General features: G+C 50.8%; 5 protein-coding genes across 12 annotated transcripts; 2 read left to right on the top strand and 3 right to left on the bottom strand.

Annotated features, from left to right (window-relative positions):
• Nucleotides 1-28,072: 28,072 nt before the first annotated feature.
• On the top strand, nt 28,073-41,741 carry TULP1 (TUB like protein 1; the record flags this gene model as incomplete). The annotated part of the gene is made up of 14 exons (XM_079713637.1): nt 28,073-28,119; nt 28,238-28,289; nt 28,657-28,735; nt 29,048-29,206; nt 30,102-30,245; nt 30,962-31,063; nt 31,140-31,259; nt 32,040-32,149; nt 35,325-35,495; nt 35,671-35,783; nt 37,043-37,154; nt 37,234-37,332; nt 39,516-39,687; nt 41,608-41,741. 14 exons carry the CDS (start codon nt 28,073-28,075, stop codon nt 41,739-41,741), a joined length of 1,614 nt encoding a protein of 537 aa, XP_079569763.1.
• Nucleotides 41,742-45,016: 3,275 nt separating this feature from the next.
• On the top strand, nt 45,017-63,839 carry TEAD3 (TEA domain transcription factor 3; the record flags this gene model as incomplete). Its single annotated transcript, XM_079713013.1, is given in 14 exon segments — nt 45,017-45,047; nt 52,427-52,458; nt 52,460-52,685; nt 54,771-54,835; nt 58,788-58,850; nt 59,947-59,958; nt 60,858-60,995; nt 61,104-61,153; nt 61,740-61,801; nt 62,501-62,634; nt 62,797-62,970; nt 63,160-63,300; nt 63,375-63,527; nt 63,726-63,839. Coding segments are annotated over 14 exon segments (1,395 nt in total).
• Nucleotides 63,840-69,753: 5,914 nt separating this feature from the next.
• Nucleotides 69,754-72,425, bottom strand: RPL10A (ribosomal protein L10a). Of its 3 annotated transcripts, XM_079713762.1 has the most exons (6): nt 72,385-72,425; nt 71,963-72,037; nt 71,807-71,887; nt 71,303-71,451; nt 70,243-70,415; nt 69,754-69,957 (listed from the first exon to the last, which is right to left on the bottom strand). In XM_079713762.1, the coding sequence occupies exons 1-6, from the start codon at nt 72,387-72,389 to the stop codon at nt 69,787-69,789; spliced, it is 654 nt and encodes a 217-aa protein (XP_079569888.1). In that variant the 5' UTR covers nt 72,390-72,425; the 3' UTR covers nt 69,754-69,786. The 3 variants fall into 3 exon arrangements, with proteins under 3 accessions (XP_079569888.1, XP_079569889.1, XP_079569890.1); XM_079713763.1 differs by lacking the exon at nt 71,807-71,887 and having other exon boundaries at nt 72,385-72,405; XM_079713764.1 differs by lacking the exons at nt 71,807-71,887; nt 71,963-72,037; nt 72,385-72,425 and adding an exon at nt 71,543-71,703.
• A 1,839-nt stretch (nt 72,426-74,264) lies between these two features.
• Nucleotides 74,265-84,688, bottom strand: FANCE (FA complementation group E; the record flags this gene model as incomplete). The annotated part of the gene is made up of 10 exons (XM_079713057.1): nt 84,309-84,688; nt 81,016-81,637; nt 80,383-80,427; nt 79,989-80,057; nt 79,549-79,692; nt 79,009-79,132; nt 78,705-78,783; nt 77,277-77,343; nt 75,911-76,036; nt 74,265-74,366 (listed from the first exon to the last, which is right to left on the bottom strand). The coding sequence occupies exons 1-10, from the start codon at nt 84,554-84,556 to the stop codon at nt 74,265-74,267; spliced, it is 1,626 nt and encodes a 541-aa protein (XP_079569183.1). The 5' UTR covers nt 84,557-84,688.
• A 19,951-nt stretch (nt 84,689-104,639) lies between these two features.
• On the bottom strand, nt 104,640-117,603 carry PPARD (peroxisome proliferator activated receptor delta; the record flags this gene model as incomplete). Of its 6 annotated transcripts, none has more annotated exons than XM_079713936.1 (6): nt 104,640-104,887; nt 105,529-105,979; nt 106,159-106,361; nt 107,007-107,145; nt 107,950-108,104; nt 117,433-117,562. In XM_079713936.1, 6 exons carry the CDS (start codon nt 117,560-117,562, stop codon nt 104,640-104,642), a joined length of 1,326 nt encoding a protein of 441 aa, XP_079570062.1. The 6 variants fall into 6 exon arrangements, with proteins under 6 accessions (XP_079570062.1, XP_079570064.1, XP_079570063.1 ...); XM_079713938.1 differs by having other exon boundaries at nt 105,529-105,772; XM_079713939.1 differs by having other exon boundaries at nt 104,752-104,771.
• Nucleotides 117,604-141,879: the final 24,276 nt, after the last annotated feature.

Genomic DNA, 141,879 nt, shown 5'->3' with positions numbered 1-141,879 from the left:
GAAGCAATGGAGATGAAGAATCGGGGAGAGTGGGGAGATAAGTGGAGAGAGGATGCCTACAGCTCAGATCTCAGGCAGGGCCAGCAAAGAGCAGGCCCAAATGAGAGGCCTGTCACTGGTAACAGCAAACCCTCAGGTGTGACCATGGGGGAGAGTTCTGAGGCCAGGTGAAGGGCAAGGTCACAGGTAGAGAGAAGTCAGGGGACTGAGAGGCCAGGGATGGGAAGGACCATCTATGTGCACATTGAACATGTAAAGAATTATGACTGGAGAGGCTTCCCTGGTGGCACAGGGGTTAAGAATCTCCCTGCCAATGCAGGGGTCACGGGTTCGAGCCCTGGTCCAGGAATATCCCACATGCCACGGAGCAACTAAGCCCATGTGCCACAACTACTGAGCCTGCGCTCTAGAGCCCATGAGCCACAACTGAGCCCACGTGCCACAACTACTGAAGCCTGCGCGTCTAGAGCCCGTGCTCCACAAGAGAAGCCACTGCAATGAGAAGCTCGCAGACCACAAGGAAGAGTATCCCCCGCTCACCACAACTAGAGAAAGCCCGCATGCAGCAACAAAGACCCAATGCAGCCAAAAAAAAAAGGAGTGTAAAATGGTGCAGCCACTATGAAAAACAGTATAGAGGTTCCTCAAAAAATTAAAAATAGAACTACCACACAATCCAGCAATTCCACTTCTGGGTATTTTTCAAAAGAAAACAAAAGCACCTATTTGATAAGATACATGCACCCCTATGTTTGTTGCAGCATTATTTACAATTGCCAAGGTATGGAAGAAACTAAGTGCCCATCGATAGATGAATGGATAAAGAAGATGTTACATATATATATATATATATGTATATATATATATATATGAAGTGGAATATTACTCAGCCATTAAAAAAATAATGAAATCTTGCCATTTGCAACAACATGGATAGACCATGAGGGTATCGTGCTAAGTGAAATAAGTCAGACAGAGAAAGACAAATACTGTATGATTTTACTTATATGTGGAATCTAAAAAATAAAACAAATGAACAAACATAACAAAACAGAGGGACTAGCCCCATCCACCAGAGGGAAGACAGCAGAAGCAAGAAGAACAGAAGCAAGAAGAACTACAGAAGCAAAAAGACAGCAGAAGCAAGAAGAACTACAATCCTGCAGCCTGTGGAACAAAAACCACATTCACAGAAAGATAGACAAGATGAAAAGGCAGAGGGCTACATACCAGATGAAGGAACAAGATAAAACCCCAGAAAAACAACTAAATGAAGTGGAGATAGGCAACCTTCCAGAAAAAGAATTCAGAATAATGATAGTGAAAATGTTCCAGGACCTCGGAAAAAGAATGGAAGCAAAGATCGAGAAGATGCAAGAAGTGTTTAACAAAGACCTAGAAGAATTAAAGAACAAACAAACAGAGATGAACAATAAAATAACTGAAATGAAAAATACACTAGAAGGAATCAATAGCAGAATAACTGAGGCAGAAGAACGGATAAATGACCTGGAAGACAGAATGGTGGAATTCACTGCCATGGAACAGAATAAATAAAAAAGAATGAAAAGAAATGAAGACAGCCTAAGAGGCCTCTGGGACAACATTAAATGCATCAACATTCGCATTATAGGGGTCCCAGAAGGAGAAGAGAGAGAGAAAGGACCCAAGAAAATATTTGAAGAGATTATAGTCGAACACTTCCCTAACATGGGAAAGGAAATAGCCACCCAAGTCCAGCAAGCACAGAGAGTCCCAGGCAGGATAAACCCAAGGAGAAGCATGCTGAGACACATAGTAATCAAATTGGCAAAAATTAAAGACAAAGAAAAATTATTGAAAGCAGCAAGGGAAAAACGACAAATACCATACAAGGGAACTCCCATAAGGTTAACAGCTGATTTCTCAGCAGAAACTCTACAGGCCAGAAGGGAGTGGCATGATATACTTAAAGTGATGAAAGGGAAGAACCTACAACCAAGATTACTCTACCTGGCAAGGATCTCATTCAGATTCGATGGAGAAATCAAAAGCTTTACAGACAAGCAAAAGCTAAGAGAATTCAGCACCACCAAACCAGCTCTACAACAAATGCTAAAGGAACTTCTCTAAGTGGGAAACACAAGAGAAGAAAAGGACCTACAAAAACAAACCCAAAACAATTAAGAAAATGGTAATAGAAACATACATATCGATAATTACCTTAAACGTGAATGGATTAAATGCTCCAATCAAAACACACAGGCTTGCTGAATGGATACAAAAACAAGACCCATATATATGCTGTCTACAAGAGACCCACTTCAGACCTAGGGACACATACAGATTGAAAGTGAGGGGATGGAAAAAGATATTCCATGCAAATGGAAATCAAAAGAAAGCTGTAGTAGCAATACTCATATCAGATAAAATAGACTTTAAAATAAAGAATGTTACATGAGACAATGAAGGACACTACATAATGGTCACACTATATAATGATCAATCCAAGAAGAAGATATAGCGATTATAAATATATATGCACCCAACATAGGAGCACCTCAATACATAAGGCAACTGCTAACAGCTATAAAAGAGGAAATCGGGGCTTCCCTGGTGGCGCAGTGGTTGAGAGTCCGCCTGCCGATGCAGGGGACACGGGTTCGTGCCCCGTTTCGGGAGGATCCCACGTGCCGCGGAGCGGCTGGGCCCGTGAACCATGGCCGCTGGGCCTGCGCGTCCGGAGCCTGTGCTCCGCAACGGGAGAGGCCACAGCAGTGAGAGGCCCGCATACCACAAAAAAAAAAAAAAAAAAAAGAGGAAATCAACAGTAACACAATCATAGTAGAGGACTTTAGCACCCCACTTTCACCAATGGACAGATCATCCAAAATGAAAATTAATATGGAAACACAAGCTTTAAATGACACAATACACCAGATAAATTTAATTGATATTTATAGGACATTCCATCCAAAACAGCAGATTACACTTTCTTCTCAAGTGTGCATGGAACATTCTCCAGGACAGATCACATCTTGGGCCACATATCAAGCCTCAGTAAATTTAAGAAAATTGAAATCATATCAAGCATCTTTTCTGACCACAACGCTATGAGATTAGAAATGAATTACAGGGAAAAAACCGTAAAAAACACAAACACATGGAGGCTAAACAATACATTACTAAATAACCAAGAGATCACTGAAGAAATCAAAGAGGAAATCAAAAAATACCTAGAGACAAATGACAATGAAAACACGACGATCCAAAACCTATGGGATGCAGCAAAAGCAGTTCTAAGAGGGAAGTTTATATCAATACAAGCCTACCTCAAGAAACAAGAAAAATCTCAAATAAACAATTTAACCCTACACCTAAAGGAAGTAGAGAAAGAAGAACAAACAAAACCCAAAGTTAGCAGAAGGAAAGAAATCATAAAGATCAGAGCAGAAATAAATGAAATAGAAATAAAGAAAACAATAGCATAGATCAATAAAACTAAAAGCTGGTTCTTTGAGAAGATAAACAAAATTGATAAACCATTAGCCAGATTCATCAAGAAAAAGAGGGAGAGGACTCAAATCAATAAAATTAGAAATGAAAAACGAGAAGTTACAACAGACACTGCAGAAATACAAAGCATCCTAAGAGACTACTACAAGCAACCCTATGCCAATAAAATGGACAACCTGGAAGAAATGGACAAATTCTTAGAAAGATATAACCTTCCATGACTGAACCAGGAAGAAGTAGAAAATATGAACAGACCAATCATAAGTAATGAAATTAAAACTGTGATTAAAAATCTTCCAACAAACAAAAGTCCAGGACCAGATGGCTTCACAGGTGAATTCTATCAGACATTTAGAGAAGAGCTAACACCCATCCTTCTCACTCTTCCAAAAAATTGCAGAGGAAGGAACACTCCCAAACTCATTCTATGAGGCCACCATCACCCTGATACCAAAACCAGACGAAGATACTACAAAAAAAGAAAATTACAGACCAATATCACTCATGAATATACATGCAAAAATCCTCAACAAATACTAGCAAACAGACTCCAGGAACACATTAAAAGGATCATACACCATGATCAAGTGGGATTTATCCCAGGGATGCAAGGATTCTTCAATGTACACAAATCAATCAATGTGATACACCATATTAACAAACTGAAGAATAAAAACCATATGATCATCTCAATAGATGCAGAAAAAGCTTTTGACAAAATTCAACACCCATTTATGATAAAAACTCTCCAGAAAGTGGGCATAGAGGGAACCTACCTCAACATAATAAAGGCCATATGTGACAGACCCACAGCAAACATCATTCTCAATGGTGAAAAACTGAAAGCATTTCCTCTAAGATTAGGAGCAAGACAAGGATGTCCACTTTCACCACTATTATTCAACACAGTTTTGGAAGTCCTAGTCACGGCAATCAAAGAAGAAAAAGAAGTAAAAGGAATACAAACTGGAAAAGAAGAAGTACAACTGTCACTGTTTGCAGATGACATGATGCTATACACAGAGAATCCTAAAGATGCCACCAGAAAAGTACTAGAGCTAATCAATGAATTTGGTAAAGTTGCAGGATAAAAAATTAATGCACAGAAATCTCTTGCATTCCTATACACTAATGATGAAAAATCTGAAGGAGAAATTAAGGAAACTCTCCCATTTGCCATTGTAACAAAAAGAATAAAATACTTAGGAATAAACCTACCTAGGGAGACAGAAGACCTGTATGCAGAAAACTATAAGACACTGATGAAAGAAATTAAAGATGATACAAACAGATGGAGAGATATACCATGTTCTTGGATTGGAAGAATCAATATTGTGAAAATGACTATAATACCCAAAGCAATCTACAGATTCAATGCAATCCTTATCAAATTACCAATGACATTTTTTCCAGAATTAGAACAAAAAATCTTAAAATTTGTATGGAGACACAAAAGACCCCGAATAGCCAAAGCAGTCTTGAGGGGAAAAAACGGAGCTGGAGGAACCAGACTCTCTGACTTCAGACTATACTACAAACCTACAGTAATCAAGACAATATGGTACTGGCACAAAAACAGAAATATAGATCAGTGGAACAAGATAGAAAGCCCAGAGATAAACCCACGCACCTATGGTCAACTAATCTATGACAAAGAAGGCAAGGATATACAAGGAAGAAAAGACAGTCTCTTCAATAGTGGTGCTGGGGGCTTCCCTGGTGGCGCAGTGGTTGAGAATCTGCCTGCTGATGCAGGGGACACGGGTTCGTGCCCTGGTCTGGGAAGATTCCACGTGCCGCGGAGCGGCTGGGCCCATGAGCCATGGCCGCTGAGCCTGCGCGTCCAGAGCCTGTGCTCTGCAATGGGAGAGGCCACAACAGTGAGAGGCCCACGTACCGCCAAAAAAAAAAAAAAAAAAAAAAAATAGTGGTGCTGGGAAAACTGGACAGCTACATGTAAAAGAATGAAATTAGAACATTCCCTAAAACCATACACAAAAATAAACTCAAAATGGATTCGAGACCTAAATGTAAGACCGGACACTATAAAACTCTTAGAGGAAAACATAGGAAGAACACTCTGACATAAATCACAGCAAGATCTTTTTTGATCCACCTCCTAGAGTAATGGAAATAAAAACAAAAATAAACAAATGGGACCTAATGAAACTTAAAAGCTTTTGCACAGCAAAGGAAACCATAAACAAGACGAAAAGACAACACTCAGGATGGGAGAGAATATTTGCAAATGAATCAACAGACAAAGGATTAATGTCCAAAATATATAGACAGCTCATGCAGCTCAATATTAAAAAAACAAACAACCCAATCCAAAAACGGGCAGAAGACCTAAATAGACATTTCTCCAAAGAAGGCATACAGATGGCCAAGAAGCACATGAAAAGCTGCTCAACATCACTAATTATTAGAGAAATGAAAATCAAAACTACAATGAGGTATCACCTCACACTAGTTAGAATGGGCATCATCAGAAAATCTACAAACAACAAATGCTGGCAAGGGTGTGGAGAGAAGGGAACCCTCTTGCTCTGTTGGTGGGAATGTAAATTGATACAGCCACTATGGAGAACAGTATGGAGGGTCCTTAAAAAACTAAAAATAGAATTACCATATGACACAGCAATCCCACTACTGGGCATATACCCAGAGAAAACCATAATTCAAAAAGACACATGCACCCCAATGTTCATTGCAGCACTATTTACAATAGCCAGGTCATGGAAGCAACCGAAATGCCCATCGACAGATAAATGGATAAAGAAGATGTGGTACGTATATACAATGGAATATTACTCAGCCATAAAAAGGAATGAAACTGGGTCATTTGTAGAGATGTGGATAGATCTAGAGACTGTCATACAGAGTGAAGTAAGTCAGAAAGAGAAAAACAAATATCGTATATTAATGCATATATGTGGAACCTAGAAAAATGGTACAGATGAACCGGTTTGCAGGGCAGAAATTAGGACATAGATGTAGAGAACAAACATATGGACACCAAGGGGGGAAGCGGCAGGGGGTGGTGGTGGTGGTGTGATGAATTGGGAGATTGGGATTGACATATATACACTAATATGTATTAAATGGATGACTAATAAGAACCTGTTGTATAAAAAAATAAATAAAATTCAGAAAAAAAAAAAAACAGAGGGACTTCCCTGGTGGCACAGTGGATAAGACTCTGTGCTCCCACTGCAAGGGGCCTGGGTTCGATCCCTGGTCAGGGAACTAGATCCCACATGCATGCAGCAACTTAGAGTTCGCATGCCACAACTAAGGAGCCCGCCTGCAACAACTGAGACCAGGTACAACCAAATAAATAAATAAACAAATATTAAAAAAAAACAACAGAAACAGAGTCATAGACACAGAGAACAAATAGATGGTTGCCAAAGGGGTGGGGGGTGGAGGGAATGAGTGAAATAGGTAAAGGGAATTAAGAGGTACAAACTTCTGGTTTCAGAATAAATGAGTCCTGGGGATGAAATGTACAGTGTGGGGAATATAGTCAAAAATTATGTGATATCTTTGTATGGTGGCAGATGGTAACTTATTGTGGTGAGCACTTTGTAATGCATAGACATATTGAATCACCATGTTGTACACTAGGAACTAATATAGTGTTGTAGGTCAATTATACTTCAAAAAAATTATGACTGGAGTGGTATTAGCGAGAAGGGCAATGAATTAGGTACTAACTGTTTCAAGGAATCAGAAGGAGCAACCAAGGGTCAGTAGATGTCTGCAACAATAGTTCTGTTAAATAGCATGAGATTTAAAGCTGAGAGTTTGGGGGGGAAAGCGAAGGATCATTTCCTGGAAGCAAAGCAAGTAGGTCAATCTTGGCCCAGTGGCAGGAGGAGTGAAGGAGAAGACAGTCACCATTTGAGCTAGTGCTGGGGAAAGCAGTGTCACCAGGGAGATCCAGTTTTCCAGAAGATCTAGAAGATGAAGGAACTGTCCACAGAAGACAAATCCTAGGGCCCTTCTCATGCCTGAGTTTGGAGGGGCTTGGTGAAGGGTTTTAGTAGTTAGGGGGCAGGAGAGGGGATGAGAGAAGGGGAAGTAGGGCCAGATGGGGATTAGATGCAGGGAGGAGGCTGACCAGGGACCATAAACAGGGATTAAGGGTGTAATGAGATTAGTCCTGGCATCTGCAGCAGAGCAGTGGTGGGGCTGAGTGGCTGGTGAGGCTGTCAGGGAGAAAAGTAGTGCAGAGAAGTATGTATAAGTATACCACGCTGAAACAATCCGGTATATGCTGGGGAGGGGTTGCCTTGCCGGGTGTATGCAGTAATCTGGGCTGCCCACCCTTCAAGTCCAGCTAAGGACGTGGGAAAGATGGGCTTTTCCAGAACTCTGACACTTACCAACACTTTTCCAAGAATGGTCAAGAAATTGATGAAAAATTCAGTGAAAGAGAAGAGAGCACAAGACCAGATACCAACATAGGTTTGATTATAAATGTAATAATGGTGAAATTTCAATTTGGTGAGGAAAGAATGGTACTTTATTTAATAAGTGTTGCTGAGACTTCCCTGGTGGTCCAGTGGTTAAGACTCCTGTTCCCAATGCAGTGGGTCCAGGTCCTATCCCTGGTCAGGGAACTAGATCCCGCATGCCACAACTAAAAAAAAGAAAAGAAAGATCCCGCATGCTGCAACGAAGGTCCTGCACGTGGCAACGAAGATCCCACATGCCACAACTAAGACCCAGCACAGCCAAATAAATAAATATTAAAAAAAAAATAGGGGCTCCCCTGGTGGCGCAGTGGTTAAGAATCCACCTGCCAATGCAGGGGACACAGGTTCGAGCCCTGGTCCAGGAAGATCCCACATGCTGTGGAGCAACTAAGCCCGTGCGCCACAACTACTGAGCCTGCACTCTAGAGCCCGTGAGCCACAACTACTAAGCCCACGTGCCACAACTACTGAAGCCCACGTGCCTACAGCCCATGCTCTGCCACAAGAGAAGCCACAGCAATGAGAAGCCCGTGCACCAGAACGAAGAGTAGCCCCTGCTCGCCGCAACTAGAGAAAGCCCGTGCGCAGCAGCGAAGACCCGATGCAGCCAAAAATAAATAAATAAATAAAATAAATTTTTTAAAAAACTGATCAGCAAAAAAATAAATAAATAAGTGTTGCTAACTCAACTGGGATCCCACCAGGAAGAAAATGAGGTAGAACCCCTATCTCTCACCATAGTGAAACAAAAAACAAATTTCAGATGGTTTAAATGTGTATATATAAACAATATGCAGAATATATTAAAAATATATTACAGAAAGCCTTTTATTTTATTTTAGGCCATGCCTTGTGGCTTGCGGGATCTTGGTTCCCCAACCAGGGACTGAACCCAGGCCACGGCAGTGAAAGTGCTGAGCCCTAACCCCTGGACCACTGGGGAATTCCCTCCAAAAACCTTGTAAGCCAGACCAGAAAGACAGAAACTATAAGAGAAAAGGTCGACACATTTAATTACATTAAAATGGTAAATTGTTTATGGCTAAAGATACCTCAACCAAAGTCAAAGGGAATTAATAGAATAGGAAACAATTTGAAATCCATGTGAAAGACAAGTTAATATCTATATTATACAAAGAGCTCCTGGGAATTCCCTGGTGGTCCAGTGATTAGGACTTGGCACTTTCACTGCTGTGGCCCAGGTTCAATCCCTGGATGGGGAGCTAAGATCACGAAAGCCACGTAGTACGGCCAAAAAAAAAAAAAAGAGCTCTGATAAAGTGATAAGAAAAAGACAAATAATCCACTGGAAAAAAGGAAAAGGGTAGAAATAGCTCCCAGAAGAGCAATCCAAGTGTCTAACAAGAATATGAAAAGATATTTAGTCTTACTAGTTGTCAGGGAAATGTAAATTAAAGTAATAGCGTGTTATCACTTAATACCCACAGATCAGGACTTCCCTGGTGGTCCAGTGGTAAAGAATCCTCCCTATGATGCAGGGGATGCTGGTTTGATCCCTGGGCAGGGAACTAAGATCCCACATGCTGTGGGGCAACTAAGCCCATGTGCCACAACTACTGAGCTTGCACTCCTCAACTAGAGAGGCTACATGCCACAAACTACAGAGCCCACACACCCTGGAGCCCACATGCCACAACTAGAGAGAAGCCCGTGCACTGCAACTAAGACCTGATGCAGCCAAAAATAAATAAATTAATTAATTAAATACCCACAGATCAACAAAAAAGAAAAACACAAATGACACCTATTGTTTGTGGGAATATGGGTAAATGGCTCTACTCTCATTCATTTCTGGTGAAAAAGTGTTTCCTTACAGCCATTTTGTAAAACAATCTGGAAAGATCTATTAAAATTGAAATATACAATTTTAACCCAACAATTCATACCTGGGAATCAACCCACTTTAAACATAAATAAATAAATAAAAGCAAGAGCACATAAAGATGGATATGTCCAAGAATATTTATGGTAGCATTAGTCAAAGTGGTGAAAACAAAACAAGACAAAACTGAAAAACAAAAGGAATGCACCTTAATAAGGCAATGAGTGAATAAATGGTGGTGCATCCATGTTGCAGAATATTATACAGCCATTAAAAAGGAGGAATTTAGGGCTTCCCTGGTGGCGCAGTGGTTGAGAGTCTGCCTGCTGATGCAGGGGACACGGGTTTGTGCCCCGGTCCGGGAAGATCCTACGTGCCATGGAGTGGCTGGGCCCGTGAGCCATGGCCGCTGAGCCTGTGCGTCCAGAGCCTGTGCTCCGCGGCGGGAGAGGCCACAGCAGTGAGAGACCCACATACCGCAAAAAAAAAAAAAAAAAAAAGGAGGAATTTAGCACTATGCTAATTGATGTGAAGGGTTAAGTCAAATAAGCAAGAAGAAGAGATATGTATATAACATGGTCACACTTATAAAAATAGTGACAAAAATAATCCTATACATCAGGGGTCAGTGGTCTGTTAGGAACCGAACCGCACAGCAGGAGGTGAGTAGCAGGCAAGCGAGCAAAGCTTCATCTGCCGCTCCCCATTGCTCCCATTACCGCCTGAACCATCCACCCCACCACCACCACCCCGTCCATGGAAAAACTGTCTTCCATGAAACTGGTCCCTGGTGCCAAAAAGGTTGGGGACCGCTGTTATATATGTTCCAGGTTTTTTATGTGTGATTCTATCAACAGGTGGAAAGTCTAGAAGGACACATACCAGAGTGTTAACAGTGGTTTTCTGGGGAAGAAAAGTCAAAATGATAAATAAGTAAAAATTTTAAAAGAAAAAAGTCATCTATAATAATAACCATTTTTCCAACTTTTTGTAAACTAACACATTTGGTGTGTGTAAATGCACAGAGAGGCAAATGAAGGGACAAGCACCAATGTTATAATGGTGGATTTTCTCAGGGTTGGGGGATTTCAGGTGATTTTAATTTTCTTTCTTTTTCTTTTCAACATGCTTAAATTTTTACAATGATCGACATTACTTTTTTCTTCATTGAGGGAAAAAATGTTGTGTGTGTGGGTATGATCAACAAGTCTTGGTATGGGATTGGCATTATGGGATAGGAAGAGGATGGAGCCAAGGAAACTCAATTACCCTCCACTCCCTGGCACCCTCCATCCCCTTGTGCCCTCCATCCCCTGGTACCCTCCATCCCTTGGTACCCTCCATCCCATGGTACCTTCCATTGACTGGTACCCTCCATTCCCTGGTACGCTCCATCCCCTCTGCCTGCTTGTTCCCTTCAATCACTCATCACAGTCAGTAAGTAGCTTGTTAGAAGGGAGGAGGGGAGATCAGGAAAGTGTGATGTCATGGGCACCCAGGGAGAGAGCATGTAAAATGAAAGAGTGCCAAGAGCTTCAAATGCTGCAGAGAAGGCAGGTAAGACAAATACTGAAACTGTCCCTACAATTTAGTGACAGGGAAGTCTAAAGACCTTGACTAGAGCAGCTTTAGTGGCATGCAGGCACCAGAGGCCACGCTGCAGAGGGTGAGGGAGCATGAGGGGGCCAAGAGAAAAGCCCCCTTTGTAGACCAGAAGGACACAGGGGTGGGTAAGGATGATTTGAATTAGATGTCAATTTAAAAATGTGTGAGGGGCTACATGGTTTTTCAAATTTATTTAGGCATACACAAGCATAAAAAGTTGAAATCATAGGTGTAGACAACCCCTTCTGAAAGTGTGGCTGTGAGTGGGATAAAAATGTGATGGCAGGACCTTGAGGGGATTAGCAGGCTTACTCCAAGAGAGAGAGACTTGAGCATGTTCATCAGCTTATGGGATGGGGCCAGTTGGGAGGGGGAGGGGACTGAATACGTTTGAAAAGAGATCATGAGGGAAGCCCCAGAGAGGCCCATGTTCCCAGGCCTGGCTGCACATCAGAATCACTGGGCCCACCCAGAACTACTCATTCAGACTCTCCAGAGGCTGAGCCAAAAAATCTGGACTTTAAATAAGACACTTGAAGAGCACTAAAAAATATAGCAATCATCTAGGAATAAATTTAACAAAAGAGGGACTTCCCTGCTCGCGCAGTGGTTAGGAATCTGCCTGCCAATGCAGGGAACATGGGTTTGAGCCCTGGTCCGGGAAGATCCCACATGCCACAGTGCAACTAAGCCCATGTGCCACAACTACTGAGCCTGTGCTCTAGAGCCCATGAGCCACAACTACTCAGCCCACACACCACAACTACCAAAGCTCGCATACCATAGAGCCCATGGGCCGCAACTACTGAGCCCATGTGCTGCAACTACTGAAGCCCGTGCGTCTAGAGCCCATGCTCCGCAACAAGAGAAGCCACCGCAATAAGAAGCCCAAGCACCACAACGAAGAGTAGCCTCTGCTCACCACAACTGGAGAAAGCCCGTGCGCAGCAATGAAGACCCAATGCAGCCAAAAAAAAAAAAAAAATTTAACAAAAGATGTGCAAAACGCATTATAGAGAAAAAAAATTTTAATTAACTGAATAAATGTATGTGTGTGAGTATACACATGAGTGGACACACACACACACACTCACACACACACACACACCCCACGTTCGAAGACTGGAAGACAAACTTCCAGGATACAAACTTCTAGTCATAAGGTTAACAGGTTTTGGGGATGTAATGTACAGCATAGTGATTATAGCTAATAATACTCTATTATATACTTGAAATTGCTAAGAGAGTAGATCTTAAGTGTCCTCACCACACAAAAGAAATGGTAATTATGTGACTGGTTGGAGTGTTAGCTAATACTATGGTGGTAATCATTTTGCAATTTATAAATGTATTAAATCATCACATTGTATACCTTAAAAATACACAGTGTTATACATCAATTATATCTCAATAAAGCTGGAAAAAAACCAAATTTTGTTAGGTCTCCCCCATCTTATATCTTCTCTTCTTAATATGTGTACATTTGAAAAAAAAAAAGAATTAGAAGACTCAGTTTTGAACAATGTACTGATCTGTAGATTCAATGCAATCAAATCAAAATCCTCATGGTTTTTTTTTTTTTTTTGGTAGAATGTGACAGGTTGATTCTAAAATACATATGGAGGGGGCTTCCCTGGTGGCACAGTGGTTAAGAATCCACCTGCTAATGCAGGGGACACAGGTTTGAGCGCTGGTCCGGGAAGATCCCACATGCCATGGAGCAATTAAGCCCATGCATCACAACTACTGAGCCCACGCGCCTAGAGCCCATGCTCCACAACAAGAGAAGCCACCGCAATGAGAAGCCTGTGCACTGCAATGAAGAGTAGCTCCCACTCGCTGCAACCAGAGAAAAGCCCACGCGCAGCAACGAAGACCCAACACAACCAATATAAATAAATAAATAAATAAATTAAATTTATAAAATAAATAAAATACATATGGAAATGAAATGGCCAAGAATAGCTTCCTAAATATATATATATGGGAATATCGCTCTACTGAATATCAAACTTCATGAAAGTACAGTGATTAGGAGAGGGTGGTATTTGTGCAAGGACAGACAGACTGAAGAAAAGACCAGAAGCTGACATCGAGATGGACACAAGCTGTGATTTATGTAGCACTAAAGAGTGCAGGGAAAGATGAGCCTTTTCGATAAACAGATTGAGTGTTCATATGGGGAAAAAATGAAACTCGACCCTTACCTCACACCATAGTGGGATCATAAAGACAATAAAAGATTAGAATAAAGAACAATAAAGGTTATAAAAAGTGATAGAAGGTGAAAGAAAAGTTTGAGGATGAAAGCCTCAGGGTGGTGACAGATTACTTTTCCTGACACAAAAGCACCAACCTTAAATGAAAAGTCTGACAAATTTGGCTTCGTTAAGTCTAATAAATAATTCCATTTGTACAACATTCTAAAACAGGCAAAACTGGGACTTCCCTGGTGGTCCAATGGTAAAGAATCTGCCTTCGAATGCAGGGGACACAGGTTCGATCCCTGGTCAAGGACCTAAGATCCCACATGCTGCGGGGCAACTAAGCCTGTCCGCCACAACTACAGAGCTCACATGTCTCAACGAGAGAGCCTGCACGCCCCGAACTACAGAGCCCACATGCCCTGGAGCCCGCACACCACAACAAGAGAGGGAAAAACCCACACGCCACAACTAGAGAGAAGCCCACGCACCACAACGAAGAGCCCCCGTGACGCAATGAAAGATGCCACATGCCGCAACAAAGATCACGTGTGCTGCAACTAAGACCCAACGCAGCCAAAAAAATAAATAAAATAAATATTAGAAAATAACTGCAAATATTAAAGAAGAGAGGTGCTTCTTTAAAAAATAAATAAATAAAACAGGCAAAACTACCCCATAGTGTCTAGGAAAGCATACTCGGGCTGAAAATGATCAAGGGAAGCAAGAATGAGATTGCCCAGAAGTCAGGGTGGTGGTTCCGTGAAGGGCAGGAGGGGCTGAGGCTTTGAGTCTAACAACATTTATTTATTTATTTATTTTTTGGCCAAACCGTCTTAGTTCCCCAACCAGGGATTGAACCCACAACCGCCTGCATTGGAAGGGTGGAGTCTTAACCACTGGACCACTCCCCAGTGTTCTCTTTCTTGACCTTGATGAGGTTACATGGGAGTTGGCTTTGTAATAATACATTAACTTATACATTTATGTTTTATGCTTTTTTCTGTATCTATAAAGGTTTTAAGGGGAAAAAAATCTTCCCATGTGATTCTGATGAGCAACCACATCTAGGCACCCCTCATCTAGAGCCTCAATGGAGCAGCACTGTAATAGCCACATCTGTTTCAGGAGATAGAATCTAATCCTGACTCACAGATCTCAGACATCGACTCACAAATCTGAAAAACCCAGGGTAGCTTCAGGAATGGTTGGTTCCAGATACTCCAACGAGATTATTAGGAACCTCCCCTCTTTGCTCGGCTTTCCTCCTTATCCTGCAGGCTCTCGACCCCAGGACAGCCCTCACAAGTCCAGGCTAAGTCCTGCAAGGTGAGCCACATGAGCAGAAAGAAAACGTCCCTTTCTCTGGCGTCTCAGCAATAGTACTGGGTTGGCTCTCCCTGGACTGAGCAGGGTCACATGCCCACCCCTGACCAATTGATGTGGCCAAGAATCTGAAGTATGACTGCCCAGATGTGAGGGTAGAGTCAGCCTCACCTGAATCATATTATCCATATGGGAGAAAAAATGAAGTTTCCTCCAAGGAATAAGTGGGTGTCATTACCAACAGAAAAGGGAAAAGATGCTTGGGCAGGCAGAACAATAGGGATCAGTGGGCTAGAAGCCCCAGTGGGGTCAGAGGAGAGGTGTGGTAGAGGAAAGTGGGCAGGGGTTGGGGGAGGTGATTGTCACTAAAGAGTGGGACGTCTGAATTGTAATTTCAGAGGTGGAGCAGTTTCGGGTGATGACAGGGTCCAAGGTGTGGTCTTGGTGATGGGTGGCAGGGCTGTCAAGGAGCCAAGACCCCAGGGTGTTGGAGACTTGAGAGCTCATGCCCGAGTCTTCATTAGTAAGGGTGGAACCCTAATAAAATGTGGGCACATGTGACTCAGTCTCAGAATGGTATCTGACACAAGAAATACAACCCAATAGCCTAAAGTAATTAACAAGCAATTTCATTCTTTAGTCACACCTCTCAAGGGATTTAAAGGGAGTCAAATACATAGTTCAAAGCCACACTAATTAAAATCTCCTCATGCCCTGGAGCTACTCAATCTCTATCTCCCACCAAAAAAAAAATAAATCGATCAAAAATGCTCCTCGTCCATACCCAGCTCAACTCAGCCACTTTCCCACATGGAAGAATCAGTCTTCTTTAGGAAGGGAAGATGGAGGGAGGAGAAATTGGACCAATAATTACAGGATTCTTTTAACTGGGGCGGGGGTACATGTCTATGCCAGCCTCTCACTGACCATTTTTGCCCCATCACAAGGAGAGTGACCTAGAAGGTACGTAAAAACAGCCACTGAGGGGCTTCCCTGGTGGTGCAGTGGTTGAGAGTCCGCCTGCCGATGCAGGGGACGCAGGTTCGTGCCCCGGTCCGGGAAAATCCCACGTGCCGCGGATGGCCGCTGAGCCTGCGCATCCGGAGCCTGTGCTTCGCGACGGGAGAGGCCACGACAGTGAGAGGCCCACGTACCGCAAAAAAACCCCTAAAAAACAACAAAAAAAAACAGCCACTGGGGCCTCCCTGGTGGCGCAGTGGTTGAGAGTCCGCCTGCCGATGCAGGGGATACGGGTTCGTGCCCCGGTCTGGGAGGATCCCATATGCCGCAGAGCGGCTGGGCCCGTGAGCCATGGCCGCTGAGCCTGTGCGTCCGGAGCCTGTGCTCCGCAACGGGAGAGGCCACAACAGTGAGAGGCCCGCGTACCACAAAAAAAAAAAAAAAAAAAAAACAGCCACTGGGAGGGTCGCCATGAGGTGCCACAAAATGAACAGGAGTTTTTACACTTGTGGTCTCCAACCCCACCCCTCTCTTTGTGAGCCTCCATCTCAGAACCTGTGTTGAATAAGCAGGAACAATCATGGCAGAAGTTCAAGCAGGAGCCACTTTCTCCTCTCAATAACAGACCTAGTAGGTTTTTAAATTTACTTTAACAATAAACATGGACTTGTTTTATTCAGTATAATAAATCAAGAATTAACATTTTGTGTTTGTTTCTTTGTTCTGGCCGTGTGTGTGGCTTGTGGGGATCTTATTTCCCCGACCAGGGATCGAACCCAGGCACCCTACAGTGGAAGCACAGAGTCCTAACCACTGGACCGCCAGGGAATTCCCCAAGAATTAACATTTTGAGGAAAATCATTCTGAGGCTGTCAATGACACTGGTCAATTCTGGACCTTCGACTTTAAGTCTAACAAACGGTAATGCAAATTTAAATAATAATGAAGTACTATCTCTCACCCATTAAACAGGAAAAAAAGTAAAATAATAAAACCCAAAATTGGTGAAGTTATTGGGAAAAAAGTACATCCATACATTATTAGTACAATCCTTTTTGAGGAGAGAGGTGATCTGACAATACTCATCAAATTCCGTATAATATTTATTCATAAAATCATTCAAAAGATGAAGAAAATCACACACCTTCTCTTGCTTCACCACTATCAACCCTCCAGGGCCGGGCATAGATTGTCTTATCTTTTTTTTCCAATTTTTTTGTATTCTAGTAAAATACAATAACATAAAATTAACTGTCTTAACCATTTTTAAGTGTACAGTTCAATGTAAGTACATTCATATTATTGTGCAACCATCCACCTCCAGAACCATTTTCGTTTGGCAAAACTGAAACTCTGTAGCCATTAAACAATAATGCCCCATTGCCCACTCCCCTCAGGCCCTGGCAACCACCATTCTACTTTCTGCCTCTATGAACTTGACTATGTTAGGTACCTCTTATAAGTGGAATCATACAGTATTTGTCTTCTTGAAATGGGCTTATTTCATTTAGCATAACACCCTCAAAGTTTACCCATGTTGTAGCATGTCAAAATTCCCTTCCTTTTTAAGGCTGAATAATAATACATTATATGTATACACCACATTTGCTTATCCATTCATCTTTTGAAGGACACTTGGGTGGCATCCACCTTTTAGCTATTGTGAATAATGCTGCTATAAACATGGGTGCTCAAATATCTCTTCAAGGTCCTACTTTTAACTCTTTGGGGCATATACCCAGAAGTGGAATTGCTGGGTCATGTGCTATATTGTCTCATCTTTTGGGGGGTATAGCCTGGCTTCCGAATTAGAGGGTATTAAGAGGTTGGAGGGGATTGGCTGTGTGACCTTGGGCAGGTTACTTTCCCTCTCTGGGAGCAGATCCATGTTTCCAAACAGGGGCTTTTGTTAACCACACACATTCCCAAGACCATTTTCCTGGGAGATTCTAATTCAGTGCCTGTCCTGGGACCCAGGAATTCTGAAGTTTTTTAAAAGAGCCTCAGGTGATTTTTATCATCATACAGGTTTGGGAATCACAGGGCCCGAGGAATTCCAAAGGCCCCTGCAGCTGTGACTATGACTTCAGTGATTAAGAGAGTAATGTGGAGTCCTACTGACTGGGTTAAATTCCTGGTCACCAGTTACCAGCACCACCTCTATTTCATCCCCTAAAGGAGGGTAATGGCGCCTACCACAGGACTGTTGCATTAAGTAAATGGAAATGAAAGAAAATAAAGATTTAGCATTTACCTAGTACTCAAAAAATTCTCGAAAATCTTTGCGTTATTCCCAGTGGTCCTCTCCTTCAGCCTGGCTGATCCTCTCGCAGTGGGTAGGTTCCTGTCGCCACCTGGTGGTGAGACTAAGTCAGTGCATCCACACAGCCTTTCCCCCAGTCCCCCACCCAACTCTGCCCCAACTCCCACCCCGCCCATTCCATCCCAAGCTCACCCTACTCAGAAGCCTCAAGTCCCTCCGTGAGGGTGGAAGACCAAGGCGGGAGGGCCTGGGGTCTGAGGGTCCCAGCAGTTCCGAGAGTCCATTCCACAGCCTCAACCTAGTGATGGTGAGTCATTGGCACAGCTCTGCCTCCCTGGATGGTGCTGCACAGGCTGGTCTGTCCTGCCCCCTCCTTAATAGTAAGGATGGAGCTGAGCGCCAGCTCTGTGCTGGGGGCCTTACAGACATTGTCTCATTCAGCCCTCACATAAAGTAGAGGGACTTATACCGTTTCCACAGATAAGGAAATTGAGTGACTGGCACACAGTCTCACAGCTTGCAATGGCGGAGCCAAGTCTCAAACCCAGGTGGATCTTAAGCCACGGCTATTTCTACTAAGCTACAAGGCCTCTAAACTAGTGATTCCCCACCTTGGCCGGACATTTAATTCACCTGGGGAACCTTAAAGACTACTAATGCCTGGGCTCCACCCCAGAGATTCTGGTTAATTGGTCTGGGATATGGCTTGAGCACTGGGGTTTTGTGAAGCTCCCCTAAGTATTCTTGTGGGCAGCCAGTGAGAACCACTGCTCTAAATTCACCCATCCTGTTTTCTGTTTCTTGGGGCTCTGGGGGTAATGGCAAACTTCCCATAAGCGATCTGAACCGAGGTGTTCCACTTCCGCCAGCCTCACAGATGCACTGGAGGGCGAGAGTGTCACGTGACAGTCCAAGCCTGGAGCAGAAGTCCAGGTTCTACCGCAGGGAGGATAGTGGAGGGTGTGCTCCCAGGCGCGCCAACACCCACTCTGGAGCGAGGCCTGAGGATGTGGGGCCCCGCGTTCTGCTGCGTACTGGCTGTGTGTCCTTGGGCAAGTGACTGCACCTCTCTGTGAAGTTGCAGGTATGGAAAACATGTATGAAAGTAGCATCAACCGCATAAAATGGCTGAGTATTAAATGAGCTAATTAAGAGAAAACCCACTTAGAACAATGCCCGGAACCCAGCAAGCTCTCAATAAATGTTACAACTACTGCTGCTGCTATTATTATTATTATTCCTGATTCTGAAAATAGCTCCCCGTGTGGACTACTCACCAGTTGATCAGGAGTAGCAAAAACCCTCTCCCGTTTTACAACTACTGTTCTCTCAAATCGAAAACAGAGAGCCCTGCCCAGAGGAGGGCACATGACTCGAGCTGGCCAGTCAGAGTACCTCCATCCTCAGATTTAAACCGACAGATCCAGGGGTAAGCAAGTGACCAAGTAGAGCCAGTTAGGCCCCCACCTGGGGGAACTGATGTGGTCAGGGAGCCGTCAGAGGTCACCTTTCCCGCTAACGTAGAGGAAAGCAGAGTGAGAGAGAGACTTGGGGACTCCTTTTGAGCCCCTGGGTACAGCCATGCCTGAGGTGAGACTGCATCTAGCTGACCCAGTTGAGGGGCCAATCATTTCCCTTTTGAGCTTATGCTAGTTTGCATTGTACTTCTGTCACCTGCCATCAGCAGAGTCCTACCTGGCTTTAGGTTGGGTTCATAGTCCCTGATCACCCCCCAAGGATTCAGCTGAAATGATGTCCAGGAAGTGGCTTCTTACGTGGAGGTTGCGTCCTGAAGGCAACTCTCAAATTACTTTAATTGCCCATAAGTGAAAATCGCACATAGCAGAATTGCCCTTGACAATCTCTCATAGATTGACGAGGACGAGAATGCAAAGTGTTTTCCTGGACTTATAACAGCCATCATTGGGACAATAAGAAAAACTTATTGGTCTTTGGCCAAGAGTATGCCAGAGTTCATTATACTATTCTTTCAAATTTACTATGTGTAAATTTGAAATTGTTTCAAAAATAAAGAAAAAAATGAACATTGGAGGAAAAACTAAAGAAAAAAAGTTTGAAGAAAAATATCTCGTAAGTTGCCTGTCAGATACTGTACCTGCCACACGTGAGCACCACACTGGAGACACAAATGGACTCTGAACAACTGCCAGGGGCCGTGCTCCACCAGGGGTGCAAGGAGTCCACATCTCTTCCCCTGAGCACCGGGTGGAGAGACAGGTGTTTAAGGACTCATTTGTGCCAGGAATCTGTATCTTTAAACACTAGAAACACTAGATTCGCATGTCGTGGGACCAAGACAGGAAAAGAGACAGGCAGGGTCTCCCTCTCATCCCAGTTCACAGCACCTGAGATAGTTCTCGGTCTCTGTCTCTGTCTCTCTCACCTCATTCAGTTATTCATCACATGCTGTGGACCCTGGAGAGATAGCTGTGAATGGGATAGACAAAGTCCCTGGCCTCATGGAGCTTGTCCTCACAGTTCATGTGACATTATTCAGAGAAGTGTGGGGAACTACCCAACAGTGAAATAGCATCTGCCTTTCTTGAGGGCTTCCTGGAGATGGTGCTATATTGAGTGGTTCTCAAACATGAGTGGGTATCTGAATCCCCAGAGGATGTGCTAAAATGCTGATCGCTGGACCCTACCCCAGAGCTGCTGATGGTCAGAGGTGAAATCTGAGAATCTGTGCTTCTAACATGTTCCGGAGTGACGCTGATGCTGCTGGTCTGGGGAACCCACTTTGAGAACCACTGCTTTACTGAGAGGAGTAATTTCACGAGTGAGAGTTTCAGGCCCCACAGGAGGCTCTGATCACTCAAGGAACTTTTAAAACTCCTACTGCCCAAGACTCACTCCATACCAATTAACTCGGAATTTCTGAGAGGTAAGACCAAGCATCAGCACTTTTTAAAGCCTCCTGAGCTGAGTAATTCTAACACACAGCTATGGTTAGGCATCATGACCCCCAAACTAACCCAAACCCAGACTGAACTTCAGTTTTACCCAGATTTGCCTTCAGCTTGGTCCAGACATCTCCCAGTTGCAGGTCCTTGGGCCAGCCCTGTGCTGGGCCGTCTGCAAACTTATTACCAATCTCACAGTCCTGCAAGGCCTCTATCATCATCCCATTTTATAGATGGGAAAACTGAGGGCTATGTCCACCTGGGGAAGAAAGCAGCAAAGCAGGATTCTAACCCAATAGTGCTCAGCTTTTCTCTTCTTCCTGACGCCACTTTGCATCAGTGTTTCCCAGGAATGCATGGCATTTAGGGCTGGACCACCGTGCCTGTTTCCCACATTACAGGACATCTAGAACCTCAAGCTCCTGCCTCTAAACACCATGAGCAAACCACACACACACACACACACTCCGCTGTCATTGTGACAATTCAAAACACCCCACACGACTTCTCTGGTGGCGCAGTGGTTAAGAATCTGCCTGCCACTGCAGGGGACATGGGTTTGAGCCCTAGTCCGGGAAGATCCCACATGCCACAGAGCAACTAAGCCCATGCACCACAACTACTGAGCCTGTGCTCTGGAGCCCACAAGCCAAAACTACCGAGCCCACGTGCCACAACTACTGAAGCCCGCACGCCTAGAGCCCGTGCTCTGCAACAAGAGAAGCCACCGCAATGAGAAGCCCGCGCACTGCAACAAAGAGTAGCCCCCACTCATCGCAACTAGAGAAAGCCCACACGCAGCAACGAAGACCCAACACAGCCAAAAATAAATAAATAAACAAAACACTCCATACATTTCCAAATGCCTCACCTGAGTACCACTGCTTCAGACACTAAGCCCCAGGCATATCCCAGAACACTTAAATGTCCCTTCCTAAGTCTGCCCGACACCTCCAGTGACACCTAGCCCTGCTATTAGATTCTTCCAATTTCTGACTTAAAATCCAACCCTGGTATAAACTTCAGCTCAAAACCTCACCCCAACCTGACTCTAGCCATAATCAAGCTCCTGAATTGCTTGTTAAACCTAACACCAACCTCACAACCTTCCTAAAACCTGACTTCCAGACCCAGTCCTTCAGATGCCATCATTGATCTGAGTCTTCAGAATATCTAAATGTCCCCCTTAACTACATATCCTCACCTCAGCTCTCTCCACCTTATTTTTTATTTATTCTCCACAGCCTTTCTGAATGTACAGTTCTCGTCAGCTCACCTTCTGTTCAACAACTTTCCAAGGCTTCTTAGCACCCACTCATGCCCACTAGCATTAAATGTCATCTTCAGTAGGACCCAAACATAACTTTCTAGTTGCAGCCATTCGTATTGGGTTCAATTACAAGTTTAAAAAATCCCCATGTCACAGTGACTTCAGCAAGATGGGTTTGTTTGTTTGTTTTCTTCTCTCTCTCTCTCTCTCTCAAATCAAGGCTCCTAGCTGGTTGCTCCACAGTGGCAGCTCACATTCCCAAGGTTACCTCATGGTCCAAGATGGTTGTTAGAGCTCCAGCCATTAGGTCCTCTTGACAGTCAGTGAGAAGGAAAAAGTAACGAAGGGTGCACCTCTTCTGTAAAAGACCCTGCCCAATAGCTGGAATTTAGCTACATGGATGCAAGGAAAGCTGGGACATGTCTTTTTCTGCGTGTCTATATGCTCAGCTGAAATCAGGGACTTCCTTATTAAGGAAGAAGAAGACATACTGGAGGACAAGTAGATGCTTCCAGGCCATTACACCTCCCTGCCTACCCCTAGGAAGGACCTTAGTTTTGAATCTTATATCATCAGACTATATTATTCTTCAAGGATTTTGGCTCCTGGCTCATGATTCTCTGGCATGCTCCTGTCCTAATTCTTGGTGATTTCCTTATCCAAACTCTTCCAATGCCCAGCCTCTCTGTTTGTTGCCATGCACTCCTCTGCCCTGTGGTCTTGTCCTCTACTTTCCCTGTGCCACTAGATTCCATCATCATCCTGTCATAACTGACACACACACACACACACACACACACACGCCCCAGAATTTCCATCACATCTCTACCACTCTCTAACCCAGCTCACTCCCTTTCAAAGTTTCCGCAGGGACTAGAGATAACACAATACTGCACAGCTAGTAGGTCCTTGTCAGTGGGATGGCTCCACCAAGCACCAGCTGTGTGACCTTAGACAAGTTACTTAACTTCTCTGAGCCACAGACATGCAAGTGTGCTGTGAGAATAAATTGAAAGCACTGGGCACAGTGCCTGGCACATGGTAGGAGTCATTATTGATCAGCATCATAGTCACTGGTGGTAGCAAATCTTCATCTTCTGAAAGTAGATTTAATTTTAGAAAACAGCTAAAATTCAGGTGGAATTGAGTCTGGTGACTATTGCCAGTGATCAAGCTGAGAAATGTCATTTTTAGACCAAAACAAAGTGTAATTATAAAGCCACAAGCTTGTTTTTCTTTGTGGAGAGGCTTGGTGTTCTGGTGTCAGATCAGAAGGTATCAGAAGTTATGTGTGTTCCTGATCTGAATCTTATCCCTAAACTCACCCTCATTTTCACCAAAATCTTGACAGCCAATCCTAAACCTACCCACCCCTGACCCAAATCTAAACATTGACACAGCCTCTAATTTTCCCACACATGCTCACCACTTTGGCCCCTACCAAAACTCTGAAGTTCCTTTTTATTCTTTTCTGAGTTCCACTTTGCTACTTTCTGTTCCTATCATGATCTGGACCCAGACTAACTGTCAAAGGACTCAAAAAACATGTCATTGCATCCAAAGTGTACAAAATTTGAATACATTCTCCTCAAAAGTAACTAAGTAGGGACTTCCTTGGTGGCCAGTGGTAAAGAATCCACCTTGCAATGCAGGGGGCGAGGGTTAGATCCCTGGTCAGGGAACTAAGATCTCACATGCTGCGAGGCAACTAAGCCCGCGTGCCACAGCTACTGAGCTCACCCACCTCAACTAGAGCCTGCCTGCTGCAAACTACAGAGTCCATGCACACTGGAGCCTGTGTACCACAACTAGATTAGAGAAAACCTGCCGCCCAACTAAGAGCCCGTGTGCTGCAACGGAAGATGCCCACATGCCGCAACTAAGACCTGATGCAGCCAAAAAAATAATAAAAATTAAAAAAAAAAAGTAACTAAGTAAATGTGAAACTTTTTAACTAAAATTATTTTTCATGTATGTTTTGAGAAGTGACTTTTCTTCTTATATATTCAAAATTATGTATTAAAATTTAAAGGGATGGGGCTTCCCTGGTGGCGCAGTGGTTGAGAGTCCGCCTGCCGATGCAGGGGACACAGGTTCGTGCCCCGGTCCGGGAAGATCCCACATGCCGCGGAGCGGCTGGGCCCGTGAGCCATGGCCGCTGAGCCTGCGCGTCCGGAGCCTGTGCTCCGCAACGGGAGAGGCCACAACAGTGAGAGGCCCGTGTACAGCAAAAAAAAAAAAAATTTAAAGGGAAATATAGTTTACACTTAATAGACATCCAAAATTAATCAAATTTAAATGGTTTTTAGAAATTTTAATTCCATCTTATTAAACACTTTTAGAAAAACTGAACTGTTCTCAAAATAGCATCCAACTAGTTGCCAACATGAAGAATTGCTACCATGCTTCACACGTCATGTCCAGACCTACATATGCACAAGTTTAAGTCATGTGAATTGTTCAATACTGTACAGTGTTCCTCAGCTGCCATGTGCAACTGTTATGAAGACAGTGCTGATTCATGAGACCCTTCAGAACATGAAAAGAAACAAGTAAATGGACACTTTGTTATGCAATTATCTGTCATATCCATGCAACCTGAGAGGAGAGATATGAGAACTGCATGTACCTTTTCTTTCACTTAAAAGCTTCTGCTGCTCAAATCTTCCCTGCAGCTCCAAAGCAGGGTCCATCTCTGTCATTGGCCGAAGCTCAGCTGACACGCCTCCCACAGGCCGGTGCAGGAATCTTTGTTCTGAGAACAGTGGGCAAGAGATGTCGAGCAGTGTTCCCTGGGGCCTGAGCAGTGTTAGAACGGGGATGTTTACGTTTACAGCCTGCTGAGTGCCAGGCACCCTGTGTTTCTTGGCATGGATTTGTTTGGGGGTGGACATTCTCCAGAACCCTCTGAAGGGCGGTTCTTAGGCAGGGTCGCTCTTGTCCTGGTCGAGGGGACCCCACTGCTCCATGGTGCCGAATTCTTTGCTGCTTGGAAACATTTGGCATAAGCTTTGCCTTTTACCTGGAACATTCTCTTTCCTAATCTTTGAAATCCTTCAGGTCTCAGTTTAATAATTCACTTCTCAGACAGCCTCATCTGTTCTCTATATCCAGACTGCCCCCACACCGTGCTATTCTCATGGAACCCAGTTCTTTCCCTCTTAGAATTTATTACAATTAATAATAATGAGAGCATTATAACTACTTTGTTTATTTATGGCTTTACCATCTGTCTTTCTCACAAGAATGGAAGCTCCATGAGGGCAGGGACCACATCTTTTTGTCCATCACTGTATAACCAGTACTGTTTGGCACAGAGTCAGTGCCCAGGAAATACCTGTTGACTGACTCTCAGCTGTGAGTTTCCTTACCTTTCATATCAGGGTTTTAGTGTCTGCCTTAAAAATATCATCATGAGGGTGGAGAGAGAATGGAAACAAGGGCCTCACACATGGTAGGTGGTCAATAAATGCTATTATGATTATTACACATTCAGAGTCAGATGAGGACCAAAGAATCTTGGAGGTTGGGACTTGAGGGCTATTTAGGGTTGGATGGGTTTCATGGAATAGGGATTCCAGGAGGGAACAGCTTGAACAAAGGCATGAAGGAGAGAAAGTATAAAGGAAATAAGTAAACCTATGGGGCTGGATGGAGAGTAGGGTATGAGACAGCCCTGTAGTTAGAAAGGCAGATTGGGGCCAGATCAGGGAGAGCCTTGAATGCCAACTCAGCACACTTAAACTTGATCGTAGGGACCCAATGACGATTTTTGAGCAAAGGTGTCAACAGAAGAAGTGGTATTTTAGTAAGATTAATTACGGCACATCTGAATCAGGTGGACCAAGGAAGTGGCGAAAGGCAAAAAGACTGTTTCATTCAAATTCCATCTCTAATCGTTTCGACTGTATAAAATATAAAAGGGTTAAGAACAAAAGCTCTGACAGGAGACAGAGCTGGTTACCATCTGGCTGATACTGAGCAGGTCACTTCACCTCCCTGGGCCTCAGTTTCTCCACCTATAAAATGGAGATAATAATCTCTACCTCGCCTATCTCACTGGACTCTTGTCCAGTGAAAATCACATGAAATAAGGAATTCCCTGGTAGTCCAGTGGTTAGGACTCAGCGCTTTCACTGCTGAGGCCCAGGTTCAATCCCTGCTCCGGGAACTAAGATCCCACAAGCCGCTCAGCCAAAAAAAAGAAAAACTGTGCTCATTAATTCACTCATGAAAAAAACGAACCCCAATCATGTGTCAAGTTGTGCTGTAAATGCTGAGGAGACAGAGATGAAGCTGAAGTGCTCCAAAAAGGAGCACATAATTACCAATTTTTGAGCGCTCACTGTATGCAGCTTTCCATCTGTCATCTCACTTAATCTGCACAACATCCCTACTAGGTCAGTGCTTTATCAAACCCACTTTATAAATGAGGAAATGGAGGCCCAGAGAGGTTAAATCTGTCACCCAAGGACATTCACCTCTTAAGCGGCAGAGCTTAGAGCCTGGGCTCAGGACTGACCCATGCCTGACACAGCTGCCTCCCTCCTAGTTCTAGACCCTTGAATACATCTGCCTGTTTCCAACCTCTAGGTCTCTATCTTGCTATTCCCTTTCCAGGTATAGCCCATCCCACTTTATTTTTTTTCCTTTTCTTCTTTTTTCTTTTCTTTTCTTTTTTTTTTTGGCTGCAGAACTCCCCTCACCTTTTTTTTTTTTTTTTGCGGTACGTGGGCCTCTCACTGTTGTGGCCTCTCCCGTTGCGGAGCACAGGCTCCAGACGCGCAGGCTCAGCGGCCATGGCTCACGGGCCCAGCCGCTCCGCGGCATGTGGGATCCTCCCAGACCGGGGCACGAACCCGTGTCCCCTGCATCGGCAGGCGGACTCTCAACCACTGCGCCACCAGGGAAGCCCTCCCCTCACCTTTTTGAGTTTCAAGTTTTAGATCAGGTTTCAGAAAGCCTCTAGGACCCCCAATAGGGCTCCTCTTCTGGGCTTCCTCTGCACTTAGCCAAACCTCTCCCATGATATTAATCACATCAACACTACATCCCTTGTCTCTAAACTCTTAAAAAAGCATGTTCCTGGGAATTCCCTGGTGGTCCAGTGGTTAAGCCTCCACGCTCTCACTGCTGAGGGCCCGGGCTTGATCCCTGGTTGGGGAACTGAGATCCCACGAGCTGCAAGGTGAGCCAGGAAAAAAAAAAAAAAGTTCCTTATCAGTAAAAAGATATTTAGGTGGACACCCAGAATATAGGCATGTTTCTTTATAAAGTATATACACATGCATCTATCAATCCATATACATTAAATATTAGTAAATCCTAGTTTTTATTTTTTTAATGAAAAAGAAAGATAAGTACAGGATCTGATGTCATATTTTCTTCCCATACCCCATTTACCACCAACTAATTATCAATACAAATCAGCATCTCTAAGCCAAAGCTCAGGGCGCGGGAGGACCTGGTACAGTGATGCCATCCTTCAGGCCGCTGAGGATCTGAGTTTTCAGCCTCTTCCCTCAGTGGGCCAGGCAGGGGGGTGGGTTCGGGGCACGAGCACCTCCCACGGTGCTGCCACCCTCTTGAGCCAGCAGGAGGTGGGGGTGAAGCTGAGCCCGGATTAGCTGGGGCCAGCGGGGAAGCTTCTAGGGCTGCAGGGTGGCCAGAGCAGGGACTGTGGATAGGCGCAGGCACCATGCCACTGCAGGACGACACCCTCCGAGAGGTGTGGACCTCAGACAGGTCTGGAAAGCCCTCACCTCATCCTACCTGATCCTACCTGGTGGGGGGGCCAGATGGAGGGTTTGGGGAGGGGCAGGAAAAGGGGAGGGAGACAGACCGATTCCTTCGCTACCCTCAGCGGACATGAGGAGGAAGGCCAGAGCCCGGAGGTCCAGCAGCGCACCAAGCAGGTATGTCACCCCTGCTTGGAGAAGAGACAGAAAGAGCCCCACACACAGCGTAGGGGGTCTGAGAGTGGGGAGGGTCCCCCTCAGCAGCCTCTGGGGCTTGTTGCTTCCCTGGAAGTTTTTGTTTTGTTTTTGCACGAAGGGGCTGTTTGGGAGTATGGGGTGTCCAAGGGAGGAACTTGGGCTTTGGGGCATTGGAGGTGGCTGTGGTACACGGGAGGGGGTCATCCTTCCTCACCCCAGGAAGGGGCGCAGTTCCCCTCCCGATAATCTGCGGTTATTTCTGGCGGCTCAAGGGATTAGAGAGTGATAGACAGCCCTCAGAGCCCCCCTTTCCTTCCCCTCCCTCCTCTTGACCCCCACTCTGCAGCGACAGAAGTTGAGGAAGAAGAAGACAGAAGCCCCAGAGTCCCCCTGCCCCACGGGATCCAAGCCCCGGAGACCTGGAGGCGTGCGGAAGGCTGGGCCCCGGGGCGCCCCCCAGGGTGAGGGTCACGGGAGGGAAGGACCGCAGGCGAGGGTGTCCTTGAGTCTGGGAACCCTCCCTGGGAGCAGGGGCGTGGGAGGGGGGGTAACTGGACGGGGAAGCGGCGGAGCGGGCTTGGGGTTGAGCTGGGGGGTAGGAGGAGTGTAGGGATGATGAAAGCTGGGAGAGGGGTGTCCAAGGTGGAAACAGAGCCCAAGGGAGGCCCCAGGGTGAGGAGCCTGAGGGGGAGTGGGCGCCGTTGGAGGTCCCGCCTGACCCGCGCATCTCGGCTCAGCGGGACGGAGGAGGAGCCCGCGGGAGGAGCCCTCGCGGGAGCCCGCCGAGGCCCGGGAGCTGCAGACTGTCTACGCCAAGTTCCTCAGGGACCCCGAGGCCAAGAAGCGCGACCCCCGGGAGACCTTCCTGGTAGCCCGCGCCCCAGACGCGGAGGACGGTGAGAGAGCGCCAGAAGGAAGGGGGCGTCTGGAGAGGAGGAGGGAAGGGGCTGGACAGGAACAGCAGATGGAGAGAGGCAGACAACTCGGAAAAACCGCGTCCACGTCCCTGGCTTCGTCTTTGAGCCAGGAAACCTTTATTCTCGTGTCCTTGTCCCATCGTCGGGAGGGGGAAACCGAGGCACATTGAGGTTAAGAGTTTTGCCTTAAACTGCAGCTTCCCTGGTGGTCCGGTGGGTAAGACTCCACCCTCCCAATGCAGGGGGCCCAGGTTCCATCCCTGGTCGAGGAAATAGATCCCACATGCATGCCGCAACTAAAGACCCCCGCATGCCACAAGGAAGATCCTGCGTGCTGCAACTAAGACCCGGCACAGCCCAAAAAAATTTTTAATAAATAAATATTTAAAAAAATTAAAAAACAAAAAAACCCTGCAGCTAGGGGCCGGAGGTAGCTCAGACAGGTCTGGCTAGAAGTCTGAAACAGCAACAGACCAGGACAGGGAGAAGCAGAGTGGGAGAAGCAGTGCAGGTGTCTTTTAGAAGGGGCAGAGAAGGGAAAACTGAAAGACCCCAGGAGAGTGTGTGAAGAGCTGAGGGTCCCAGAGAGAGAGAGGAAGGACCTGCAGAGAAGGGCGTTTTCCCAGAACAGGATTGCCAAGCCCCCAGCATCCCCCCAACTCCAGCTCTCTCCCTGACTTGTAGACCTTGGAAGACCCTGGGGTCACCCCCTTTGAGGAAGGTGCCGAAACTCCTTTCTTCCTCCTGTTTCTGTTCCAGAAGGGGAGCCTCCTACCCCCAGCTCCTTCACCACCTCCCAGCAATCTGGAAGGACTGGGCTCCCCACATAATGGGGCCCACCCCAGCCCCCGTTATGAGCAGTTTTTACCTGCAGGGGAGGAGGAGGAGGAGGAGGAGGAAGAGGACAAGGAGGAGAAGGAAAAGAAAGAGAAAATCCGTCTGCCTCCCAAGAAGCCCCCCAAAGAGAAGGCTTCTGCAGACATCAAGGAGAGGAAGGCCAAGGCTCAGGGTCCGAAGGGTGGGTGTTGAGGGTCCAGAGGGGGCAAAGACACACAAAACTAGCCCTACCCCTGAGGGGCCTGGTGTCTCATGGATACGCAGGAGTTGAGACATCAAAAAGCTCCCGGGTGCCTGGACCCAAGTTTTTCCCTTTGGTGGCTTCTTCCCTCCAATGGTCCTTAAATCAATATGTGCTCCCTCCACCATCCCCACAGCCCCCCGCCCAGGGTGCTGTGTAAGCCAGGGAGGGCAGAGGATTTTAGTTTTCTTTGTGATTTTTTTTAACTCCAGATGTATTATTTTTATGATTTTTACAAAAGTATCAAAGCAATTATAGTAAAAAATCAATCAGTGAATAAATGCTGTGATAGCTCCCTGGCTGGGGCACCTTGCCCCATGGGTACTGGGGTCTGGTCTACATGTGGACATGTAGCTAAGACCTTGGGCCTCTCGGAGGGGCGGGGAGGACTGTCTGTAGCACTGACCACAGGAGGTTTACTGGAGGAGATGGGGTGGGAGCTGGGATTCAGAGGCTCAGCTAGGAGGCCTGGCATTCATCCATTCATTCATTCATTAACTCCTTATTAAACTCCTGGTGTTCATCCAGTCCTTTTTGGACTCAGGGTTAAAAACAAGACAAGCAGAAGGTGCTGTGGGCCTCCCTGGGGACTGAAGGAACAATGAGTGGGTTGGAAGGTGGCTCTTCTTTGTCTAACCCCCACCCTCCATTTCCAGAGGACCTTGGAAGCCCTGTCCCCCCACTGAAACCTCTGCGGATTAAGAAGAAGGAGGCATCAGCAGGGGAAGGGACCAAGATAAGAAAGATGAAGAAGAAAGGTGAGCCTGGTCTGCGGAGGAACAAGGGACTCTGGGTGAGGCGGGGGGTGTGACCTCTTCACATCCACACACACAGGGTCCGGGGAGGCCGACAAGGACAGCTCAGTGAGCCCGACCAGAGTGAGGAAGAAGACACCGGCAGCCATGTTTCTGGTTGGGGGCGATGACCCTGGGGAAAAAGCTCTGAAGAAGAAAGGTGGGTGGCAGTGGCCTCTGGTGTCAGGACATCCAGAGGCAGTCGTGGGTGTGGAAGGAGGGATGCAGCATAAGGTGAGGAGTAGAGGTTCTAAAGTCAAAGACTTGGTATATGTATGGATTATTCGCTTTGCTGTATAGCAGAAACTGACACAGCAGTGTAAAGCAACTATACTCCAATAAAAAAAAATAATAAAGTCAGAAGACTGGGGGCATCTTGACCCCCACTTTAATAGCTGTGTGGCCTCAGGCAGTGTCTTAGCTTTTTTGAGGCTATTACTTTCTTTTCTTTTCTTTTTTTAATTTAGTTATTTTATTTATTTATTATTTTTGGCTGCATTGGGTCTTCGTTGCTGCGCACAGGCTTTCTCTAATTGCGGCGAGCGGGGGCTGTTCTTCGTTGCGGTGCGCAGGCTTCTCATTGCTGTGGCTTCTCTTGTTGCGGAGCACGGGCTCTAGGCGCGCAGGCTTCAGTAGTTGTGGCTCGCGGGCTCTAGAGCGCAGGCTCAGTAGTTGTGGTGCACGGGCTTGGCTGTTCTGCGGCATGTGGGATCTTCCCGGACCAGGGCTCGAACCCGTGTCCCCTACATTGGCAGGCGGATTCTTAACCACTGCGCCACCAGGGAAGCCCTATTACTTTCTGATAATAGTGAAAGGAGGTTGGTCTCTTGTGGTTGTGGGAGGGGTCCAAGTGAGGCGTGGGTGTTGGACGTACCTTGCAAAACAGGATGGGTTCTGCCAGGGTAAGGGGTTAACAGACTTGCTCCCCTACAATGCTCAGGCACTCCCAAAGGCTCAGAAGAGGAGAAGGAGGAGGAGGAGGAAGAGGTGGCAGCTGTGGTGACCAAGAACAGCAATCAGAAGGGCAAAGCAAAAGGAAAAGGCAAAAAGGTTTGAGCCCAGAAGGGAGAGGGTGAGGTCCCTCCAGGGAGCAGTGGCAGGGGTGTGGGCTTGGGGGACCTGAGTGTGGGACCTCGTGGGCTGGGAGCATGGAGTCACTTGGGGTTAGAATCTTAGCTGCCTCTCTGGTGACAGGATATGAGGACAAAGGGAACCAGGTTTGTGAGAAGAGAAGAGGCAGTTGTGGGGTCACCAGGCTGGGACTGGCCACCCGGGGGCCTTATGTCACCCGCTCTGAGCCCTCCCCCCTGCAGCCTAACTATCAGACACAGCTGGAGATGCTCTCATGGCCCCCACATGAGAGTCACACATTTTCTGTACCAGGGAGGTGGAGCACAGGCAGACAGACACATGCATGCACATCCCTGGGCACACTGACTGACTGACAGCCAGCTGTAGTTGAGCTATTACTTTTTATTATTATTATTATTTTTTTTTTTTGCGGTATGCGGGCCTCTCACTGTTGTGGTCTCTCCCGTTGCGGAGCACAGGCTCCAGACACGCAGGCTCAGCAGCCATGGCTCACAGGCCTAGCCGCTCTGCGGCATGTGGGATCTTCCTGGACCGGGGCACAAACCCGTGTCCCCTGCATCGGCAGGCGGACTCTCAACCACTGAGCCACCAGGGAAGCCCTATTACTTTTTTAAATTGGGGTATAGTTGCTTTACAATGTTGTGTTAGTTTCTGCTATATAGCAAAGTGAATCAGCTATATGCATAATATATCCCTTCTTTTTTGGATTTCCTTCCCATTTAGGTCACCACAGAGCATTATGTAGAGTTCCCTGTGCTATACAGCAGGTTTTCATTAGTTATCTATTTTATACATATTAGTGTATATATGTCAATCCCAATCTCCCAATTTTTCCCACCTCCCCACCCATCCACCCCGTACTTGAGTTATTAAAATAGTTCCACTCTGCTGCTCTGAGATACTGCTCAGAGTGCTTTGTGCTCTCCCACCCAGGCCCTCCCAACCTTCCAGCATCCAAACTATCCAGCAACCAAAGGGTTAACACTGGCCATCAGAGGCCTCCAGGACCTCTTCCAGTCCTACCAGTGTCCACTTTGACGGTGCAGTCTCCATGGGCAGAACACGTTGTTAAATATTTCCAATACAGCCCCCACTCACAAACAGGACTCAGGTACCAACATGCACAGGCAGGAGTAAGCGGGAGAGAGAGGTCGAACTGGAGAGAGAAGTGATGAAAGTCTTCGAGAAACAGGTTTCCATGAGTGGAGAGATCATCCTGAGGGCAGGGCCTGGGGGTATCTTAGTTTGTGGGTTTATTCCTTTGTACAGGAGTGGTCAGGTCTTGGGGGACTGATTCACATTAGCCAAGATCACCAGAAACTGATATATAACTGAAAGGCCAGTTTATTGTCTTCCAGAAAGAATATAACTGCAGTACAGCCTTTAATATAGTAGGCCCTTGAAATTCACCTCTGTAAAAATGTTTGAATGAGTCTGGCTTTCCCCACACCACATTCCAAACATAGTCTTGGATTTCCCAAGTTTCTTTTAGAGCAGCCTAGAGCAGAGAAGAGATGCCACTTACCTTGAGGCTAAGGGCCCGCTCCCTAACACCAGCCTCACTTCACACACAGTGCAAACCTGCCCTCAGCAAAAATGGGCAACCTCAGCACATCAGGCCTTCTTAGTGGCTCCCAGACAGCATTTACACCTGAAATGCACACACACAGGTGGCAGTCCCTTGTCTCCCCAGCTGGGAAACTTGGGGTTAGAGTCTTGGTTCCCCCTCTTGTGAGGGACAGAACATGACAGCAAAGGGCACTAGGTTTGTAAGAACAGAAGGGGCAATGGTAGGGTGGTCACTAGGCCACCCTAGGGCCTAATGCAACCACATAGTTATTAAAAGTTTTTCAAAGAGCAAAATGAGCTTATTTATTTATTCATTGTATTGACTATGTATTGCTATATAACAACCACCCCAAAACTTAAAACGACAATTTATTTTCTTAATTTCTGTGAGTCAGAAATCTAGGAGTGGCTTAGCAGGGGTAGTTTTGACTCAGGGTCTCCTGTGAGGTTGCAGTCGAGATGTCAACTGGGGCTGTGGTCATTCTGAAAGCTTGACTGGAAATGGAGGATCCACTTCTAAAATGGTTCACTGTCATGATTGTTGGCTGGAGGTCTCTCCAGAGGCTGCTTGACTGTCCTTAAGACATGGCAGCCAACTTGCCCCAGAGCCCAAGAGTGGCCCAAGAGATACAGCAAGGCAGAAGCTGTAATATCTTTTATGACCTAGCCTTAGAAGTGACCGCCCATCACTTCTGCCATATCCTACTGGTCACAAAGACCAATGCTGACACAGTGTGGGAAGGGTCTACACATGGGCGTAAATACTAGGAGGCAGGGAGCATCGGGGGCCATGTTGGAGGTTGGCTGCTACATTCATTGAGTATTTACCGCCTGCTATAATTATAGTGGTAGCTGACACTTCTATAACACCATGTGCTTAGAACACAGCAATCCACACCTTCAGCCTCACCTCAGTTCACCCCCTGAGAGCATCCATATGATGGAAGGTCTTTCTAAAGGCTCTGGGTTTAACAGCATTCAAAGCCCAGCTTCACCTCTTACTATGTGAACTTGGACCAGTTATTTAAGCTCTCTGAGCCTCAGCTTCTTCACCTGTATAATGGAACAACTACCTCAGTAGCTACTGATAAGAGGAATGAGTTAATATTTGGAAAGTGCTTAGAATAATTCCTGGCACATTGGTAGACTTTCTATGAGTGTCTGTTAAATATATAAACTAAGGTCTGTCCCAGGTATCCACCCCAACGCTACATACTTCTCCGATGAAAAAACTGAGTCACAGTGTGGTTAAAACTTAACAACCATGACAGACAGTTAGTGGTGGAACCAGGATTTGAACCCAGGCTGTCTGGCTCCAGAGCCTGGGCTCTTAACCACAAGCTAAACAAAATAGTAATAAAGTACAAAGCTCCCCAGAGCCTCCTAACACGGCCTGGTGAGCTGCTGGGGAAGGGGCCGGCTGCACTCTAACAGCCTCTGTTCTCTCCCCAAACAGAAAACGGTGAGTTGTCCTGCCTGCCCTGCCTGCATCCCGGCACTGGGGACCTGCTGAGGGCCGGGAAGCTAGTGCTCTGGGGCTGATGCACCTTCTGCCCCCACCCAGAAGGAGGAGAGGGCCCCATCCCCACCCGTGGAAGTGGACGAACCCCAGGAGTTCGTGCTTCGGCCTGCCCCCCAGGGCCAGACGGTCCGCTGCCGGCTGACCCGGGACAAGAAGGGCATGGACCGGGGCCTGTATCCCTCCTACTTCCTGCACCTGGACACAGAGAAGAAGGTGGGTCGGAGAGAGGTGGCTGCCAGTGGGACGGAGAGTGGAGGGGCCAGGACCCAGACTGAAGGAGAGTCTAGAGCCAAAGTGCGGTGGGGGGAGGGCTGCGGGGCAAATGGGCCTTCTCTTTCCCCGGGTGCACCTCCTTCCTCCAGCGCATCTCTATGACCCCTCTCCCCAGGTGTTCCTCCTGGCTGGCAGGAAACGGAAACGGAGCAAGACAGCCAATTACCTCATCTCCAGTGACCCCACCAATCTGTCCCGAGGAGGGGAGAATTTCATCGGGAAGCTGAGGTGGGGCTGGGAATCTCAGTGGCCAGTCACCTCTGTGCCTGGCAGAGTGCCCACCACATCGGACACTCTGGAATTGTCCCCTGGCCCGCGGCTTCTCACACTTTGACAGGCATAGATCACTTGGGGGTCTTGTTAAAATGATTCAGTGGGGGGAGTTCCCTGGTGGCTTAGTAGTTAGGATTCTGGGCTTTCACTGCCGTGGCCCAGGTTCAATCCTTGGTCTGTGGACCTGAGATCCTGCAAGCTGCAGGGTGAGCCCCCTGCGCCTCCCCCCCAACCCAAAAAAAAAAAAAAAGGTTCAGTGGGTCTGGGCAAGGAGTGAGGTTCTGCATTTCTAAGAAGCACCCAGGTGATGCCCACACTGCTGGTCCAGAGACCTCACTTGGAGTAGGACATAAGGTCCATGGGACAGGGATTATGCCTGTCTTGTTCACGGTTGAATTCCTAGCACGTGGCACATAGTAACTATTCAATAAATATTTACCAACTGAACGAACGAATAAATATTCAGCACCTACGCTGTGCTATGTCTCTCCATATAGCTCATGTAATCCTCACCACAAATCTTGAGAGGTGAAGGGAAAGTGAACCCCCGAGTCAGGCCTTATTTCTTTAATTTCTTTATTTAACAAACACTTATGTAAGGCCTACCTATGTGTTAGGTGTATTTCTAAGTAGCTTCCAAATATTAATCCATTCAATCCTCTTATCAACCAAATGGGGTAAATACTGTTATCATGCCCATTTTACAGATGGGGAAGTTGAGACTAAGAGTTTAAGTAACTTGCCTGGGGTCATACAGCTAGTAAGAGATGGAGCTGAGATTTGAAAACTGCCCAGTCTCCTTCTAGATCCAGCTTTTAATAAGACTTCATGGTAGGGCTTACCTGGTGGCGCAGTGGTTGAGAGTCCGCCTGCCGATGCAGGGGATACGGGTTCGTGCCCCGGTCCGGGAAGATCCCACATGCCGCGGAGCGGCTGGGCCCGTGAGCCATGGCCGCTGAGCCTGCGTGTCCGGAGCCTGTGCTCCGCAACGGGAGAGACCACAACAGTGAGAGGCCCGCGTACCGCAAAAAAAAAAAAAGAGAGAGAGAGAGACTTCATGGCGGAAGCCAGGGGCAGGGGACCTGAATTACTCCGGTCCTAATACACACCCGTGCTTGAGGTAGGAAGCTCTCAAAGCTTGGCTGTGAGGAAGGGTCTGGGAGGAGGGGTGTGGACCCTCCTCAGCCCCGCCCCCAGCTCCACCCTGCTTGCAGGTCCAACCTCCTGGGGAACCGCTTTACCGTCTTTGACAATGGGCAGAACCCGCACCGCGGAGGCAGCACGGATGTGGGGAGCCTTCGGCAGGAGCTGGCGGCTGTGATCTATGTGAGAGTCCCACCTGTTCCCCGCGGCAGGCAGGCCCCTCCTCTTGCCGGGGCCGGCCTAACGCGCATCTCCCTCCCAGGAAACCAACGTGCTGGGCTTCCGAGGTCCCCGGCGCATGACGGTCATCATTCCCGGCATGAATTCGGACAAGGAGAGGGTCCCCATTCGGCCCCGCAATGTGAGCCCCGCACCTCCCTGAAGCCCTTCCCAGAGGGTCCTGCTCTGTACTGACCTGCTTGTAACCCACTCTTAGGAAGCTGGGGGGCGGGGGCGGGGGCTCGGCCTGCCCAGTACCCAAACCCCTGAGCACACCCATCACCCTGTCACAAATCACCCTGTCACCCCATCACCCTGTCACAAATTCATTCTGGCAACTTGTGGAATGAATTCAATTCGGGGGTTTTTCACTGAATTCACCGAAACAAGCACAATAGGGATTGTTTTGTTTTGCTTTGTTTTTTTTCAGTTTACATCAAATCACTCATTCATATATTCATTCAACACACATACATTGAGTGCCAAGTATTAGTCTAGGCAACTGGAGACATCAGTGGACAAAACAAAGATCTGCACTCATGAAGCGGGCATTCTAGTGGAGGGAGGCAGACAGTAGACAATAATTGTGATAAATAAGTAAATTGTGTAGTATGTTAGAAGGTGATAAGTACTGTGGGGAAAAAAGAAAAAGTCGAACAAGGGAAAGGAGATGAGGGGTGTGTGTGTGTGTGTGTGTGTGTGTGTAGGTTTCAATTTAAATACAGTGGTCAGAGTGAGCCTCACTGAGAAGATGAAATTTGAAGGAGGTGAGGAGCAAGCCTGCAAATAGCTGGGGAAAGACCATTCAGGCAGGGGGAAGAGACAGTGCAAAGGCCCTGAGGCAGGAGTGCCTGGTGGGTTGGAGGAGCAGGTCAGAGAGGTGACAGTGAGGGGCAGATGAGTCTGTATAACTGGTTTTTTACTCAGAGAAACAGGAAGCTATAGCAGGGTTTTGAGGAAAGGAGTGATATGATTGACATATTTTAAAAAGCAAGGGTTGTTTGTTTTGTGTGTGTGTGTGTGAAGGGTAGGGTAAGATGGAGAAATGGCTTGGAGAGAGGTGGCCTCCTTCAGTGTGTCAGTCCCACGCTCTGCTCCTTAGCACTGCAAGTTGGGTGAGCCCAGGATTTCAGAGACCGATGACTGGCATGGACACTCACAGTGATGTCACTTTACTCATTTGCAATGAAAAAGAATACTCCCATCAGCTGATCACACATCCCTCCCTGCTGGAAAGACACTGTAATCAGAGGCCTGGCCAACCCATGGGGCACGAGCCCTGGGAGGCTCCGGTCTTTAAGAGCTTGTGGGTTCCACAGTTGCTCCTTCCGTCCTGGAATAAACACATAAATCCTCCAGAGGCAGTGCCTCCCATGTGTGTTTGGGCTTGGTAAGAACTACCCAGTGCTGCTTTGTGTATCTCTTCATCATCTTACAGTTCATTCATTCCACAATCATTTATTAAAGCCAGGCACTGAAGATCCAAAATCAACACAAGAGTTACCATCAAAACAATATCTGATATTTATTGAGCATTTACTCTGTGCCAGGAACTGATCTAAATAACACTTCATGCACTATTAATCATTTAATCTTCACAAAACCCTGTTGTGAGGGAAACTGAGACACAGAGCCATTAGTCAAATACTGTGCATGCTGTTAGGGTATCTAATTCTGTCCATAACAGTGCAGTGGGAGAAATGGTAAGAGCAAGGTGTTATGGAAGCTCAGAGCTGACATCTAAATCAGACATGGGGTCAGGAAGGCTTCTTGGAGGACACGATCTTGAGTGGACTCATTCTAAGTCATCAACATGAACAGGTGACAAAGAAACTAAGGAAAGAAATATCTCAAAAGCACCATCATACAGACACTGCTCCTTCCAGAAACTCTTCCAGCACATTTTATTTTAACTACTCTTTACCTATACATCTCTCCAAGCTCAACTGTGAGCTCCTTGTAAGTCCTAGAATAGCTGGTTCATCCTTGTAATAGGTGCCAGTATATATGGCCGTTCCTAAGACCCTCTTGGGCACCAATGGCATCGAGCACCTCCTGTGTGCCAGATGCTACTTTCCACTTTCCAACCCTCCACTTTGGCATCCCACAGCAAAGCCCATTCTCACAGATACACAACCTGCCCGTAAGGACGCCACAGAGACTGCGCATGCGCTCAAGCATACCCTGCATGGACGTTGACACCCAGGCTGCACACAGACAAGGGCATGCACACGTCCCCAGCCACCCCTTCATCACCAGTCCTGAGATATCTCAGCCACCCCTAACTGTCCTCTCCCTAATACTGCCCCACCCGTGGCACCCCAGGCCAGCGACGGGCTGCTGGTGCGCTGGCAGAACAAGACACTGGAGAGCCTCATCGAGCTACACAACAAGCCCCCCGTCTGGAATGATGACAGTGGCTCCTACACCCTCAACTTCCAAGGCCGAGTCACCCAGGCCTCGGTCAAGAACTTCCAGATTGTCCACGCCGATGACCGTGAGTATCTGAGGACCCAAGCCAGGCTGTTCCCCACCACCTCCATGACCTCAACCCTTACTCAAGTCTTTCCCCCACCCTCCCATCTCTCTCTCTCCCTTTCCCTCTCTCTCTATATAACACACACACACACACACACACGCGCACACACACACATATACTGGAGTGGAGCTGTCCTTTATCTCTGGAGCCAGAACATTCAGGAAGGTCACTCTCTCCTGCGGGGGCATTGACATTGTGCTCCCAGGAGCCTTATATATTCCAAGCAGTTGTCCTGGGGCTCACTGTTCCAGGCCGTCTTTCTAGCACTGACTAGAGCCTGGGGTAGATATTGGGGTATTCTGGGTAAGACTGTGTTGAAGGGACAGTTACGCTGCTGGAGCTTAAAAAACACTGATAGGGAGTTCCCTGGCAGTCCAGTGGTTGGGACTCAGCACTTCCACTGCCGTGGCCCTGAGTTCAATCCCTGGTCAGGGAATTAAGACCCCGCAAGCTGATACTGCAAGCCACGTGACGCGTCCAAATAATAATAATAATAAATAAAAATTTTAAAATAAAAAAGACTGATAGACCAACCCCCATGTGGCCAAGAAGGATGCTGAGGCTCAGAGAGGGCAGCGCATTATCCAAAGTCTCTCAGCAACTCCAGGCGGTTACCCTGGCCCTCAAAATTTATTTCATAAACACTTACACAGTGCTTTCTATGGACCAGGCACTGTTCTCAGGACTTCACAGATACTGAATCATTAAATCTTTTCAGGAATTCCCTGGCGGTCCAGCGGTTAGGATTCTGTGCTTTCACTGCCAAGGGCACGGGTTCAATCCCTGGTCGGGGAACTAAGATCTCTGCAAGCTGCGCCGCCGAAAAAAAAATTAAATCTTTTCAACAGCCGTGTGAGGAAGGTATTATTATTGTCCCTGTTTGGCAGAGGAGAAAACCGAGGCACAGAGAAGTTAAGTAACTTATACATATAGCTTGTGAGAGGCAGAGGTGGGATTAGAACCCAGGTAGTCTGGCTCCAGTGCCCAACCCCATGAGGATGGTTGCCTTTTAGGAGTAGGAAATATAAATCAAGCATTTCTATCGTTCTCTCTCCAGTGAGGTCAAAGGCCTGCCCTCGAAGAGTTAGGGAAACAAAATGTACCTTGAACACAATTAAGTAAAAATGTCCCCTGTTACAAGCCTTGGGGAGAGGTCCCCACTAGGGTGAAGGGGTTTGGATATGGAAAGTTATCTCCCAGGGACTTTCCAGGTTCCCAGGATTGGTTAACATTGAGTGAGTTCCCTACCCCCACTCCATCCTAGGGATGTGCCCCCTGTGTCACCTGTCCTGAGGCCTTGAAAAACCGCTCTCCAGATCACATTTCTGGTGGAGCCTGGTCGGCCGAGGTTGGGGGTATTTTTAGCAACATCCTGTCCCTATGGATGCTGGGGGAGGTGTTGGGATTGAGGCTGGAAACCTGGGCCAGATATGGGATGGGGGCTGAGGGGGCCACTGGATAAGGAAGGGAACCATGAGGCTGGCGGTCTAAGACAGGACATGGGGTCTGGGGGTGGGAAGAAGAAGGAATGGGGCAAAGACCACAGAGGCGTTGGAAAGGAAGGATTCTAGGCTTAAGGAAGTTTGACCGGTTTCTCTAAGTGCGGGCTGGTCATATGCATAGCCCTGGGCAGCAGAAGGTAAGGCAGGGTCGCCGCCCTCAGGGGCTTACAGTGGCTGGTAAAGCTGCAGGCAAGTGGGGCTTGCTGGGCGAGTTAAGAGGGTGGATGGACGGTGGGGTGGATAACTGAGACGTGGCTAAGGACTGGGGCCCCAATACAAGAGTGGGGGACTTCCCTCAATGTTGAGGGCACTGTCTGCCAGGAGGGAGAACCCAAGAGGTCTCGGGCCGGCCCCCCCACCCCGTCTGTGTCCATAGCCGACTACATCGTGCTGCAGTTCGGCCGCGTGGCCGAGGACGCCTTCACCCTAGACTACCGGTACCCGCTGTGCGCCCTGCAGGCCTTCGCCATTGCCCTCTCCAGTTTCGACGGGAAGCTGGCCTGCGAGTGACCCTAGTAGTCCTCAGCGCCCCCCAGGGTTGGGGAAAGGATTCACTTTGGAGGCTTGAACGGTCCCTTCACCAGAGTCCCCACTGAAGACTCCTCCCTTGTCGGGGGCTGACCCCGCTGTCTCCGGGTGATCTCCATCCACTGCCCAGCCTGGCACAGGCCGAGGCAGGGGAGGAGCTCACACGGCGGGTCGGACGGAGATGAAGAACATCTGGAGTTGGAGCGGCACATCTGGTCGCGGAGCTAGCCTGCGCCGCTTCACCACCACCCCCGCCCGGCGCCCCAGTCACTTCCTGTCCAGGAGCAGTAGTCAGTGTTGTTTTAACCCCCTCTGGGACCGTACTAGGGCTCCAAGGAGGGGGTAGGTGATGGGGAACGAAAACCGGGTACCCACATCCCCAATAAAGCTGCGTCCTAGGCCAAGAGGAGCAGTGGTTCTTCAGCGCGTGCGGAGAAAGAGGCGGCGGGAGGGGTCCGGAGCGCGGGAGAGGTCCGGAGGGCGGGCTGGAGGCCTCCCTTCCCCACCCCCCACCCCTCTCAGGCCCCGGGCGCTACCGCGTCCCCTCCCACGCGCCCATCGTGGGTCCTACCGAAACTCGGCTGGCTCGCGATGTCGAGACGCCCCCCGCGGGGGCCCCGGGGAGCCGGGCCGAGAGGGAGGGCCCCGGAGGTCCGGGAAGAGGGGGAAAGGGAGAAATTCGAGAAACAAGCCTCTCGGGGAGAACCAGACAAACCGGGTTCGGGCAGGGCGGGCGCAGCCTCCAGGGCGGGGCCGGGTCTGGGGCCCGAGGAGTAAGGGGGCGGGCCCTCGGTCGGGAGAAGGCGCTCCGCCTCGGCCGCTCGGGACTCGGGTAGGGGGTAGGGAGACCCGAAGACCGTGCGACCCGGCTCCGCCGGGCTCCTAGTGACGCGGCACCCGGGCCCCTGCACCGACGGGAGTCCAGCCCCCGAGGTGGGAGCTCCGCCCTCGGCCCCGCCCAGGCCGGAGCCCCAAATTCCGGCGGGGGACTGGGGAGGTAGAGTAGGGCAAAGGGAGGTTGAGACTCAGCGCCGCTCCGGCGGGCGAGGAACGGGGCGCCCGGGCGCGGAGAGGCCGGGGGCCGCCTGGGGTCCCGAAGCGTCAGGGTGGGCAGCCCAAGAGCGGTCGGGGGCGGCCCCGCGCGGCCCCGCCCCTCCAGGCCGGTGCCCGCCCCCGTGCGCGCCCCGCCCCCTCCTTCCCCGCAGCCCCCACCCCCAGTCCCGGCTCCTCAACACAAACTTTCCGTCCCGCTCGCTCCCTCCTCCGCGCCCGGCGCCTCCCGCTCCAGCCCGGCTCATTCCGCACATTCCGGTCAGCCCCCTCCCCACGACCCCCCTTCCCCGGCCCCCCTCTTCGCTCCCTCGGGCCCGGCGGAGCCGCCCGGCCGGAGCGCCCCCGCGAGATCGGACCAGGTAAGCCGGGCGGACGCCGGGAGGAGGCCCTGCTGGGAGAGGTGGTTTGGTTGGTTGGTTCTGGGTTAGGGGGGCACTCGAGGGGGGCTGGTTCCCAGAGCTATTGTCCAGCCTGAGCCGGAGCCCCGGATCTGGGTGCCGGGAAGTTTAGAGGAAAGGGGGAGAAGCCCTCCGGGAAGCCCCGCCCACCCCTCCCACCCCACCCCCATCCCACCCCCCCGCGACCCGGACGAGTTGTTCGGGGGGAGATCGGGGAGCCGGGAGCTTGGCCCCGGTGCCATCGCCTGGCCCAACGTACGCCTTTGGGGTGTCGAGGTCGCGGTCTGGGGGCCCGCACGGTCTGGGGGGCCTGCCACCGGGGAGCTCCCAGTCCCGGGCCCCGCCGCCCTTTGGACTCCCAGCTGGCGCTCTCTCGGAGCCCGCTGGGCCCCAGCTCCACGCAGGCCTCGGGCCCGGCCTCCCGGCGCCCAGGCCGGCTCCTGCGCGCGGTGCCCGCAGCCGCGCCGGATCGTGGAGGGTGTCCGGCAGCAAAGCTGCGCGCCCCGGGCGTGTGCCCCCTGAGGGGCAGGGGCTTAAGTTCCCTCCAGTATGCCGCCTGCGTCGGGGTGGAGTTTTCGGAGTTCCAGCCCTGAGCTCTGTGAGCCTGGCTCTAAAGGGGGCTGGATTTGGGGCCTTCTCTTGGCCACGCTTCCTCAGAGCCCTTGTTTAGACTTTAGAGGGTTTGAAGGCCGCTTGTCTCCTCTAACCCTAACCCCCCAACACCACCCCCACCATTGTCTGTCGTGCCCTTTACTCCTGCCTGGGGAAGGAAGGCCGGGAGTGCCTGTCTGCGTCTGGTTTCCAGCTTAGCCAGGCCGCACGGCAGTGTCATGGAGACCCCACTGTGTCACCTTTCCAGGAGAGGGGCCCTGATCCAGGGCTGAGAGGTTCTTTCTGAACAAGGGGGAATGAGGCGCTGGGGTAGGGCTTCTCAGGGGGCACCTCCTTCTGTGTCTTTACTCGCTCCAGGTAGAGGCAGAACCAGGTCAGGCCTGGACTTGTAGCCCAGGAGAGCAGGGGGTGGGGATGGGGGCTGGACACAGCTCAGAGGGGCTGGTGCGAGCCCACGGCGCCTCTGTGTATCCGGCCTCCTGCAGCTGATTCTGTGTCCACATGTTCCACCCCAGCGCAGGGGGTCAGGGTGCCTCCTTGGCCAGAATGCTGGGGGCAGCCTGGGGCAAGGAGGGAAATCTAAAGTTGCCAAAAGTTAGAGATTTGGGGGAATTAAGTATTCCTCCCTTCCAGATTCTTGTAGCTCCTTTTCCAAGACCTCCCCCCAGCGGTGCCACCACAGGACGTGGTGGTTCTCTGGTCTTTCTGGATCCCTAGGAGATAAACAGATGTATTTTCTAGGACTAAGCTATATGGTGACAGTGACTTCAGGGGCCCTGGATGCCCCCTCCTCAGAGAGAGGCTGGGATCCAGTGGGAGTCTCAACCTTGTGGGCCTTCCCACACCACCATTCCCCCAGGGAGGGAACAATAATTAATGCTAATTAGTGCATTTGGGCAAGGGAATGGCTGAGTAGGATGGTCAGTGATTGGCAGGACAGAACTCTGTGTGTGTGTGTGTGTGTGTGTGTGTGTGTGTGTCCTGAGCCCTGCTCCCACCCTCACCCTCAGGTTTGCAGACCTTGGTACATTCTGACAGTTGGGTACATATTAAAACAAGAAGGAGACCTCTCAAACAGAGGAGGTCAAGAAATTAAGAGATCTGGCCCCAGCTGGGCCTTTAACCAGTTGTGTCATCCTGGTGGGCCTCAGTTTCCCTGTTTGGAATCCATGACTTCTCCCCTCTCTTCCCATCATGGAACCTGAACCTGGTGGGGCCTGGAGAGGTGAGTGGGTGACCCAGTGTTCTAAGAAGAAGGCGAGGGCTAACGAGGGGGTGACTGAGGGCAGCTAAGCCAGGTGAGAGTGGCTGAAAAGGTTACAGGCAGCAGGTGTCAGGGGACAGGAAGGCTGGTGGAGTCCGGGGAGCTGCCCTGGGAGGTGGCAGTGGGGTCTGGCAAGGCTGGGCAGGGTAAATGGTGTTCAGAGGCTGCCTGGATGGCCGACCCCTCTCCCGGACGCCTCTAGGGGCTCAGGGTGGAAGTTGGAAGGGAGTGAAAGCTCCCAGCCCTGTCCACCTCCTCGCTCAGGAAGGGAGAGGTGCCTAGGGGCCGGCTGACAGGGAGGACAGTGGGGGAGGGAGCTGGTGGTGCCAGGCTCCAGGGAGCCAAGAGGGCTCCCAGTGCTGCAGCTTTCTGTGGAGGTGGCCAGGAGGTCGCAGTTTCTGCTTCCCACGTGGGCGCTGCAGGAGCTGTGGGGTCTGAGGGGTGGCCTTGAGGGTCCAGGTCTCCATGGCCCTCCGGGGCCGCCCTGGGGCGATGGCAGGAGCTTCTCTGCTCAGAGCTGGGGTGGAGGCCAGCAGGTCACACTCGGCCCTGTCCCCCGTGGCCTCGCCCTGCCCTCCCCTCCCCCCTGGTGTGCCAGCCTAGGGTGGTCTGCAGGAGAGGCCCTGCCCCTCCAGGGAGGACTCTGGAGGGGAGAGGGCTCTGCCTGTCCGCTCAGGGTCCCACAGGGGACTGGGGGCAGGAGCCAGAGAATTCTGTCGCTCTACGAATCCCCAAAGCCTCGGCCCCTGAGGTTTCCTAGAGTGCTGATTGCTTCCTGTACTCCCTGCCAGGCCCGACAGGACAGGAAGTGATAGAGGGAAACGAGAGTGCCACTGTGTGTGCCGCTGGATGTGTGTGAGAGAGAAGCCCAGTGGAACACTCTGTGTGGGTGACGCTGGGGGGGTGGATGCAGGTGGGGGGAACTGGGTAAAACCAGCATGTGTGTGTGACTGCATGTGAGAGCAACTGTATGCAACATTGTGACTTTGTAACATTCACGTGTGAGAGAAGCTATGATATTCTCAGTGTGTGACTGACACTGCAGGTACATGAGGGAAACTGTGAATGACGTTCTTAGTGTGTGACTGATGCTGCATGTGTGTGTGTTTGTGTGTGTTTGTGAGGCTGTATGGGGGACCTGTGTGTGTGAGGGGCCATCACAAGGGGTACGTTTATGAAAGACACTGTCTGCTTGACCAGCGGTGTGAGCTCACACTCGTGTCTGGATGGGATTCCGATGCTCCAGGTGTGTGAGGGACACTGCGATTGTGTGATGCTGTGTGTGTCAGAAGCAGAATGAGTGACACTCTGCAAATGAGATGACCTTGGGTTTGTAGAAACTCTGATGGTCTGTGTGTGACTATATATGACACCACGTATGAGAAAAGTTGTCACAACATGGTGTACGTGTGTGTGTAAGGGGGAAACCGTTGTGACGCGGCGGACTATACCCAGTGCAGCAGGCATGTGCTGAGAAGCTGTGGCAACAGCTGAGTGTGAAATCAGGCGTGTGGGTGAGACTGAGCACGAGAAAGAAACTCCACACATGGAGGGACGGTGCTGTTTGTGGGGTGTGACTGAGACCGACTCTGTGGGTGGTCACATCTGAGATGGTTTGCGACTGTGGGGCAGTGGGGGTGACATCCTTCAGGACTGTGGCATATATGGCGTGGGATGCCATGTATGATGAATTTGGGTGACTGTGACCCCAATGCATGTGGTGTCTACGTGGAGGACCACAGAAAGAAAACTGTTGAAAACAAAGAAAGAATGGGACTTCCTTGGTGGTCCAGCAGTTAAGATTCCACACTTCCAGTGCAGGGGGCACGGGTTCGATCCCTGGTCGGGGAACTAAGATCCCACGCGCCGTCAGCATGGCCAAAAAAAATACAAGAAAAAAAAAAAACAAAGAAAGAATGTACTTAATGCTGCTGAAGTGTGCACTTAAAAACGATTAAAATGGTACATTTTTTATTACGTATATTTTATCACAATAAAAGAAGTTAAGAAAAAGAAATAAGGGAGATGCAGGTAACAGTGAATGTGCAGGAGAGTGGCTGTGAAGAGGAGTGTGTGCGTTTGATAGAGAGGAGACGCCCAGGGAAAGCCTGTGTGTTTATAGACGACATTGACATTGTGACCTTCCTGAGGGGGCAACTGACTGAGGGACCAGTGGCAGCTCAGCGGGTGATCCAGAGTCCAAGGGGCCCTCTGACATGTTCACTGAGTTTCACCCCTTGGCTGCATCCCCGCCTCCTCCAGCTTGGATCCCTGGCCTTCCTGGAGTGGGATGAGATGAGGAGACAGGACAGTCTCAGAGTGGGGGCGAAGGGAGGTGTGGGAAGTGGGCCCCTTCTTCCTGCAGGAGGTTTGAGGGCTCTGAGTCTCTTCCCTCCCTCCCTCCCTCCTACACTGCTGGAAGCAGGGGTGACAGTGAGGATGAGCCTTGGAGAGGGAAGCCTGGGGGGCTACCCTGCCCCATCTGCTCCCCGAGGAGCCCGCGCCCTAGGAGAGGGGGTGGGTGGGTGCAGAGACTGGATTCCCAAATTGGAAGCACATTAGTAAGCTGGGGAGGGGTGGGGAGCCCCCCTTCACCTCCCTCCTAGTGGGCTCTGCAAATTGCTTCCTCCTGTAAAAACCTCGACCCTGCTCCAGGGAGGAGGGTACTCCATCTCCAGCCTGGCAGGGTGTGGTCACTTGGCAGGGTCCCTCAGGGGTCCTTGGCCTGCAGGTGGGGGAGGCAGACACCATCCCCATCCCGCCTGCCCTGCTCTCCCATCCCAACCAGAGCACGGCCAGTTCTAGGGTGGGAGCCTCTGGCAGCTGGAGAACAGCTGGCCCGCTCTGGGGGTGGGTGGGAAGGAAGGAGGGAAAAGCAGAGGAGGCGGGGAGGCTCCCTTAGCCCTCATCTACCGCCTGCCGCATCCTCGCCACCACCCCCCCACCCCGGCTGGTCAGCCCAGCCCAGGTTTGGGGGCAGGGCATTCAGGATGAAACTGCTGATTTCACTAATCTTCCCACACTTGGAGTGATGTTTTCACTCAAAGTGAGAGCACTTTGAGGGCTGAAGTCCTGCAGGAGTGGACAGCTGCTGCCCGCTAGACCCAGCACAGTCACCAGGCTCGGTCCGACCTCTCCGCGGGGCTGGTGCCGGGGGAGGGGTGCGGGGTCCAGACACCTGCCTGGACTTGCCTTTTCTGCATCCCCCACCAGGCAGAAGCTCTGGGGGAGCCCAGGTTTCAAGCCCATCCCTCCCCCTACTTGAAAGGCGGTAGAGGGCTGGGTGGTCTGGAGGCTGCGGGGGTGGGGGGGCCTTGGGGGGTGAGGGCCTAGGGCCTCTGCAGCAGCCCCTGCGCTGGCCTCCACCCCTGGAGCTGTCCAGCCAGTTATTCCAGCAGGTCTGGCCCCAGGGTGGGGAGTGGGCAGCAAGGTGCCCCTTATCTCCCTCAGGGCCCTGAGGCCTGCTCACCCAGCCTCCTATCTCCTACCCGGCCACCACCCAGAGGCACCTTCTGACCTCAGAAGGCCCTGGGAGAGGGGAAGCGGGTGTGTGCTGGTCAGATTGAGGATAAAGTTAGAGCAAGAACACAGGAGGTCCTCGGGCTGTGCAGTACCAGGGAGACGGGAGGTCGTCGAGAGGAGGGCTGGGGAGCAGACGGGCCAGGAGTGGGGATGTCCTGGATGTGGCCCTGTTGTGGCTGACCCCAGCCCCCAGCCCCCAGCAGTGGCTCCCCTGGTCACTCCTTCCCCCTAGGTCTGCCCCAGCCTCTGAGTCTTTCCGTCCTTGGCTCTCGCTCGCGCACTCTCTCTCTCTCTCTCCTTTTTCTCTCTCACCACCATCTGGTTTTCCCCTCCCTCACTGCCTGACTGTATCTGAGTTTAGTGATTTACCCCCTTCATTTGTGTGTCTCCATCTCCTCCATCTTGGTCTCTGTCTTTCTGTCTCTGTTGGTCATAGTCACTCTCTCCCTCACTCTCTCCCCACTGCCCGCAGTGTCTGTGGATCTCACTCTCCAGCACGCTACCTGTTCCGTATGTCTGTCTCTCTCTGGATCTCTGTCTCTGTCTCTCCCTCTGGGTCTCACTCCGAGATCCCCTCTCTAGGTCTCTTTCTTTTGCCTCTCACTCTGTGACTGTCCCGTCTCTTTTGTCTGTTTTCTTGTCTGTCTGTCTCCTGCTCTCTTCACCCACCCCCAGACTTGCCCACACCGTGTCCCCCTTCCCCTCCTGTCTATCCCAAGCTCCACCCTCTTTGCCCCTCACTTGGGTCTTTCTACCCCTTCTCCCACCCCACCTGGTGGTGCAGCCCAGCAACGCAGAGGTTCTAGACACCTGGGACAGTGTCAACGAGCAGCTGGGGGGCTGCCACCCCTGTCAACCCCACTCTATAAAGGGCAGATAAGACCCGACGCTGGGCTGGGGCTGCCTTCCCCTGGGGCCTGCCCTCTGACCCCAGGCAGCCCCCTCCACCACGCCTGAGTCCCGCATTGGCCTCAGTCCAGCCCTGCAGCTGGCTGAGGAACCCACAGCCTCCTCCCTGCCCCCAGCCTGAGTCCCAGTGGTTTGGGGTCTAAGGAGAGGAGGGTGGCCCACTCTCACCTCTGTCCTCATCCCACAGCAGTAACTCTGGGAAGGCCAGAGCACCCAGTGCAGACTCCTTGCACTGACCTGCTCCTGAGTGATGCGGTAGGACAGAGACCCCAGTTCAGCCCCCAGCGGGGCTCAGCTGCCCGCCTGCCATTGCCCACGGGTGTGCCTCGGTCTGGGGGGTACAAATATTCTTATTGGGGTGTCCACTCGCGCACCCACGCAGCGTACTGCACACACGTGCTCCAGTGCATGGCTGTGTGGGGTGGGGGTCACCTGCCGGCCCCTGTGTGGGTGCCTCTCCCCGCAGGGGTGTTCCTGGAAAGTGAGTCTAGCATGTGCCTGTGAGCCAGCGGAAGGGACGGTGGTCCTGCTTCTCTCCTTGACTTGTCCTTGTGGCCGCCCCCTGGGCTCCCCTCCCCCTCACCAGCTGCCAGCAGTCCCAGCCAGGGGCCGCCGCCCCGCCCCCCCAGTCTGTCCCAGCTCCCAAGCACTGCTGTGTTCGCCATATTTGGCCACAGTGCTCCTGCGGGGGGCGGGGCGGGGCTGACATCACCCCGAGAAGGGGGGGCCACTCCCTGGATGAGGGGAGGCGGGCACAGACTTGGGGGAGGCAAGAAAGTTGCTTTGAAAAGTCTGGGGCTGCCAGGGCCCCCCATGCGCCGGGCCCCTGCTGCTCTGAGGGAGGCCTCAGGAAAAGATTTGGGGGGAAATGGGTTGAGGACTCTGTTGGGAGGGGTCTTAGCTCATTGTAGTCCCTCTTCTGCCTCCCCTCTAACGTCCGCCTGTGGCACTGTCAGACTTGGGGCACGGGCGTGGGGCGGTGGCTTGCCTCCCAGCTAGCTCAGTATAGGCGCCGCTGTGTCCCCCGGCATCCCACCCCTCCCCCCTACTCTTATTACAGAACTTGCCCTCAAGGGGTTGAGGAGGGGATGGGGATGAGAACACAGCTTGCCGGGGTGAGCAGAGGGGTGTGGCCCCTCTGACCCATCAGGAGCATGGCTTCCTCTCTCCCTGGCTGCCCTCTGGTGTGGTGGTCTTGGAGGCCTCACAGGAAGGGTTACAGCGGTCTGGGGGTCCTTGAAGTTGCTCCAGCCACCTGTGCTGGGGGGGGACCCTGTGGTCTGGACCCCACTGGGCATTCTCAGGTGGTTGCCATGACAACCCATGCTGGGCCTCCTTTCCCTCTGCAGGTGGTGGGGCTTCTTACCTTGGTTAAGAGACTGAAGCTAGATTGCCTGTGTTCAGAACCCAGCTCTAGCACTTACTAGCTGTGTGTCCTTGGGCAAATTGCTTAACCCCTCTGTTCTTTGGTTTCCTCATCTGTAAAGTAGAAGTAATAATAGTATCTACCGCATAGGTGATTGTGAGGATTAAATGAGTCAATGTGTGTAAACTCCCAGACTAGTGCCTGCCATATGCAGGTGCTGTCATTCGTAGTAAAGTTAAATGTAAACTCTATATCCATCTGACATTCAGGTCCCCAGGCCCTCCCCATCCCATGCCACTAGCAACTACCTTCAAGCCTTCCAAAGCAAAGGGGTGGCCCCCCCAGGGAAAATCCCCACCCATTTGGCAAGACCTGGAATTCTTGTTTGAGGGGAAAGAAGTCTCTTCCCCAGCTTCTGATGGGGTCTCCCCCTCTCCACCCTGCTCCCCCCTTTCCCTACAGCCCAGAGCAAAGTCCTGAGGTCTAGCCGTCTGGGGCTCTGGGGCTCCCAGGACCCTGATACACATTGGACATGTGGTTCTGAGGCTGAAGGGGGCCGGGGGGTGAGCCTTAGGGCTGTGTGTGTTGGGGGACTGTCTGGGTGTGATCTGCTTTAATAACCCAGCCTGGCGTGTGCAGGGAACTCAGAATTTACAGAGCCCTGGCCCATCCACGATGTGGGCCAGGGCAGGGGCCAGCCTGTGGGTGGTTTATGGGCTGCTGCGGGGCCGGGAGGTGCAGGAACAGGAAGTGGGATGGAGGAGTGGGTGGGGTTGAGCGAGGCTGTCGGCCAGGCACCTTCTCCGCTGCTCCCTTACCAACCAGTGTCGCTCCCTTCTCATGATTCCTGAGGCAGTTCCTGCCCTGAGTTTAGGTTCCTTGGCAGGGTTCTCATGAGTTATCTTTTGGGGAAGGCAAAACTGTACCCTTCCTGGATCTGGGACCCTCCTCAGGCCACAGCGGGTCCTTGGCAGGATTGCACTGATGCTGTGGGGAGAATGAGGGGTGGGGGTCCCTGGTTGGGGATCCTGATGACAAGGAGGAGGAGCTGGCACAGCGAGAGCCAAGGAGCCTCTCTGAGAGCCACAGAAGCACTGGGCCCTGCCCCTCGTGGTCCTCCTCTCTGCCCATCATGGTGCCTTTGGCAGCTGCATGGCCTTGTGAGCCTGTTTGCCTCATCTGAATAATGGGCATCACTCCTTGCCCTCCCCGCCTTAGTTTTGAGGATTGAATAAATATGAAAGTACTTTTTCCCCACAAAAGTACTGTGTAGGTATAAGGCATTGTTATTGTTGCTGTTGATCACCACCAGGCATCATGGTTGGCACTTTGTCTGATCTCATTTCATTTTAACCCTCACAACCTCAAAGGAGACCCTTCCTTCGTTTTACAGGACTGAGGCTCAGAGAGGTGAAGGTCACACAGCACTGACTAAACATAACCTCTGGTTGCCTCCACCCAACCCTGGAGCACCTGCCCCGGGGGTGGAGATTGCTGTGGTCTGGGAGGACCCTGCCCTAACCCCTCTGCGTCTGCCCCCCAGGCTCAGGCTGCCCAGTGGGCTCAGGCCCAGAGCCCAGAGCCCAGAGCAACCAGCACAATAGCGTCCAACAGCTGGAATGCCAGCAGCAGCCCCGGGGAGGCCCGGGAGGATGGGCCCGAGGGCCTGGACAAGGGGCTGGACAACGATGCGGAGGGTGTGTGGAGCCCGGACATCGAGCAGAGCTTCCAGGAGGCCCTGGCCATCTACCCACCCTGCGGCCGTCGCAAGATCATCCTGTCGGACGAGGGCAAGATGTACGGTGCGTGTGGGGAGGCACAGGGACCCTGGACTGCACTTGGGGAGGCGGTCCAGCCCTCCTCACCCCTCCCTCTGCTCTCTGCCCCCTCACCCAACCGGTTTGGCGAAGTCCCGGAGGCCGCCAGCCCTCTGAGGGCGGGCGGGTCTGGGCGTGCAAGCCTGTGTGTCTGGATCCTCCTCATAAACAGGCCAAGTTTGCCCCCTCCACCAGAGCGCAGCCCACACGTGACACCACCCCCGCCCCCGACCCCACCCCCGACCGCCCCTCCTCTCCTCGCTCCGGCCAGCCTGGAAGTTTCGGGGTGACTCAGTGGGCCCGGGAAACTGGGTCAATCCGGTGTGTTCCAGGCTGGGCCCAGAAGAGGGTCCCTCTCCTGGGAGGACGTGGGGGAGCCCGAGGGGTGAGACCTGGGGTGAGATCCCAGCAGAGAGCAGTGTTTCCCACTGGCGAGTTCCCTCCAGAGAACAGGGGGCGTGGAGAGGGGGCTGCAGAGTGGTGGGAGGCGCACAGTGTGACAGGGCTTGCGTGGGGAAGGGCGCTGGAGAGACAAGGGGACTCCCTCACTCCTCACACCCCCTCCCAAGTCTGCTGCTCCCCTAGCCCCTCTCTTTTCCACCTTGCCCACCTCCTGCCTCCAGAAGGGAGCATCCACCCTGGTCCAGCCCTGAGAGGGCTCTCCCAGGGCTGCATTTTTGGGATAACTCAACACTTTGGGGCCTGACTCCTTGCCAGCTCCCTCCAACCCGCCCCGACAGCCTATGGCTGGGTGAGGCAGGCCCTCAGCCTGTCCCCTCCCAGTGTCCAGCACTGGCTGGGCTGCCCCGTGTCCCCTGCCCCACCACCGTGCCACGCCCACCCCCAGCCCCAGAGCCCCACTCACGGGGCAGGCAGATGTTCCAGGGCGCCTTCCATAGGGCGGGGGCCGCCTGCCCCCACTGCTCCCTCCCAGATGGCTGGGGCAGCCCCACAGGGTATTTTTAGACAGGGCGGAGGGAGTGGGGTGGAGAGGGGCAGGCAGGAAGGGAGGAGCCGTGGGGCCAGTTCCGTCATGGAAGAGGAATCTGGAGAATGCGGTCCTTCTGGGGAGGCTATGGGGTTGGGGGGCAGGGGGCCTGAATTTGGGGGTAAGAAGCCTACCCGCTGAGGATGCTGACACATGCTTCACCGTGCGTCCCAAGCACCCCCTTTACAGGGCCAAGCGCCCTGGATGCCGGCCAGCCTCTGGGCCCCCAGAGGGTCCCTGGTGCTGAGCAGAGCCCCCACCCCAAGTCTGACAGGCTGCACTCTCTCACAGGGAGGGACAGACACTGGTAACCAGTGACATGGGGGTGACAGGTTCAAGGACACAGTGACATGCTCAATTACACATCTTGACCCAGGCTGTCAGTGTAGGAGACGTGTTGGAGACCATCTGGTCCTTCCTGCCTGTTTCACCAGAGAAGGGCAGGGACTTGTCCAGGGTCTCCCGGTGGCAAGGACAGCTAGGACAGGAACCCAGGCCAGAGTTCTTACAGACACACACAGGTATGCGTGCCCAGTCATCTCTCTCTCCCTCCCTCCCTCCCTCTCTCCCTCCCTCTCTCTCTCTCTCTCTCTCTCTCTCTCTCTCTCACACACACACACACACACACACACACACACACACACACACACACGAGCCCTTACCCTCGGAGGTTTGGAGCTGGTGACAGCACGGAGACAGCACGGAGAGGAAGGAAGCACTGCGGGGGACTGGGAGTGAGGGGCCCAGCTGTCCTGCAGCCCTTCGGCCACACCTGCCCCTGTCTGTCTCGCAGGGAAACCTGTCAAGCTGCCTGACATTGTTCCACCTCCTGCTCTGCTGCCCCTCCCCCAACAGCAGCCCCCCAGGTCCTGGAGGCGGTGGGGGGAGCTCTGGGACTTCCCCACCATCCTTCACCCACCCCGCTTGTGCCCCTGAGGTGGGGTGGAGCGAAGAGAGTGGGGAGAGAAAACAAGAGCAGCGTGTGTGGGAGGGACCTGGTGTATTTCCAGCTGGTGGGGGGTCAACAGCCACCAGGGGTCCCCTTTGACCAATCCCTATTTTTTCCTCTCACCCCAATCTAGGCCGAAATGAGTTGATCGCACGGTATATTAAATTGAGGACGGGAAAGACTCGGACAAGAAAACAGGTAAAAGATAATTTACGCTGCAGCCCCTCTGCCCTCACACACTCTCTCCCCTGCCTCTGTCAGCCCCTCCCAGGCCGAGCTATCCCATTGCCCTGCCCGCCTCCTCAGAGCTGACCCCTTGCCCAGCCCACTCCCCTAGCTCCCTGACCGGGGCTCGAACCCATGCCAACTGCATTGGGAGCGAGGAGTCTTCACCACTGCACCACCAGGGAAGTCCCCACTGTCCTTTCTGACCCCCCTCCCAGACCTGTGATCCAGCGACCACAGATACGCCGCAGTGGGCAACTGTGGCAGCTGCATGTCACTGCCCTGAGTGGCTCGCTGACCAGTCAGGGAGACAGACAGTTGGACAGGTGAGGGCAGAGCAGGGCAGCATGGCTGAGATCGGAGCATGTACTGTCAGACAAGCATTGAGCCTGGACCAGGGAGGGGAAGGGAGGAGGGAGGGCTAGGAAGGCTTCCTGGAGGAGATGACACTCAAGATGTATTTTTAAGAAGGAAGAGGATTTAGCCAGGCAGGAAAAAGGGAGAGGATTCTTCCAGGCTGAGGAAGTTGGCTATACAAATAGTAATTGTAAGCCCATTCAGAGCTGACTTTGTATTAATTTATTTAGTCCTCATAGCAACCTTATGCAGTAGGTACAGTAACTATCTCCATTTTACAGGTGAGGAAACCGAGGCACAGGGAAGTTAAGTAACTTCCTAAGGTCACTCCACGGGTAGGTGGTGGATCCAGGATTCAACCCACTGGGCAGGAAAGAGCCTTCCATTAGCAGTGTGGTGTGTGGAGGGAGGGGTGGGAAAAGCCGAGGGCTGTGAGAGATTGAGCTGGAGGCCAGAGGGACAGGTTTCCCTGGGGGCAACTGGGGGCCATGGAAGGGAATAGATCAGGGAGTGGCTTGTGGCAGCTGTCGAGGCATCTTGTCTCCGGAACACCCGAGGCAGTGGATAGAGAAGACCAGGCCAAGGCAGGGACCTAGGTCAGCAGCGGTGGCCTGGGCAGCGGCAATGGTGAGAGTAGTGGTGGTAGGGACGGAAGAAACTGGTGATTTGGGAGATGATTGGGTGGCGGGAGAGAGGCAGGCTCTAGGCAGGGACCTGGAGAACCGAGGCCAGCTCTGGCCCTCAGCCCCCCCAAACCTCCCTCTCTGGATGGGGTTTGGGCCTTGCACCCACCCCCGAGATCCTTACTGTCTCACAGGAAGGTTCTGGGTCCACCCACCCAGTGCGGGAGTAGAAATGCTCCCTCATTGTTCAGGCCTTTATTAACCACTCTCCCTGGGCCAGCTCATGTTGTACAGCATTTATTCACTTCGTAAATCATTGAGCTACTACTATATTCTCGGCACTAGGGACCCGGTGAGGAACTGGACAGACAAGGGCCCAGTTCCCTGGAGCCTGGGGCCACAGGAGGAATACTGGCTGATCAGCCCCCGGGTTCAAATACCTTGCTCCTATACCTGCGGGGAGGGGGTGCCTCATCTCCAGCCTCTGTTCCTCAACCATTCAATAGCTGATATGTAGAACAGAGTGTATTTGTATAAGAATGTGCCACTGCTGTTGCTATTATTATTACTGTAGTTATAAACAGACATCCCAGGCACAGGAGGAGGGCACTGTCCCAGCGTGTCCTGCTTCACCCAAAAGACATGTTCATAGGAACCTGTTTGTCAGAGTTGGAAGGGGCCCAGGGATCTTTAAGCGAGGCCCAAGGAGGGTAGCAGAGCCTCTTACTTCTGGGTCCAGCATCATACCTGCTCCTGGCCAGGTATCCCGAGAAGGCTGGCTGTACGTTAACATTTTACAAATGAGCTGTCGGCAAGCTCAGGATTTTAAAAACCTCTGGCCTTTGTCATTTTGCAAGGGTGGCACTCCTCTAACTTTATTCTGTATTAGAACTCTGATGTCTAATATCTCCTTAAAGGGGGTTCCTTCCTATGGCTGTGAGAACAAGGCATGTCTTTGTGTGTCGCAAAGAGCAACCCGCTGACATGCAAGGTTTTTTGGTTGTTTTCATTTTACTCTGTTGAAAAAAAATGCCATTTTCTTTTTTTTTTTACAGCTACGTACAGCAATTAATAGCAAGTACAGTGCCTCCCTATTGAAAACACAGCTAAATATTACATTAGGATTAAGTCCCATGTGACTTTCAGCTGTCACAGAGCTGACCATTTGGAGATAGTCCTCTGGTCTAAGGGTATATTGGTGGTGGCCAAGTGGGCTGTGGAGTCAGGCCACCTGGGTTCATCTGTGTGACCTTGGATAAGTTGCTTAACCTCTCTGTGCTTTGGTTTCATCATCTGTAAACTGGGAATAATATTAGTACCGACTTCTTAGCATTGCTGTAAAGGTCAGAGGAGTTGGTACATGTGAAGTGCTGGGAACAACAGTAGCTGTGCTCGGTAAACGGCAGTTACTGTCATGACGTGAAGTGATCGGGAATCTTGCCAGACATAGGCCTGAATCCTAGGCACCATGAGATGGCATGAGAAGCACCCGCCTAGGTTCTAACTAAGTAGCAGGGGCCTGCCTAGCATCGCATACATAGTAACTTTTAGTCCACGATTAAAAAGAAAAGAAACTGTTTCTTTATGGAGATAAAAACAACTTACAAAGAAAGCCAACAGCAATTGCTGATAATGAAAGTGTGAAGCAGCTTAGAGGATCCACCTGTTCCCTCGTGCTTGTTTCATGGGGAAAACAGTGACAGTTAGGTTCTCTGAGGCTGAGGGCCAGATCCTTGACAATGCCAAGGTCTGTTGTGCAAGCCCAGGGCGCACGCATCCAGACCGTGACTAGCTCAGGTCTGCCAGGAGAGGGAGGCTTCAGGGAGGAGGGGCTGGAGAAGAAATGCAGTTAAAAGCACATACTGTGTACATAGAGATAGTGTACACTGCCATGTATTAGTCCGAGGAGAAGGAATGTGTACTGGGGGAGGAAGCTGCATGAACAAAGCACGAGTCAGACCAGGCCAGGTTTCATAGGCCAGCAAGCTGGTGGGGTTCTCGGAAGGACTTAGGCAGTGGTACAGGGGAGACCTTTTGTAAAGGATTTTGGGCTTGATGTATAATCTGGTGGCCAGCAGGAGCATTATGGCCATGGCTAGCCTCTGTGATGCCAATTAGAAAAAACAGTGTCTCCTCTGAGGATACCAGTGAGAAAAAGTCACCTCTTTTTGGAAGAATACAAAGATGCTCTTCCTCTGTTTTTTACCAGTCATCTTTTATTGGGTGTTAATTCTCAGTTAGGATATGAAAGGATTCAGGGCAGCTGGGTAAAGGTCAGGAATGAGGAGTGTGCCCTTCACACCGGGCCCTCTTCAGTGATACTTGCGTGGCTGCTCGTGTTCGAACTCCTTGTAAGAACAGCAGTAGGTGAAAAGCATGTAAGCTGCCAGCACCATAGAAAGCCCAGCGAAGCTCCCTTTCTTCACACTGACATATTATTGTAATACTGGTAGTAACCTCTTTGAAATGCTCCAGCAATGCCTTTAGGGGTAAAATCCTGCATCAGTATCCAGCTTGGCAACTCCCCTATTTTGACATCCAGGAGCTTCTCTTCCTTCAGTGGTATGACTGATGCCATTTTGGATTCCTGGGTCTCTCTTCCTCCACTTTAGATGCAGTTGTGCACCAGGGCACACAGCTTGGCCAGCAGAGCTTGGGCTGGATTTTAGCCCTCACTGGGCCAGGTGCGCTTATGCAGTGAACAACCTGTACAACTGTACATGTTGCTCCTGAAAGCCACGGTAGGCCCTTGATCAAGACAGGGCCAAAAGAGGGCAGAATTGGCAGGGCCAAGGTGTGTCTGCCCACAGGGGCCCCACGGTTGCCCCTCTTACATTTGGTCCCAGAGATGAGGGCTGGGATGCTCCTTGCCCGTGGCTACCCTGTGCTATGCCTCCCTCACTGTCTGTGTTTTCCTCTCTGGCTGGGCGCGGGGCGGCCCCTAGGTGTCCAGCCACATACAGGTTCTAGCTCGGAAGAAGGTGCGGGAGTACCAGGTTGGCATCAAGGTACGTTGGGCGCCTGACTGGGGCCTCCAGCCCTTCCTCGGCCTCTCACTCATGGCGCCTCTACCACTTTCTCTGCACGGCTCAGGCCTCTGCCTTGGCTGGCTCTCTGGCCCCACTGTGCCTCTTTTCTGGCTGAAACTCTGTTCTTGCCTCTCCTGTTCTTTCTGTTCTTTTTCTCTTTCTCTCTCTCTCTCTCTCTCTCTACAGGTCTCTAGCCACTTGCAGGTTCTAGCCAGGCGGAAATCTCGGGAGATTCAGTCCAAGTTGAAGGTATGGGGTCCCCTGCCACTTGGCCTGGCCCTGCCCAGGCCTGATGCTGCTCTCTGACCCCAGCCCGGGACAGGGAAGGGGCTGAGGAGCTATGGGGGGCAGCAGGGGGGTCTCAGAAAGACAAGCGGCAGAAGAAGCCCATTTGCCACTTCAGGCTACACAGGGCCAGAGCCCCTGGAGAGTAAGCAGGAACCCAAGGGGACAGCCAGCCCTACAGCGAGGGAGAGGAAGACCACCTGGGGGCCACTAAGGCCCACCTCTCTTCTTCTCCATTTTCCTTTTCTCCTTCCTCCTAACTGCTGCTTGCTAATTGCATGGGGACTCCAGGTGGGCAGGGAGGAGACACTGGTGGGGACTGGCGGGCATGGCCATTCCTTGTCTTGGACGCTCAATCCTGACTGCTCTGTGGCTGAGGATCTCAGAGCCTTGGGTTCATGGCCCTGACCCAGGTCAAGGCCCCTGTAGGCTGCATCTTCTTCTCCCTGCCCACAAAAGCCCAGCAGACTGGGCCTCCCACCCCAGTCCCCACGCCTATAGCACAGTACACGTGGACAGACCCAAGGGGCCCCAGCTTGGTCCACCATCTAGATCTCCAGCCCCTCTGCCCTCATCCTAACCTTTCCAGGGCACCCCCAGCTGGCACGCACTCCCTCTAGGTGGCAGTGGGGCTGGGGGAGGGTCCACAGCTACCTCTGAGCTTCCCTGCACTCCTCAGGAACTGAGAGCCAGGTGGGCATTGAGAGGAGGAGGATGAAATGACATGTCCCTCCACCCCATCTGGCCCTCCTCTGTGTCTCTTCTAATCCATTCTCTTTCTCTTCCACAGGCCATGAACCTGGTGAGTAGCACTGCCCCTCCCCGGGGGGTGGGGGGCAATGGAGGGGAGAGCACCGAATATAGGATTTTCAAATTATGGATTGTGAAATCAACGTAATAGGCTTGCAAACAGGATTTTTTAAAAAATGCATTATAGGGACTTCCCTGGTGGTCCAGTGGTAAAGAATCTGCCTTACAATGCAGGGGACGTGGGTTCCATCCATGGTCAGGGAACTAAGATCCCACGTGCCGCGGGGCAACTAAGCCCACGCGCCACAACTACTGAGCTCGCACGCCTCAACTAGAGAGCCCGTGTGCCGCAAATCACAGAGCCCACACGCTCTGGAGCCCGCACATCACAACTACAGAGCACACACACTCTGGAGCCCATGCACCACAACTAAAGAAGAGAAAACCCGCGCACCACAACTAGAGAGAAGCCTGTGCACCGCAACTAAAGACCTGACACGGCCAAAAATAAATAAATAATAAATCTTTTTAAAAATGGATTATAGTTGTTCTCAAACTTTCGCATGCATCAGAATCACCTGGAGGACTTATGAAGTCAGATTTCTCGGCCTCACCCTCAGAGTTTCAGATTCAGTAGGTCTGGGCTAGGGCCTGAGAATTTGATTTCTAACAAGCTTCCATGTGATGCTGGTGCTGCTGGTCCGTGGACCATACTTTGAGAACCACTGATGAAATAGAAAATATGAGAGTGCGTGACACACAAAATAAGCAAAATAAGGAGAACTGTTTTGGCTTATACTGGGTTATGGAGTAAAATAATTTCTTATTGTGGATTGTGATCAGAGGGGTGATGTACACTTAGGAGACAGGGCTTCGGGGGAGGCCCCTGAGGCAAGCCCCTGTCTTGTCTCTGGCCTGGCCTGGGCCTCACAAGGCTCCTCCCGTCCTCAGGACCAAGTCTCCAAGGACAAAGCCCTCCAGAGCATGGCGTCCATGTCCTCTGCCCAGATTGTCTCAGCCAGCGTCCTACAGAACAAGTTCAGCCCACCCTCCCCTCTGCCCCAGGCCGTCTTCTCCACTTCCTCTCGGGTACAGGGGTCCTGGGAAGTGGGACTGGGGTGGGGGAGTGCCTTTAGGGTGGGCCGGGGTGGGGGTCCTGGATACTGAGGGACCCTGGGCTTCTTCCCATCTCTGCAGTTCTGGAGCAGCCCCCCTCTCCTGGGACAGCAGCCTGGACCCTCTCAGGAGTGAGTATGGTGGCATTTCCTTCCCACACCCTCTTCTTTCCCCTGGCAGCCATGCTGGACTTGCCCTCCCATCTGCGTTCCAGTAGCAGCTGAGCAAAGTCTTCGTTCAAAAATAGAGGGTTGGAGAGCGCCAGTTAAGAGAGCTAATGCATCTGTCTGTTCATTCATGTGTCTGTTCATTCATCAACCAGTTGTCATCCACCTTACAATTATTTTTCACTCAGTTAATCTCTGAGTCAGTCTTTCATTCAACAAGTCAGGTAGTCAAGTATTCTCAGCTCCTTCAACTCTAAGATGACTTTCTTCCTAAGACACGCCCTCAGTTTAATGAACAGCTCTGCAGGGTGGGTTTGAAATGCTGCATTAAATGTGCACATCAGTTGCGAGATGCAGCCAGACTTCATAAAGTTAAAACGCGAAGAAAACAAAAAGCTTGCAAGTTAGCTGGTCAGCATGTATTTCTGGGCCTCCACAGGAAGGCCTGGTGGCTTCCTATGTGGGGTCCCAGATGAGACCCATGTGACTGGGCCAGGCGGAAGGTGGGGAAGGGGGTGACCCTCTAACCAGCCCATGCTCCTGTCTGCAGCATCAAGCCCTTTGCACAGCCAGCCTACCCCGTCCAGCCACCCCTGCCGCCAACGCTCAGCAGTAAGTTCCCTGCACAAGGCAGCCACCACCTCTCCCTCCCTCAGCAGCTGCACCTCTGCTCAGAAGAGCTGGGGCCAGACTTGTATGTGTGTGTGTGTGTGTGTGCGCGCACGTGCGCGTATGTGTGTGCGCGTGCGCACGCATGCGTGTGTGTGTGTGCACGCACGTGTGTACGCGCACAGGCTGGGAGGGAGGAGTGGCTGGCATCTGTAGGGGAATGGGACAGGCCAGGAATAGCCCCCTTACCTTTTACAATGTTGCTTCCACAACTCTGCTACAAGTACACACCACCAAAGGTGTCACATTGATATGTGTATGTATATATAATTCCTTCAAGGGAAATACACTGAAATCTTCAGAGTTTTACTTTCGCTAGGAGTTAGGATCCTGGGTAATTTTTTTTTTCTGGGTAATTTTTATTTTTACGTTTTTCACGTCTATATTTTCTGTTTGGACACACATTAATGGTGACATGAGGGAAAATCCACTGATGTACACTACTAGGGCCACCACACACGGTGCTGCAGTCTGTGTACTGCACAAGGACACCTGGCAGGGGAGTCAAAATCCAGCCCGTGTTCCCGTCCAAAAGGGGCACCATTCTCCAGCTCACACACAGGCTCTGTGCGGGGTGGGGGGCGGCTCTGTGTGTAGCCGCACACCCCCCCATGCAGACGAGGGTCCGTCTTGTCCTCCCAGGTTATGAGCCCCTGGCCCCGCTCCCCTCAGCTGCTGCCTCTGTACCTGTGTGGCAGGACCGCACCATCGCCTCCTCCCGGCTGCGGCTCCTCGAATATTCCGCCTTCATGGAGGTGCAGCGCGACCCTGACACGGTAATGTAGCGGGTGGGGCAGGGTCTGTGCGGTCCAGGGCCACAGCTCAGGGTCACGGGGTTGGGACGCCATAGGGCAGGTCTGTTCCCTTGCAGCCCCCCGCTCCCCCTGGGCCTGCACACTCTCGAGCTCTCCTGACCCTGTACTGGGCCCTCCCCACAGTACAGCAAACACCTGTTTGTGCACATCGGCCAGACGAACCCCGCCTTCTCAGACCCGCCCCTGGAGGCAGTGGATGTGCGTCAGATCTACGACAAGTTTCCCGAGAAGAAGGGTGGCCTGAAGGAGCTCTATGAGAAGGGGCCCCCTAACGCCTTCTTCCTCGTCAAGTTCTGGGTGAGCTGCCCTGGTCCCTCTGCTCCCAAGGGTCCCCGCAGATGTGTGCAATGCACCCAGGCCTACCCTACCGAGCCCCTCTCCCCGGGCCTGTGGGCACTGTGCGGGCTATGTATGCCCCCAGCCCCAGGGCGGGACGCCTCCCTGGGCCTCGGACAGCAACTTAGGCCGCCCCGCCCCCTCCCCCAGGCCGACCTCAACAGCACCATCCAGGAGGGCCCGGGCGCCTTCTATGGGGTCAGCTCCCAGTACAGCTCGGCCGACAGCATGACCATCAGCGTCTCCACCAAGGTGTGCTCCTTTGGCAAGCAGGTGGTGGAGAAGGTGGAGGTGAGTGGGGGCCCGGGGGGTGGGGGGGGCTGGGGGCGGGCCAGCCGAGCGACGCCTGACCCCGGCTCCCGCAGACCGAGTACGCCAGGCTGGAGAATGGGCGCTTTGTGTACCGCATCCACCGCTCGCCCATGTGCGAGTACATGATCAACTTCATCCACAAGCTCAAGCACCTGCCCGAAAAGTATATGATGAACAGCGTCCTGGAGAACTTCACCATCCTGCAGGTGTGGAGGCGGCGGGGGGAGAGGGCGGCGGGGGGTGTCATGGGAGCACCCCAGGCACAGGGGCCTCGAAGCAGGGGTGGCCAGACCCATTCCTCAGAGGAGGAGACCGAGCCCCAGAAAGGAGAAGGCTCTGCTCAGCCCGCACGCCCCATGGCCCTGTGCCGCCTGACCTCCCGCATCTTCCTACCCGGCCCCCAGGTGGTCACGAGCCGGGACTCCCAGGAGACCTTGCTCGTCATTGCTTTCGTCTTTGAAGTCTCCACCAGCGAGCACGGGGCCCAGCACCACGTCTACAAACTCGTCAAAGACTAGGGTGCCCTCCGCCCCCACCACCACAATCCAGGACGAGCATCTTCTCCACACACCTGCCTGGCACCCCCAGGGGTCCAGGATTGAGGACTCATCCACCTGCCAGGCCTCAGGCCCAGGACCCAGGAGGCCTCCCCATCTACCCTGCACACACACTCCCTGCCACTGTTCTGCGCTTTAACTGAGGGAGAAGAGAGGAGGGCTCAGCGGTGGGGCAGCCTGGCAGTGACGCTGACCACCGTACCCAGCTCTGCCCAGCCTCGAAAGACTGGGAGGACACCTTCGAGCCCAGGCACACGTGGCCGCTGGCCCCTCACGGGACTGTGACGGGCAGGTGAGGGAAGAATGGAGACTAAGGGAACCGGAGTACAGAGGCCCCAGAAGGGGAGTGTCGAGTTGGGGTCAAGTTGAGAAGAAGAGAGAGGAGCCCACACTTTCTGTGCGCCTGCTGTGTGCCAGGCCTCGTGCAGGCCCCCAAGTGCCTTGTGCCATCCTCAGACCCTGCAGGGCAAGCGTGGGGCTCGCTATCTCAGTGGAGGGACCCGTGGGAGGGGTGGGCGGAGTTGGAGCCCTCCCCCGGCACTGCCTGTCCCTAGAGCCCAGGTTTATGCTACCTCCCTGGAGTGGGGGCTGGCCACGGGGGCAGGCTGGAGGGTCTGCACTGAGGGGCCAGCCGGCTGGATTGGGGGCCTGAACAGACCACCTCCTTCCAGAGCACGGGGGGCTCCTGTGCGGCCCTCAGAGCTGCCTGACCCAGGTCCGGTCCCGAGCCACCCAGCAGCCTCCCGATGGGCGAAGGCTTCCAGGGGCAGGCCCAGGCCCAGGCCTGAAGCAGGCTGGAGGGTCAGGTGGGAGGATGGAGCCCCAGCCCCTGGGCAGTCCACTGGCCCAGGGACAAGGGGTGGCGGAAAAGTTTGGCATTTTTCTCTTGCCTAAGACTTGCGTCTGGTGGTGAACCCTCGGGGGGCACCTGTCCCTTCTGTTTTCCCCACCTCAGTCTCTCTGGCCTGGAGCAGCAGCTCCCCACACCCTGTTCTGGGATTGAAGGTTAACCCTTCCCCGGCAGCCCCTTCTCAACACCCGGGCTCCTTGGCCCCCAGCCCTGTCCTCCCGCTGCCCATGGGTATTTATGAGTTTCGTATGAAGTACTGTGCCCCTTCTTCCCCCCGCCCGGCCGCCCCTGAGCTTCCTGAAGGTCCTCACAGTTTGCATATCGCTCAGGCCACCTCCAAACCCAACCTAGGTTTTATAATGTATATTATATATTTGTTGTGTATTTTTTAAATCCAGCTGTGATGGGTTATATCATAAATGTGGCGCAAGGCTGGCGCAGGGGCCCTCAAGGCCCAGCTCCTGCTTAAAAAAAAAAAATTAAAGTTATTTGTTTGTGGGTTAGTCGTGTGACCAGTTGTGTGCCATACCTCTGGGTTTGGACAGCTTCGGGTGGGCACTCTTCGTGGGTCAGGTCCTGGTGTGTCACCCCACTCCACCCCGTCTCTGCTGGAGGGCCCCAAGCACTACCCACACTCAAAATAGATAGGATTTGGAAATTCCCTGGTGGTCCAGTGGTTAGGATTCCACGCTTTCACTGCCAAGGGCCCGGGTTGGATGGCTGGTCGGGGAATTAAGATCCCGTAAGCCGAGAAGCACAGCCAAAAAAAAAGAAAAAGAAAATAGGATTCAGGGGTCTTGTGAAAGTTTTGCCAACTCCAACCTTTCTCCCACCCCTCCTGCCGTGAGTTGAGCACTGAAGTGTGGCCAGCACTGGCCTGAGCCTTATGTTGCCTTGTCTCTTTAAATGAAGTGACTTGCCCCAGGTGACTTCAATACTGAGATGGGCCCACTGTTAAATTCCCACAGTCCACAGTGGCTACTACTGGTTCTCACCGCCCCATCCTCACTCCACACATGAGGAAAGAGCCTCAAGGAGGTGAGTGCTCCCGAAATGGATGGCTGCTAGCGGGGGCGGGGGAAGCTGGACTCCAACCTGCCCCTGTCTGCCTGGGAAAACCTTAGTGTCCTCAGTGGACATGGGTTGTTTATCAGAAATTCAAATTTAACTGGGCATCCTGTATTTTCATTTGCTGAATCTGGCAGCCCTACTCTAGAATCTCATCTTCTAGATCATTCTGGTCCAACCTCCAATTTTGCAGATGAGGAAACAGAAGAGGTTAAATGCTCTTCTCACTCAGCTGTCAGTGGTAACACCAGGATTTGAACCTGGTCTTCTGACTTTAAGCCCAGGCACTTGGTAAACTATTAAAATAATCAGGCGGCCTTTTGTCTTGGTCCACTGCACTGGAGGGACCCAAGACTGTTGCTTGCAGGATGGGGAGCGTGCCTGGAGCCCCAACCAGGTGGGAGGGTTTCCTGGAGATAGAAATGGTTTATGAAAGACCCACCATGTGCTATGCCTAGGGCTGGATGCAAAATCCAGTCTCTACTAATAGGTGATTGTATGTGTTGGGTGCTTGAATCATCATCACGTGGGTTGCCCTCATGCTCCTGGAGTAAACAGCCTGCAGGTGATTTCTATTAGAATACTGTAGGTCTCAGGCAGAAATATCAAGAGGTGAAATATGGCTGGCCTCCTCACTGGCCACCCCCCACCCCCATATACGAATGTAACAGATACAGGGGCACAGGGGCGGGTGATAACTACATAGTTTTGAGGTCTCAAAATAGGAAAGGAACCAGGATAAGAAGGTGGGTCTTGTGAGCCCAACGCCCAGGGCTCTCTCCTGGAAGTGGCTCTCCCTGGCCAGGGTTCTGTGGAAAGCTGTAAGAAAAGGCCAAGAAAGCAGGGGCCCAAAGAAGAGGCCGGTAGTTCTCTTTCCTGCCCCTCGTTTCTGATGTCCCTAGGGAAGATGGAGGTGGGCCATCATTTTGCCAATTCCACGGTCAAAGCCTGAGCAGTCCTGGGGTTTCAAGGGGGCTCTTTATTTCCTTCTAGTACAAATGCTGGAGAACTGGGGCTCCCCAGATATCTGAACCCTGAATTCTAACTCAGATGCACACTAAGCTTTAGTCTAAAGCCTAAAGTCATCCTAGAGGCTGGGGTTTAAGATAGCTCAACCCTCATTTAGAATCGAATCAGTCTGCCGCCACACGTGTTCTCCGTTCGCTTTGCTTTCCCATTCTGCCTCCTCCTTTTTCCTTTCATCCCTATCATGGTGCCACGGGCCTCTGGAGCGCAGGCACCACGGCTCTAACCAGCTTCTGGGCAGGCCAGCAGAAGGTGGTGAGTCATATTGGTTTAATACAGAGTTAGTTTTTAAGTACTCCTACCCCAATACATAAGGCGTAGATTTATAAAGTGGAGTGGGTTTAATTTTTAAATTCAGGTGATGCGAATCAATAATCCAGTAAGACTCAAGTTCCCAAGTATTTCTAAAACATTCCCATAGTTTCCAAAACTATTTTTAAGGATTTCAATCCTTGGCTCTTTTCAAACAGGAGGGTGTGACTGATTCTGAAGGCACCTTGTTCTCCCCACTCATCACCATTAATGAGATAGATGTCCTTGGGATGGCCTCCATTCAGTCTGTCCTAAACCCAACCAAGGCAGACAAGCAGGGACTTGTGTGCCCGCTCTGGTACACATGTGTATGCAACTATACCTAACTGCCATTTTACAACTGCTGTTTAACCGAGTACCAAGTGCCTGGCACTGTGCAAAGCACGTCATGCTTTTAGCAGGTACCATCATCAGCTGCACTTTCAGATGAGTTTTCTGGAAGTTAAGAGGCTGGCTCAGCAGCCTCCCATGGCTCCTGAGTGGCAGAGCTGGGATTCACTCGGGCACCGGGGGGGGCCTCAGCCCACAGCCACCTGGCTGGTCTTCTTCCACCCAAGAAATTGTATGCACTGTGTCATGGGAACCTCCTCTGTGAAACCCTTGCTCCACCGTGACGCTGCTCATTGATAGCACAGCTGCTGGTGCAAACAACTGTCTTCCTGGCTTCTAGAAGTGGTTTGCTTTTATCTCACAGGCCCTGTGATCATTATGGCTCTCAGGGTTGGCCACCAAAGGTGCACTGGGGCCCACCTTAGCAAGCACATGAGACCTGCTTGTTTGCCTTCACCTAATGGTTCTCACGTCTTTTATTTTCTCTTGCTGTACTCAGCTTTGTAAAAGACAGGGTATAAAATGTACTCATACTTGTCAATTACTTTTTATATTCCTCTAGTCATCAAATCACAAGTTTCCTGCCTTATTTGAGCTGTGGCCTTTCCCTGATTACAAAAATCACAGAACTTCAGAAAATCCCCTCAATCACATAACTCCTAGCTTTGAATGTGGTCAACATTATATGTAAGCTTCCAATCACTTTAACTAGGCATAAAGTTTTTTCCTTTCAGTAAAATTGGATCCTAACTAGTTTCACAGCCAGCTTTTCCCCCTCCTTACCTACTGGGAACATTGTTCAACAAGCCTAGGTATTTCATCACTCCTGTGGTTGTATTACCAGAGGAGCAAGTTAGGCCTATCACCTTGAGAACCAAAATTCTCTGCTCACCACAAGATTAGCTATTTTACCTGCAGTTATAACTTGAAAGCTAAAATGACAAATCTTTTGGTGCATACCTTGTGCTCTTCACTGTTCAAGTACAGATAAAGCTTGTTTTGAGAAGGTACGGCATTTTTATTTATGCTTTGATTAGCCTTTCAGCTCTAGTTCCTTTACTGACCAAAGTTAAATGAGGCAGATTAAAGTCAAAGGTTAGGGACTTCCCTGGTGGTCCAGTGGCTAAGACTCTGCACTCCCAATGCAGGGGGCCCGGCTTGGATCCCTGGTCAGGCAACTAGATCCCTCATACCACAACTGAGTTCACGCCACAACTAAAGATCTACCGTACAGCAACTAAGACCCGGCGCAGCCAAATAAAATATTTTAAGAAATAAAGTCAAAGGTTAAATCACAGGTATTTCCCACACCAGAGCCACCTTTCCAGTGCTGGGTGCTGGAGGCAAGAACGGCAACAGGAAGTTCCTCAGGCCAGGGAGGGGGCCTAGAAGTTTCCACAGGCAGATACCACCCATTTGCCAAACTCCCCTAGACAACAGGGTCCCTAAATCAGAGTATTATCAGGTCTTGTAATTTTTCTTCCTAAATATCTTACCTAGTAAATCACTACCCCCAAACATAAGGGTACTCAATTTGTGGGTCAAGAAAGCAAATACCAGACCAGTTTCTCAGGGTATGTGGACCACTCTAATCAGAAGCATCTAGGAAGCCAATCCCAGGCTCACCAAACTCCAATCTCCATTTGTAACTACTTGGGGATTCCTGCAGACCAAGACCCCAAATGATTTCAAGGGATCAAAAAGCCCTCCAGGGCTTCCCTGGTGGTGCAGTGGTTGCAAGTCCGCCTGCCGATGCAGGGGACACGGGTTCGTGCCCTGGTCCAGGAAGATCCCACATGCCGCGGAGAGCTAGGCCCGTGAGCCATGGCCACTGAGCCTGCACATCCGGAGCCTGTGCTCCGCAACAGTGAGAAGCCCATGTACCGCGGAAAAAAAAAAAAAAGCCCTCCAAACAAAAAGCCCATGTTAAGAACTGCTGGCATACAGGCCATAGGTTAAGCATGCTGCCAAGGAAAGGCCAAGTCAGTATCCTCAATGTGAAGGTTCTAACCCCCCCTTTCTACTAGTGACAGGCAGCAGCAGTACAGGCTGGGTTAATGGCCCCAATCTGCTCTTCTCAGGGTTATTTGAAAAACTTCAGCCCTGATTAGCAGCCCTATTAGTATCCAGGAGATCTTAATAAGACTCCGTTTCTGAGGGCAGAAAGAATGCCCTGCCTTATTTGCAGTAAATGACTACCCATCAAGGGCTCATCAGTGCAGTGCTGTGGCATGCAAGGTCAGCTCACAAAGCACCGCCCCCCCTTCCCAAAGCCACAGGAGACGGTGGTAATGGTGGGAGCATGGTTTATTAAGCTGTGCCTTAGTACAGGCGCTGGGGCTTGCCCATGGTGCTCTTAATGTACAAAGCCCGAACGTTCTGCCAATTTTTCTTGAGCAACGACACCAGGAAGTTGACAGCTAAGTGGATGTTGTACACAAGCTCATCATCTGTCATTTTCACGTGGCCAACAGCCACTGCCAGACACAGCACCTGTGGGGAAAGGAAGGTCAAATCAGGTTGGTGGCTAGATTCAAGAGAATGGAGAGTGGGCCAATCTACAAGCCAGGTGGCCCATCCCTATGACCTCCAGTGACCTAATGAGCCGTGCTCTGGCCCCAGACCAAGACCAGAGTTATTTGAAAAGCTTCAATCCTGTTAGGTGACTGTCACAAGTCCTAATAAGTATCCACAGAAATGCAAACCAGAGCTCCCACTTGGAGAACGTGGGTCAACTTCACCACTGTTCAACCTATGCAACCGGCTAGACCTCCTCACCTTCTTCATCTGGAACTTGATTGTGGACTTCACTTCATCAACTTTGGCCACCATGTTCTCATTGTGGGTCAGCAAGGAAGGGAACTTGCCAGCCTTATTCAGGCCTGGGCCCAGGATTCGTGGGATCTGCTTGATCAGAGACTCTGAAGCCAAAAAGGCATCATACTTCTTGGCTGGTAAAGAGGGGAAGCCGTTAGGACCTGGCCCCTGAAGACACCTCTAAACAGGGCTATGAGACAACTGCAGAAGTGGCCTCTAACCAGCACTCTACCCCTTGCCCAGCTACCGACTTTTTTTTGTGGTACGCGGGCCTCTCACTGTTGTGGCCTATCCCGTTGCGGAGCACAGGCTCCGGGCCCACAGGCTCAGTGGCCACGGCTCACGGGCCTAGCTGCTCCACGGCATGTGGGATCTTCCCGGACCGGGGCATGAACCTGCATCGGCAGGCGGACTCTCAACCACTGCGCCACCAGGGAAGCCCAGCTACCGAGTCTTTTTAATCCAGTATTATCTCCATCCTCTGGACTTTTACTGGCCTAACATTCACATGAAACCCGGTAGCAGAAGTCCAGGCTGACCCACAACCCATCCTGCAATGGAAAATGCTCACGCTAGTTAAGACCGCCTGGTTTCAAATCCTGCCTTTTTAGCTGTACAACTGGGGAACCTGTTTATCTGTAAAATGCTCAAATTACATAGCCTAAAGGTTAAAATGAAATATGGGAGCTTTAAGTAGAAATTTCAATTCATAATGTACCAACACCTGACCTGTCAATGTGACAGTTCTCACTTGCATAGAAAAGAACCACTGCCTGGCCTTCTTAAACCCAATCCTCAAAGCAAAATAGAATTTTCACGTGGCTAGAAAATACCAATCAAGTTAACCAACCACAGCAGATCCTTTCTGTCCTGACTCTACACCATCATCACTTTAAAATCCAAGTGGCAGAAATACTCCTGTTCTACCACTCCAGTGAGAACTGCCTCCACCCTAACCCACATACTAAACCACACCATGGTGGGTGCGTGGGCGGGGAAGAACCACACCAGGCACACTCACCCAGCTTCTTGACCAGTTTCTTATTCTTGTTGAGTTTCTTCAGGGCCTCGATGTCCATGTGGGGGATGTCCACAGCCTTGGCCTCATCACAATGCTGCTGGTCCCCCAGAACACACACGGAAAACTTGGGGCGGGGAGTGGACTTAAGCCTGCATTTTGGGGGACAGTATAGGTCACAGCCAGCCCTGGGTCCCAAGGGCAGGTGAAGGGGTCTGGGACCGCTGCAGCACTGAGCCTTACCCAGAGCGTCCGCATTCACCAACAGCTAGTCTGGCTTCTCAAACTAGCCGGCGGGCTCAGCCAAGGCCTCCCCACGCCTCCCCTCTTGTTTTAAGACCCAGGGTGGGGGTCCGTCCAGCCACGCCTGCCCGGAGCAGGGGGTCTGCACTACCCGAGCACTTCAGTGCCGCACGTGCCTGGCCGCCTCGGGCTCAACAGGAGCCTGAAGGGAGGAGACAGGCATGGGGGACACTGAGGGCTGGGTGGGATTAGAACGGTGCCAACCTGACGGTGCCCGAGAAGCGTTTGTCCTTCTGAGGGTCATAGTTCTTCAGGCTTATCTGAAGCTCCACCGTCTCCAAAAACCTTTAAAAAGCGTAACAAAGTTAACGGACCGCCCGCGGCTTCCCAAAGCAGCCCTCCGCGGAAGTCCGCGCTTACTTCCGGCGCTTGCGCTGGTTCCCGTGCAGGACTTCCCGCACCGCCTCGTAGAGGGTGTCTCGGGAGACTTTGCTGCTGCAAGAAGGAAGCAAGACGAGCGCTCAGGACAAGCGAGCAGTGGACCAATCCGTTGGGGTGTCAGAAGGCTCAGGCTCGGGGATGGTCCACGGAATACTCCCCGGGAATTCCGGACGCCAAGTGGGGCAATCTGGACCAGATGCAAAACCCGGGGAAGAGGGGCCCTACTGGCGGCCGGCCTTGACACGCGAACTCCAACGCCAGGCCCGTAGGCCGAAGCCTGGCAAAAATGCCCCACGGCAAAGCATAGGCAAGGACCCCCGATTCCGCCCGTAGTGTCTCCCTCCCCACGGGGGAGCCCGGAGGCGCGGATGACTGCGGATAGCACTCTAAGCGCCACTAACCTCATAGTCCCTGGCGCCGCGATAACCGGAAAAGAGACAACCTCAGTTCGCGCATGCGCTCAAATAGGACCTGGTTATCGCGAGAGATGCCTTGTTCCCGCGGCTTCCTTCTTGAGAGCAGTCGGGTCGCTCAGTGCCGGGGGTGGGGCACCGCGGCAGCTGGGTGTTGCACCGCTAGACCTGCGCGACCACCTGAGCTGCGGTCGTCCCGGGCGCCCGTTGGCACCAGCAGCTGCCCTAGGCCCTTAGGGAAGAGGCTGGGCCCAGGACAGTGAGCTGCAGTAGTCACACTCCTGAGCGCCGCCCGTTGCCGGCCGCTGAGAGCGTGCAATTCCGACATGTTTGTCCCTTAAGCCTCCATGCTGCCTCCTGACCTTAGCACCTGCTTCACTTCTCAAAAGCAGGCTTTGCTCCTGACCTGTCTCCCTCATCATCTTGTTCTAACGGGAGCTCACGGCTTCTGAGGAAGTTGTGGGAAGGGAAATGTCGAGTTCCCTTCCCGGCGCCTCAGAGCCTGCGGTGGGGAGGAGCGGGTAAGGTTCTGTGATGAACTTTCACCTGATAGTTGACTCAGTAACATCTACAGGTTGTGTCTTCTTGTTTGTTTGTTTGTTTTTTAAATATTTACTTTGGCTGCGCTGGATCTTTGTTGTGGTATGTTTAGTTGCAGCATGTGTGATCTTATTTGCGGCATGTGAACTCTTATTTGCAGCATGCATGTGGGATCTAGTTCCCTGCCCAGGGATCGAACCCGGGCCCTCTGCATTCGGAGCGCTGAGTCTTTCCCACTGGACCACCAAGGAAGTCCCCAGGTTAAGTGTTTACTATGAACAAGGCGCCTAGCTAAGTGCTGTGGGACTATAGTTGTAGAACACACAAGCCCACAGTATTGCACACCCTTTCTGCCTTTCCTGTCCAATAGGCCTCATCCTGTTCTCTGCTCACAGTAATCCCAGGAGCCCTTCAGCTCCCTCCTCAAAAGTCATCATCTGCCCAAAAGTCTTCCCCAACTCCAGGCTGAGTCACTCTCACCCTCAAGCCCCCTTCCCCAGTGCAGGATGCACAGCCCACGTACTCAACAGACAGCTCTGATAGGGCTGGGGTGGGTGGTATCATACATGATCTGGCCCACAGAACTCTACCACCTTCCCCACACCGAACGTTTCCCTTGGAAAAAGATGCCCCTGTCACTGAGCAGGGTGGGGGTGGCGTGGTATGTGTTAGTTTTCAGCAAACACCCAGAGTTAGTAGGAAGGCAGGCACTGCTTCTAATAAGACATTACTGAGCTTTCTGCTTTTTATGAAATACCACTGATAAATTATTATTCAAGTCAGAAACAACACAGAGGATCATAACATACACTTGAGCACAAGAGATTTGTGCTAAGCATACAGGTCTCCCGGGGCTCCTGGAGCATCACTGTCGTCCACTCTGGGTCAGCTTTGACCCTACTGAGGCCTATCTTAATTCCTATTTTATTTATTATTATTATATTTTGGCCACATCTCACGGCATGCGGAACTCCCCAAACCAGGGATCCAACCCTCGTCCCCTGCAATGGAAGTGTGGAGTCTTAACCACTGGACCTGTCTTAAAGTGTCTGTCCCCACAGCCTGAGGTAGAAATGACAAGGAGGCAGCCCAGGCTCAGCAGCTCTTGGTAGTACAACTCACCCAGCCCCCTTAGCCCCAGACCCTTCCTGCTGGCTGGGTGGCCCAGATGGCCTCTCTGCAGCCTGGAGCAGGGAGACAGTTGACTCCTGGGATGGCCAGGCTCAGCCCTGACCCCCAGGCAAGGGGCAGGGTGAGGTGCTCAGGGCAGAAGTGTCCTTTGGGAATCTGATGAGGGAGGTCCGGGAGGGTGGTCCCTTGGTGGATGGTCAGGGGGCCAGATGTCTCAGGGCAGCCTGCAGGGACTTCCTCAGGAAAGTGGTATTGAGCTCCAGAACTGCAGCCAGGCCCAGCCTCTGGGGCTCACTGATCTGGAGAGAAGGAAGAATCATGTCTGGACTCCAGCAGCTGATCCCTCCCCTCTCCCCTCTGCCCCTGGGCTCTGTTTAGTTAGAAGAGAGAAATCCAGGACACAAGGACAATAGGAGGAGATGACTCCCTGAGCAATCTATCCTCATTATCTCACCATGGTTAAGCAAGGTGTTTGGATTCAGGTAGACCTGGGGTCAAACACTAACTGCACAACGTACTATGTCAGCCATATTAAGAATAGTTGACAATTATTAGGTGCTTACTATGTGGCAGCACTTTATATGCATGACTTCATTTAATCCTCACAATCCTCCCATTTTACAGATGAGGAAACTGAGGTTCAGAGACACTCCACTGTGGCTGCCACATTCCTTCTGGGCCATTCTTTCTTCCCTGACCTGTTGCTGCAACCTCTGACCCATCTCTGCCCCGTACCTTCACTCTCCAATCCCCACTCCTTGCCAAGGCCAGAGGTTTCTTTATAGAATACAAATCTAATCAGGTCACTCCAGCTGAAGGCCCTGAGATAACCTCTGATGCCTCATATTGCAGGTCCTTCCAGGATCTACAGAGGGTCTTCAGAGGATCCAGGAGCTCCCTGAAATTGTGCATAAGATGTGTATTCATATTTCCATTTTTCTGGGAGGATGTATGCCTTTCACCAAATCATCAAATAGGCCTGTGATCCCAAGAAAAGTGTTAAGAGCCAAGAGAAGACCTGGTCTTCAAGATAAAGTCCAAGCTCCTCACCATAACCTACAGGGCCCTCCATTAGATGCTACCATGACTTGGCAATGTGACCTTGGGCAAATTACTTTAACCTGCGTCTCAACTGCCTCACCTATAAAATGGAGCTAATAATAGTATCTTCTCATAGGACTAACATCTGGAATAAACTAGTGAGTTAACATATGCAAAGGGCTTAGAACGATGCCTGGAACATCTCAGGGGCTACAAGTATCAGCTCTCAGTATTTTAGCTCTCTAACTTCATGCCCTACAGCCATCTACTCTTGGGATTTTAGGCCTCAGCTACAATGATGTACCTGCAGATCCCCTGGGATATTGAGTGCTTACACTGTTTCTTTTGCCTGGAATGCCCTTTCCTTCATCTCCGCCCTTGACTACCACTCACCCTTTAAGAGTCAGGAAGCCTGTCCCAACTCCCAACCACAAACAAGGTTTAGTTGCCCCCTTTTCCTCTGTCATCAAATGCCCTGTGCATACCTTTCACCTGGCTCCTACCAGATATTACAATGAGCCATTTATCATCTCTCTCCCCTCTCACTAACTGGGGGAGAGGTTCAAGTCCAGGACAGAAACTGTGATATGGTCACTGTTGATTCCCTAATGCCCCAGATAGCATCTGGCCCACAGCAGTGCTGGCTGGATGAATGAACTCCTAAGCAGTCTCCCTCCCCTGTCTTGGGCTTGAACTTGTGGTTTCCCAGGCTAACACTCAGGGTTTTCTCCCTGGCAAACATATACCCTCGTGGCAGGCTCAGAGCAGCAGGAGCAGCCCTCATGGCCCTACCAATACTCACAGTGGCCTGATACTTGGTTATCACTGTCAGCATGAGCTTGGCATAGGCCATGGACGTGGTGGCTGCTGGCCCCTCTTTACAGAGTTTCTCCATCAACACACTGAACTTCTCAGAGGGCATCTCCACCTGCACACGTTAGGAGATCAGACAGTAGCACAAGAAAGGGCCCTGGATTCAACTCCCAACTCCATCACTTCCTAACCAGGTGACCCTGTGCAGGTCACTTAACTGAGACTCAGTTTCCACATCTATAAAATGGGGCTCATGATGTCAAACTCTGAAGACTGTGAAAAGGATTAAATGAGATTATGCACATAAAGCCTAGCACACAGGTCTCAGAAAATGGTGGCCACTGTTGCACAGGCTCAGACTAGGAGATGGGGGACAAGGATCCCTCGCCTGGCTTAGTGGTTGAAGATATAAAGGAGTGAGGTCCCAAGGGGGCACTGGCAGTATAATAACAATAGATCTTCATAGTCACAATTTAATAAATACTTATTATGCATTAGGTATCATTCTGAGCATGTTACACCAATTATCCCATTTAAACCTCACCCCAGTTTTATGTGGTAGGTGCTATCATCACTCCCCTTTTGCAGATGAGGAAACTGAGGCATAAAGAGGTTAAGTCAACTACCTACGTTATAAACAAATGAGGCAGAATTTTAGGTACTGATATATGGAAAAACTGCTTAAACGTACTGTTAGATGAAAAAAGCAAAGTGCAGAGCCTGAGCGTGGTGTGTTACCATCTATGTAGAAGGCAGGGGAAAAGTACATTTCACCATGTGTCCTTGTATATAGACAGCATCTCTGGGAGGGTTCCCCTGCCACTAGTAACACTGATTAGCCCTGCAGAGGGGAATCTGGGTGGCTGGGGGAAATTTTTTCACTATATCCTTTTAAGCTTTCAAAATTATGAACATATGAATCTATTACCTATTCAAAAATAAATTAGGCACTGTCCCTTGGCAGTCCAGTGGTTAGGACTCTGCGCTTCCACTTCAGGGGGCACAGGTTCAATCCCTGGTCGGGGAACTAGGATCCCGCATGCCACGCAGTGCGGCCAAAAAATAAATTAATTAAATTAAAAAATAAATTAAATTTACACACACACACATCAAAAAGTCCCTCCCCAAGGCCACACAGCTACTAAGAGGCAGAGCTGGGATTCACCGTGCAGTCAGCTCTCTGCTACCGGCCTTTCAAGCCCCTGGACCCTCCCACTGTCACGGGCACCCTGCCAGAGGGCAGTCATCCTGCTTGCCCCTCCATCACTGAAGGGGTCAGACACCCAGGAGCTGCACACCCAGCCACGGCACTGCAGCGCTTCTTTGTCCACTCTTCCCCAAGGCAGCCTGCTCACCTGCCGCTCCAGGAGTGACTGCAACACCAAGAAAGTCTCTTCCTTCCAGGGCAGCTCCAAGATCTGTCTGCAAGGCACAGGCCCCAGTGAGGAAAGCTCAGCCTCCCACCTGAGCCTGAGTATCTACTGCTCCTACCCCAAGGCAGGGCAAGGCCCTGGGGACAGCCAAGATCTCCAGCCAACAGAGGAAGCAGTCAGAGCCCCCCGATGCTGGCGGCCATCTAGCAGCCACTGCTGCAGAGCCCATACTCAGTGCTGGGAAGGCCACAGCCCAAGACCCCCGGGACCTGACATGAAGGATTTGGCAGTGAGAGGTACAAAGGTCCCCTGGAAAATAACCAGAAGTCGATAGTGCCTCTTGAGTTCGAAAGCAGAGGACGACCCAGGGAAGAGGAGGATGATGATGGGTGAGATGACACACAGGAGGCTTCCTAGAGAAGGCGAGACCTCCCTGCGGAGCCCAGCCCACGGTGAGGTCCACTCCAGCTGCACCTACTGTCCTCAGCTTGTTTGGAAAAGCAGGATGTCACATGGAAACGGTGCGGCTTCTTGGATGCACAGACTTGGGTTTGATCCCAGGCTTTCGCACTTGCTGGCTGTGTGACCTTTGGCCACCTCCCACAACCTCTCTGAGCTTCAGTTTTTCCATCTCTAAGGCGGCCGCAGCACTTACCTCACAGGATTGCATGAAAGACTAACGAAGTAATAAATCTAAAGCACAGAGAAAGTGCTCAATAACTGCTGGCTGGTAGTATTTTTGCGACTGTCCCCTTCTCATATTATAGTTAGCATTTCATATTTCACGTTAGTGTCTAATGAGATCTCACCTACTCATTATTTCTACATGTCTGTATCTTGACTCCCCAATTTTGATACCCAAATTTAACACCAAATTAATAACAATATTTGAGCACTCACTAGGTACCAAATACTGTGCTGAGGCCATTATATGCATTATCACATTTACTATCTAGAAAAGCTCTACAGAGTTCATACGTGGAAACAGAGGCTCAGAGAGATGGAATAACCTGTATTAAACTCACACATTTAAAGAAAAGGCAAGGTTGAGACCTGCAACCATGTCTGTCTGACTCCAGAGCCAGTGCTCTGAACCACTACGCCATGTTCCAACTATGCCAAGGACTCAAGAGCAGGAGCATCAGCCTCTTCGCATTCCCGGGGGCACCTGGCACAGAAGACTGAAACCCTGGGCTTGGGAAGGTGCATGGGATGGCAGCTTACAGGGGCCCACAGGTGGGAAGGCACAAGCCAGGCTCAGGACAGCGAGAGGGGGCATCGGCTGTGCCACTGCCTGTATTTCAGGCACAGGGCCTGGTACCCAGCCGGCTCCAAGTCCAGAATGCCAAGAACAGGTTTGGCCAGAGGGAGGAGGTGCGGGTGGGGCCAGCGTGGAGCTTGTACACTCACCCCAGCATTAGAGCCTGCATGTCCGGCTCCAGGGCCTCGTCCTTTGTAAGGCAACACAGTAACTCTGTTTGAGCTGGACCTGGGTGGGCGACAGCAGAGGGGAAAAGTCTGGGAGAAGCTGGCAGGAGAGAATAGGGCTAGCAGGGAACAAAATGCCTGGCCCTTTACAGGTGGCATTGTCTGGGAAGCAACAGGTATCTTCATTTATTGAAAACTCAGCTCCTGCCAGCGCCACCCAGGGGGTGAAGGGTGCTGGGAACAGACAGGGCAGAGCTACCAGGCCTGGGGCCCATTCCAGAATTACCTGTTCCTGGGGCTTGGAGCACAGGGCCAAGGAGGGCTCTGCAGACGGCATAGGTGTACTTAGTACAGAAGGAGGTCAGGGCAGTTGTGAGCAAGCGGGAGGCTGAGGAAGTCAGGGAGAGAATCTACAGCCAACGGGGAGGAAAATATTCATTTCTTTCTTCTTCCTTCCTATCAGTGTTTATTGAACACGTATTTCAGAGGCTCACACATTACAGTACAGAGAAAAAAGAAGTTCTTTTATCTAGGACTCACATGGATCCACTCATTGGAAAGGACACATAGCTCCCTTCCCCAGCTCCCAAATCCCTGATCCCAAACCCCAAATCCCTTCCGCTTCTGTGAGGATCTGGGGCCCAAGAAGGAGGAGTTAGATGCCAGGTGGGTAGATGGCCTAGGGGGCTATGCTCTTCCCTTGCCCCAGGCTCCCCAGACAAGGAGATGCATGCAAGGCTGGGAACCGCCCCCTCCCACCCTGCTGAGGGTTCAGACTCTCTCCCTCACTGTCCCTGGCGCTCCATGTGTGTCCCAGCGCACCTACCCGTCCAAGGAAGAGGCTCCTGGTCAGCACAGTAGCATTGCTGAGGCTGAGGTCTGGTGAAAGGGCCAGCAGCCAGGTGCAGAGCTGCAGGAGACCTGTGTCCGAGAGCTGCGGGAGCTGCAGCTGGGCACACACCAGGTCCACCTGCCAAGGAGGAGGGAGGACACCGGGACACTCAGCCTGTCTCTGCTGGGCTGTCTCAATCCAACCGGGCAGCAGAAGGGGCGAGGCCAGGACACTCCAGGGTAAGGTAAGGTGGGGAGAGCTGCCCTACGGGGAGGAACCAAGGGCTAAAAGAAACCTCTGAGGGTCACCCCTGCCCCGAGACCAAAAAACCCAACAAAATCCCCTCCCCAAATTCCTGCATGAGGCAGGGAAACACGAACTTAAATGGAGAGAGGGACCGTGTCCTCAGGGCCAGGCAGTTTTTCTGGACTCACCTGACCAGGACTGCATTCGTGGAGAAGCTGCAGCTCAACTGGTGGGGTGCCCTCCAGCCCTTCCACCCCCTGGGAAGGCAAATCCCATGTTAGGACCTGCAGAGCCCTCAGTGACAAGTCACTGAGGCCACCCCTTCAATTGGCAGAGTGGATGGCTAAGGACCCCAGAAGGTGCTACTAGAGGAGAGGAACTTGCCTGGAGTTAGAACCTGTCTCAGGTTAGACAACATACTTGGACCAAGAAAAGCCTTTGCAGGGACTGTGCTCAGACCTTCATTCCAACCCCGTCACCCAAACGGCCTGTTCCTCACTGCACTGGGGCTTCCCTGGGCACAGCTGGGGTCCAGGCAGGGGGCGGAAGAAGGGTTATGGGTAGCAGAGTAGGGCCAGTCACCTTCCCGAGGGTCTTGAGCAACTGCTGCAGCCTGGGAACTTGTTCCTGCAGAGGAGAGCCCAGTCACTGCCATGTCCCCACCCACGCAGCATGGCCCCCAACCCAGACCCAGCCCTCTCTCTGAGAAGGCCCCAGATCAGTGGGCGTTAGCGGGCAAAGGTGATTCAAGAGAGCCAGAACATGAAGCGTAAACCTTGCAAAGTGCTTAAAGAACTCAAACTAGACAAGACCTATGTAAACCCAGCTGAACAGACTTGTCTTCTCTGCATCCATCCTAATGGGGGCAGACCCAGGCCTTGGGCTGGGAGGACAGGCTGGACATGCTGGTATGATTCCCCCATTCCCATAAGATGGGTGGCAGGGGTAGCTCCAGAGCCTTTCCTCTTCCGTGGTACCCTTAACCTCACACTATTGATCATTAGGTCGAGGGCTCCCACCTCCAGTAACTCCCGTCCCCACCCCCTCCTCAGAATCTGTGGAGCAGAAACTACATTCCCTCAACCCCACCTCCTTCCCCTTGCTCCACGGACTACAGTCATCCCAAGTGGGACACAGTATCCCAACCGGCTTTTGCCCTGTGTAAACCCCCCATTCCTAAAGAATCACTCGAAAGCAGCCTCCTCACCCTAGTACCTGGATAGCTCTGGGCAACTCCAAACTCTCAGGTAGGCCCTTAGCATCCTCTAGACTCTGACCAGCCTCACTGGGCTTAGCCCCCAAAACAGGCTGGTTCTTAATGGATGATGCACCTCCTCCATTGGCCAGGGATTCCAAAGATTCACGTTCAGGTCTGTTTTCCTCATGACTTTCTTCTTCTTCCTTTTCCAAACACCGGAGCCTTTTGGGGGCCCTGTCCCCCTCAGGACTGGCAGGCTCTTCCTCCGGTTCCTTTCTGCGCTTCCCAGGCCGCTGGGAGTCCTTGTCCTCCTCCTGTTCTTTCCCTTCAGGATCTGGAGCCTGGGGCAACTTCAACTTCCTGCCTCCTTGGCCCAGCTGCCTACACAGGCCTCGGAGCTGTCTCTGGCACCTTTTAGACAGTGGGGACACTCCCTCAATGGAGACCCCAACACCTAGATCCCTTCGCAGAAATTCCCCAAGGGTCCGGAGCCAGGGATCAGGGTCGGGGCTTGGATCCTGCTGCACAATCTGCAGCACAGGGTGGAGACTGCTTTCAGGCAGCGACGGCCAAACAGCCATCAGTAGGGACATCAGGTTCCTCTGGCATAACGGGGGCAATCGCAGCAGCAGTGGTTTCCTGGGTAGCAGAGGGAGAACAAGCAGTTAAGAGTGTCTTGCTGAAAGGAACATATAGGGCAGACTGGGTAGAGCTAGAGGCTAGATGGCACCGGACAGATGGGGGCGCTGGTGGGCAGTACCTGCGAGTCAGTATGGATGGAGGAGGGGACAGCATGGAAGTCATTCAACAAGTGAGCATCTATTCTACACTACACTAGGCCCTGCTCTTCGACATCTCCTATTTCAGCTCAAAAATTCACGTTGAAACCTACCCTATAATAGATCCATGCTTGTTTTATGTAAAAAAGAAAAAGAAGCCCTTTCCCAAACTTTACGTAAAAGTAATACTCCAGAATACTGAGCAATGCTTAGCCTGCAGCCCTGTGCTCCCCTTGGCAGTCCCCTGGAACTCACAGGGTCACATCTGTCCAGCTCTGATGTTCCTTTCACTGAACTGGGTTCCTGAGAGGCAGAAGCAGTGTCTCTTTCCTCTGTGTCCCAGTACCCAGCACAACACCAGCCTAAAGCAGGCACTTGGTGCACATTTATTGACTGAATTAAATCTCTGAGAATAAGTGTTCACAGATCAGCAAGACTGCTGTGGACAGAGCAAAGCAGCCATCTGTAACGTGACAAAGGCACGAATGCAGATGCTATGTGACCTGAGGCTTGCTGGAGTGGCAAGCAGGTCATGAATGCATCTAGCCCACCACCCATCATGCCTCTGCACCTCTGTATACATGACTTTGCGGGGCTGTTTGTCATCACACACAGAGGCACTTGGGATATATGAGAGAGGAACGAAACCCTTCATTTTTTTGTGGAGAAAAAACACTAAATGAGAGAGAAAACTAGAGTAAAAGTTAAAAAGATTGTCAATTTGTGGTGGAGGATACTGGGAGTAGAGAAGTGGGGAAGAGCCTACTCCAAGGACTTTTACCTTTTTTGTGCATGGACTCCCTTATCAGAATAAGAGGGTTAAATGCATAAAATACATAGGATTACAAAAGAAAACAATTATACTGCAGTTCAGTTCTATCCAGGGACCGCAGGTTAAGTTCCATTCCCCTTACTCTGTCCAGAAAGAGCCAGACCATTGGGTAAACATTTCTAGAGCGTCCAATTTGCGGATTCAGAAAATTCTCTTGACCATTCTCTTGAAAGAAATTCAAGATGGAGTGTGGGAAGAAGATAATAGAACTTCTATTTCTATTTATCTAAAACATAAAAAATTAAGTATTACAAATATTTAAAATATGGATTGGCCCTCCATATTCCAGTGTCCAGCCCAATTCTTAGGGAGGGAATTCAAGGAGAGTGGGAGGCCTGCTCTTCAGCCCCCTAGAGGCTGAAGGTGGCACCTCACTCCGTTACTTTCTGTATTTTACTTAACTAGATGGTTAAGTGCATCTATGGACGCTGTATTATCTTTCTTAACAAAACGAACCCTCACAAAATGGACACATGGCTTACAAGGATGTCAGAAAAGAAACTGACTACCAGTAAGGGAAGCACAACCTAATTTAGAAATGGCAGAGCTGACACTTCTGCTCCTAGCCACATAAAGAGGGGGGAAAAAGTTCAAAGTCACCCAAAAGACTAGAAATTATCAAGAACACCATCCTTAAGGTAAGAGATCTTGCCCTAAACCGTGTATTATGCTTTGAAAAATTGATAATATAAACCCAGCATGATCCGATGTTTATTGTCATTTACCATGTTTTAAATTTCTGTTTATGGGGACTTCCCTGGTGGCGCAGTGGTAAGGAGTCCGCCTGCCAATGCAGGGGACACGGGTTCCATTCCTGGTCGAGGAAGGTCCCACATGCCGCAGAGCAACTAAGCCCATGTGCCACAACTCCTGAGCCTGCATGCCACAACTAATGAAGCCTGCGCGCCTAGAGCCCGTGCTCCGCAACGAGAAGCCACCGCAATGGGAAGCCCGCGCACTGCAATGAAGAGTAGCCCCTGCTCTCCGCAACTAGAGAAAGCCCGCGTGCAGCAACGAAGACCCAACACAGCCATAAATAAATAAATATAAATAAAATTTTTAAAAATTTCTATTTATGTATACTTGACAATGTACGTATTTTAATACACGTGTACTCTTTTTTTTTTTTTTTTTTTTTGTGGTACGCGGGCCTCTCACTGTCGTGGCCTCTCCCGTTGCGGAGCACAGGCTCCGGACGCGCAGGCTCAGCGGCCATGGCTCACGGGCCCAGCCGCTCCGCGGCATATGGGATCCTCCCAGACCGGGGCACGAACCCGTATCCCCTGCATCGGCAGGCGGACTCTCAACCACTGCGCCACCAGGGAGGCCCACACGTGTACTCTTGATCTATACTGGAGGTAAGAGATGGAAGTGTGTGATTAAAATTAATTAGAATCCACTGACATAATTATTCATTTACACCCAACCGAGGGCAGGTGTCTTCCGTCTAGGTAGGCAGCACTGCACCCAGTACCTACGCCATGAGGGTCTGCCGGAGGCCCCTCCTCACAGGGCGCGCGGAGGCACACGCTCTCGGGGCAAGTATTTCACCTCTCTGTGCCTCGGTCTTCTCATCTAGAGAAGTGGGTAGCGCCAGCCCCTGCCTCACACCACCGTGGAGGATGACGGGCAGCGCCCCGAGCTACGCCAGCGGCCGCCGCGACCAGCAGGGCAGGAGGAACGCGGGCGGACGACTTACAGCACCAGGCGACAGTCCGGGCCCTCCACGACTGGCTCCTCCCGGCACAGCGCCTCGAAGACGCGGTCCCAGCCGAAGGGCTCCCCGCCGCGGCCGCTCAGAGCCCGCAGCATCCCCAAGCCGCGCCGCGCCCCGTCGGGCCCCGCCTGCAGCGCCTGCAGCAGGAGGCGGGCGGGGGCCTCTAGGTGCGCCCAGGGCGCCGGCTCCGCGCCCTCAGCCTGAGCGGGTGCCGCCTCCGGGTCCTCCATGCCCGGGGCCAGGGAGCCGCGCCCTGGTTTCGGGCCTCAGCTCCGGGGCCTGGGGAAAGGGAAGCGGACGACAGCGCCGGCCCTGACGCTGAGGCCGGCCCCTTCCCGCGCGCGCCACATTCCCTCCTCAGCGTTCGGGGAGGCTCTCGGACTCGCACCCTGCCAGCGCGCGAGACTAGATCTGTCAGAAAGGAAAGGAACGGGGAAGTGCGGCCGGGGCTGGGCGCAAGGGCACGCCGGAAGGGGCATGGAGGATAGGAGTAGGGAGGTGGGGCGAAGGCCGAGGGCACATCTACTGACGAGGCGGGACCAGAGTGGGGGCGGTGCCACAAGGAAATAGGTTAGTGGGCGGGGTCATGCAAGAGATAGAGTGGGGCGGGGCTTGACGGAGGAGCGCGTCCTCTGCGGCTGACCCTAACCTCCCTTCCTCCAGCAATCGCTGAAGTAAGTGAGGGGGCGGGCGTACAGAATGGATATCAGGGATCCTGCTGGTTGTACTTCAGGATCCAAGCATCATTTAATTTTAGCTGACGCCCATGTTGCTTATAGATCATGGACTTTGCCATAGGATTTGATCATAATTTACCATAACGTCACCTCTTCCACAGGCCATCAACTGCCATCATTCGGGTTTCAGTCCTCTCCAGAAATGTTTGATCTACTAATATACCCAAGAATGGAGTCGCAGTAAAACCTAATGCCATCTATATGGCCAAAGGCATTCCTGTAAACTTCCTCCCTAAGATCAAGAAGTGGCCTTGCTCTGGTTGTTTATAAGGGACCAAGAGTGCCTCCACCTCCCAGGGTTTTGGTTTAAGGAAATCTGCTGGAGGAGGCAGGCTTCCAGCGAAGGGAGGGACCATAGCAGAGGATAGGAATAAAGGCAGAGGGGAGAAGAGCCCCACAGCACCCCATAAACCCTCCTTTGGGTGTCAGCTTGTATTTCCATCCTCCCAGCTTCTGCTGCCATGCACACATCCACTCAATCAATAAATCTTTACTGAGCACCTAGTGCTCAGGATGCAGGGAACAAAATAAAGACCTTTGCCCTCATTGTTGCTGACCCTCAATTGAGGAGAGACAGACAACTAAGTAAGTAAACAATAGAATGTTTGTTTGTGATAAGTGCTTTCAAGGATATAGCAGGGAAGGGAGATAGTGTGAGGTAGTTTTAAATAGGTGGTCAGGCAAGAGTGCACTTGCTGGGGAGTAACAGCAGAGGTAACCAGACCAGATCTTGTGAGGCCTTGACATCATAGAGAGAATATTTCTTTCACCCTGAATAGTATGGGAAGCCATAGGCATATTTTGAACTGGATCTGATTTCCATTGGAGCCAAATTTTTTATTTTTTCCAAAATGATTTCAAGGGAGGGACTTCCCTGGTGGTCCAGTGGTTAAGAATCCGTCTCGCAATGCAGGGGATGCCGGTTTGATCCCTGGCTGGGGAACTAAGATCCCACATGCCACAGGACAACTAAGCCCGTGTGCCACAACTACTGAGCCCACGCACCACAACTAGAGAGCCCGTGTACTGCAACTACAGAGCCCATGAGCTCTGGAGGCCATGCACCACAACTAGAGAGAAGCCCACACACTGCAAGGAAGAGCCTGTGCATTGCAACAGAAGATCCCGCATGCCGCAACTAAGACCTGATACAGCCAAAATATAAAATAAATAAAAAATTTTAAAAATGATTTTAAGAGAGCTATTGGAAAAGACTACAGAGTATTTCTTAAATCAGTGGTCCCCAAAATTTTTGTCACCAGGGACCAGTTTCGTGGAAGACAATTTTTCCATGGATGGGGGTGGGGGTGGGGTGGATGGCCTGGGGATGACTCAAGCACATTACATTTGTTGTGCACTTTATTTCTATTATTATTACACTGTAATATATAATGAAACAATGATACAACTCACCATGATGCAGAATCAGTGGGAGCCCTGAGCTTGTTTTCCTGCAACTAGATGGTCCCATCTGGGGGTGACGGGAAACAGTGACACCCGAAGTGTGTTGTTTATGTCCAGTCTACTCCACAAGATGAAGCTTCATCGTCACTTGCCACTCACTGATAGAGTTTTGATATGAGTCTACAAGCAACTGATCTATTATGGTCTCTGTGCAATCAAACCCCTCTGCTAATGATAATCTGTATTTGCAGCTGCTCCCCAGCGCTAGCATCACTGCCTCAGCTCCACCTCAGATCATCAGGTATTAGATTCTCACGAGGAGCGCGCAACCTAAATCCCTCGCATGCACAGTTCACAGTAGGGTTCGAGCTCCTATGAGAATATAATGCCACCATTGATCTGACAGGAGGTGGAGCTCAGGCGGTAATGTGAGTGATGGGGAGCGGCTGTAAACACAGATGAAGCTTCGCTCACTGCTCACCTCCTGCTCTGCGGCCTGGCTCCTAACAGGCCACGGACTGGTATCGGTCCGTGGCCCAGGGGTTGGGGACCTGTGTCTTAGATAGTGTCTGCTTTGCAAAGGGCAAAATAGTAGGAAATAAGTTTTTTCCAGGAACCTCTATCTCAGTTTATCAGTTCTAACTTCATAGGAGATGTTTTTGGTCTTCAAATGACCAAATGATGTTGGGGGCAAAGGGGTGGAGGCCCTGATAAGTAGTGGGCAGGGCCAAGAATGCTAAACAGCCTTCAATGCCCTGCCCATCCTCAACTGCCAGCCTTATCGTGGTGGCTCTGGTTCATGCCCACCAAGGTCTGCATTCTAGCCAATGGGAAGGAGAATAGGGAGAAAACTTCCAAGTGTGGTTCTTGAACCACACTTGGAATCCACAAGGATTCCAAGGGGGAATCCTTGAGACCCTTTCGTGGGATCTCTGACATTACTATTTTTATAATACCTACATTATTTGCCCTTTCTGTTCTCATTCTCTTATGAGCATAAAGTAAAGTTTTCCAAAGGTTAAGTGACAGGTGATATTGCAACAGATTAAATGCAGAAGAAACCCTTGGTGGGCGTAGGGGTGAGGGTGCACCTGGGCTATAAGCAGACACTCTTCAGACACCAGCAGTCATGGCTTAGGTGCACTTTATTGGTTTTCTTTCAGAATCCTTCTAGAAAAGAGTAAAGTTAAAAACCAAGTCCCTGGCAAGAGGGTGAGAACCCTTCCTCTTTCCTGAGAGCCATCCCCCCTCCCCATGTTCCCCAGCTGTGTCACTGCTGCAGTTCATGGGAGTGGGGCACTTGCTACTTTCATCCCCCACCAAGCTCCAAAGGGAAAAGACCTACCACCTGGCAACCCCTGCCCCTCAGCCCCATCCCCCCACACGTTGATCCTGGTTACAGGAGGTAGTGGTAAGAACTGTTGGGGTCCAGGAGGAGTTCTGAACCCCAAAAGGCCATGGTCAGGGCGTAGTCCATGAAGAACACTTCCTCCTCTGGCTCGGTGCCCCCTAGGAACGCTGTTTTGCCCACCACCTGAGAGTAGAAAAAGAAATCAGTGAAAACCCCTCAGCTTCGACCCCAGTTGTACGTGGTACAGGGGAATCAAGGCTGACACATAAGATTAGGCAGGTTGTACATGGCACAAAGGTACCACATCTAAGCAGCCACCATTAATGTCATAGACATCATACATAGGTTTTACATTTATCACAGACACTTATTATAAACCATGGACAGCAGCCTCCCCGACCCCTTATCCCTGCTGTTACCACCTCACTCACAGAGGCCAACTGCATACTCCCGGGCCAGGGAAGATCAGAAGTCGGGGCCTTATCTGGGAGCTGGTGCAGGTAAATGCAGTCCGACTTGAAGGGGCAGCGGCCATTCCCCCGCATGAAGAACCGGCATCGAATCTGGCTATGAGAGGGCAGAAGGAAAAAAGACCATCACCTTCAAGCCCAGTTGCCCCAGGAACAAGGGGCGCTCAAGGCCGACATGTAATGTTGGGTAGGTTATACACAGCACAAAGGCACCGCATCTATCCTGGCACCTCTAGGGTCACATAGACAAGTGTAGATGTTATATTTATTACAATTATTTCCCAGCAGATGGCAGTAAAGTGTCTTAAGTGGTACCTTTCTCTTAATTCCCACAAAGTCTATTTGGGACAGCAGTGACCCTGGGAATCTCCTTTCCTTCTTTGAACTAAGTTTCAGTAATACCACCAAAGGAGGAGGGAGAGCAGATAACCCTACAATGTGTAACCAGGTTAGAACAATGCCCTCTTCTGAGGGGTGGTCTTATGATTTGGTAACTGCTAGCTAATGAAATTGATTAAGAAGTTTCCCACTTCTGAGATTCCAAATTTCATTCTGTGAAAGGTCAGATACAGGAAGGGTTTGCGGGCACCCTGTGATCTGCTTAAGTAGGAACAGCTTTTTCTTGCACAGAAAGATGGACTGGACGAGAGGGAGAAAAAGATAAAGCGCGTATTTATAGCCTTTTTCCTTTTTCCTGCATCATCACCTCTCTGCTTGACTCCAACGCAGTTGAGTCTTTCCCACTTCCTGCAGTCCCAGCGTGAATGGAAGATCCCGCTGACCACCAAGCTGGAAGCCTGGGAATCCCTCTAAAATGACTGTCCCTCTTCCTCTTCCTACCATTTGACCAAACCTAGCATCAGGAACCCCTCCATCCAGAGAGCATCCAAAACCACCCCACTCAACCTGACCAGATTCTCCATCAGCCTCCCTCACCCAGCTCTCACATGACAGTACCACTCCTGTGGCCGTCCATCTGGAAACATTAATCATCTTACAGTTTCCTTTCAACCTCATGGTCAATTGTCTACCCAGGTATGGCCCTTCTTCCTCTCAAGTCAATATCCTCCCCATGGTTCCTTCTAGTCCATGCTAGGAGTCAGAATGCCTGGGTTCAAGCCCACTTCCTTACTTAAGCCCCATAGACCTTGCCTCACTTTCTCCTTCTACAGCGTGATAACAGTAAGAGTCTCTACTTCCATGGTGGCTTGTGGGATCTTAGTTCCCCAACCAGGGATAGAACCTGGGGCCCCGTCAGTGAGCATGCCGAGTCCTAACCACTGGACTGACGAGAAATTCCTCTACTTGCCTGCTTTAAAAAAAAAATCAGAAATAAAAGCCAAGCAGGGCTTCCCATCATGCTAAGAGAACCAGAGTTTCCCTGCGTGGATCCTGAGCCAGGCTAGAAGAGAAACTAGGCCTTGACTGTCTCAGTCACTCACTATCATTCACTGGGCCTTCTGAAATAGTGGAAATAGTTCACACCTTCACCTGCCGTCTTGGTCACTCTGCACTTCCAGGATTTGGGGGATGCCATGCTGGGAACCACAGCTGAGAGGGTATGGATCAGGGACTGCTTCCCTTCTTTCCTAACCTGAGTCATGTTCCCCCTGCCAGGCTCACCTGGTCCGAGCCTTGAAGTTCCTGATGAGTTGTTCCTTCTTAGGTCCCTTGCTCACCCAGAATTTGCAGGGGATGATGTAGCTGGAAGGGACACGGCACTGGGGACAGGCCCTGCGAGGTGGGATGGGGTGGGAGGTGGGAGAGGAGTAGTCACAAGCCCATCGGCCTGTCTCTGAGCCCACCCCTCTGTGGGACCTTTCCCTCCCTCCCTGCTGGCCCCTCCATGACACTGACTTGATGACACCCAGCGGGAAGTCCCCTCGGCTCTTCCGCCAGGTACGCAGGCAGCCCAGGCAGTGGGGGTGGCTGCAGTTGGGCAGGATGCCAAAAATCCGCTTGGCCTCTGGCTTGTCCCACACCTTGTCCATGCAGATGCCACACACGATGTCCCGACTGTCCTGCACCCTCTGCAGCCATGGGCAGGGTCAGAGCACATCCTCCCTTCAGCCCCCACCCTGCCAACACACACACACACACACACACACACACTCTGCCACCCCAAATACAGCCCCAGGGAACACAGAGCCCTCCTCCAGCAGGTATGGGCATCCCAGAGGTCCAACATGGCATCCTCTTCCCCTCCCCTTCCACTACCTGTTGCACCTCAAGGTCCAGGCTCTGAAGTGGGGCCAGGAGCTCCTGGACAGGGTCTGACATAGGCCGAGACTTTGGGAAGTAGCTGTGGTCACCATCAGCAGCTGTTGGGGAAAACTGGATCCATTCATTCATTTACTCATTCATGTGGTATCGCCTAAGCGTCTGCTGCATGTAAGGCCTTAAGGGTGTGTAAAGTTCTGTCCACCAGTAGCTCAGAGTCTAGTCAGGATTGTGTCTCTAACACAACTGTTTAGACCTGTGCTATTCAATACGATAGCCACCTGCCACATGTGGCTATCAAGCACCTGGAATGGAGCTAGTCTGAATTCAGATGTGTCATAAGTGTGAAATACACATGGGATTTTGAAGCTGAATACCAAAAAGTCTCTAAAATATTTCATTATTAACTTTTTATATTAATTAGATATTGAAACAATATTCGATATGTAATTTTTGATATATTGGGTTAAATATTAAAATTAATTTCACCTGTTTCTTTTTCCTTTTTTTAAAATGAGGCTGCTAGAAAATTTTTAATTACATGCGTGAATTGTAAAATGGTGCAACCACTTTGGAAAACAGTTTGGTGGTTCCCTCAAAATATTAAACATAGGGTTAACATATGATCCAGTAATTCCACTCCTAGGTATATACCCAAAGAAATGAAAATATACATCCGCACAAAAATTTGTACATAAGTGCTCATAGCAACATTATTCATAATAGCCAAAAAGCAAAAGCAACCCAAGTATCCATCAACTGGTGAATGAATAAAACAAAATGTGGTATATATCCATACACTGGGATATTATTTGGCCATAAAAGGAAATGAAGTACTTCTATATGCTACAACATGAATAAACCTAGAAAATATTATACTAAATAAAAGAAGCCAGACACAAAAAGGCCATATATTGTATGATTCCATTTATATGAAATGTCCAGAATAGGCAAATCCATAGAGACAGAAAATAGATTAGTGGTTACCAATGGCTGGGAAGGGTTGTAGATGGAGAGTGATTGCTAATGGGCTTCTTTTTGGGGTAATGAAAATCTTCTAGAATTAAATAGTGCTACTAATAGGAACCTACTGTATAGCACAGGGAACTCTACTCAGTACTCTGTAACTATCTATATGGGAAAAGAATCTAAAAGAGCGTGGATATATGTATATGTATAACTGATTCACTTTGCTGTACAACAGAAACTAACACAACATTGCAAACCAACTATACTCCAATAAAAATTAATTTTAAAAAACAGTGCTAATGTTTGTACAACTCTGAATATACTGTATTACATTGAATCGTACACTTTAAATTGGTGAATATTTTGGTTTGTGAATTATATCTCAATAAAGCTTATACAAAAAATTCCATATGTTATATGGAATCTAAAAAAAAAATGGTTCTTAAGAACCTAGGGGCAGGACAGGAATGAAGATGCAGACATAGATAATGGACTTGAGGACACAGGGAGGGGGAAGGGTAAGCTGGGACAAAGTGAGAGAGTGGCATGGACATATATACACTACCAAATGTAAAACAGATAGCTAGTGGGAAGCAGCCACATAGCACAGGGAGATCAGCTCGGTGCTTTGTGTCCGACTACAGGGGTGGGATAGGGAGGGTGGGAGGGAGATGCAAGAGGGAGGAGGTATGGGGATATATGTTTATATATAGCTGATTCACTTTGTTATACAGCAGAAACTAACACACCATTGTAAAGCAATTATACTCCAATAAAGATGTTAAGAAAAAAATTCCATATGTAACATATTTCTGTTGGACAGCACTGAATTAGAGCAAAAATTTTAAAAATAACTACTAACATTTAGTGTTTACTCTGTGCCAGGTACTGTGCTATGCACATCACATATACGAACTCATCAAGACCCTGTGAGTAGGTGCTATTATCAGTGCCCTTTAGCAGATGAGGCAGTTGAGACTCAGAGAGGTTAAGTGACTTGTTCAAGGTCACACAGTTCCTAAGTGGTGGAGCCAGCATTTGAAACTAGGTGGTTTGACTCCACAGGCACCATGGTATTCTGCTTCTAGAACACAGAGAGCAACAGAGCCAGAGGAAATTTTCCCTCTGGCTGGGAATCTTGAGGAGGGAGTGGGTGGAAGGAAATATAAACCTTGCTCAGAGACAGAGCAGGAACCCTGGTCTCAGATCTCACTTGTGCCCACCTGCAGTACCCCTGATGACTCACATGCTAGGGACAGGGACTTCCAGGAGCTGCCACCAATGTCCTCAGCCTTGCTGAACAACTCCTCCAGGCCAGGCTCCATGCCCTGGTAGGTCCCGGCCCAACCCCATCCGACAGTCACAGAGGGCAGGTAGGAGGGCTCGGAGCCCCTGCGGGTCAGTCCCTGCGGGGGGCCTGAGAGGGTGATGTGTGGCTCCGAATGGCGGCGGCCCCACTCAAGGTGGTGGAGAGGCTGCAGGTGCCGGTAGCTGTCGTGAGGAAGAGAAGGGTAAGGAGAAAGGGATAGCTCCTCCAGGGCTCAGAGCTAGCTCAGCCTAGTACCTGGAGCTGAGGGCAGAGGGGCTCTGGGAAGATGCATGGTCCATGAAGAATGATTCCTCCCTCCCACGTCTCCCAGCCCGCTTCCCACTCGAGAAGAGGCGCTTACCTGCATCCATCTCCGTGGAAGCAGAAGCCTCGCTGGAAATATCTGCAGACCTGGGATGCCTTCCGGTCCTGAGCGAAGCAGCAGCTGGACCTGCAGTGACAGGCCCCTCGGTCAAAGTTCCTAAGAGATCATCTGAGTCATGTCATGCCCAGCCCCATTTTAGTTCCCGCCTTTGTGATCCTTCTAGAAAGAGGCTGTGTGACATGAGGACTCAGGCTCCAGGCTTGGTCCTGTGTTCAAATCCTGACTCCGCTTGATAACCCTGGGTGGTAATTCAATTTCCCTAAAGCTTGGTTTCCTCCCCCTTAAACATGAGGGTAACAATGCCTCCTGTTACCTCAGGGTTGTCGTGAAGGTTTTTTTAGATTTTGCACAATGCACATAGCAGGTGCTCAGTAAATCATAGTGATTCCTATTACTTTCTCCAAGCACAGTCTCGTGGGCTCTGGATTCAGAATTCTGGGTTCAGATTCTGGAACCAGGGCCTGCTCTATGGGCACAGACCTGTGTAGTCATGCAGGGGCCCCACGCTTGCTTCAATGTTTTGCCATTGCTGTCTTGAAATTATTAAATTTTTGAACAAGAGACCCTGATTTTCTTTTTATGCTGGGTCCCACAAATTATATAGCCAGTTCTGCCTGGTACCACTGCTTCTTGGTGGTATGAGCTTGGACAAACTTTCCATGCCTCAGTTTCTTCATTTGTAAGTTATCAGTACTTAATTTATGGGATGATGTAAAACGTAAATGAGATATTGTATGTAAAGTATAGTTATCCCTTGGTATCCGTGCGAGGTTGGTTCCAGAACCTCCATGGACACCAAAATCCATGGATGCTCAAGTCCCTTATATAAAATGGCATAGGGACTTCCCTGGTGGTCCAGTGGTTAAGACACCATGCTTCCACTGTAGGGGGCACAGGTTCAATCTCTGGTCGGAGAACTAAGATCCCGAATGCCACGTGGCCCAGCCAAGAAATTGAAAAAATAAAAATTAAAATTAAAAAAAAATAAAATGGCATAGTATTTGCATATAACCTATGCATATGCTCCTGTATACTTTAAATTATCTCTAGATCACTTATAACACTTAATACAATGTAAATACTATGTAAATATTTGCTGGTACACAGCAAATTCAAGTTTTGTTTTTTGGAACTTTCTGGGATTTTTTTCCCAAATATTTTCGATCTGCAGTTGGTTTAATCCACGGATACGGAACCCACAGATACACATGGCCAACTATACCTGGAACATAGCAAGCCCGCAATAAATATTAGCTGTTCTTATCACTCTGCTGTCATCATTATCATCATCATCGTCACCACTACTACAGGGACATTTGAGGGTCAGCCTGTGAGGTGGGAAGGGTGGGAGGAGGCCAAGTTGAGCCAGCATTTATTGAAAATCTACTATGTGTCCAGGCCTGAGCCAGGGCTCTGGGGACCTCTGCTCTTGTCGTGTGCTTCCTTGCCAGGTGTGGAAATAAGCCCACATGTGAAGCGGCCAGGGCAGCAGGGACCGGGGACAGAGGCCAGACTCTTGTCCCAAGAGAACACAGACTGCCAGCTGATGCTGGGGGTCTGCCATAGAGTGGCTCCCACCATTCTCCAGAGAATGTCCAAGAGAGGCCCTGGCAGAGAAGCAGGTGGAGGAAGGGCAGGATGGGTGACAGGCACCCAGTCTTGCTGGTGAAGGTACCAGATCGTCGGGCACATGGTCCTATTACAATGACTATTATTATATTATTACATAATATAATACTTATAATAACTGTAGTTGTTATCATGTTGTTATTTTTATGGAAGCTGTTGTGAGGGCCAGGAAGGTAATATAAGATCATTAAACGGTAACTTTTGATTTTAATTCAGACCACTATGTCATTTTTGGTTTAATTCAGAAGAAATTCAAAGAATTGATTGCCCCTGATATAACAAATAACCTTTCATCTCCATTTGCTTATTTATGTGAACAAGATTTCTCAGTGCTTCCATTCATAAATATTAAAAATAGAAATTGATGTTGATAACACAACATTGTAAATCAATTATACCCCAATAAAAAATTTTAAAAATAAAATTGAATGACAACCGCCCCCCCCAAAAAAGAAAGAAAATGATGTTGAATCCTGTCTTATTCTAGCAATAAGTAATGTTTATCCATGGATACATGAGCTTTTTTTGGTGGGGGGGAAGCAACAATCTCATCTAAATTTTGTAATGAAAATTTTGTTATTTAGTAATTAACTGTTAAAGTGTGTAGGGAGTTCCCTGGCAATCTAGTGTTTGGGACTCAGCACTTTCACTGCCAGGGCCTGGGTTCGATCCCTGGTGAGGGAAATAAGATCCTGCAAGCCTATGGCATGGCCAAAAAAAAAAAAAAAAAGTGTGTAATTTATTTCTTTTGATCAGTTGAGTACTACTAATAACTAAATCTAGGAAAAAGTCATATTTCTGTTTCACAAATATTTTTGTTGCAGGAACAGATAATATCGTGAAGACTTCTGAGAAGAAAAATATTTGTATTGGTAAAATTCTGTGGGAGAAGTAGAATAGGCATTCAAGGAGAAAAGGAGTTATGTAAAACTGTAAAGAGCCTGCTTTCATATACTTTTAAATGGATGACAGTATATGTTAAATCTCTCTGGTATTTAGATGCCACTGGATGCATGAAAAGAATAATGTACTTAATCAAATCCACCCTGCTCACCTGCCATTGCTGCTCAGCTGCCCACACAGCAAGTTCATTGGCAGGTCCCAAAGCAAGCAGCCCGAAATACCTTCGACTGAAATTCTGCACAGAGCTACAGCCAGCCCCAGCCCAGTACCCCATGGTGACTTTCAATCATTCTCACTGCCTGGCTTGGAAAAATTGAGAGACTCCTGCAGGAAGATTGAGGGCAAGTTCTTGTGGGCTGAGAGCTTTGAACACATCCCTCAAAATCTTGCCTGAAGTGCCAGTCTTGGAGAAGAAAGATTCAGAAACGGTAAAAAGCATTTGATTTCGTGATGTAACTACTCTAAAAACATCTTTTAAAACTCTCTTTTGGAATTAAAAAAGAATAATTGTATTATTTTAAAGTGGGACTATTTAGAATACATTAGAAATTTAACCTTTGCAACAATTTACGTTATGATGAATACCATTAGATAACTTGGAGTGTGGAGGGGACACATGTTTTTTCAAATTTCTTTTAGGTTTATAGAAGATGCCTGGCCTGGTATGTTTCTGCTCCCAATTATAACATGAGGAGTAGATAGGAAGAGGCTGCAGTGGGGGAGGGACCAGATCAGTGGTGACAGCCAAAGTTAGGGAGGATAGAAGGTGGATGGAGGTTGGGGTGAGGGGCGAGGTGGAAATGACAGTCACTGGAGAAAGGGTGGGTGACCTGAGAGGAGGAGCCTCTCACCCCCTAGGGGAGGAGCCAGTGGCCCTCAAAGGAAGGGCTTGAAAGCCTGCTGTCCCCAGTCCCCAAAGCTTTGCTTTCCCTAAAGACCACCAATGAAGCTGACCTCCAGGACTGCCTAAGAGGCCACCATACTAGCTCCTTCACAAGCTGAGAGATCCAGCAACAGAGCTCTCCCAGCATGTCCAGAGGTGCTCTTAGACCATCAGACAAGCCACAGCAACAGGAGCTAGGGGCTTTGTGATCAAATTGATTTGAGAAACTCCTCCATCTATATTTTTTTAGAGTCATGTTGTATATTGCTTACCGTACATGAACATATTAAATGCTCTGATAAGTCCTGCCCTCCACCCACACAGCCTTAACATACCAATAAAACACATTTTGTTTGGGGTACTGGCAAATTAGTTCATTTAATCCTCAAAACAAGCCTTAAAAGTCAGGAGTCATCTTTTGTTTTCAAAATCTGAGGCTCAGAGAGGTCAAGTAACTGGCCTGGGACTCAGAACAAGAGTTAGGACTATAACCCAGGTGTCCTCACTCAGCACAATACTTCTCTAGTTAACCAAGATTGACTTGTCAGGGGTAAGGGCTGCTGGATTTGGGGAATTTCTTAAGCCAAATTCTGAGGCCAAGGGTTGGGGACAGAACAGCCAGAAGTCACCAGTAATCCAGGCCTGGGGAGGCAGCAAAAGCAGCTGGGTGGCTGGGAGGCCAGAGAAGTGGACCCCTGAGCAGTGATCAGGGCTGGCCTGTTGGGTGAACACAGGGTGTGCAGAGGAGAAGAGCAGGGATGAGGATAGTGGGGCTGGGTACAGTGAGGGGGAGGTGGAACCTGCCAAATGAGCCCCCTGACCAAGATTCTTAAAACTTGAGGGCCAAACTTAGTCTAGCATGCCACCTTCCTTCTTGAGCTTTGGGCAGGACCAGAAACAACCGAAAATCTCCTTTAGTAAATGTCCATCTTCTTTTTTTTGCCTTCCTCTTGCTGCCAGATTGCCTTTCTTCCCAGCTTGGGAAAACCATTTCACACTGAGACCCTAAGGTCTACAATGATCCTTCCTTTACCCAATATTCAGTTCTCTCTGGGGAACTCATCTCTTCCATCTGTTGGCAAAATGAATCTGCGCTAAGTTATGAATGCCTGATGGAAGGCCTAGGGAGCTAGCATACCCCAAAGAATGACTCTCTAATGGTGTAATGTTCAACCTGAAGTGTTTCCATTCACACACACTTATGAACACCTGGCACCAGGCTACATACTGGGGCTACAAAGATGACCAGGGGACCAGATCCCACTGCAGGGAGCTGTATAGTATTTCTGGGCAGAGAAACATTTGTTGAGTGGAAGAGAAAAAAGGCAAGTGGGGAATCTCCACCCTAAATGGTCAGACCCTGAGCTAGCCGTGACTTACCCCCTCTCTGGCCTCAGTCTCCTCCTCTGAACTGTGAGGGGTGAGAGTCTCCAGACCCTTCCAGCGTTGGGGTGGGGGCTAGGAAGCCCCTTTTCCCACCTGATGCACCCCAAATTCTTAAAGACTGAGCTTTCAGTGGACAGACAGAACCCCAAAGAATTTTCTCCCACTTCCTCTGTGTTCTCCCAAAACCCAGGCCCCTACCTGTGTGGTCGCTGGGAGCGGGGCCTGCTCTCTCCACCTCGGCTGCTGCCATTCGGCTCCGCAGGGTCCATCCCAGCTGTGACCCCTAATGAGAATCAGGCAGGGCTGCTCTGGTGCTCCTTTATCCCTCTCTCTCCGGGCAGGGCCAAAGGGAGGAGGGGCTGCGCAGGCAGGCCCACCCCTCCCCATGGCCCCCGGCCTGCAGGAGGAGGGATGGACGGTGAAGCAGGATGGCTGGAAGGCTAGGAGGCTGGGGGCTCCAAATGCCCTGTCCAGGCTACAGGATGTGGGTGGGGTGGGGCATGAAGGCCTTAAGGGATCCCTAGATGACTACTGGAGGAAACTGGGGGGATGGTTTAAGGACTTTAAGGGCCTCAGCAAGGGCCACCATAAGAGGTGGCCAGGAGGGGGCTTGTCTGAGGCTCTGTCTAATGAGGAAGCTCCAGATTAGATGAGAGCAAATCAGCCAGTCAGAGCCTCTCCTGGGCAGTATAAATGGCTGTTGGATTTGTAGCTTGCACTGTGGAGAACAATTGGACTGGGCCCATTGACGATGGGGGGTGAGGAGAAGGGGAAGAGCCCTTCCAGCTCTGACTATTCCTAACACCCCCTCAATTCCTATCTTAATCCTCCAAAGCCCATGTACTCTCCACTAGACTGCAGTGACCCATGTGGGAGGTAAGCTGGGAAATTTAAAAAGACGAAATAAGAGGAATTCACTTAAAAGTTTAAGGAGAGATTTTTAAATTGAATTTAATCAACTTCCTATATTTATCAGTAAATTGAGACACTAGTTTGGGAAATGAATTGTCTTGGACATCTTTGTTATTTTCTTAACTTTTGCTGGATCAAAATTATTTTTTATTTATTTTTAAAATTTATTTATTTTATTTTTGGCTGTGTTGGGTCTTCGTTGCTGCACGCGGGCTTTCTCTAGTTGCGGCGAGCAGGGGCTACTCTTTGTTGCAGTGCGCGGGCTTCTCATTGAGGTGGCTTCTCTTGTTGCAGAGCTCGGGCTCTAGGTGTGTGGGCTTCAGTAGTTGTGGCACAGGGGCTCAGTACTTGTGGCTTGCGGGCTCTGGAGCACAGGCTCAATAGTTGTGGCACACGGGCTTAGTTGCTCCGCAGCATGTGGGATCTTCCCAGACCAAGGCTCGAACCCACGTCCCCTGCATTGGCAGGTGGATTCTTTTTTTTTTTTTTTTTTTTTTTGCGGTACGCGGGCCTCTCACTGCTGTGGCCTCTCCCGTTGCGGAGCACAGGCTCCGGACGTGCAGGCTCAGCAGCCATGGCTCACGGGCCCAGCCGCTCCGCGGCATGTGGGATCTTCCCGGACCGGGGCACGAACCCTTGTCCCCTGCATCGGCAGGCGGACTCTCAACCACTGCGCCACCAGGGAAGCCCTGCAGGTGGATTCTTAACCACTGCGCCACCAGGGAAGCCCTGGATCAAAATTATTTAAAAAAATTTTTATAGATGCTGCCAATTAGCCCTCTGTGGTGGCTGTGCCAGATTATACTCTCACCAACAGTATGAGAGTGCCTGTGTCTGCACACCCTTGCCAACACAATATAATCAAACTTGTTAGTACTTGTTCATTTGTTATGTAAAACAACAGTATCTCATTGTAGTTTTATTTAATTTTTTTGGCTGTGGCATGTGAGATCTTAGTTCCCCGACCAGGGATCAAACCCGCACCCCCTGCAGTGGAAGCATGGAGTCTTAATCACTGGACCGTCAGGAAGTCCCTTGTAGGTTTTTTTTTTTTTTTGGCTGCGTTGGGTCTTCATTGCTGTGCGTGGGCTTTCTCTAATTGTGGCGAGCGGGGGCTATGCTTCATTGCGGTGCACGGGCTTCTTATTGCAGTGGCTTCTTTGGTTGCAGAGCATGGGCTTTAGCCGTGTGGGCTTCAGTAGTTGCAGCACTGGGGCTCAGCAGTTGTGGCAGTTGTAGCTCGTGGGCTCTAGAGCACAGACTCAGTAGTTGTGGCGCACGGGTTTCGTTGCTCCGCAGCATGTGGGATCTTCCCGGACCAGAGCTCGAACCTGTGTCTCCTGCACTGGCAGGCAGATTAACCACTGAGCCACCAGGGAAGTCCCCCCTCATTGTAGTTTTAATTTACATTTCTCTTACTATGAGATTAAGCATCTCTCCATATGCTTTTCTTTTCCTGTTCATATCCTTTGCCCATTTGGGTTGTTGACATTTTACTCATTGATTGGTAGGTGCTCTTTACATATTAAGGAAATTAGCCTTTCTCTTATTATGTCACACATTTTTTTAACATGGTTGATTTAAATTTTTTTGTGTTCCCCCCACTGGAAGAAATTTTTTTAGTGTGATGTAGTAAGATCTTTTATCTCTCTATTTTATAGACTCTAAGTTTTGTGTATACTGCATGAAACTTAGAAATTTCTGTGTGTACAAGATATTTTCGAAAGGTCTATCCACTTCAAGATTATATATAAATTTTTTATTATATATATATATATAATATATATTATATATATAAATATATAAATATATATAAATTATATATAATTTATCTCCTATATATAATTATATATAATTTTCCCCATGTGTTTCTTCTAGGTTGTTTTTTCCCTCCCCCACTCTTCAATTTTTTTTTTTTCTTAAACATTGTATAAATATATCAAATTTATACATTTTCCTGTTGATGGACATTTTTATTGTTTCTAAGTTTTTGCTCTTGCTGTAAAGATCATGTGCATGAGTCAGTGCAATTTGGTGGCTTTCACTCTAGGGTACTGTGTCAGGCTGCCTTCTCCAGGAAATAGATTTAGAGGTTTACTTGCAGGACACTCACTGGGGAGTGCTCCTGAGAACACCACCTGTAAGAAATTGTAGGAAGCAGGATTGGGTAGAGAGAGAACTTAAACTGCAATGTACCTAGGACAGAAGCCCCAGTTCTGGAGCTGGACGATTCTTCACGTTGTTTCAAATTGGGGCAAGGAGCCTTGGCTTGTCCCCACATGTTGGCTATAGCCTGCCCCTGAGGAGGGGGTGTGCTTATCCTGGGCAAGGTGGCCCCCTTCACTGCCGGCAATTTCCTGAGAGGAACTCAGCTGTGAGCCCAGCTGCCACGGACCTCAGTGCCCAGGTTCTGAGGGGTGGAACCTGGGTGAGGCCTCACAGCTTCCACAGGCGCATTTTAACTTCACAAGATTTTGCCAAATTGTTTTTCAAGTTGATTTTATCAACTTCTGCTCCCTTCTGCAGTATATGAGAATTTGTATTGTTATTCTTCCTTTCCACATTTTCTATCTTGGCTTTCCTATGTTATTTTGAGGATAATTTCTACAGATCTTTTCTGAGGGGTAAAAATGATCTCTTTGGCTGTGTCTGTTTATTAACTCATTTTTTTTCTGGAAGTTCCAGGTATTTCTTTTAAAATGTTTGTCTTTTTTTTTTTTCCTTAAAAAGCAAACTGTTTCTTTCATATGATTTTCATATCTTTATATTTTTAAATAATATAAAACTTATTTATCTCCTATATGATAATCAACAGCTATACTTTTTGATGTCCTGGGGCTCTAATTTCACTCATTATTCTATTTATTTTCATGCAGGCTGTCTCTTCATGTTTGTAATTTTGTGGGAGTTCTGTACGGCCTGTGTCTGTCCTCCAGAAAGGTTTTGTGTCTGCTTCTTCCAGGCTCCTCAGGCATATTATCAGCCTGGGACCCCATTTCTTCCTTTAATAATAAAACTTTTTAAGTTTCAGAAGTTTTACAGAATTATCACAAAGACAGTATCTTTTAATTCTCTTAAGGTTGCTTTCTTCTTTTTTAGTCTAAATTTTTTTTTTTTTTTTTTTTTTGCGGTACGCGGGCCTCTCACTGCTGCGGCCTCTCCCGCTGCAGAGCACAGTCTCCGGACGCGCAGGCTCAGCGGCCACGGCCCACGGGCCCAGCCGCTCCACGGCACGTGGGATCCTCCCGGACCGGGGCACAAACCCGTGTCCCCTGCCTCGGCAGGCGGACTCCCAACCACTGCGCCACCAGGGAAGCCCCTAGTCTAAATTTTTGATTCATTTGTCTGTGGAGATGGCACCACTGTAAGTAAAGGAGAAAACTGGGGTATCAGCTAAGGAGAGGAAAGCCCTGATGTCTCGTGGGGGTAAAACTGTGCAAGTCCCAGGGACTTCCCTGGTGGTCCAGTGGTTAAGATGCCACGCTTCCACTCCAGGGGGAATGGGTTCGATCCCCGGTTGGGGAACTAAGATCCCGCGTGGCGTGGCAAAAAAACCCCAAAAACCTGTGCAAGTCCCACATACCACTCAAGGCCCAGGGGGACGTGCTTCCTCCCAGGCCCCTCTTAGCCCCTCCCAGACGCCCTCACCCCCAAACCTGGTTTGTGCCATGGTTCCACACACCCTTCTCAGAGGGTGTGTATCCTTTCTCCCCCTCCCACCCCAAATGCTCCGTCCGGGTGGGGTGACATCTTCTCAGTTCTCCACAAACCTTGCTGACTGAGGAGTGGTGAACAGAGCAAGAGGTGAGGGGGAACGATGGGCAGCCCCACAAGCCAGAACCGACCCCGCCACCTGGGCCAGCACCCCACAGTCTCATTTGCCTGACCAAGTCTCCCCCTCTGTGCACTGGATGTGGAAGAGGGGGAGGGGTCTCATCAGCCCCCAGGAAAAACACTGTAAGCTGAGTTAGCTTAAATCAACTCTTAAATATTTAATTCCCATTTATTTAAAGTTCCATCAGTCTGTATACACTATTTATATTAAAAACACAGGAAGCTGGGGCTCCTAGCAAAAATATACATTTCAATTTTGGAGATTGTTCAGACACTGAGAAGAGCTGTATCCTCAGTACCAGACCTGGGGAGGGGGATGAGGATGGGGTGCATGGCGGGGGAGGGGAGGGGAGAATCTTGCCAGTAGAGAGTGATCCTCAGGCATGGAAAGGCCCCTCGGGAAGGAAGACCAGACAGGACCCAGGAAGCCTGGGCTCTAACCCCACATGTCCCGCCACCTTTCTCAGAGACGCCAGCCAGCCCCTCACCCCTCCAGACCTGTTTCCTCCCTGGAGAAGCAGGCTGGGTAGGCTCTCTGTCCTCCGCTCAGACGGCGGCGCTCCAAGCTGTGCTTCTGCCAACGGGGACGAGGGGGAGGGGCGGGGCCTAGCAAGGTCCCTGGTCACCAGAGGCAGTACAGGGAGAGTTCCAGGTGACCAGCTGGGCCAAATACAAGGAAAAGGGGAGGGCAGCAGAGTTGTTGGGACAGACGGGTGTCACAAACGAGCAGGATCAGTTTATCCCCGATACCTCCCCTGCAAGTAGGTGCTGGGCTGGGTCCACAGGACCCCGTGCCCACCAAGGGATCTGGCCTAGCCTCGGGAACAGGGGCACAGCTCTGCCCGTCCACCTGCAGGCCCCTCTGGGCACTTGCCTGCCTCAGGGAGGGGAGGGTGACGGGTGTGGAACCTGCAGGTAAAGTGATTTCAGTGCTTGTGGTGTGTGGGCTGGAGGGAGTGTGTGTGGGGCGTGAGCTTCAGCTGGGCTGGAGCCACTGCCAGTGTCTCCCGGAGACCAGAGAAAGGAGGGGCGCGTGTGAGGCCAGGCCCTGGCGCTGCAGGAGACAGGGGAGCGCGGTGTCGACACCCGTAGGCAGGACTTGGTGGCTGCTGCAGAGGGGCAGACAGAGTGGGGTGCTGATGGGGGACCCGCCCCAGGCCTGGGCTCAGAGGCAAGTCTCCGGCTCGCCATCTCCCCTACCTCCCTCTGCCTCTCTTTAAGCTCGCTCCTCGTTAGCAGGGGTGTAGGGACCCCCACCCGGAGGAAACCCCACCTCTATCCAGGCTGGGCGTGTGTCCCCCAGCGGCCAGCGCGGGGGGCCATCAGTGACACTGGCCTGCAAGACCGGTGAAAAGAAGGGAAGGGCGGAGGCGTCAGCGGGGCTGAGGTGTGCGCTGCCTGCTGGGAGCCAAGCCGCAGCCCGGGCTGGGCCGCCTGCTGGGGGAGGCGTCCTCCGCCAGGGACCCAGTGACCAGGGGCCGCTCTGCACTCAGCCCTGGCCCTGCTTACCTTCCCTGGGAAGCCAGGCCCAGAGAGCTTAGTGTTTCTTTGGATGGCTCGAGTCCTTTGCTGTGAAGACTGAAGATGGGAGAAGGGGACTGTTGGTGCAGAGGGCAGGCCCGGCCCCTCCTGCTGGGGGTGGGGGCGGGTGGGGTGGGGTGGGGAAGCAGAGGTGCTGTTCTGCGCTGCTGGTGAAATAACACAAACTGCCTCACAGGAAGAGGAAGAGGGACAGACACGGAGATGGGGAGAGAGAAGGGAGGGCGAGAAAGGAAGGCAGAAAATGAACAAAGAAATGAGAGAAGACAGAGGAGCTGAGAAGGGAGGGAGTCGGGGAAGGGAGAGGGAGGCGGGCCGCCTGTGTGTGATTCCCCCTTGGCCACCAGGCCCAGTGCTCGGCGGCTGGTCAACAGAGAAGCCCTCAGTACATGTCCTTGTAGATCTCCTGGAGCAGGGGGTGCAGCGAGGTCTCGGTCTCTGTCTTCTTGATCCGCTGCATCATCTGGGCGTGCTCGGTGACCAGCTGCCGCAGGTCAGCCATCTTCTGCAGCAGCTTGGGGAAGAGGTACTGGGCGTCAGGGTGGTTGGCCTGCAGGTGGAACTCAAGGGCGCGCAGGATGGTGTCCTGGATGGCCTCCACCTGTGACACGTTCATGAGGCCTGGCCGATCTGTGGGGACAGAGGGCAGAGATGTGGGAGAAAGCAGGCACACACGGGGTCTCAGAAGGGCAGGGCGGCTCCCCTAACCCCACCGGTGTGGGCAACTTGGCCCTGGGAAAAGTGGGCCTCCCTGCCTGGACTCAAACCCCTTCTCTACCACAGAGCAATGAGGCTACGGGCAGGTCACTCAGCCTCTCTGGACCTCAGTTTCCTCATCTGCAAAATGGGGATAACAGAAGTGCCTCTGGCATAGAGTCGTTATGAGGATTAAAGAGTTATAATCTAGGAAAAGGAACTGGAACAGTGCCTGGCATGAAGCAAGCCATATGCCACTGTCAGCATGAGTCTTACTATATTTATTGTGTTGGAATTTGAAAAATGCAGGTAAAACACAGAAAATTTCTCCACTATCAGAAATAACCCCCATCAACATGTTGGTATATTTCCTTTCAGTCTTTTTTCTATCTCATCTCCATCTATACTAGATGGAGCTGGTCCTGCACACAGTTAGTACCTTACATGTTCCACTGCCAACATCACATGGACCCTTCCTCATGCTGTCAGAGCTTAGGCTCGGCCCCTGCCGTGAGGGCCCAGCCCCCAGGAGGGCTGGCTGTGCGGGGCCGACCCACTGCCCCTCCCTCACTTACCTCCGCACAGAATAATAGCCGCGATGAAGAGAGCCAGGTCACTGTCATCAAGTTCCAGGGCATTGAACTTGACAGCAAACTCGAACTTGGGCTCGATGATGTCACTGAAGGGCTTTCGGAGGCTGCGCAGGAACTCACGGGTGACAAAACCAGTGCCGTTGGCCACCAGAAGCCCATCCTTATTGACGATGGAGGCCAGCATGGCAAAGATGGCCTCGTGCACACCATACTTGAGAAGGGTCACCTGGTCATTGAGGAAGAGGTCGCTGAAGCTGGGGATGCTCTTGGCGAACTCGGTGAGCTCACGCACGGTCTCCACCGTGGTGCACTGGCAGCGGTAGAAGACGTGCACACTGATCTCCTTGTAGGGGGGCAGACCGTTCACCAGCTGCTTCCACACCAGGCCCTTCTCTGCCTGCCACAGTGTCTCGATGTCGTGGATCACAAAGGGCTGAAAACCAGGCCCCATTAGAGGCCAGGCCTCGGGGGACCCCCGCCCATGTGTGCCCCATACCCCTTGCCTGTACCACGAAGTGAGGGGAGGGAGGAGGCCTGGTTCTCCCAGGAGTCAGGCAGGTGGCAGCAGGGCCCAGAGCCCGGGATGCTGCCAGGCTGAGCAGTGACACTCACCGCCGTGTGGCTGGCCTTGCCGGTGAGGATGCCACGGGCCTTCTTTTTGGTCATGTTGAAGTTTTTCAGGTAGGCACTGTAGATGTGCTTGGAGAAGGCCCTCAGGTCAGCCACCTGGGGGTTGTGCTGACTCCCCTCGTTTGCCGTCAGCCCTGCCACCAGTTTCCTCTTCTCAGCCTCTGGCATCCGGCCAAAGCGGATGGCTGCACGGGGAAGGGGGACAGTCATGGAGGAGCCTGGGCAGGGGCCAGCACCTCTAAGGTACACAAGCCAAAGGCGGAGACACACTTTTTGAGCGCAAGGCCCTAAGAAGCTCTAGAGCCAGCAAGTTGGAATGTTGGGGAACCCCTCCAGAATATAAGCTCCGGAGGGGCAGGGCTTCTGTCTGTCTTGTTCACAGCGCCCAGCAGGCTCCATCTCCCGGGAGTGCCGGCCTCCAGGAAACTCCAGCCTGGCTCCTGGCAGCTGACACACATGGTCACTCACTGGCTCCTGCCTGCCCTCAACAACCAAGAAAACCTGAGGGGATTCTGGGCCTTGGCAGTGGCTTTTCACATCCTGTCAGGTCATCCAAGACAGGTTTAAGGTTCTGGGAGTGGTGTTTCCAACACTACTGGAGTTAGGGTCAATTCCCAGGTCCCTTCTGGGCCAGAGAGGGTGAGGCTCAGGTGCAGACAGGTGGCAACTGCCCCCGGCCTGGGAAGCATGGCGGGTCCTGGGCAGTCTGGGAAGGCAGGCCTCAGCAAGGTCAAAGCTGACCCGCGTACTGACTGTGTGCTGGTCGCTGCTCTGAGGGCACCCCCTTTCTGTTCCTGGGCTCTCGGAAACCTGGTTTCAGGTTGGCTCACCGTTGTGCGACATGCCCAGTGCCAGGCATTTCTGGAAGCGGCAGTACTGGCACTTGTTGCGGTTCTTCTTCTGGATCTTGCAGATCCGCTCACACTTCTCGTATTCCAGCTTCATGCGGATTGTTCGACGGAAGAAGCCCTGAGGGACAGTGGACAGGTGAGGAAGAGAAAAGCCACGAGGAAGGGAGAAAGGGTAAAACCCTGCCTGCTGGGTTATGCCAGGGGGCTTGACTACGCATCGAGATGTAACAATTCCTGAATTTTGGAAGTAATGGGGGGGAAATATTATTGGAGGAGAGAGGGAGAAAGAAAGTAAACAACTTTAAAACTTTTGAAAATAACTGAAATAATATAGCATATTTATTTTAAGCGCTTCTTTGTTAGTTTGGTGACACAAAACTGTACTGTGGCTAACTTGATTTATTCGTAAATGCAACCTGGTTCTGCATCTTTTCTAGGTAGTCATTTAATAAAATAATATGTGAAATTTTGATGGGTGTGCAGTTAGGAGGAAGAATCCAAAAGCAAAACCAGAAAAAGAAATATAACGTTTCCTTTTTTTAATCAAAGCGCTCCCTCGGGCTTTGAGGCGCAGGAAACCCTGACCTTGGGAAGATGGCTCAAGCCCAAGACCCTCATCCTGTCCTACATGTCTTCTCGTGTCAGGTCCCCAGGGGGCGCCAGCAGCCCAAAGAGCCCAGGTGAGTGGCTGGGTCGGCACCAACGGTACCCAGCAGGGCAGGCCCAGCGAGGGAACCCCTCCTCTACAACAGGACCCAGAGCTAAGCCTGGAACGGGCCCAAGGGCCTGGCTGCCTCCCAGGCAGGAATTCCACACTGGGTATGGTCAGGACCTTGCCAGGCAGCAGGGAAAGCCTTCCTGGCAGGGCAACTCACTATGTGATCACAGCCCCGATGGGCAGCCACCCCTCCACTGCCCGTACCTTGCACCCCTCGCACGCGTGAACACCGTAGTGGAAGCCTGATGCCTTGTCCCCGCACACCCGGCACTCCATGTTGAGGCTGCCACACGAGGTCCCATCGCAGCCCATCTGCAGCTGGTCCAGCAGCGAGGGTGGAGAGCAGCTCCGGGAGAGGTCTGCAGACACACAACACAGGGAGAGGTCAGCAGACACACAACACAGGGGCGGCTTTGTGTTCTGCCAGGCCTGGGGGCCTGGGGAGGTGACCAGAGCCCGCAGGGCAGCCCAGGTGGCAGGGCGGGAATCACAGTCTTGGCTCAGCCACTTAAGGGCTATGTGACCTCTGGGAGTCAACCTTTCTGAGGATCAGCCTCTACATCTAGAATGTGGGGTCAATGACAGCTTCTCTGGGTGGAGGGCGAAAGTGTCCAAAGCATTTCCCCCAGGCCCGACACCCAGCAAGTGTTCCAGAAAGGCAGCTTACTATCTGGGCTGAGTCAGACCTGCCTGGGCTGAGCTCACTGCTGGCGGGGAGAGGGCATGCGGGGGATGGTTGTGTTTTGGGAGGAGGGGAGCAAGAGGGAAGAAGCAGAGAGATTCTCTTTAGACTGTCCTTAGGAAGTGGCTCCCTGGCTTAAGAGACTCCACTGTGTGGGCCCACAGGGGATTGTGTGAAATGTGTTTTGTGGAGGCTACAGAAGCGCAGGCCTCTGCAGAGCTCAGCCCCCGCCCCAGAAATCTGATTCATGCACGGACTCCTGAGATGCTGCAAAGGCTCTCTCAAGAAGCTCAAAGTCATTCCCACGAAACTTCTTGCTGGAGCAGAAAAAGCAGAAATCTCAGTCACTATGACCGGGCGGTGGACTGAACTTCCTCGAGTGTTTTCCTGTTAAATGTATAGACGTCTGAACCCCGTGTTGAGTGTCGGCAAGGAAAGCAGTTGGCCACAGGCGACTTCAGGGTATTTGTGCTATCAGGTGACTTAGTAAGAATGGCTGCGGGGTCTCTCCTGAATCTCTCCCCTGGACGCTCAGAAATGAGCCCTTCCCTGGGAAAGGGGGCCTGACTGGGCCCGTCTCTGCCCCCAGCCCAGTGCCCCTGTGTGACCCCACGGGCCGCCTGCCCTGCGTCTGCCAGACTGGCCTGCCAACCTGCTTTTCTCTGCTTTCTTCCTGATGACTGAGCAACCTCCTCAGGGGCAGGGGCCAAATCCCCAGACCAGAGGAGCAGTGGCTTAGAGCAGACAGCTCCACAGGGAGACCCAAGCCATGGCGGTCAGCCCAGACTTAAGGTCTTCCAGGCCTGCCTTCCACCCTCTCTACAGTATGGTCACTGCACAAGAGCCTGACTCCCCACGATGGAGCTACCCCCAGACCAAAGCGTACTTCACTCCCCGACACCTTCCTCCCAGCTCTCCCGGTGTCCCCTGGGGTCCTAGGAGTGACAGCAGGAAAGCCTCCAGCCGCAACCCACCCCACCAGCAGGAAGGAGCGCGAGCACCAGACCCCCGGGCTGGGTAGGGTAGGGGTGACACAGTCCCTGCTTCCTGAAACAGCCTGGCCTGTCACAGAGCCTTAGCTCTCAACTTCAGTCACTCCAAGGGGTGTAACCGCGCCCGCCTCAGCCCGAGGACTGGGAGAGCGGGCGCCCTCGGCTCCTGCGCCTGCGCTGCGGGGAGCCGACAGCCTGTGGGGTGGGGGTGGGGGTGCGGGTGGGGGTGGGGCCGAGCCCTTCTGGTCTTCTCCGGAGCCTTTGTGTTCACTCAGCATTGGACGCCTCGCACCAGGACATAAGGGCCTCAGGACAGGGACTCTGTCCACCAGGGCGCTGCTGATGGACGCGGGGCAGGCGCTCAGCGACTCTGGACTAAGTGGTCCTCAGGCTGCCTGGGTGTCCTGGCCTCAGCCCCCGGGGGGCTGGAGGGGCCGCGCAGGACCCGCAGCTCCTGCCGGCGTTATAGCGGGGGCAATGGGATTCACATTACCGTCTGCTGGGAGAAAACGAGATAACATGTAAAACCGCTCTGTAGAGACCTGCGCAGATGCCGAGCAGGGAGGGTTTCCGGCACTTCCTCCCCCGATCTATGTGGTCTGTGTGCATGTTTGGTTTCTGGCACTTCTTGTAATTGGTGTTGTTTATGTGGTTTGCACGTCTGTCTCCTCTGCTAGACTCGGCACGTCTCTACTCACGTTCCCTTTGGATCTCAAAAGCCACTGAGTCTGGTCCACAGTGACCTATCATCTCAGTCTGTTCCCACCTCTTGGTGGTGCCTTCCTCGTCCCCCTTGTGGCCCTGGAGGCCTGGCAGGTGTCTGGTCACTTGGTTGCTGTTGGTACGGCACATGGCAATGCCACCCTACCTTTTCATTCCACAGACATTTGATGAGTGGCAAGGCCAGCGGCGGGGCAGGCAGCGTGGTGCAGGACTGGGCGTGAAGTGGTCAGGGAAGGTGACTGCTCCCCTCTCTGGGCTCAAAGGTCAGGGCTTCGATGACCCCCAAGTTGGCTTCCGGGTGCTCAGAAGCAGCCCGCCTAGGGGGTGAGAATGGCCTCAGGAGCCACACAGCCTGAGTTCAGGTCGGGGGTCCGAGGCTCACAACCCAGCTCTGCCCTCTGGGCCTGTCTCCTCCTCTGCAAATGGAGGTGACAGGAGCATGTGTCTCCGAGTCCCCGTGAGGAGCAGAGGAGTTAACAGAGGAAGTCCCCGGACCTTGGAAGTGCTGTGGAAATAGCAGCTTCAGTTAGGATGAGGCTTACTGGTATCAGAAAGCTGCAGTTCTGCAGCTCCCAAGCATGTGCCCACACAGGCAGGGGCCGTGCCTCTTCCCTCCTCTGGCTGCTTGTTCTTCTTCCCCATGGCTTCACAGAAACCCAAGGTGGGGGAGGAGGGTCCTCTGCTTATGAGGCCCGGAGAGCCCCGAACAAGACCTAGCCTCCTCTCACTTCTGGCCTGCCGCCGCCCCTGCTCACCCTGGAAGAAGCCAAAGTGCCCAAGCCCCATGGACCATCGAGGCAGCCAGGGCTCTGGATTGTAGGGAGAGGCCCAGGGTGAGTGCCCCAGGGGGGCCCCAGTCAGGAAGAGTGGCAAACTGGACTGGGGGGGGAAAGAGACCCAGGGCAGCGTGGGGGCCCTGGGCGTGTCCTGCCCCCCAGGTGGTGGATGGGTATAGGTAGTCCGGGAAGCCTGGGGCGGAAGGGTGATGGGACAAGGGCCCCACCCCACCCCCGCCTATTTGAGGGGAATAAGAGAACTCGAATAACTGACACACGAGGTAGAAAGAGGCAGGGGAGATGAGGGGCTGGGGCGGGTGGAGTGTATGTATCCTACAGGGGTAGGTTTTGTTGTGGGGTAGATGTGTATTGGGGTATCCCATCACTTCGTGGTGAGTTTTCCAAAGATAAAGGTTCTTTTTCTTCCTTGTTGACCACCTGGCTTAAGACTTTATCCTCCAATCACCATCACATCCTACCCAAAAGTCATGATGGCAGAATGCTCCCCATTCAAGGGACCAGCTTCTGAAGGTCCCCCCACCCCATGACCTCTTAGCAGGAGACTGGGCTTCCGAGAGGCCCTCCCTCCCACTGGGAGCCCCTGCCTCAGGGATCCTCTGCCTCAGGGACCCCCAGGCATGCTGGATGGAAGACACCCTGGGCTCGCCCTCTGAGGGCTGTTTGCCGGCAAAACCACTCTCCTGGGCCAGCCCAGGGCAGTCCTCTCACCTGGCCTCCTCCTCTGCTCTCAGGAGATGCCCTTGTTCACCTGATGGCCATCATCTGGGCCCTGAGCCCCACCTCTGAACTTCTGCCCCAGCCACACCCTACCTGCCTGGCCTCCCAAACCCCTCCTGAGGGCCTGCCTCTAACAGTCCTGGGAGGGAATGGGAAAGAACCAGCGTTTATCAGGCCCCAACTAAGTGCCGAACGTGTTAGTGTCTTTATGCTCATTAGTATCATTTCAAATCATCTTGGAAGACAGTAACTGCCACCATTTAAAGGTGAGGAAACTGAGGCTCGGGAAGTTAAGGAATCTGTCCGAGATTACCTGTCCAATACATGGTGGGACTGGGATTTGACCCTAAATCTGAGTCCCGGCAAGGGCTGTGTGTTTGAAGCAATAACACCTCTTTTTTAGTGCATGCCTACTGTGTTCCAGGCCCTCTACTGGACGCTTTACACCATTAGCCTCACGTGACCCATAAAACAACCCTTCAGGCAGGTCTTCTTAACACCTGTTTCGTAGGTGAGGAAACAGGCTCAGAAGGCTAAGTGACACGCTGAGAGCGGCTCTGATGGCTAATTTTGTTTGTTTGTTTTTTTGGTTTTTTGTTGTGTTTTTTTTTTGCGGTATGCGGGCCTCTCACTGTTGTGGCCTCTCCCGTTGTGGAGCACAGGCTCTGGATGCGCAGGCTCAGCGGCCATGGCTCACGGGCCCAGCCACTCCGCGGCACGTGGGATCTTCCCGGACTGGGGCACGAACCCGTGTCCCCTGCATCGGCAGGCGGGCTCTCAACCACTGCGCCACCGGGGAAGCCCTCTGATGGCTAATTTTATGTCAGCTTGGCCAGGCCAAGTACCCATGGAATCCAGCTTTTGGTCAAACACCAGTCTACCTGTTACTGTGAAGGTATTTTTTAGGTGTGATTGAAATTTAAATCATGAGTCTCCACAATGTGAGCAGGCCCCAGCCAGCCAGTCGAAGGCCTGAAGAAAATAAGACCAAGACCTCCCCAAGGAAGAAGGAATTCTGCCTCCAGGCTGCCTCAGACTTGAGCTACATTATCAACAACCCCAGGTCTCCAGCTTGCTGGCCTGCCTGCAGAATTTCGAGTTGCCAACCCTCACAATTATATGAGCCAATTCCTTAAAATAAACCTCGCTCTCTCTCTCTACACACACACACGCACACACGCACACACACACACACACACGCACCTCCTCTTGTTTCTGTTTCTCTAGAGAACCCTGACTAACAGTGGCAGCGTGAGAATTATCACCCAGAACCATCCAACCCCTAGGGCTGAGCTCTTACCCACTGCACTCTGTGACTTTCCGTATATGTGTGTGTTCGTGTGTGTACATGTGTTCATTACTACTAATCAACAGTTCGTGATTATGAGATGCGTCACTGCCAAGGATAACACTATGCCATTATTCGAATGTTTGGACTCAGCATAAGCACTACCCCTGTCACGCAGAGAGTGAAGTATCAGTTGCACCATCTCTGATTACAAGTTCAGCAAACAGACGCTATTGACCTTATTCACGTCATTAGTGTAGTCGAGAGTTCTCCTGTATATCTAGTCTCCATCACTGGAGATAGGCTGTTGTCATAGCTGTGAGGGTGGCCCAGAGGGAACAGCCCTGTCTATTTACTTTGCTGGCAGAGCCCCAAAGGCAAACAGCTTCTGAAGTCAGGGCCAATTCTGTAGGACTCTGGGGCTGGGTTACCAAGCAGCCTCCTTACTTCTGTTGGCCTGGACTGTGGGCTCCTCAGGGCAGGCACTCAGCCTTGCCCTTCACTGGATGGCTGACCCCTGCTGGACACCCACCAAACACTTGCTGACTGAGAGGAGGCATCACGGCCAAGAGGAAGGACACTTTATCTTCCTCAGCCCTGCGCTGAGACCCCTGACTTCTTTCTTGGGTGTGACTGGGACCTTCATCACTGAAGCAAGAGAGGAAGAGGGTGGGAGTGGGAGGTCAACGCTGGCTCAGCTGCCCCTGCCCAGACGGGGGACCCGGCCACGCGAGCTTCCTCTTTGCTGAGCGCTAACGATGAGGCCTGTCCTGTCCGCCTCCTGGGTGGGGGGAGGGGCTTGGCAGGTGCTGAGCCTGGTACAGAGATGCACAGGGTCAGCACAGAACCTCTGGAGGGTCAGAAGGAAAGCAAACTGTGCAGCCTTCCTGCTGTTTCAGGGCTTGAGACTGTGCCTCATCCTCATGGGTCCCTGAGGGGACTCCAGAGGCCAAAGTCATAGACTCACGGGGTGGGGCAGGGAGCCAGCACGTGCTGACCGGTGCCTGTGGTGTGTCACATGCCACCACTGACTCCTCACCCAGCCGGCCCTTGAGATGGGCAGGATGCAGCTTTTTTTTGGGGGCCGCACCACGCAGCTTGTGGAATCTTCCCCGACCAGGGATTGAACCTGGGCCACCCCAGTGAAAGCCTGGAATCCTAACCACTAGACCACCAGGGAAGTCCCAGGATGCAGCCTTAAAAGGCAAAGAGCCTGAGATTGGAGAGGTAAGGGCACTGGCAAGGACCACAGTCCACAGGGGCAGATCTGGGATTCGAGCCCTGGGTTGTGTGATCCCCAACACAAGAAGCTCTATCTTCAGGGCCCCTCACCGGCTGGCTTTTTTTTTTTTTTTTTAAGAAAACAACAACAACTAATTTATTTTACCCTTTTAAAGAAAGTAATGTATTTGCTTTTTAAGTTATGAGAAGGGCTTCCCTGGTGGCGCAGTGGTTGAGAGTCTGCCTGCTGATGCAGGGGACGCGGGTTCGTGCCCCGGTCCGGGAGGATCCCGCGTGCCGCCCGTGAGCCATGGCCGCTGAGCCTGTGCGTCCGGAGCCTATGCTCCGTGGCGGGAGGGGCCACAACAGTGAGAGGCCCGCGTACCGCAAAAAAAAAAAAAAAAAAAAAAAAGAGTAAGTTATGAGAATACTGCAGACTTGGTGAGAAAAACACATAAGGGCACACAGGCAGCATCTGACAAATCCCCTCCACCCACAATCCTACTCCTCAGAGTAGCCTCACTAGCTATTTGAGTGTCCTCTTCCAGTGCCTTCTAAGATATATAAGGATTTTTTCTTTTTTAAGAAGATGTTGGGGGTAGGAGTTCATTAATTAATTTATTTATTTTTGCTGTGTTGGGTCTTCGTTTCTGTGCAAGGGCTTTCTCTAGTTGCGGCGAGCAGGGGCCACTCTTCATCGCAGTGCACAGGCCTCTCACTATCGCGGCCTCTCTTGTTACGGAGCACAGGCTCCAGACGCGCAGGCTCAGTAGTTGTGGCTCACGGGCCCAGTTGCTCCGCGGCATGTGGGACCCTCCCAGACCAGGGCTCAAACCCGTGTCCCCTGCATTAGCAGCCAGACTCTCAACCACTGCGCCACCAGGGAAGCCCTATAAGGAATTTTAAACAATGGGATCCCCAAGTTGTCAGGAACTTACTTCCCTGTCAGTATATAGAGACCTAATGACTGCAGAGCATCCCACCGTATGGCTCTACCACAGTTTATATAACCAATTCCCCACACATGGGCACTTTCTAATTTTCTGCTATTATGAGCACTGCTCTTGTAGATAAGTGTGGAAATCTCTGTGCACGCTGAGCGAGTATTTACACTGGATACATTCCTTTGGCAGGGCCAAAGGAATGCACGCTAAGTAGTAATGGCCTGCACTGCCCAGCTGCCCCTACCACCGTTGGGGACTACTGCAGGGCCACGTCCTCACCGTCTGGCTAACCCAGGCCTCGTTGCCAATCTGACAGGCTAAATGACATCTCATCTGAAGATTCCTTCTTTGACTATTGAGTAGACTGAAAAATGTTCCATGTTTTCTGGCCATTTGTATTTGTCCTACCCTGAATTACCCGCTTCTGTTTTTCTGGTGGGGGGCTTGTCTTGTAGAATTTTACATACTCTGGCTTTCACCTAATGATTAGGTTAAACAGCCCCCTCCATTTCAATTACTGAACGAGTAAGTCTTTCTACCGCCAATTCATCCATTTACTGATAAACGGAATCTATTAAACACAACATCATACACAGCACTGTGAGACTGGCTGGGTAACTTCTGCCCCAGACGTCTCCCCATGTGCCCTAAATCCCACCAGTACAGCTCCCCGAGACACCATCACCATGCCTGCCTCGCCCGCTTCTGCACAAGCTACCACACTCTGGTCTGCATGCAAACAGCCTATCATTTGGGGATATGGTCCCCACAGCGTGTGTAGGAAACCCCAGGACAGGACACCACACCGCAGGTACTTCTACGTGCCTGGGCCAGCCATGGGGGCAGTGTGGGCTAGGGTAGGCAGTGAGGCCACCAACCCCAGGGCCCTCTCTTCCTCTTCCACTCTCCCTTGGTGTCCTCAGTGACAACTCTTGCTCATTCTTAGCTCCCAGTGTCTCCCCTCTGCCTCCTAAGCCTCCCCACTTGTCTCAAGTTCAGGACAGTGTGTGCAGGTCCTGTGTGCAGGTCAGCCATTCATTCCTCTCTCCTGAGAAAGGTTGGGTCTGCAAAGCCATTGGCCAACCGACAGGGAGTAGGCTACCCTGGGGGATAGGGGATGCCTTCTCTCAAGCCCTGAAATCACACTGGGCCTACTCTGGTCGTTCCAGGGTGTCTGGTGGGATCAGAGGGACTGGATGGTGGCTCTCCCCTCACCCTATCCCACCGTGTGCCCTGAAGAGGAAGAACCTCTGCAAAATCCCGGGACTCTGCTTTGTAGGTTCAAAGCAGCAAGCAAGGCCCAAGGATTCAGGCCTCTCTTAGGTGCAGGCTCAAGCAGGAGCCTGTCCCACCCCAAGAGCCCCCACCCTGGCTTAACTCCTGACATCACCTGCCTCCTTCTCCCCATGCAGACACAGGGAGCCAGAACGCATCTCTGTGGGGCAGGCCTGCTCGGCTGCTCTGAATCACCACTTGTGGTCAGGATCCCCTTCAGCTGAAGCCAGCAGCAAAATCAGGCCGCCCCTCCCGGCAGCACATCCTCTACTGACGCTGAGGACCCTCTGAGGGAAGGGAGCGAGGACCAGCCGAATGTGCTGGCACTCAGGTAGAGGGAGCACGGAAGGGGCGGCGGCAGCAGCAGGGAGAGCCAGGGGCTGGGGGGGCGTGCAGCGTCTGGGTGCCCTTGAAGGTGGACATAGCATGATGATGACGATGATGAAGATGAGGACACCACAGTACAAGGTACCAGAGGAAAACATCTACACTGCTGCTGGCAGTAGATAAAGGGGAACCAGCAAGTTAGACAAGAGAAGCTAAAATCTGTCTGGCTACACAAAAGTATTATTAATTCCAGTCGTTCTCACTAAGTGCTTAGCATCTGCCTAATTACAATGCACCTTGATGATGTGTAATTAGTACCAGATTGAGTTGTGTGTTCTGACTGATCCTAACAATCACAGGTACAGATGATCTTTCTGGCATGTTGTTGATGCACATTTGTCCCAGATCCCTTGTGGTAGGAGAGGTGGAATAATAATGAGGATGACGTGCATTACACAGGCTAACTCATTCCATTCTCACAAAAGCCTGTCCCCTATAATCCCTGTCTGTTTTACAGGAGGAAGGGGTGCAACTTGCCCAAGATCCTGCAGCTGATGAGCAACAGAGCAGGGGTGTGACCCTGGGCTGTCTGGCTCCAGTCCTTAACCACCCTGCTGCCCTGCACCCCATGATGATGCTGTTAGCAGAGGGCCAGGCTCCCTGTCCCCCAAACCCCATCTGTGCCCCCTCCGCCCCATGTCCCCTGCCTGCTCCCCCTTACCTGTATAGCTGCTGGAAGGAAGTGAGTGCCCTGGTCCCCCATTGAGTTCTGGGGCTCCTTCTGCCTTTGCCACTTCCTTTTTCTCCTCCTCTTCCCGGACCTCAGGGGCTTCCTCCGGTGGCTGCTCCATGGCTGATTTCCCCTCGGCACCACACCTGCAGGCCCGGTCATAGCTCTGGCATCTTCTGGGTCTGAACACAGATGGACCTCTACAGGGCAGTTCCTGTCAGCCTGGGCAAAGGAGAAGACAGGGAGAGGTTGGGGAGACCTACTTGGAGAAGAATTGGGGAAGAAAACCAGCAATTGCCTTCTGCACGGGTGGGGACAGGGAAGGAGGCAGGGACAGGGGCAGGAGCATTTCACATCACTAACCTAACTTGGGAAACTGCAAGGGACCATCTTCGACTGGCCTTAAGAGGAAGACCAGATGGATGATGGGAGAATCCACAGGAGGGAGAGGAGGAGAGGGAACGTGGCTAGGGGGCAATAACCCCTTCCTTTCTGGGCACAGGAAGGCAGCCAGGGCACCAGGTCCAGGCAGTGACCTCACAAGGACAGCACAGTTTTTGCAGGTTAGAGATCACCCACCTGCCCCCACCCAGCTACTCATTCTGTTCGCTCGCTGGTGTAAGGCCACTCTCCGGCCCCGAGGGAGTGGATGGCTCTGCGGCCTGGGGCGCTGCCTCTTCTGTGTCTCCTCCCTTGAGGCAGCACTAGCCTCTGCCCCTTTGGCCTGGGGCTCCTGGCTCTCAGGGGTGGCGGTAGCCTTCCCTTCCAGGGCAGTGCCTTCCTCGCTGCAGGCACCGATCTCCACTGGGGAGTTTTTAAAAATATGGATGCCTGGGCTCATCCTCAGGGATTCTCATTTGATTGGTTTGGGAAGCAGCTTGGGCATCAGGATTTTTTAAAATTAATATTATTCATTTATTTATTTATTTATTTCGCTGCATCGGGACTTATTTGTGGCACATGGGATCTTTTGTTGTGGCGTGTGGGCTTCTCTCTAGTTGTGGCACGTGGGCTCTAGAGTGTGCAGGCTTAGTTGCTCCGCAGCATGTGGGACCTTAGTTCCCTGACCAGGGATCGAACCCGTGTCCCCTGCATTGGAAGGCGGATTCCTAACCACTGGACCAACAGGGACGTCCTGGGCATCAGGATTTTTATTTTTAATTCCCTTGGTGACTGTAACGTGCAGCTAAGCTTGAGAACCGCTGTGCCACAGCAAAGCAACTTCCAGCTGATGGTAAATCGTTCCCTCTTAATCATTCCTTTCCACAAGGCCTTCATTTTCCGTTGTTTGGATTGACACAATGACCTCTTAATTGGTATCCTAAAGGCAGTTTGGAAATTCAGTGCTAGAGTCTAAGAGCTGGGGAGTTGGGGATCTGGAGATTTGTCGGGGGCGGGGGGGGCGGATCTTCACTGACGTGACAGGAGCAAGAAGGAAATCATTTCACCAAAGGAAAGTGACACGTCAAGGGAGGACAGAGGAAGAGGCACCAGAGCAGACAGTGAGGCAGTGGCCAGAGACAGGAGAGACTCGGGACAGCCGGGTGTCTCAGAGACACGGGAAGGGCTGTTTTTTTGGGTGGAGTGGGTGGTCAACCATCTCAAATGCTGCAGAGTTCAAGGGTGATAAACTGATACATGGCCACTGAATCTGGTGACTGTGAGGTCATCTTTGACCTTGTTATACAAATTTCAACCAAGTGGTGGGGATGGAAACCTGAGCTCTGAAGAATAAGCGGCAGCAAGTAAGCTGGGACAATGAATAGAGACTAATTTTTTAATGAATATGTCACAGAAAGGAATGTACAAGAGGATGTAGCTTGAAAAAGTAGCAAAGCCAGGAAAAATTTTTTTGGAATAGAGGAGGCTCAAGTAAGCAGTGGCTAGAGGAGAGGTATTCAGAGAAAGACAGTCTGAAGATTCAAGGGGGAAGTTGGGGCAGGATGATTGATGGAAGAGGAATAATTCAAGGGCACAGGATGAGGAAAATACAAAGTATCACAGCAGTGTGTATGGGGGTGGTGGTGGCGGTGTGCTAAAGCTCATAGGGAGTGACTTCACTCGTTAGTTAACTTAAGTAGGAGGAATAGTGGTCTACTGAGAGTAAAAGATGAGACTTGAAGAAAGCAAAGAGGCTGAGTGGAGGTACTCTGGCAAACATGATAGGGAATTAGCTGAAGAGAAATAAAAAGAATTATATAGTAGGGCTATGGTAATTAAAACAGTGTGGTACTGGCACATGAATAGATAATCATTGAAAGAGAATACACAAAGTCCATAAACAGATACAAATACATATGGGACTTAAATGTTATAAAAATGGCACTCCAAATCAAAAAGAAAAGATGGATTCTTCAATAAATAGTATTGGGACAAGTGAGTAACCATCTGGATCCCTACCTTACATCTTATACCAAGACAAGGTCCAAATAAATCAAAGGTCTTAAAGTTAAAACAAAAATACATGAATTATAAAAAGTGTTGAAAAGCTAAGTGGGAGAAGAGCTAAGGTAGATACTAAGCCCATAAAGCATAATGGGTTAAAAAAATTAATAAATTTGATTTCATAAAAATACAAACTTACTACAAGGTGAAAAAACCATCATAAGAGAAAAAAAAAAACCCCAGATAATAGACTGGGAAAAGTATTTGCAACTCGTCAGACAAAGGGCTAATTGCCCTAAAACAGTTCCTACAAATTATTAAGTAAAAGACCAGCAATCCAAAAGAAAAATGGGCCCAGGATACAAAAAATATACACAGAAAAGGTATATACACTTAGTTCTTAAACATATGAAAAAACACTCAACATCATTCATAAAAGAGAAATGCAAATTAAAACAACACTGAAATATACTTTTTACAATCAGATTAAAACAGATGCTAATACTCATGGGGCTTCCCTGGTGGCGCAGTGGTTAAGAATCTGCCTGCCAATGCAAGGGACATGGGTTCGAGCCCTGGCCCAGGAAGATCTCACATGCCACGGAGCCACTAAGCCCGTGCGCCACAACTATTAAGCCTGAGCTCTAGAGCCCGTAAGCCACAACTAATGAAGCCTGCGTGCCACAACTACTGAAGTCTGTGCGCCTAGAGCCCGTGCTCCGCAACAAGAGAAGCCATGACAATAAGAAGCCTGCGCACTGCAAGGAATAGTAGCCCCCACTCACTGCAACTAGAGAAAGCCCACACGCAGCAACAAAGACCCAACACAGCCAAAAATAAATAAATAATTTATTAAAAAAAAAAAAAAACCAAAACAGATGCTAACACTCTGTGGCTAAGCACGTGGGGAAACATCATCTCACATGTCCCCGTGGAAAGGTAAATTAGCACAACCTCTAAAGAGGGTAATTTGGCTACATCTATCTAAATTACAGGACACATTCCCTTTGATCCAGAGATACCACTTCTAGGTTGTATCTTACAGCTATCCTTCCACTGAAGTACAGTGACATGAAGTATTAGCACAAGGTTACTCATTACAGTATTACTTGACCAGTATGTGTGGGGAACAAGCTAGATGTCCATTAACAGGGGACAGCCATAAACAAGAATGATGATGTTTATGGACTGATTTGGGAGTATCTCTAAGATATGTTAATAAGGGAAGAAAGCAATATGCAGAATGAAGTGAAGAGCTATACTTTGTGCAAAGAAGATACAATGAAGCTGGATTTGACTGTGTATGTGTAAGATAGCGCTGGAAGGCTACTTAAGAACTGGGAACGCTGGTTGCCTCTGGGGAGGGAACTGAGTGTCTGGGTTACTGATGGGACAGAGATTTTTCACTGTACCTGTTATTTTTATTTTATTAAAAAAATTTTATTGGGGTATAGTTGATTTACAATGTTGTATTAGTACTGTACCTTTTAAATTCTGAACTATAGGCATGCTACCTGTTCTAAAAACAATTTAAATCGGAATAAAATAAAAAAGCAAAACTTACAAACAATAATGTGGAAGATGAGAGGGCGTGATCAGCGTTAAATTGCTCAAGTCCTTTTATTTTTCAGGAGACAACTGGAGATGTTGATAAACTTTACAGTTCAGTCAAATGTACACGGAAAAATTTCAAAGGTAACCACTAAGACACTGTAAATAGAGTGTATAATTTCCAAATTATTGCAGCAGAATGGGAAAACTTGGGAGAAGTCATGTAAAATTCTAGTTTTCGGACTGAGAAAGTCTCACAGACAGAGACATTACAACCAAATGCAACGTAGGGTGGTGGACTGGATCCTGGAACAGAAAGAGGACGGTGGTGGAAAACTGGGAAGTTCCAAGTAAAATCTGCTTAGTTTAGTTAATAGCATTGTACCAGCATTATTTCTTAGTTTTGGTAAGTTTGGTAATCTTTACAATATTTCTGTAACCCTAGACTTTTTCAAAATAGAGTTTTTAAAAAAAGCTTAAAAAAATCTGGCTTTCTGGCTTCTTTTTTGGGGGGAGTGGGGGGACCGCACTGCACAGCTTGTGGGATCTTAGTTCCCCGACCAGGGACTGAACCCACACCCTCCGCAGTGAAAGTGTGGAGTCCTAACCACTGGACCGCCAAGGGACTTCCCTGGCTTCTCTTGAAAATAGGGCAAAACTGGCCTGCATGCCCCTGGCCCCCACTCCTCCCCCGCCACCCAGGGGCTAGGCAGTGGCGGTCCCTTTACCTGGAATCGCGCTCTCCACTGGCAGTGTCTTCACTGCTTCCAGCTGTCACTCCTAGGCTGCTTTACTCATTCACGATGCATGAACTGTCCCCATTTGCAGGGATGTGAGTCTGGTTAGCATAAATTGGTTCCACAAGGATCAATCCCTGATCATCCCTGAGCATTAAACCTGGGAATCACCAGACCCAGAGCAAGGGAAATGCTCAGAGGTGCAGCTCCCGCCACATGGTTCTGACGAGGAACGAGAAGCCGCCACCTGGGGCAGTCACTTCCAGCTGCTACCCAATTCCAATTCCCCTTCTTTCTCACTGAGTCCCCATTTTCTCTGGATCAGCCACGTGCCTAGCTACACACTCAATTTCCCAAACTCTCTGGAAGCTACAGTGTTCATGTGATGATTCTGACCAACAATATGTAAACAGAAATCTAGGGATTTCCCTGGTGGTCCAGTGGTTAAGACTTCGCCTTCCAATGCAGGGGGTGCAGGTCTGATCCCTGGTCGGGGCGCTAAGATGCCTTGCGGCCAAAAGAACCCCCCTAAAACATAAAACAGAAGCAGTATTGCAACAAATTCAATAAAGACTTAAAAAAAAAGAAATCTACTAGAAGGTCTTCTGGAGACAGAGGTCAAGAGGGTGGGGCAGAAAGGAGGAAGGAGCCGGGTCACCGCAGCATCACGGAGCTGCTGAACTAACCCTAGAACGCCTGTCTACAGACTACTTACTAGGTGGGAAAAAAAATTTTTTTTTAAAATTTATTTATTTGGCTGTGCCGGGTCTTAGTTGTGGCATGCGGGATCTTTAGTTGCAGCATGGATGTGGGATCTAGTTCCCTGACCAAGGATTGAACCTGGAATCCCTGCATTGGGAGGACAGAGTCTTAACCACTGGACCATCAGGGGAGTCCCTAGGTGGAAAAATTAAATGCCTATTTCACAAGGCGCTGTTTGCCAGATTTCGGTTTCGTGCAGTTGAACACAATCCTAACTGAAATAGCAGCAGGATAAAAGAGGAGAGTGGGACTGGGGGGAGGGGGTTGGTGACAGCACTGTAAAGGACCTCGGTGATCACCAAGAGCAGTGTGTGACCGTCGTGGCTCGTATAAAATGCTCTACAAAAATTGGCGATTATCTAAATAACAAGGACCACAGATGCTGATTCCTCATGCTCCACAGGATTGAAAAGCCTGGAAGTGGAGGAGGCAGGGGCAGGTGAGTGGTGAGAGACCCTCAACCAGGCCTGTGGCTGAAGGGGCTACAGGAGGCTTCTGAGGAGCAGCATCAAGAGGATGGGCAGCACGGTGACAGAGGGGACAGACGATGGGACACCCAGGAGCCAGAAGCACAGTGGTGGCACTGACCACAGGAGTAAGCGGATGAGGCTGATCAGAACAAACTGTTTGGGGATCCGTGTAGCCTGGGTGTCAGTGGACACGGGGAAATCACACAGGCTGTGGTGATGAGAGCCAGGGAGAGAGGGGTGTGAGGACTGCAGTCACACCGGGCAGGTGGAAACAGAGGAGGAAAAACAACACTTCCCTGTCCAGATACTCAACAAAATATTTTCTCACACATTCCCTCATATCCTCTGACGCTCTGAGTGACCCTGGGAGACGGGACAGAGGTCACTGTTGGGACTGAATCCTGGAGGGAGGGGCAGGAGCTGATCGAGTTCCCACTGCATGGCAGGCTCGGCCCAATCCTCACAAGTCCCCACAAGGCCAGCCCCGTGGGCTCCCCTGCGCAGATGAGGAAAGTGACAAAAAGCCCAGGCCCGCCTGGCCTGACAGGCGTCTCTCAGAGAACACGTGAGAGGATGCAGCAGAGGACCACAGGGTGCAAACACCGCGGGGCCCGAGCCCAGCCCGGCCTCTGAGGAGCTGTGTGCACGGGGCCACCTTACACACCTGACGCTCCTGAGCCTCAGCTTCCCTTCCACATAACAGCTGGTAGAACGTTCTTTCACCATGACCGGAGGGACTCTTCTCAGTTTCTGGGGTGCAAGTGGTGGCCTCCTGAAATCAGATGTGATTCTGGGCTCTGGCTAGAGCTTTGGATTTGGGGCCAGGGTCTCTGGATTCCAGGTGGATGTTCCTTCCCAGCCCGGAGCTGTCCCTTCTGTTTGTGACCTCTTAAGGACAGCAGCTGCAGGGGGAGGGAAGCTGCAGTCTGGTTGCTCTAAAACCCACACACATCCCTTGGGCTGTTGCTTATTTAGATGCAACCCCATGCTGGGGCCCATCCCTGCAGTTTGCCGGAAGCCATCCATTTTCACACAGCCCTGGGTGCTCCCTCTACAGCTGAGGTCTGCCCATCTCCCCAGCGCCTGCCCCCACCGCTGGTCTCAGCTTGCCCAGCCAGGAGCCGCTTTATTCCCTAGGCCCTCCCCCACCTCACCGGGCCGGCCCACAGACTGGGTTTTCACAGGTAGCTGCCACCACGGCCTCCACTCTCCCTGCAGTGCACCCTGTTCCCTTCTTCCTTCCTTCAGTCCTGGCACTAAAAATAGCACCTGGCATTAGGTTTAACCTTTATGTGGCTGAGAAACCTTGGTTTTTGCTACTGCCGCCCCCCAGCACCGTGCCAGTGCCAGAAACCCTCTGACTGTGTCACAGCTTTGCCCCACTTAAGAGGCTGGTGCTGTCCTCAGGACAAGGGTCCTGCAGCCAGAATGAGAGGGGTGCTGCTCTGCGGCCCTTGCACAGAAAACGGAGTCGCTACCAAAAGAAATTCTTACAAAAACAAATACCCGGGCTGCTCTGATTCTGGCATTCACATCACACACGTGTTGTGTGTATACACGCTCACAAAAGCCTGCCAAACAAGCATCCCACCCTCTTGCCCCTTCTAGGAGCTGAAGTTGGGCAAAGGGGCGCGACTCTATCCATTTCCCACTGGGCAGGTAGATTTCACGGGCAGAGGTAGTTAGGAGCTTAACCCAAATGACCCAGAGCTCCAGAGAGGCCTGGTCTGGGGCTCGAGCAACCAAGCCACCTGGGGCCCTAATCCTTCCACCAAGTCTAGTCATCCTCGGGAAACGGAGCTTCCCTGACACCCAGCAGCAGGCTGTATGCTCTGAGTGGGGTTACTCTGTGTCAGGCCCCATTCAGCTGTGATGCATCCTGTCAGGCCTCTCCCTGCACCAGAGCCTAAGGTGGGTCACAGCTCCGAGCCTCAGGTCCACCACCTCCATCACAATGGTACCAGCTTCCAATTCTCCAAGGGTTTATAATACACCAAGCTGTGTGTATACTGACACATCTAATCCTCACAATAGCCCTAAGAGTCGGGTGCTATTACTATCTCCATTTAACTGATGAGGAAACTGTGGCACAGAGAGGGAAAGTAATTGACTCAAGGTCACACAGTAACTGGAGGAGCAGGATTTGAGTCCAGGTAGGTTGGCTCAAGTCTTAATCACTATGCTGTGCCTTGCATGTGGTGCTGGGTAAGACTGGACCAGAAGCTGGTAAGTCCTTGCCCTGTTGGATCTGGAAGCTGCTCTTAGCCTCAGTCTGGAGCCATCATCCCTGAATCTTTTGTCTAGATGCCAAGAACTGCTTCTGTCAAGAACACCCTGGTTAAACCCTTCTGAATACTCCCTGCCAGAAAATAACTGCTGTGTGCTAAAGACAGCCATAGGCTCTGGTCCCCGGCTCCCTCCCCAGCTCACCCCACTCGCCTTGTGTGCAGCATCACTCTCTGAACACAGAGGCTCGCACCAGCCTCAGCCTGGAATGCCATCCCCACCACTAGCTAAGGCCTACTTTCCTTCCAGACCTGCCTGTACCTCCTCCTTTAGGAAGCTCCCCTTGACTAGTCCTATTCTGTTCCTTCCTACTGCAACCCTGACTCAGGCTCTCCAGATGTGCTGTTACCACATCAAACTGCAACGTCTGTTAGCTGGTCTGTTCTCACCATGTTACCAGTTTCCCACACAATGCCCTCTATCTATCTTGCAGAGGTAGGTCCCTGGCACCTCGCACGGTGCCAGGCATTTAATGGGTGCTCAACGTACACTCTCTGAATGAACAAACAGACTAAACACATTAACCTCAGCCACACTGTGTCCAGTTGTAACAGTTGCCCCTATATGAGTTTTCACCTATTACTGTATTACTGCCCTTGAGATGCAGCGAGTACCCCGCAGAAGTTCATTCCACAGGCTTCTGTGTCAGGCCTGGGTTCAAACTCCGGCTCTGCCCCTCCCTCTCTGTGACTTGGGGGAGACGCTAACCCTTCAGTTTCTCAGTCCTAAAGCTGGCCTACTACCACCTAACCTGAGCGGCCGTCATGCGGATGAGATAACCACACCGCAAATGCTTAACAGTGCTGGGTGTAAACACCTAACAAATGGGGCTGTGGCTACTGCTACTGTCATCACTCCTGGCTTGCCTTAGGGGATGACATGGAGCAAGTGATACTCCAGGTCTATTCCAGGGACCTAAACCCAGAATTTCCCAATTCCCTGCCTTACAATCAACGGTGAGAAGGGAGAGCTGACAGGCGCCCTGCTCTGGGTTTGCGTTTCTTTCAGAGAGATGGGCCCGGACCCTTCTCCACCTCTGCGCCTTCCCCCGCCCCTTGGGACGACCTAGTAGCTGCATTTCCTCCTTCCCTCACTGCAGGGGGATGAGGAGCAGCAGCCTCTGGTTACAGGGCCGAAGAGTGTTTAGGATCAGAGAGGCCATGGGAGTGGGGCCTGGCCAACTCACTCCCAAGCTTCCCTATCAGTCATTAATCCAGTACTGACCCAGTGCCCTGGATTTCCAGACCAGCAGCTCCACGGTGCTCTCTGCTCCCATTTGTCAATCTCGGTCACCCTACTCCCCTCAGGGCACGTGAGAGGCCTGTGTGGCCTTGGAATGGATTCACCCCAGCAGGTGCCCTGAGGCCAACACCCCAGGCATAGCCTGGGAGCTGGTTTTGTGCAGAGAGTATGGGAACCAGAGGAAAGTCTGCCAGGCCCTACCCCCGCCACCCATTCTAGAAGTCTTCCAATTGCACCAAGAGCCAGCCCGTCAGCCCTGTGGAGTGGAGCTAAGCTACAATAAAAGGAGAAGCCGGCCTCCTTTTATTGTACCTCCTCAGGGAGCTACTGAGAACGTGCCCAGAGAAGAGATCATAGTGGGCAGGAGGGCTCCTCAGCTGGGACCAGCGAGGGGCCTGACGGGCGGCCGGCTTCCGGCCACTGACCCCCACGCAGGTCAATGCGCCGAGCTGCCACGGACTGTCAGCAGCGGAGGACTGAGGAGATACTAAAAGTCTTGTCTTCACAGACAACAGAACCACAGCGATGTCAAAACATGCACATAATGCACAGGAACAAAACCGGAAAGACATGACCCAAACTGTTAATGGTGCTTCCCTCTGAGGGGTGATTCTTATTTTCTTAACTATATTTTTCCGTGTTCTTCAAATTCTTTACAATGAGCATGGGATGCTTTCATGATGGGGGGGAAGAGAGGGAGGTATGTTTAAAAGTGTTTTGAAGAAAGAAAACTGAATAATACACTGAAAGATACTGAGGAGGTAAAAGAAGGGCCTGCCCAGAAGCAAGCCAGGCCTCTCCTTGGCAGCCTGAGAGCTGAGGACCCTCCCTGCTCGGAGAAGGCTTTGGAGGTAAGGGCAGGGGTGCCAAGAGGCAGAGGGCCACAGCCGGGGACCTTTCCAGAACCTTCTCACCCGAGGACCTCAGGAGCTACAGCTGCTGATGCCGCCAGTGCCCTCCGCTCTTCCTCTGGTGCCGGCTGCTGCCAGCTGTTTTCATTCGCTCAGTTAACACATATTTGTTAAGCACTCACCATCATGTGCCCAACACAAGCACCTAACTGTGAACGATGACCAGGGCACTGAAAGGCCAACCAACACCGCCACATGAGCCTAGTGTGGCTGGTCGCTCGTCGGGGAGGGGGTCCCAAGGACGTGGTCCCTGACTAAGAGGCAGGCAGGTGGGGGGACACAGACCCCAAGAAGGGAGGAGGACGGCACAGAACCTCTAAGGGGTAGAAAGAAGGGATGCGCGGATGGCGTGCTGAGAGCACGGGGCGGCCGGTCTGGCTGAGGCTGGAGATCACCTGGGGCCTTGAAGGGCAAGTGAAGGATGTGGCTGTTTATCCGAAGGGCAGCGGAGAGCCTAGGAGGGCTATGAAGAGGATGGGCAGGGCGAGAGCAGCATTTGGAAACGAACTGGAGATGATTTCAGCTGGATTCCGAGAGGCCAGGGTGACAGCAAACCCAGCTGGGGTGTTGGCGGGAGCGAGAAGGCCACCTCCCAGGGCCCTGGAGGGCTGGGTGCAGGAAGCAGCCTCCCCCGTTCCATTCCCGGGAGGATCCGGGCTAAGCAGCCGAGGCATGGGGCCCTTACACAGATTTGAGTGCATCTCCTGTCACCTCACTGGCGTCCTGAGGAGAGGGTCAGGGCAGGATTAGACACTCCAAGATCCCTTCCTGCTCTGACTGGCCTGGGCTCCAGCCTCCCAGCACTGTTCTGGTCTTAAGGATTCCTGGCTGCGACACACACACATCTGGGGAGCAAATGTGGCACCTGGCACTGCTTGGCAGGAGGCCAACTAACACAAACAGCCCCCACATTCCTGGGCCTGACAACTCCATCCAAGCCTCCCAAACTTCCGACACCCAGCTCTCGCCGCCAGCACACCAGCCTGTGCCTCAGTGGCCCTGCTGCGTGTGTGGGGTGTGGTTACGGGGCGTGCACTGGACACCGCTACTCATACCCCCTTTTTTTTTTTTTACATCTTTATTGGTAATTGCTTTACAATGGTGTGTTAGTTTCTGCTTTATAACAAAGTGAATCAGTTATACATATACATATATCCCTATATCTCTTCCCTCTTGTGTCTCCCTCCCTCCCACCCTCCCTATCAGACTTGGACATGGGCCAGCCCTTTAAAGTTCACAAGGCGCCTTCATGTACGTGACCTCACTTAGTGTGTTGAGCACCTACACTGGACTATTTCATCCTAACGCTCCGGTGAGCCTGAGGGAAGCTCTAACTCCTGCTGCCATATGAACAAACTGGGGGAGGGGACAGAGGCCGGTGGCAGGTGAGAGGCAGCGCACCGAGGGGTGGCCAGGCCTAGTGAGGGGGAACAGAACTCGGATCGGCCCAACTCTAATTGGAGGGGAGGAAGGCAGAAATGGGGGTCAGCAGGGCAGAGTGACTTCTGAACCTCCCTGAGGGGAGAGGAGACACAGAAGAGCCCTATAGCTAAGTTCTGTCCAGGAGAAAATGTGACTCCCAAATTTAAGCTTCACCTAAAAGTGATCATGTCCTTTGACCTTGTAATTCCTCTCACAGGAAACTGTACCAGGCTGTTCAATGCAATGTCATTTACAATAATGAAACCAATTTTTATAACAAAAAATATTTTTAATAATGAAAAAAACCCCAGAAATGCCTCAATGCCCAATAATAAAGGAATGGATAATAAATTAGGGCACCCCCAGAAAATGGAGTATTATCCAGCCATTAAAATCATGTTTCCATAGAATATTTAATAACTTGTTAAGTGAAAAATAGCAGAATACAAAACTACAGAGACAGCATGGTTCCCATAAAAATGACTAGAGAGGGACTTCCCTGGTGGTGCAGTGGTTAAGAATCGCCTGCCAATGCAGGGGACATGGGTTCTAGCCCTCCCTGGTCTGGGAAGATCCCACGCGCCACGGAGCAACTAAGCCCATGCGCCACAACTACTGAGCCTGCGCTCTAGAGCCCGCGAGCCACAACTACTGAGTCCATGTGCCACAACTACTGAAGCCCGCATGCCTAGAGCCCATACTCTGCAACAAGAGAAGCCACCACAGTAAGAAGCCCGCGCACCGCAATGAAGAGCAGCCCCTGCTCGCTGCAACTAGAGAAAAGTCCACGCATAGCAACGAAGACCCAACGCAGCCCAAAAAAAAAAGGCTAGAGAAAGAATGAAGTTTCCTTGTACGAACAGGGTGGTAGGTGATTTATTATTTTTATGTTGCTCTACTTTTTTTTTTTTTTTTATGTTGCTCTACTTTTAAAACTTTCTGTACTGAACATGTATTATAGTCATGTTACTTGACTCACCAAAGCATGGGATACATTGCTGGATCCTTTCTCCTTTACGTCTTTTCTTCACTTGGCTCCCAGGTTTTCCTCTGACCTCAATGGCTGCTCCTTATCAATCTCTTTTGCTGGTGCCAGTCAGCAATTTTCTTCCCAATCTCTAAAGGTCTCTTTCATTCTCCATCTACGTTCCCTCCCTGCATGATCCTATGCTGGCTCATGGCTCTCAACACCTTCAATATGCTCATGACGCCCCTATTTATTTCTCCATTCCCAGCTTCTCTGAGATCTCCACATGGATGCCCACTGATATCACAAGCTAACACATCCAAAACCAAGCCCTTGACATTTCCCCTAAAGTCTTTCTCATCTCGGTAAGTGGCAACTCCAACCTTCTAGATGATCAGGCCAAAATGTAAGAGTCAGCAAATCTGGTTGCCTCTGCTTGTAATATACACCCAGGATCTAATCACCTCCACTGCTAGGATCCTGGTCCAAGTCAACATCATCTCTTGCCTGGATTATCGCAACAGCCTCCTAACTGGCTTCTCTGCTTCTGGCTTCACCCCACTACTCTCCACACAACACTCAGACCGATCCCTTTAAGTCAGATTCTGTTCTTCCTCTGATCACATCCCTCCAGGCGCTTCCTGCCCATCTTTACACTGGCTTGGAGGCCTTCCAGAACTGGTGCCCCTGCCTGCGACCTTCCTCCCAGGATACTAGGCACCAGGCACATGGCCGCCTTTCTGGTCCTGAACGCAACAGGCATAGCCTGCCTCAGGGCCTTTGCAGCTGTCCCCACCAGCTGAAAATGCTCTTTCACCATGGCTTGCTGCCTCATCTCTCAGGGCTTTGCTCAAATGTGACAGTCAACCTGACCACCTGATTTAAAATCACCCCAGCCCACCCTTGGGTACTTCTATTTCTCTTCCCTGCTTCAATTTTCTCTGTAGCTCTTACCACCATCTGGAGAGAGAGAGAGAGAGAGAGAAAGAGAGAGAGAGAATGCGCATGCACATATACACAAATATTTATATACATACATACACACACACATACATGTATGTATGTATGTACCTATACATATGTGTGTGTACTTTTTTACTCATTTGTTAACTGCTTGTCTCTCCCCAAAAGAATATAACTCTACGAGCCAGAGATTTTCATCTGTTACAATCACATTGATCCTCAAATCTTAGAGAGGAGTGACTGGTAGGCAGTAATTGTCCAACAAATCTTGCTGAATAAATGGATAACTTCTTACAGCTGGAAAAAAGCTTTTCGTTCCCAGCCCAGCCTGAAGTAGCCCTGTGGATATCATTTGTCCTCAGGCTTCAGTTTTCACGGGGTATTGGGTATTGAGCCTGCTCTCCAGACCATTCAAGAGAGGAGCTTATCAGGATTACGATCCATTGGTAGAAATGGGTGGAGGGGAAAACACACAGTCCAGAAGCAGCTGGCTGAGGGGGCCTCGCTGTGGTCCGGGCAGCTCTTTTGATAATCTGCCAGGTGACCTTAGGGGAGATGGTTCATTCTTCTTGGCTCCACTGTCCCCATTAGGAAGGAGTGTTGGGCGTGTCAACACACTTTGACTCTAAAATCCTCGCACAGGGTAGACCTAGAGAGCACAACCCAATGGAAGGAGGCCCAGGCCATTCACAGGCCTCAGCTCCTCTCAGGGCAGGGATACGGAGGTAGTTAACAAATCCTCAGGAGCCTTTAAAGTGTTTACACTCCAGTCCAGGAGGAAGATAAAACCAGTACCTGCAACCACCTTGGGGAAGGCTGCACACAAACAGGGGAAGGGGAGGAGGGCGGCTGAGTCCTTGGGGAGGAAATGGTCTCTTGCTGGAGGCCTCAGGGAAGGGTCAAAGCCAAGGAGAGCTGGGTTATCCAGAAAGGATCTTAATAGTAAAATATGCTCATTAGAGAAAACACTGAAGGGTTCAGAGAAGAAAATAAAGTCAAGGAATGGGCAGATGACTTTTGTTTACACAGGCTGATGGGTAGGGTGTTCTAGGTAGGGGGAATGCAGGCTCCTAGGCCCAGGAGATGAGGGTGGAGAGAGACGCAGCAGAGCTGGGCGGCGGGGACCAGAAAAGGCTGGGAAAGCCAGGATGCAGTGCAGGCCAGGAGTTGGCCTGCCTTCAGGGTGGGAGCTCTCAACCACTCCAGGGTCCTGCTTCTCACTTCCATTCCTGAAGCCCTCTAATGCTACAGTCTCCCTTATCGTGGTGAGTGGGCCCTCCGTCAAACTAATTTCCATTCCTGGTCCTGTCCTGTCTGACCTCTGGTCACCAAGTCTCAGCCTGCACCTTCCTCCTCCCCAAAGCCATCTTCTCCAGACGAAGCAAAGCATCTCCTTACTGCAGCTGTGTCATTGGAAGGTTTCTCGACCCCTCCTCCTCCTTGGTTTATCATGCAGCTCCTGAAACCCCCAATAATCAAGGTGATGACACCTTTGGATAAGGCAATTCAACAAATGATAGAAACTGCCCAGGTCCTGCTGAAATCCAGACCCTAGCATGACTCCTCTCTATCTGGAGGTGAGAAGGTAGTGGGACACAGTGGAGAGAGCACTGGTGCTGGACTACATGACAAGTATACTCCCAGCTCTGTCTTTACTATGCTGTGTACCTCTGGGCAACCTTCTAACCTCTCTGTGGCTCAGTTATCCCATCTGTAAGATGGAACTAATACCCACATGCCTTCCGAATGGAAGCAGCCAAACTCAGAGGAGACATTAAATATGAAAAACATTTGTATTATACAAGTTATATGCCAAAATGTTAATGATAGTTATCCCTTACGGGTAATTTTGATTTCTTCTCTTATTGCTTATCTGGTTTTTCTATAATGAACATGTGCTGTGTTTAGTAAGCAAAATAAAACAAAAAAAAAGTTTTAAAAGCATGATACAAACATGAGATATCGTTTTTTTTGTTTGTTTTTTTTTTTTGCGGTACGCGGGCCTCTCACCGCTGTGGCCTCTCCCGTTGCAGAGCACGGGCTCCAGACGCACAGGCTCAGTGGCCATGGCTCACGGGCCCAGCCGCTCCGCGGCATGTGGGATCTTCCCAGACTGGGGCACGAACCCGTGTCCCCTGCATCGGCAGGCGGACTCTCAACCACTGCGCCACCAGGGAAGCCCGAGATATCGTTATTTTAGAGAGTACCAAGATGAAGCAGGAAAGCTGAGGAAGTCTACCTCAAGACACAACATTCTGGCACGTGCATGTCATGGGATCCTTTGCCGACCCTGCAGGTGGCACAGATGTGGTGCCACAGCAGGATGGCCGGAATACACAGCTGGGAGGAAACAGCGAGTAGTCGAACTGCATGTCTGCCTCACGCCCATTTTACGGGACTGCAACACAGAGCTGACAGACACCTGCCCAACAACATAAACAACCGTGGAGGGTTTAGAATGGGAAGGAGGGAAGGAGGAGTGTGATGGTGGGGAGATCGATAGTCTTTACACGATTGCAGTTGCTTTTAAAACAAGCATCGATGTCTTCTGTAATGAAGCTGAGTAGAAAAGCCAGGAGTCTCCTTCAAAAACGCCTTGCTTTCTCCCTAACACAAGCTCTGGGCCTCGCTTGAGAGAAATCAGCTCAGGAACTAAGGGTGAGTACTGATAGCAGGAAGCGAGGCGAAGCAAAGCGAAGCTCACCCGGTGGTGGATTCAAAGGCATTTTCAGTACTTGCTTTCTGTTCTCCCTTTCCGTTTCGAGTGCACACCTGTCTGCTTGCTTTCTAAAGTCCCAGATAAGGGCCTAGTTAACAAATATTTGGAAAGCAAGAAGTCTCCCAAAGAGGAAAGGGAGAACCTGAGGTGAGGGGGTGAAAGGCCAAAAAACGAGAGTTACCAAATCTCAGGGAGCCCAGAACAGACTGTTTAAACACTGAAGCACCTTGGAGAGTCAGAAGGTTGGCTCATGCCCTCACCTTCCAATTCTCATAATATTCTGACAGCAGCTTCTGGATTTTACACCTGCATGACAGCTTGCAAGAGCTCTGAGGGAGAAAACTGGTCAAAAACCTGCAATCTCACTCCTTAGGACTCAGGAGCCAGGAGGAGGGGTGTGTGGGATGAGATGGAGAAACGCCAAGATTGAGTGATTTAGTAATGACACTTGGGGAATTCATTCAGGGAGCGGAAGGCCTCACAGGTTCGGTCATGTCAGGTTCCCAGTAAGGGTTCCAGCCTCACGGGGCAGGAGGCTAGAAGGGACTCCCTCAAAAGAATCATGTAAAGCACCGCTGCTGTTCCTTGAGCGTTACAACCAGTGGAGGTGGGGGATCTGTTCACACCGCTTTCCCTCCAGGCTTCGCTCCCCAGGGCCCCCTCGGCCCCTGCCTGCCCGGCTGCCGGAGCCCTGGAGGTCCCTCCAAAAGGCAGGGCCCAAGGAGGCCATGAACCAGGGGCAGAAGAACTTCCCAGAACTCCCCGCAGGGCCCACACAGCACAGCCTGCTCTTTGTTGGGCTGCTTTGGCCCCGGTCCTGAATTCGGTCTCTTCCCTCTGGAGGCCTGTGGGGATGAACAATGTAGGGAGAAGCAGCTGGAACTCAGGGAGGCTGACTCTCCTGAACTCTCAGCTCTAACAGCAACAGGAAAACATGGCCTTGACAAACCATGTCTGGATTCAGCTGGAGCTACTGTTTTCCTCAAAACAACTGCTCTGGGGAAGGACAACATGAAAGTGTGAGGACAGACACTACTCACCGAGCACGCAGGTGCTACTTGCCTGGGGAGAGGTGCTCACCGGGAAGGTGACAGGCTGGGGGGCCGGCAGGGGCCGTCCTGGGGAACTCTGGAGCTGCTGCCCGGCCCTTCTCCCTGACTGCCTGCTCCAGAACCTCCGCCCCAATCCTGAGGCGACCAGAGTAAGTACGTGGTGTCTCCCCACCCACAGTGAGCTGCTTGGCAAGGCTCTGCGCACCTTTCCCCCATCAGTACTTCCTGTCCCCCACCCCGGCCCCCAGGCATCCAGGCAGGCTGAGGCACTGCCTTCCCCCATCCCTCCGGACCGTCCTGGGGATTCATGGGCCCATGTGGGGATCCTGGGCAGCAACCCGAACATGGGCCAAGGCCAGTGACCTGAGGCCTGCACCTCCCTCCCTGGACAGGCAGGGCCGGACCGGCACCAGCAGCTCACCTCTGTCACACCCGTGCGAAAGCCTTTATTCCAAGGGTGGCGGAGAAGTGCCCAACAGCCCGCTGACCTTCCTACGGAGCCGCCTGCCACGTGTGGAGAGGAGCCCAGGTGGGACAGGCACCCCCTCTTCCCTCTCTCCCCACATCCTCCAGGTGCTGGTGTTCTTTTGCTTCTGAGCACTAGTGCCTTGTGCCACCCTAACAGTGACCAGCCACCCCAGACAAGGCGGACTGGGTTGAGGGCAAGGGCGGGGCTTTGGCCCAGCTAGAGCTGAGGCTGAACCCCAGCTCTGCCACTCACTAGCTGAGTGGCCTTGGGCAAATTGCTTCATTTCTCTGAGTGACGATTTGTTTATATGTACAATTGCCCAGCCCAGAGAGATGACATAACTTGTCTACATTCATGGGGAGAGATGGCTGTAGAGCTGGGTTCCCAGTGCCAGTTTCCGGGCTCTCAGGGGTTTTCTGACTACACCAAGATGTTTCTCAATAGCAGGTGCAACTGACAGAGAAATTGTCTGTTTTCCAACATGGCTGTCAGTTACTCCCAAAAGTCAGTGAAAAGTTCCTTCCAAAGTTCTCTGCCTTAAAACAAAAGTAGCCTTCACAGACACCAACCTACCAGGTGACTAAAGTCAGCATCACCTTTACAGGGGCAACTGGCATCATCATGCCTCCTTATGTGAAGTAACAGGAAGCATGCATCACCTCTGCGGGCTCCAATAAGAAACGTGAACCGAAACCCGATCACAAGGAAACCAGAGAACAAATATGGAATGTGGATGATCTATGACATAAGGTTAAGCAAACGCAACGCTGTTAGCGATTGGTGAACCTCAGTAAAGGAAATACGAAAGTTCATTGCACTATTCTGTCAACTTTTCTGTAGCTGTGACCTTTTTTAAAATAAAAAATAGAGAGGAAAAAGGCTATTCTGCTTTCAGCTCATCGCATGCCTCGGAGCCAACGAAGACTCAGTTGTGTCATGTTCAATTCTCTCCCCAGTAAGTGTCCGGAATATAAAAATCCAAGCTTCTCTGCATGTCATTCAAGGCTTAGCACCTCAGAGTTTTCCAAGCTCATCTTCCACAAACCTCTACAACCTGAATCATCTTCGTCAGCCAAAGCTGTTTATACGCTGCTTCCAGCCACTGGTTGGAAACCCATCTGTTCAGCCAGCAACTTTCAAGGAGCACCCTCCACGGACCAGGCACCCACCTTGGGTCAAGTGCTAAGGGGGGTCCCAGAGATGCTGTGCTGTACGAGACACAGCAGCTGCCCTGGGGAGCTCACCAGCCAGGAAACCCTATGACGCTCGGCTTTCGTCAAGTCCTGCCTTGTGACATCTCTCGATTAGTATTTCTATGCAAGACTTCCTTCCCAACATTTCTTGGGAAATTTATGTATTACTGAATCCCAAAGCCTGAGAAACATCAATTGAGTATTTGGGAAAAGGTATTATAATCCTCTCGTGAGAATTAAAGCCTAGCAATCAACCTAGGGATGTTACTGGTTCACAGGAATCCACTGCTTCAAGTCAAATCAAGAGCAAGAAACTAACATGCAGAGTTGAAGGTTAAGGCTAACATCTTTGGGAACCAAGACAGGAGTGCATAGGAAAGAAGTGACAAGAATTTAATCAAGTCCTCCTTGAAGCCACTGCCATGTTGTAAGTGTGTATTCTTGGCCCGCTCTGTTGCTAACAGTCATTCTTGCAAATATGTATTAACGTATTTATATACAAAGTATATACAAATTCTCCCAGTGGCATCCTAAGAAATAAGTTTGGAGGCAAAGTAAGTCCTTAAATTGGCAATTCTGACACGTGATTCTGTGTACTACTGTTAACGTTGTTAGGAGATCCACGAGTTAGGTTATTAAAATACTACTCAATAATGTTTACTGGCATTTTCTAGCATTTGACTATTTGCTACAGAAGAAATACAAAGAAATGATGAGTATGTGGAATTCTAGGACACAAAATCAGAGACATCTAAAATGTGAATTAGTGGGCTTCCCTGGTGGTGCAGTGGTTGAGAGTCCCCCTGCCAATGCAGGGGACGCGGGTTCGTGCCCCGGTCCGGGAAGATCCCACATGCCGCGGAGCGGCTGGGCCCGTGAGCCATGGCCGCTGGGCCTGTGCTTCCGGAGCCTGTGCTCCGCAGCGACAGAGGCCACAACAGAGAGAGGCCCGTGTACCGCAAAATAAATAAATAAATTAAAAAAAATAAAATAAAATGTGAATTAGTAAAAGCAGTCTTGATTAGAAAAAGCAATAGTTAAACCAAAACTGGGGCAAGCAAACTGTTTTCATCACTAAAAAAGGAAATGAGTTTATACAAAATGTAGCATGTACCTCCATGCCCAACCTGAAGATACTTTTGGACACACCCTTAACAAGTCAACCAACATCAATGCAAAATGAAAGAAATTTTTCTACATTCGGAACACTTGTCTATATCATGAAAAATTTTTCTACATTATGACATTTCATGAAACAAAGATCAAGATTATCAGAAAGGGTAATTAATGCTTTGTGTATTATATTTTATTTTGGCCTTGCCGTGCGGCTTGTGGGATCTTAATTCCCCGACTAGGGATCGAACCCAGGCCCACGGCAGTGAAAGCACCGAGTCTTAACCATTGGACTGCCAGGGAATTCCCATGCTTTGTGTATTTTAAAATTTCATTTTAGACCCACACAAATATAACCAACTGATTCTTAACAAAAGTGAACAGCAATTCAATAGCGAGAACTCAACGAATGGTGATGAAACAACTGAAACAACTCAAATGCAAAAATTAAAAATAGAAAAACCTTGACTTATGTTTTATACCTTTTATAAAAATTAAGCTAAAAATGGATCATAAATCTAAATATAAATTAAAAGACCATAAACTTTTAGAAGAGAACATAGGAGAAAAACTTTGTGACCCTGGGTTAAGTTCTTAGATGTAACATCAAAAGCACAATTCATATTAGAACATTTTTTGATAAACTGGACTTCATCAAAATTAAAGACTTATGCTCTTCAAAAGATACCGTTAAGAGAATGAAAAGTTAAGCCACCTTCTGGGGTGCTGGAAATGTTTGCAGTTGGGTGATGATTTTGTGGAGTATATAAACGTAAGACTAAGACTAGTCTTAAGTAACTAGCCTTAGTTACTTAAGACTAACGCAGACTACACACTCTAACTATGGGTATGTTATACCCCTGTTACAAAGCAAGCAAGAAGATAAATAAATGGCACATCCCCAGATTAAATAATAAGTAAAATGCAATAGCAAGAAAGTGTGGAAAGGGCTATGGAGAAATACAGAAACTTTAGGAGTACACTGCAGGAGGCTTATCTAAGGAAGTGATATAAGCTGAGATTTGAAGGATGAGGGGTGTTAAGGGAGTGAGATGTCCCAGGTGGGAAGAACAGCCTGTGCTGAGGCCCAGAGGCAGAGAGTGCCTGGTGTGCTAGAAAGTTTTGGATGAATAGAGTGTAGAGTTCTGAAGGGATGGGAGATGCGATTTCAGACACTCACCTTCTCTCACTGTGTTGTTTTAGAAGCCCACCAGTGAGTCTCTGCCTTTCTCTGCTCTGATTCTACCCACCCCCTTGCCTCAGAATTAAGCCCACCCTTAGAAACTAGGAAGTCAAGGCTGCCCATGTCCAGGCCCTTTATCTGTCCTTCAGAGAACTGAACGCCCCAGCGAAAAGGACAGCTCACCATTCCCAGACGGGCTCTGCGTTCTCAGCTGACTTGCCTGGCTCTCCTTGGCCTTCCCTGGGAATGCCTTTCCCAACCTGTTGGTCAGGCTGAAAGAACTGCCATAACACCTACTCGAGAATCATCCCTGCTTCTCCCAAGTTGTAAATATTTCTTCCTCCGAAGTGGCCACCTCTTGTGTGGCCTCCATCACCCAGCTAGCTGTACCCTCGCCCTCTTCAAGGGCAGTCTCTGTCTCCCTCCTTTTGGCATCTCCCCTGTGGGACAGTTGTACATAGTCAGTTCCCAAATCAATCCCATAAACGATTTTTTTAATTGAATGAGGCTCTGGCTAGAGGGAGGGGGAAGGGTGCCATGGGGGATCATAGCAAAGGCTGCCTGGGAAAGTGTCAAGACTTCGGTGCTTCCAAATTCCCGACAGTTATTAACTTTCAGGATTCGGGAATGAGGAATAGAATTTCCTGGGAATTCCCAAAATTGTAAATTACTCTATAACTTTCATAACACTTTATTTATGAGTTTTTAAAGAAGAATGAGAGATCATAATAAACTGAACTATTTTTTCTGTGAAAAAGTTTCAGAGGTTTTACTATAAAAGAAAATAAAAATATATAATAGTAAATGCACGCATAATTTATTACTCCGAACAATATAATGTGACAGGATTACATATTTTATTAACATGTAAAAATTATCTCTACCTGATATAGATATTTGATAATAGAAAATGTTAATGAAGAAAACATTAACATAAAATGAAAAAAATAAAAATCATTTAATGATTTAAGGATAGTACCACAAATCTTGAATATTGAAAAGTTATTCTTAAAGTGAAATTAAAATTTTTTATTTTTAAATTTCCAGACACTAAAATTTACCCTTTCTGGTGTGCAGTTCTGTGGGTTTTGGCAAACTCATAGTGATTAACCACTGCCATAATCCAGATAAAGAACTGTGTCATCGGGCTTCCCTGGGGGCGCAGTGGTTGAGAGTCTGCCTGCCGATGCAGGGGACACGGGTTCGTGCCCTGGTCCAGGAAGATCCCACATGCTGCAGAGCGGCTGGGCCCGTGAGCCATGGCCGCTGAGCCTGCGCATCCGGAGCCTGTGCTCCGCAACGGGAGAGGCCACAACAGTGAGAGGCTCGCGTACCGCAAAAAAAAAACAAAAAAGAAAAAACAAACAAAAAAGAACTGTGCCATCACCCCCTAAAGACAATGACATTCCCTTGTGCCACTCCTCTGTAGTAAATCTGCCCACATCATTTATCATTAACTCCTGGTTTGTTCTCTCTTCCTGTAGTTTTGCCTTTTCCAGGATGTCATACAAATGGAATCATAAGTATATGGCCTTTTGCCCCTTCATTCTAAACCCAGCAAGAGTCCCCCAGAACCTGAGGAAGTGGGAACAGTTGGCAGCTTAGTGGGAGTCTCTGGGATGGGAGCCACGTGTTTGAAGAGCCAAGTTCCAGGCCCATAGACAGTTAGAGACTGGTGGCAGGAGTGCAGCCTGTTCCTGGACACGCCGTGGCACTGCCAGGAGATACTGCTCCAGGAATGGGGTTGTCATTAGGAGGGATGTTTCTGACCAGGCACCTGGCATCAGCTACACTGTGCTGTCCCTGGCAGCTTGTAACAACGTGAACCTTTGCGAGTAGTAAAATCAGGAAGGGGCTTGGATAGCACAACCAAGAGTTTGGGTTTGTTTTTATGGTAGCAGGGACTTTTTGAAGAGTCCTAAGCCTGGAAGTAGATGTGACCAGATTTGTGGTCTGGCTGCAGACTGGGGAGGGGGCAAAGAATGGAAGCGGGGGCCTCTGAGAGACTTTGGAGTAATTCAGATGAGAAAGGAAGGGGGTAGGTCAGGGAGGTGTTTGGCACTTGGATGACAGTACTTGGTTCATTTGGTACTTGGATTATTTGGATCTTGGGGGGACACTGGGGGATGAGGGAACAGCTTCAAGGAGTCTAACTTCAAGAATGAGACCCCAACCCAGGATCCACCCAAACATAAGGCAGGAAGGCAACAGCAGAATCCACCACACTGTCACCGGGCTGCAGGAGTTTGTTGGTTGACCCGGAAGGTCCTGTGACTCCTCAAAGTCAAGGGTGAGGCTTCAGAATGGGCAGCCCTGGAGATGAGATGGACAGACAGGCCCCTGCAGACAGGTTGCTGCAGTCTTTCTCCCTATGTCCAGCACATGGTTGTTTCTGGCCCCAGGAAGCCCTGCCTTGTGCTGCATGGAGCCAGGAAGAGAGCAGCTCCTTGGAGGTCCTTGTCCTTCTGCTTTCTCCCTCTAGTTGCTTCTCCCAACCTTGGGTTTGCATAGTTGTCCAGAGGTGGGGAAGCCAGGCCACTCCCAGGCCTAGACCCATTTGGGCCACTTGGTAGGGTGGGTGGTATTGACCAAGTACTGTCAGCCCCATGCCTCACCTGGCCAGGTCTGTGGTGTCCTTGAGGAAGCCCCTCCTTTAGGAAGCAACCAACCCCCACCCCGCCCAGTGGGGTCAGGTGAGTCGGCTGGGCTTCACTTCAGCTTCTCAGCCATAAAATGGGGCCACACCCCTGCCTGACAGGCTAGGGAAAGGGTATGACAATGAATGCTCAGGGCAAACTGTTGCATACTATACAGAGTATAACAACCACCAGTGAGAAGTTGCTTTTGGCTCTGCAAGGCTCCCCACGACCTCCTCTTGTCCACCAATCTAAGAGGCCCCTTGCCTCCATCACACAGTGCAAGAGCACTGCCACCACCTTCTTGAAGCCCTCTCCTCCAGGCGCTCTGCCCTCTGCTGCTTGCTTTTACTTTACCCACCCCTGAAACCTCCCTC

This window comes from Hyperoodon ampullatus, assembly GCF_949752795.1.
Source record: "Hyperoodon ampullatus genome assembly, chromosome: 10".
NCBI classification, from domain to species: domain Eukaryota; kingdom Metazoa; phylum Chordata; class Mammalia; order Artiodactyla; family Ziphiidae; genus Hyperoodon; species Hyperoodon ampullatus.
The sequence above is the reverse complement of the archived record's forward strand: the minus strand, read 5'-3'. Positions and strand labels throughout refer to the sequence as shown.

What these genes read in the sequence shown, in the direction of transcription:
- RPL10A (XM_079713762.1), bottom strand. An exon ending in CGCTTCTCGGGCACCGTCAG is followed by an intron (nt 71,452 to 71,806) that starts GTTGGCACCGTT and finishes CCCAAAATGCAG; the next exon opens with GCTTAAGTCCACTCCCCGCC. An exon ending in TCAAGTTCCAGATGAAGAAG is followed by an intron (nt 69,958 to 70,242) that starts GTGAGGAGGTCT and finishes CTTTCCCCACAG; the next exon opens with GTGCTGTGTCTGGCAGTGGC.